Below are 144179 nucleotides of genomic sequence, written 5' to 3' on the forward strand. Positions count from 1 at the left end.
AATAGACAGGATGGCCGCCTTCCCCTGGTCATTAAAAATATAATGATTGTGGGAAATCTTGATCATAGCAGATGGAGCTGCAAGGGGGTCTGCGAGTCTTGGTGGTCTTGCTGTCTCGGGATTGGAACCTTCCAATGGATGATATGAACTGTAGAATGTACTGGTCTGTTTCTCAGACTATTGGAGACAGGGTTTCTGGCAATGCCAGGAGTTGGAGTGCAGGATCCCCTTCTGCCAGTGAATGTGGGCATCCTGGGTGGTAAGACAATGCTTAACTCCGATGACAGAAGCAAGTGGGAGCCAGATTAAAACAAAGTGGCAGGTTCCCTAGTGTCCTCAGAGGATGATAACTATTACAGGTAAGGTTTATTGGTTTACAGCCCCTCCAAACTAAAAGAGAAAAGAGCCCCATCAATACTTTCAGCCATATCGAGAGGGTCTTTGTATAAGGTGGGAACTTACATAGGTCTTAGCAAAGTTTAAATTTCAAGTTAACCAAAGTCTCTGAATCAGTTAGGACCTCTAGGATGACCTTGGAGTTTTTCAGTAGCTGAATTAATAGATGTCGTTGGAGTTGCACTGGAAACTGACTCAAGAGTACTACTGTCCTGTCTGTGGCCTAGGAGTGCTAGGAACAAACAAGGGAAGAGCCAACCAGCTCAGCTCAGACCTTCTCCAAGGGCTGGAGACCTGTCATTTCCCGGTTCTGGTTTTGCTTGAGTCTTTGCTAGATACATCAAGGCAAGGTTCCCCACAGTATAAGCACAAGGCAAACATCAGAAGCTGGTGCTTCTCTATGTTGGAAAGGTACAGGTGAACTTGGTTAGTTTGCACAAATTCTATTTCCACCTCCATGTTTGGGGTGCCATGCCTCCAGAAAATGTTGTTAGACTTGTGAGTCCGCTCTGTGATTCAATCACCGATTACTATGCACAAGTTGATCAGATTGTCCAAATGAGATGGAGGTTGCATCTTTTATGTCCTTATTTAACCACTGGCAGAAATGGTGGCACTACACTGACTCATTCCACCCGATGTCTGAAGTCAAGCAAAAAAATGTAGCAGAGACTTGGCAACAGACCTGCCTTTCTTCTGCTAGTTCTGAAGGGTTACTGCAACAATTCACACACATCTGGGATCAGCAGAGATGATGGGAATGGGGAAAGCTCACACTTATGTTGAGCACACTAAGTCAAACAAGATGAGCCTCACATGGGCCTGGTCTGTAGGGAAGGAACCAGGGCACAGAACGTGCAGGAGCTCACATTGATTCAGGAAACCCTGGCATTTATCCTGATCTCCATCAGACTTGTCAGGCAATGGAATCTTTGTCTCTGGGAAAGGCAGAGCAGGAGGAGCCAGCGGAGCAACTTGCACCTACAGAACGTCATTCTGGGATTGTGGGGTTCTGATTTGGGGCTTCAGGATCTGGATGGTGTTCCACAGTGCCATTGGCACCAGGGTCCATGCTAGTGATGAGGAACCCTGGCCCCAAGTTTAGGGCTGTCTCTCTGTCAGCTGTCCAGGACAAGGGCAATCTAGCCTAGAGGTTGGAGCGGGCATCAGGAGCAAAAGTAAAGGATTATACTGGAGGGCAGGAACAGGATACCAGCAGCAGGGTTTAAGGCAGAGTCTGTAGTCAGAAGCCAGAGCCAAAGGTCAAAGCAGAAGTCAGGAACTAGAGAAAGCAAGGTATCAGGCAAGGAGAAGGATTTGAGACAGAGGTAGGATAGAGACAAAGGACGGGTTACATGTAACACATGAGCAGGTGCAGTGGGGAATATGAATATTGAGAAGCCAACTAGCTGGTTTAAGAGTTGGGCTCCTGGCTTCTGAATAATGACTATTACTTTAGGTATGCCCAGGACCCATATCACTTACAAATGGAATATTTAAGGGCACTTCAGACTAAAGGTAGAGGCAGTCTTTCAACATAATATATGTTTTTACAATGCTTTTAAAATAATTAAACTTTGTACAGAACATGTTCAGAATTTTGTCTGCCTTTACAGGATGCATCTGTACTGCATATTTATTTTGGAATAAGCTATTCTGGAATAATTATTCAAAAATAGCTTATTTTGAAATAGCACATCAGAGAAGCCTCAAAATTAGGGCAGGCTTCCCTAATGTAGATGTGTTATCTCAATTTAGAGCCCTAAAAGGAATGCCTTAGAATGGCCCTGATGAGGAACTATTTCAAAATAGCAGAAGTGGAGCATCTACACACGCCTTATTTTGAAATAGCTATTTCGGAATAGACATTATTCCTTGTAGAATGAGGTTTACAGAAATCAGAATAAGCGGTCCGTTATTTTGAAATTATTTCAAAATAATGGAATTGCTTTGTTATTTCAGAACAACATGTAGACACACCCACGATGGCCTAAAAGGTAAAGTGCTGAAGAAACATTCATTATACATACTCAAAAACCTCATTTGCAGTATTTTAAAATTAAAAGCTTTTGTAATGAATACTTATGTAGGGGAGTGCAATAAAATAATTATGCCTTCTTTTCCAGATATTAAATGGTTCTGTTCTTCGTTTTTGGTTCTCCTGGCTATTACCAGATTTGCCCAATACTCTAGGGTATGCTCATTTATTAGAGTAACTCTTATGGGGCTAGGGGGAGGTTAAAAATTCTATCAGTGTGCTGCTTGTGTTCTCATATGGAGCTGAATTCTCCCTGCTGCCAATTTTCCCTCCCACTAGAGCTCTTCTGCAGGAACTGGGCTCCTCAGAATGGGGTTCTTCCCACCTTAGCAACACACACAGACACTCACACCCTCTAACAGAGCACATCTGAGAGGACTGGGTAATCAGCACTCATAAGCTGATCCCTCATATGTCCCTGGATTCAGCTGGCTTAACAACAATGCCACACTGCACCCTCATGAGCCTTTGGACTCAGTGAGCTGGATTAAACAGCACTTTAAGCTGCCATCCTCATAAGCCCCCAGGTTTAGCACCCCCACTTTCACACCACAATCAGTCACTGGTAAACCACATGATGCGCAAACCCCACAGGATTTTGGGTACTACAGGGATCTTTAGCTTGGGTACAAGAAGCGTTGTTACAGAGTGAAAGAGGAAGCCAAAACAACACCCCTTGAGGAAGAGTGAACGAAAGGGAAAGAAAGAGAAAGAGAAGCAACCAGCTTAACAGTGAAAGTTATTTATTTCCGAGTAGTGAAAACAGTTACAATATTAAATCTAAATTGAAACTGATTACAAATGTTATAACAGTTTACATAGCGCAGGGCAGGAGGCTATGCTTAGAGAAGTAGTGGGGAGGGAGGGAGGGAGGGAGAGAGAGAGAGAGAGAGAGAGAGAGATCTCACCACGCCATGGAGTTTGCACCGATCGGAATTCCCAGATTGAGATGGGAGCCAGGGGTCCAGAGGGCAGGAGACAAGCAGATCAGAGCCCCCAGCACAATCAGACAGAAAATGATGAAGTCTCAATGGAACTGATGCAGTTTAAATCCAGGTATCAGAACAGGATAAGAGTTTTTATAGGGATAGGACAATAGTTCAAAGAGAAACAGAGGCGAGACAATGGACTGATCGCACCTGTTTATGGGTGATGTTCCTTGAATGAGCTCACAATGCAACTGGGCAGTTTCAGTATTTTGGATGTCAATAGAATAGTTACTAGAATTGGTCTGATAATGACTAATTTGGGTGTGAGCAGGCCTGGGTTCATTAGCATCTGGAGCAGAGATTTCCCATCAGGCAGTGCTTCTCTGCTTTTGGAATCCCATAGTTCACTGTGGTTCCTGCCTTAGAAGAGCTGGTCTCCATTCTGTATGCTAATGAGATTTCCCCCTGGTCTATCTTCAGTGCAAATGAGGCTGGGGGTATTTCCTTAATTAGTTTAGGTGTGTCTTCCCTGGCCTTTTCATTGCTTTGTCTGATTCTAGCAGAAGCCTAGGAGAAGGGGGAGGAGGATGGTTTTCCATGAATGTCACTCCCAGGCTCACCCAGAGCACAGGGCTGGTATTTAACAAGGTACAAATGAACCATCAGGGCACAATGCACAAAATATTATTTTATGGCTTTTCCTTCCATAATAAAATAAAATGAAATCTGAAATGAAATAAGTGTAATGTCACATAACCATACTGTCTCAAATGTTGTTTTAAATTATGTTTTACGCTTGAAGGGGAAAGTGTGAGCCTGCAAAGACCATAGTTAATTTCCTCAAAATAATCTTTCATTCACGATGATAGAAATTAGCATATGGTAATATTAAAGATTAGATAGTTCAGTGGACTTGTAATGGTTCAGGTTATAGAACCAGACTTTCAGACGTTAGTGACCAATTCAAATACGGCCTTGGTCAGCAATAATTGGAATTCACCATCATAAATAATATGCTAGTTTACATTAATATGGTGTTGAAGTGGGGTTTAAACCCCTTATCACATACACATACACATTGACCTTTTGGGTTTTAATTAACTGCATCAACTCAGGAAAAAGATTTGAGAATCATGAATAACTGAATGAAAAATTCTGCTCAAAAGTACAGTAATGGTCAAAAAAGCTAATATTAAGGGGTATAATAAAAGGGATGGAGAATACAGAAATTATAATGCAATATTACAATTTCATTATATAAACCAGAGGTATGTTCTCACTTGGAATGCTATGTTCACTTTTGTTCATCATGCTTTAAAATGGAGATGAGAGAAATAGAAGGAGTACAAAGACAGGTGATAACAGTGATTGGGCATAGAAAAACACACACAAAGGGTACGGCTACACTGCGGGGCGCCTTTCAGAAGAGGTATGCAAATAGCACTCGCATTTGCATACCTTCTTCCATTTTTTTCCCGGAAGAGGCTTGTCTGCCATTTGGCCCCATCTACATGGGGCCAAATGTTGGAAAACCCCCTTCTTTGGATAGCCCCCTTCTTCCTTGTAAAACAGGGTTTACACATGCATCTGACAAAGTGGGTCTTTGCCCACGAAAGCTTATGCTCCTACACTTCAGTTAGTCTATAAGGTGCCACAGGACTCCTCGCCGCTTTTGAAGGTTTACAGGGGCTTTCAAAAGAGGGGGTTTTCTCTGACATTTGGCCTGGTGTAGATGGGGCCAAATGGCGGAAAAGCCTCTTCTGGGGAAAAAAAAGGAAGAAAGTATGCAAATGTGAGTGCTATTGCAGACCTCTTGTGGAAAAAAAAACCCACAGTGTAGCCATACCGTAAGAGAAAGACAGTTTAAATTTGACGGAAATAAGTAAGAGTGGATATGATACAAGTACACATAACAACTAGTAGAAGAGAATGAATCAGGGACTTCCTTTCTTTCTCTCTTAGAACAGTTAAGAAATTGAATGTATGAACATAGGCATGGGAAAGACTTCATGAGTCATTGAATCTAGTCCTCTGCCATGACCAGCTAACCACATCAATATAATCCTCTTCAGAAACTTTTCAACTTCAAATAACTTAAAAAACTGAATGGTGAGGAAATTCATAATTGATGAGAAAAAGTATTTTTACCATACAGTGCACAAACATTTCATTGCCACAAGATATCACTGAGACTCAAACAGTGTCACCCTTATAAATAAAAATGACAGGGAAATTTAAATCTCTTTAAAAGCAACTTTTTTAAAAGGATCAGATTTTATACATATACAAAGCATGTATAAGACCACCCAGAATTATAAAATACCTATTAGAACGGATATCAACAGTCATACTTCTGAGCATGAGCTGATCTCTAAGGCTATGTCTATACTGGCGGCTTCTTGAGCAAGAACATCTTGCGCAAGGGTTCGTGTGCAAGAAGTCTTGCTCAAGAAAACGTCCACACTGCCATGTGCATGCTGTGCTTTTGCGCAAGAGCACCCATGGCAGAGTGGACGCTCTCTTACGCAAGAAAGTTCTAATGGCCATTTTAGCCATAGGGCTTTCTTACGCAAGAAATCCCTGCTGAGCATCCACACTGCCCTCTTGCACAAGAGCTCCTGCCTCAAGAGGGCTTACACTTGTTAAAAAAGAGCGTAGCTCTTGCGCAAGAAGCCCTCTCTTACCACGCCGTACTGTAAATTTCCTTGCGCAAGAGAGGGTGGGCAGTGTGGATGCTCTGCGGATTCTTGAGCAAGAACGGCCATACTTGCGCAAGAAGCCGCGAGTGTAGACTTAGTGGACAGGAGATATTCTCGTGCCTTCCTCTGAGGCAACAGGTATTAGCCACAGAAGGTAACAAGGTACTAGATTAGATAGGCAATCACTAGTTTGAACCAGTCTGGCAACAGGTAGAACATACGAAAAACAAGACACCACTCAGCTTTGCTGTGACTGAGCATGCTCTGCATATATGGGGGAAAAATTGGCAGGCCCTTCAGGATTAGGTTCAATGTATTTATGAAATGGATACTGGTACTACAGAAAAATATGTTCCTGGTCTGATAGTAGCTAAAAAATGAACAGCACAACTCAGAAGATGGAGAATGGGGTATAAAGATGGATGTAATCACTTTTTGCAGTTTTCTAGTTCTGGGATGAGGCTAATAATAAATGGGAGCAACTTGAAGGCTGCTCTGTTTTATACCACTTGTCTCCAGTAGGCTGATACAACTGATGACAGACATCTGTGAGGCTTGCCATCCATGTGCCTTTGCTGGCAATCAGAAAGGAGAGCAGCACATGAGCTGTTACATTAACTCTCCCAGGATCCTCCCATGATTGAACAATCCTCCTAACAGCTGGTTAAGCCATCAATAGGGCCATGCTTTCATGCAAATGCAAAATGACCACAAGGCTTCTAAGGATTGGAACCAATGTCTTTACTCTCTAAATACTTCAGTATGATGCAGTGCTTTTCACTGGGGTACAAATGCAAGAGTATTTTAAATCTATGGTCACAAACAAACTAAATTAAAGACATGCAGGCTCAGAGTTGGATTGAGCCATCTCTGACAGTCAAATGAATCCCAATTTAAAGTGGTTTTGTATCCAATACTGTTATTATCTGTAGAATTCATTTATTTCAATTGCACTCCTCCATTGAGAATACAACCACTAACAAGTGGTGAGGCAAAATACAGCTTAAGGGGAGCCTGCAAATACTTAAATTCTAAATGTGCCTTAAGCAGAAACAACCTAATATCCTGCATTTCAAATGAAAATATATTTCTCCTTTGTGAATAGCTAGTTGGAGCCAAGGACACATCTGTTATGAGGATTCCACCTTATTTCTAGGCTCAACATTCCCAAGGAGGAAAGTTTAAGTAAGAAAACTTACAATTATTTCTAAGCAGATAGGCTACAATGATGCTAAAGTTTCTTGTATTACAATTATGCAATTTAGCCATTCTCTCCCCTCACTCAGAGTTGCCAGGGACTTTAACCCGGACGGCCTCCTTTCGTTGTCTGACCGCAAAGAGACAGGCAACACCAGCAAGATCCAGTCACAAGCTCTTTATTGAATAGTGCGCACTACAATAGAGAGCAGCCCGTCTCCCAAGTGAACCAGCCCTGATTTCAGTAACAAGTAAGATTATATAGACAGTTCCATCACGTCATAAAACATTTGCCCAAGCATCTCAGCCCCCCCCTTAATTAATTTGAAGCTTCTAGTGTTAATGCGTATACTTCATGGCCTTAAGCAATTAATAATGCGTCAACAGCTTTCTTATCAGCCTAGAAAGCAAGTACCAAACAACAAGGAGACAGGGAGTTAAAACAAACAGAGGGCACAGACAGTTCGTTAAGATCAGGGTGAGAACAGAAACAAGGAGTTACCTTATCAGTTCTCAAACTAGCGGTTCTCATCACAGGCGCAGCCTTTCACTTACTTTATTTTGCAACTTAAGCAAGTACGTAGGGATTGCCATATTTCTAGTTCTGTTCTGTTCAGGGACTACCCAGAAACCTTTATTAACCTCTTTCCTTGATCTGTCTTAACATAACTGCACTAGGCCCAATTCTCTAGGGCCTAACAGAGTTAAATGGGGAAAAAGCAAATCTGGACTGATGTGGTGGTCTAAAATATGATATATTCGAATCAGAGGTCATGGGAGTCATAGAAGAATACAACTATTTATTTTGAGGAACCATGAGTGTTGGGGAGATCCAAGAAAGAAGAAGATATAAATGGTTCACGAGCTTATAAAATTCTGTAGTTAGGTTTATTTGGGATTTAGATCCCTATACAATTAAAGGAAAGAACAGGAGATATAAAGGATATAAGTGTTTTTACTGGGTACTGACTTCAATAAAATCATTTTCATGTGATCCACATTGCTCTTTCAAGGGCCTCTATATTGAGTCTGGGATGATTTACTGTTATCTGACTTGCACATTGGAAATGATTACCCCCAGGAAAATTACAATGGTGTTTGATTCAGCTGTAAATAAATAACAGAAGAGCCCTACGAGATCTTAGTGCATTTTCTTCTTTTGTAGTGTTTTTCCAATATCCTGACAAGCCAAATATCCATTCCAACCCAAAGGCATAACTTTACAATTTTGGTACCACTTATTTTTATTAAATAGATACCAAATTTAGATCAGAATCTAATCCAGTTTTCATAGATATGAACATCCTTATGGTCTTTCATTTAAAAAGAATCAAAATTCTCTGAGCTGATATATTTATATCATTAGCCTCTATACCTGCAAATATTTGTATCCAGGCATAACTTCATCAATATGTGTGCATCATTGGAGCCTCAGTGTCCAAGATGATCATTTTGAAACACAGTGAAATATACAGAAGGGATTAGTTTGTTCTGGGAAAACAAGGTGACTTGGTTAAACCCCCTTCCAACATTCTTATTAGCATAAGGAAAAAACCCCTAATTTTCAACTAGCATGCATCCATCTGGAGATGCTTTTAATTTTGAGGAGTAGAGACCGAGAGTAGAAACCAGTGCTAATTGCCATATTTTTCCATTCTCCTTTAACTCTCTTCTCAAAACTCACTTTCTCATGGAGGATTAGAAACATTGGAAAGGAAGCATTTCCCTCTTTCTTCACACACTTTGCACAGGTGTAAATGACTACTCCAGGGCCTTTTAAAAAAATTGGGCCTTTAGTGTCTACCATAAGACTGTAAGCTCTTCAGAGAAGGGACTGTGATTAAGGCTTTTCAGAGCAGTCAAAGATAAAGCACCGTGACAGCTTTGAGTTTCAGACTTTACTTGTGAAGTGCCTTGCACATCCATAATACTATATAAGCAATGATTAAAGTAATCTCTAACAGAAGTATTTGTAGAGAAGCTCCCCCCATTCCTCGTACCCTACAATTCACTTTGCTCACAATCCTTTAATCATCCTGTCCCTAGCAGCCATGTATTACTTCTGCCACATCTTCGCTTCACATTAGGGTTGCTGCCCATCCAAGTTTACACAGACAGTCCAGTTTTTGGTTTCTGTGCATATATGCCTTGCTTCTGGGGACCTGGAAAACCTACATGGCACCCACACCAAAAGTCTGAGTACTGGGACAGCAGAAGTCTCTGAGAGATCAACCTGTGCCAGCTCCTGCTAAGCCAGGGCCACCACCTACTGGCAGGCAAGCTCCTTGCGAAGATCCAGAAAGTGATGAGGAGAGTGGAGAAAAGGAGTGAGTGAAGGGGAAGAAATCATGGGGGAAAGAGGTGGAGAATGGGTGGGACTTTGGGGAACAGGAGAGGCAGGGTCTGGGGTCTGGTGACAAGCAATTAGAAAGGTGGCAAGCCTACCTCGTAGCAACTCCTCCTGCAGATCCTGAGAGTTCCTCACATCCTCTCGCAGGCCTGGTGGGCTGCAGTCTGGTCTCCTCCTCCAATCCTAGGTCAGGTGTTGCAGAGCCAGGAATTAGGAGCCAGCCTATCTCTCACTATGGGCCGGGGTAGAGAAGCACCCTGAGCTGCTCTGTCTTCCCCTGTTCCCTCCTGGAAAAATGCTTACTGGGGGGGAGTCTTCCCAGGGTATCTATGATTGGCTGCTTTCCCACTTACCTGCCTCCTACAGAAAAGCATCTAATTAAAGGAGTTTTTCTCTCATATGATACTAAAAATATCCAGCGTCAGCTACCTAGCTTGCTTTCTAGAAATTTGATTACCCAGTTCTGTGACCTGGTACTCTTTAAATGGTGCATATAATAATGAATAAATCAAAGAAACTCTGTCTTTCAACCATAACTCTTTTTTTAAGGTCATTTCTGCACATAGATTTAGTACTAGCATAACTATTTCACTCAGAGTTGTGATTGTTTACTGAAATATTTATACCGGTACAACCCCTAATGTAGATGCAGTTACATTATTTAGAAAGCTTTGTAAAGTGTACGTTATTCTCTTTTTCATAGAGCAATAAGCCACTGTACCAAAAAGTTATTTAAGCTAAAATAATAACCTCCATGCTGGAGAAAACAGTATTGTAGTACTTTAACTATCTTACTATAGGGTTTAGATATGTGTGTCCGTCCGTCTGTCCATCCATCTGTTTTTTGAAGAACTGCTCCTAAACGGTAATAACTAGAACCACCAAATTTGGTATGCTGCTTCCTCTTATCATAACTAAAAGCAAGGTGAGGGTTTGATTGTGCCATGGCAATGGGATATGCCTGGAACTTGTTGGTTTCTCATAAAATGGAAAGGGAGGGGTCTGGTTGGAGAAATAGTTATACTGCAGAATGACCACGGGGGGAAGAGCATGTAACCAGAGATGGGGATTGGCACAGCTCTAACTCCATTGAACTAACTGGAGTTGAGAAGTGGACAGCTATCCACTATGTATTTCAAAGAGGTTGTCCGTTTGTCTATTTATCTGTGTATGCAACCCTCTCCCCGCTGTGCCCACTGCAGCAGCCATGGAGAGAAATTTCTCATTTGGTCCCAAGCTGCTGCAGTGAGAGGGGGCTGTGGTTGTCCTCTCTCCCCAGGGTAACCTGACACTGAACCTCTCATCCTCAGTCCCAACCCAGAGCAATGCTTTAAATTAAGAAAAAAACGTATTTGAGTTAAGGGCCCAAGCAACATCAGGTAAATCTTCTAATACCTTTATAATTAAGAAAGTACTACTCTTACATAGTGACTCCTAAATCCTTTGCCTTCAACAGCTGTCTTTTGTAGGTTATCATTAACCCATACATTGCAGAAGAGCCCATTTTAATTCAGCCTGTAAGAATATCCACAGAGTAGTATAACTATCTGTGGCAATATCTCAGACCTCTCTTTTCCCCTTTGCAGAGCTTCTCAGTCTTTTGGGTTAAGGTAGCCCAATTAAAGTTAAGTAAGGGTGTAAAGGGCAATTGTGAGGGGGGAAGGAAAGGGGTTATTGTGAAAAGATATGATTTTTGTAGGCGGTGTGGTCTTTTCTGTAATTAATTCTTTTTATTATGAGACTGGGAACTTCATGTGAAATGGGAAAAGAGGGTTATGCTTTGTGCTTGGCCATGAGAAGGCTGGATTGAGTAAAGAGTTGGGATGAGCCACTTAAACTCAAGTGGGTTATGAAAGGGGGTTTTGGTTTTCCCAGGCACAGCTGAATCTATTATATAACAATGTAGTGTGAAATTTCTAAACAAATGAATTCAGGCAGGGAAGTAGGAGGAGACAAAGCCCTGAACAATTGTCATTAGCTTCCCCAGCTCCAAAGGTTTAACTTCTCATGGAAATTCTATCACATGACTAGTCAGTTGCTGCCAGTCATTAAAATGAAGAGGTGAGGTAATTTAAAGCCATTTTACTGTGATAGTCACAGGGAGATACAGCCACCCCATTACCTCAGCAATGGGGAGGAGCCCAGGAACAAATATAAAAAAGCCAGACCCTGAGATGCAACTGAAGTTTCCCTCTCTCTTCCCACTAAATTCCAGATGCAAGGGTTTCCAGATACAGAGGGTTAGAAAGCAATACAAAGAATAGGATTGCAAGATTTATTTAAACACTGTGGTTTTTTTAATAAAGTAAGTTTTCTGCTATATTTCTGAAAACCCTCAATTGTGATCAGAAGTTTTCTCTCACATGCATTTTTGATAAAAAAAATAGCTGTAGGAAAAAAATCGTAACAATTACCTTCCTTTAACAGTTTTTGGGGGCAAGAGAGCAGTAGAGCAATAAAGAGCCAAAATAAATCATTTTTAGAAACATAATAATCTAAAAACAACAAAACATTTCAGTTTTTCATTAGACACAAAATCTCTGTGGGGAAAAAAATCTGGAAATCATATTTTCTCCTTCTTTTGAAAGTTTTCAATGAAAATGCATAGTTTTCCAGCTAGCTTAGTTTTTACCAAGTTTTCAGACCTGCTTTTATTTTTGTGTTTCCTCTAATGTTTTGGAGATTGTACAGTGGATGCTTCATATGTAATCTGATTTCTACCTGTGTTAAGCAAACCACTTGAAGGCATGTTATCAAAGCACATCCACAAGGGGAAGAATGTTCTTTTTTGGACTGAAAACAAAGCAGAATGTTTGACTCTCTGGATCCATGTACATAGCCCTGCAGTGTGGACTAAGGTGGACAGAGTTTCAGCATGCAGTTAAGTGTGCTGTAACTACCCTATGAAGATGCTGTTGTGCAAACTAAAAGGTACCTTAGTTCAGGTTAACATAGTTGTTTCCAGTAGTGTTCATCAACATGACCATGCTGATCTATCCTACTCTGAGATAAAACACCACACTGCCTTGTCTCCACTAGGATTTTACAGTAGGATAGCTCATACACCTTGATTATCCTGCTATAAAACACAAACAATTTTTACAGTGAAGTTGAGGCCTCAGTGCCAACATCTCAGGGATCCCTTTGTTATATCTCTGAATAGATCTTATGAGGAGTGTAAGGGCGGAAAGGCATTCACCTCTTGAGTATCTTCTGGCACCTGGATGCAGAGCAGCATCCTTTCCCTGCTTCCCTATTGATTGTTCACCTCATCTGGCAGGTCTTTAATCACTCAGGGTATGTCCACACTTGTACTCTCTTTCGATAGAGGGATGCAAACGAAGACATTCAAAATTGCAGATGAAGCTGGGATTTAAATATTCATGTTATGGCGTTATTTCTAAATAGTGCTATTTCAAAATAACAGACATTGTTAAGACTTGGTTATTTCATTGTATGAGGAATAAGGGTTATTTCAAAAGAAGGGTTTTCTCTCGAAATAACCGCATCTCAACAGTATCTGTTATTTACATTCAAGGATACATAAGCCATAACGCAAAAATGCAAATGAAGCGTAGGATATTTAAATCCCAGCTTCAATTGCAATTTCAAATGTCTGCATTTGCATCCCTCTATCGAAAGAGGGTGCAAGTGTAAATTAATTAATTAATTAATTAATGGAGATTGCCTATCTCCTAGAACTGGAAGGGACCTTGAAAGGTCATTGAGTCCAGTCCCCTGCCTTCACAGCAGGACCAAGTACCATCCCAAGTGTAGACATACCCTCAGTTCTTATCTGGATCATACAATCAAATTTCCAGGGTAGCAAATAAGCCCACAAAATAAACAGTCTGTCTGTCCTCTCCAAAGTCTTTAGCTCTGGGCCTTTAAGTTCAGCACTTTGCTCAGGCTTTCAAATGACCCCTGTAACCCTCTTGAGCAGAGCTGCCAGCAGGCGGGGCAAAGGGGCAGCTGCCCCAGGACTCACTGATTTAAAAGGGCCTGGAGCTCTTGGCTTCTCCCAGCACTACTTCGGTAGTGGCTGGAGACCTGAGCCTTTTAAATCACCACCAGAATCCTATGCAGCATGTTCTAGTTTCCTCTGAAGGACTGGCTAGTGGAAGATAGCACCAGCGTGAGCCCTGCCCCCTCTGAGGGTACGGAGTGGGTCCCCTCCCACCTTGCTCAGGAGCCCAGCAAATCTCTCTTTGGCCCTGCTCTTTGCACTTCCGTTAGGCTTTCTCTCTGCTCACCTTTTACCAGAGGGAACTGGGCTGGCCCTCTACTCCGGAGGCCCTCTAGTCCTGGTTTCACCTCTGGGACTCTACACAGCAGTCGTGTACTACTCACATCAGTTCATCACTGCTTCTTCTCTGAACTTCTTCTAATCAGCCCCTATATCTTCACTCTTCTCTCATGGCCAACTATCTCAGGTCCCTCTCTCCCTGTAAAACCAGTTATTCAAGTGCAACCAGAGATTAATGCTAGCTGTCTCTCAGGATTCTCTGTCCAGAAGAGAGCGTACTGCCCTGATCTACTTGCCCCAGGCCTGGTAAGGGCCTCCAATTCCTTATAGTTGAGCTTGCTGGGCTCAGATTGGCCCTTCTAGCCCTGGGAAGACCAGGTCTCTACGGGTGTGTCTAGACTGGCAAGATTTTGTGCAAAAGCAGCTGCTTTTGAGCAAAAACTTGCCAGCTGTCTACATTAGCCACTTGAATTTGCGCAAGAGCACTGACTTTGCAAAGTACAAAATCAGTGCTTCTTGCGCAAATCCTTTACCGCTCCCACTCGGGAAAAAGCCCTCTTGCGCAAGAATACTTGCTCAAGAGGGCCAATGTACACAGGGAAGAATTGTTTTGCACAAAAAAGCCCTGATGGCTAAAATGGCAATCGGAGCTTTCTTGTGCAAAATCGCGTCTAGACTGGCACGGATGCTTTTGTGCAAAAGCAAATCTTTTGCGCAAAGGCACTTGCCAATCTAGACGTGCTTTTGCGGAAATACTTTTAAAGGAAAAACTTTTCCGTTAAAAGTATTTCTGGAAAATCATGCCAGTCTAGACGCAGCCTACAGTTTCAAAGATGGCTGCTCCAGAAAGGCCTATCTAGGCAAGCCTAGACAATCTATTTTCACTGCTCCTTTCCTTCCATGTTACTTCTTCCTCAGGTACCATGTCATAGGACTGTTGAGTTTCTTGGAGGGAGCAACAGAGCCTCAGAGGCCACATTGTGAATGCACAATACTTCACAGAATAGGCCTTTGCCAGTTGAAATCTCTGGGCAATGTTGTTATTACTACTATACGCTAAGGGTGCAAGTACTATAGCTAAACGGGTGGAGAAAAAGGTAGGTATTGCCAAACATGCTACATCTTTGACTATCACTAAATTAAATAAAAGAAAAATATCCTGAATTTTTAGAGAGAATGAAACAGTAACTCTCAGGGTCAAATGCTGACAATCTTTCCATTAAAAAAAAAGTACTACATATTAACGAGTGTAGCACCGTTGTTTAAAGTGGATAAACCACAAAGGGGTCTGAAGTAGGAGAAATCTGGTGATAGGACAGTGAAGCGGGGAGCAATTTCCCCCATCCAGGGATCTATAAGTTCACTGCTCACTGAATAAGCAGCCAGAGATATCCTGTCAATATTCTCCTCAAGTCCCTGATCTGTAGTTATGACATTGTAATAGTTGATACAGGCTCTCTAAATCTGTGTTGGGAGAATTATTTTCCCCTCAATCTCAATTAGAGGCTCTGTGAAAAGCAATGAACATGAACTTCGCTCAGGGGTTTCTGCATTTCATAGCAAGAGATCTGCAGGCTGTCCCCTCATCTCAGGGGGATGGTAAATTTAGAAGCTGGAAAGGCCAATATTAAGTGAACATTTTAGATTATTTTCTTTGCTGATTATTGGAGCAGAATCATCTACTTGCTTCGTGATTGTGGTTAGAGCTTGCATTGAGACCTAGCACTTCCGCACACTCCCCTGCAGAATTCTGAGGCTGTGTCTACATTGGCACCCCTTTCCGGAAAAGGGATACTAATGTAGACTTCGGAATTGCAAATTCCGCGGGGGATTTAAATATACCCCGTGGCATTTGCATTTACATGGCTGCCGCTTTTTTCCCGCTTGGGGATAAGCCAAAGAAAAGCGCCAGTCTAGACGTGATTCTCCGGAAAATAAGCCCTTTTCCGGAGGATTTCTTATTCCTACTTTCAAGTATAAGGGCTTATTTTCCGGAGAATCACGTCTAGACTGGCGCTTTTCTCCGGCTTATCCCCAAGACGGAAAAAAGCGGCAGCCATGTAAATGCAAATGCCGCGGGGGATATTTAATCCCCCGTGGAATTTGCAATTCCGAAGTCTACATTAGCATCACTTTTCCGGAAAGGGGTGCCAATGTAGACACAGCCTGGGAATATGACTAAACTGCAATAAAACATTAAAGTCTGGCCTCTGCCAACTGAAGCTTCTGGGACCTCTGAAGTGAGAAGGTACCAGAGTCTGTGCTCCAGCCCTACCTCACTGATCTTCACTGCAATTTTATAGCCACACAGCCTGAGCATAAATCAGCTGACATGGGCCAGCCTGGTGAGTAAGCACCTTTCATCCTACATCATTTTATAAACAGAGCACCATAGAACTACATCCACCTTTTGAACTGAGATGGGGGAGAGATTTATTGCAATACTTGATAAAACCCTTCTAAATATGCATCAGGAGGCCCTTCAGGGTCCACACAGAGCAAAATCCACTTCTGTTTTTTAAGATATGAAAAATATCCACATGATAAACTGCAGTGAACTCAATTTATATGTCAAAAAGATAAACAACTGGGCCAATGTTGCCTAAATGTGATTTGGAAGCTCCAGAATGAGTACATTTTTCAAATGTGATATTTAGAATAATAGTCCATATCCTCCAATGGAATTTCAATTAATAGTGGGGAGCTTTCAGGTAAATGGCCTTTTAAAATCAATATATTTCTCTACAGAAAATGTTTCCATATAATATTAATTCCCTCCCCTACACACACATGTGCATGTACATACACACTTTTTAAACAGAAAGTATAGGTGGGAGTGGAGGCAAAATTATGGTATTACAGAGCCATGTTGAGGAGCCCCATTTAAATTAACATTGATTACTCAGGGAGTAAAGTATCAAACTCTGGTCCTTGTCTCTTGGACTTGCAAAGTTAAAAAATTTCAGCCATGTTGGCCAGGGGACTTCTACATTGATTGATCTATCTATCCCTCCTCTAAAATCCAGACATATTTAACCATGCACTTACAACCTGAGAGAAAAAAAGTCTGCCTTGCTGACAATAAATGAAATGCCTGAACCAATTTTCTTCAATCTTGGCTACATTTTTCAGTCACCATTCACTCTACAAATCAAAGTAGCTTGAAATTTCAAATTTGTCAGCCAATTTCAAATGTTCTGTCTGAGTACTAATCTTTCCTGATCAGAAGATTGGAGAAAATACAGTTTTATACAGCACAACCTAGAAAAGGTCAAAACAGCTCTGTTAATGGTTTCCAAAGAGTTCACAGTTAGAGATATCACTACATTCTTACACAACTAAGGGGGTTAATCCTCAGAGGAAAAAAGTGGAGCTTTGCCATAGAGCCTAAGCTAAAAGATTGAGTATTCGTACCGTGAGGATACAGGCTCTGATCCTCCAGATGTGCATATATGTAGCTTGGACTTCAATAGGACTCAGAGCAAGTGCAAAGATGTGCCTAAATACAGACAATTGCAGAATCAAGATCTAAGATTTTATTATCCATCATTATTATTATTAACTTGCTAATGTTTCAAGCCAATATTTGCACTGAACATACTACAAAACTCAGGTAAATTAAAAAAATCGTGTGTATGACATAGTGCTACTTATGCTTTGTGAATTTCTAAATTCCTGTTATGAGGTAAATTGCAATGAAACGCTATAAAGTACAGTAAAAATTATTAAAAGTTAACTCCCCATGCTTGACAAATGTCTTCCCAATTCTTATTTATTTTCAGTGAAGGTTCTTTTTGACCCTATATTAAACCATATTAGGGTCAAAATATATTATCTATTATTCAAATATATTATCTATTATTTCCTTCTGTAGAAATCAGGTTCTTTTTCCAGAGAGCATGCTATGTATGTGTTAATTATCATTATGCTTATTGCTATTTTAAAAAAGCGGCGAGGAGTCCTGTGGCACCTTATAGACTAACTGAAGTGTAGGAGCATAAGCTTTCGTGGGCAAAGACCCACTTCGTCAGATGCATGTACATCTGACGAAGTGGGTCTTTGCCCACGAAAGCTTATGCTCCTACACTTCAGTTAGTCTATAAGGTGCCACAGGACTCCTTGCCGCTTTTGCAGATTCAGACTAACACGGCTACCCCTCTGATAATTACTATTTTAATTATCAAAGGATTTCCAGAGTGTCTACCACAATATTGTTGTATATAGAGAACTGTAGAAGACAGCGACCTGTATGGGTTTCAATATTCAATAAAAGTTTCAATAAAAACACAGGTTAGTGCAATCTGCTTTAAGTTTTTGCATGTGGATGATGTGCAGCAACATGAAATTAAACATAATAATTTAATACTGTAGTTGATTTTGAAAAAGATGAGAGAAAAATAATTACATTCCAAATGTTTAAATCTTAGATATTTAAAACTCAATCTAAATTGTCGTTGAAACCTTTCTTTTGTGAGAAGGGGATAAAAATTATATACTAAACTAAATATAATTTTTACCCACATAACTAATTTTGGGTAAAATACTGCCCCATTGAAGTCACTGAGGGTATGTCTACACTACAAAGTTAATTCGAACTAACAGACGTTAGTTCGAATTAACTTTCATAGGCGCTACACATACAAACCGCTAGTTCGAACTTAATTCGAACTAGCGGAGCGCTTAATTCGAACTAGGTAAACCTCCTTCTACGAGGACTAATGCCTAATTCAAATTAAGTAGTTTGAATTAAGGGCTGTGTAGCCACTTAATTCGAACTAGTGGGAGGCTAGCCCTTCCCAGCTTGCCCTGGTGGCCACTCTGGGCACCACCAGGGAAACTCGTCTGCCCCCCTCCCGGCCCTGGAGCCCTTAAAGGGGCACGGTCTGGCTACGGTGCCTGTGCCAGGTGCAAGCCTGCCAGCACCCAGCCAGCAGACCCTGCACCTGGCACGGCACGAGCCAGCCACCTGCTGACACCCAGCCCTCCGCCTCTTCCCGGGACCAGGCTAGCGGCTCCCAAAAGCCTGCCCGGGGCTGCAAGAGGCGGGCACCTGCCAGGTCTAGTGTGGACATCGTGGACCTCATCCACGACCTTCACACTAGGCACAGGAAAGTGGCTATCTAGGGCAGAATAGCTGCCAACCTGGCCACCCAGGAGCAGGTGTGCATGAAAATCAAGGTGGTCCAGTGAGACCCCCGACCCTAAGCGCTGAGCTTAGAACATAAAAACATAAGGATGGCCATACTGGGTCAGACCAAAGGTCCATCTAGCCCAGTAGCCTGTCTGCCAACAGCGGCCCACACTAGGTACCTTGGAGGGGATGGACCGAAGACAATGACCAAGCCATTTGTCTCGTGCCATCCATCTTCAGCCTTCCACAAACAGAGGCCAGGGACACCATTTCTACCCCCTGGCTAATAGCACTCCATGGACCCAACCTCCATGACTTTATCTAACTTCTCTTTAAACTCTGTTATAGTTCTAGCCTTCACAGCCTCCTGCAGCAAGGAGTTCCACAGGTTAACTATTTGCTTTGTGAAGAACAACTTTCTGTTATTAGTTTGAAGCCTGCTACCCATTCATTTCATTTGGTGTCCTCTAGTCCTTCTATTATGGGAACTAATGAAGAACTTTTCTTTATGCACCCTCTCCACACTACTCATGATTTTATAGACCTCTATCATTTCCCCCCCAGTCTTGTCTTTTCTAAGGTCCCTTTAAGCACAGCCCTCAGCTAGCCTGAGACAGCAGCTCCACACTCTAAGTCCTAATCTGATGCCCTGCCGGCACTGCTTCTGGCCATCCTTAACCTCGGTTCAGGGTCCACTCAATGTGGACATGCTAGTCCGAATTAGCAAAATGCTAATTCAAACTAGTTTTTAGGTCTAGATGAACTAGTTCGAATTAGCTTAGTTTGAATAAACTAATTTGAATTAAGTTAGTTCGAATTAGTGCTATAGTGTAGGAGCACCCTGGGAGTTTCACTAAATTTTTACTCTTCATTTGTTAATTTGCTGTATCTTTTTCTCTTCTTCAAAAGCACAGGACTTGTTCACTGTTAAATGTTGTGCTTTTTTGATAGCAGTAGATGAAGTCATATTTAGGAGTTTCTGCCATTGACCCAGGATATTGTTAAAGGGCAAGTGTCCGCTGCTGTTACAGTAATGCTGGTGTATTCCTGATTTTTGATACTAAGATAAGACATTCATTTTCAAAACTGGAGATGTTAATCCACTGACAATGGTATAGTATTTTATTAGCATAATTCCATTCTAGCAGTTTATTGACATTCTATTTGTTCCCAGCTCCATTTAAGTACTGATGGAATAAGATATTGTGATTATAATGGTAGAAGAATCTGTCTCTGAATGATTTCGAGAAAAAAACTGATTTGGCTTGATTCTCTTCACACACCAGTATAATTATGAGTAACTCCATTGAAGTAAATGAATTACATAAATAAAAAGCCAGAAAACAACTCATTAATAAATGCCTACTTACATTTATAAAAAATAATGTCTAAATTCAGTATGGTACTTATGCATATGATTACCTGTAATCTCTTGACTAGTACTACTGATTTCAATGGGGCTACTTACATGTTTAAAATTAGGCATGTGCTTAAGCACATTGCTGAATCAGGATCTAAAATATCAGCCCATATCCTGCTCCCTTTGTGTTGATCCAGAAATCTTTTCCATGGGGCCATATTCAGATCTTAGATAACCCAGACAGCTTTTACTATTGCAACAGGTCTTTTTTTTTTCAGGAATAGTCCAGTGGAGTGGGCATGGAAAAATGGCTGCATCAATATGAGAAACTGTCAGTGAATCTAAGCCCTGCTGGACAGCTCCAAATTAATCACATTGTTCATTACAAAAACAGCAGTCCCCTTCTTTTCCAGATGACAGTGATTATAGTGCAGCCATGGAAAAGTTTCTCCAGATGAGGTGCCTGAAGGAGCACACTAATCTGACTTTTCTGAAAGAGCAATGCTTTCCTTTCCCAGCGGCTACAAAACACCATAAAGAAAGCTCTCCTTGGCCTTCCCCCATTTTTCTCCTCAATCCTCTGCCCAACACACACTTCTCAATTTATTGAACAGTTCAGAGCCTGAGCTACAAGACTTAACTCCTGCATTTCTGAACTGAAGGGGATTCAATCTGATTAGCTTGACTTTCCACCAAATCTTTTTTGTTCTTCTCCATCTTTCATTGAAATTGCAAAGAAAGGAACAGAGGGTGGGGGGCAGAGGGGCGGGGGACAAGCAGCAGTGAATGGATAATCTACTGCTTCAAAACTGCCCATTTTCTGAGGTACTTAACCCATGAAGTGACACAGAATGAGAAAGAGAAGGAAAGACTTTTAAGGAGGGAAAGCTACAATGTGGTTAATGAAGGCCAGAGGTTGCACAAAGCTTGCTGGTGGTCCTTTAGTTATGAATGACAGAAAAATGGGATAAATGCTTAGGTTAAATCTACAAAACAGTCATGTGTTTATTTTTCAAAGCTGCATTATGCTCTTTCTTGCTCTAGCGTGCCCCTAATAGAGAAAAACCATGGGAGGGACGAGGTACTCTTTACACACAACTCTTTTATGTGGAAGGGCGGGGAGGGGTCAGCCACCTGTGTTGCTTTGTCTCCCACACCCTTATGGAGTCCAGTCTCTGGGGTTAGAAAACAGGCAGGGAGTTGGAATGGGCAGACTGAAGGACAGAGAGTTTGCAGCTTCCTTCTGGGAAAAGTTAAGCACCTGGTTCTGTGTGACTTTCACTAAGACTTTCACCTCCCTTTTAGGAATTATATGTTGCTCATGGGCCACCAGTGTATGAATCTGTTGCTGAGGCACAGCCTCTTTATGTAAATGGTTCTGGCCTCCTGATGGTCCCCGGTGATTCATGTACCTCCTTGGAGGTTCGTTGCAAGTCATTCCATGGCGGTGCAAACTCCACATCCTTAGTGCACTGTCAAGGAAAGAACACAGTCAAGGGATCCACGAAGATTTCCTTCCTGTTTTGTAGATTTTACTGTGAATGGATATTCATACAACGGGGAAATAACTCAACCCATATCAGATGAAGTCATAACTTAAAACTTTGCTGCATGAAGGCTAATGTGGCTAAAGGCCATTGATGAATTTCAGGACCAAACTAGGGATCGTCTTATTTTGTGTTTTGGGTATTTAGGATTCTGATTGTTTCCCATCACCAGCAACAGGAACGTATGTCAGTATTTGATAAACAAATCAATGAAACAGGCATATGTTATTTCCTCACAGACGGCCAAAAATGTAAACATCTGCTGTAATTCCCCTAGTGAAACATGTTTTCCATGGGGACACTTAAGTTTTCATTTCCTGGTATATCATCTTTCATTTTGTAGGCTTTTTCTGAAAAATCTTGTATCCATTATTATGGATTTTTAAAAAATCCAAAGCAATTGAAAGATTCTTCTTAAGATGCTTACAAAATACACAAATGATGAGATCTCTGCTAGTGATAAAACATGGTTAAACAGAGTATTTTAAGTTTTTAAGTGACTTTCTTTATATTTGTGTTAAGTCATCATTATACTTGCTCTTTTATTTCTCATTCTAATCAGGTATTACTGGGTTAATCAGGTGATTTTTTTATTATGTTGTTTTAAACAAACGCTATTAAAAATACATCTTTGCACAGTGGAACTATTCCAGGGTTAGCGGTCTTAGAACTTAGCTTTGTGGTTGCCTCCACATAGACACAGCATCAAGATGCATACAGTTTGTTTACAAGATAACATGGCAAATTCTCACAGTTGCTCAGATCTGGAGATATGCCATATATTGATGTAATAGCACAGCAATGTTTTAAAGAAGGAAAATGGCTTGATTTTCATGCACCATATCTTGATAAATTTCAGGGATGTTCTCTGTGCTAGGTTCTAAAGGTTTTGAGGGGGGTACTTTGTGGCTAGCAAAATTAACAATGAAATCCTGTGTTTTAACCTGGTGCTACGATGGCTTCACTTTGGCTTGAGTTCTATCCTTCTATTTTGAAAGCAGTATTTTGTAGCCGTAGCTCAAGCTATCATCTCTTGACATTGACATGTCTGCAACCTCCTTTTTTGTGTGAAAAGGCAGTAAGGAAGGTTGTGGCAGTTCAACTCTATCATGAGCCCTGAGCTTTCCTGAACTCCAGTCAATCTGGACTGAGATTTAAGGATTATATACAAACAACACTGGTGACATTCATTGATGATCTCATCCTGGAAATTCATGAAAAGCAGTTACTTTTACTACAGTTAACAATAAGGATTTGTTGACACAAAGAAATCTACTACATGATCAGACTTGGATGGATAAGCAGCTTTCTTTGTCAGAAGTCCCAATGTTTAAGAGTTGCTCTTTAGAATAAGGGCTTTCTGTAGCATTCTGTAGAATTCTGGTTGATTACCATTACTGTTCAATCTATATAATGGCTCATTAGGAGAATGAGCCATTGGGTGAAAATTTCAACCTCAAACTTAACATTTGTTCCTAATTTCAGTGAGGCCAGGATTTCACCCAGCATAGTGTTGTACAGCTCTTTATGATTTATATTGTAATATACACAGATAACATATCAATTAAATTTACTTATTCGCTCTATTATTTAACAAACAGCTCTATATTTTTTCTTTGTCATAGCTTATACAAAGGTCAATTCAGAGAAACTCAGCCAACCCCTTAGCCCGATGACTCATGAAGCCAGAAAGAAGCTGTTCAACCATAGGTTAAGTAAGGGTAGAATGGTGGAAGAAGGTACCTTTGGATGTTTAATAGCCCACTGGCATAATTTGCTAAGTTAAATGTCAGTGAAAAGCACTATTCTCATTGTTTCTGCCTGCTGCATGCTCCAGAATATCGGTGAGACAAAGGGAGACATTTCTGATGGAGTGGGAGGTTGAGGCAGATCACCTGACAGTCAGTTTTGAGCAGCCAGGTAACAGGGAAATAAGAAGAATACATTGGTGTCCACTGCATTTGCTTGAGGCTTTGAAAACTTGTTTATCTTGATCTGCAGTGATGTGAAATGTATGCATGTTCTTCCTTACCAAGATGTCCCTTTCATTGCATTTACTCCCCTCCCCCTGTGAGCTACATCCCCTGCTAACCACAGTGGGCTGAGTAAATAAAGAGTCTATTCTTCTCAGTATATTAATTTTCATTGTGCTCAAATAAACTGATGGGAGTCAACAAAGAAAAGTAAAGATAATTTGGGGCAAAGGGGCTAATAATATGGCAGAGGCAGGGGAGCAAAAGGACAGGTTGCTTACAATTGCACTTCAATACAAATTAAAGCTATGGTACTGGGCACTTTCTGCTCCTTGTACTTTCCCTTGGGGTTGAGAACAATGGATACCAGAGCCTGACCTGCCCCTTCAGTCTGTATCCCTGGTCATCTGGGATAGGAGAGTGTGGAACTTGGTGATGAGGGCAGCAGGTTCAGCATAAGGTACAGCATGACTTTAGTATCCAGCTGCCTTTATTGTTGTATTTTTCTGTAACAAACTAACTCGGCTACCCCCTGAAGCTCCTCAATATAATCTACATTGTCTCAACCTGCATTGTCATGCTCATTTTTCCTGCATGCTGTCCTGTACTCGTGGTCATTGTGCATGCTTTCCAATAGTTCAATCCTTCATGCTCTGAGCTTGGACTTGTCAGTCTTGGTGGCACTCATTAAACCACTAAACATGTCCTCTCCAGTCTTGCATCTTCTAGTCTGGGCAAGTCTCTGTCCAGGTTTGAAGGATGAACCCACGGACAAATTTTCAGCTGCAAAGAATACAAAGCACAAAGGTAGCATTAATAACTGTTTGTTGTGCAAGATTAAAACTTTTTATAAAAGAAATATCCCTTAATGCAGTTCCCAGCAAGCCAAAACATAGGCATAGCACCTAGATATTGCAAGTGTTGATTTGCTGCTACTGCTACGGTGAGTACACCCAGGAGGCAGGGATAGGAGTTCTTATGCTGTAGCTTTTGGGACATTTGGGACATCAAGGTTCCTATTCCAGCACACCTCTTTTCCATAGCAACCTGGACGGTGCTTGACTACAGACACCAACATCAAGCTGGCCATTTTTCCAAAAAAAATACACTTACATCCACACTGCTATTGTGATCTTTCAACAAAAATTCAAAAGAACGGAAGGGTTTTTCCAACAGTGGTAAACCTCTTTCTACAAGGAAGAAGCCTTTTTCTGAAAGAGCTCTTTTGGAAAAAGGCATGTGTGGATGGGGGAAAGGGTTTTCTTTCTAAAGAAGAGGCCTCCAGGAAATAACACACATGCCCTGGTGGCCATGGCGTCCAATGTAATCAGAACTCTATAGTTCCTGTCTCCTGGCAGCTCTTAAATCTGCAGGCACCCTGGACAAGCCTTGTGGCAGGAAGCCAGCCCTGGAGCAGCACCTGACTGTGTGGTTCTTCCTGCCTCAGGCATTGCCAGCCATGGCCCAGCCACAAGCCCCCCAACATCCACCTGGACCTCTCAGGAAGCAGCACCCGGGGTCCCAGGACCCATCCAGGGATAGTAAGTGGCGTGCACCCTTCTGGTCCAGAGCAGAGATCCTGTTCCTCCTGGAGCTGTGGGGGGAGGAGGAGACCCTACAGGATCTCCGTTCCTGGCAGCAAAACACCAAAATCTATAGGTGCATGGCCGAGGCCCTGGTGGAGTGCAGACACCCCACCCCCAGACTTTAGAGCAGGTCCAGAGTAAAGTCAAGGAGCTCCGACAGGGCTATGTCAGGGCCAGGGAGCATAGCTCATGTTCCGGAGCAGGACCCCACTCCTGCCCCTATTATGAGGTGCTTTACCAGATCCTGGGGGGTGGAGAAGCCCTAGGGGGTGGGGACGCCCAGGTGGTCAACTCTGGCCTCGAGACGCCCATCAACACCCGCCCAGAGGTTGCAGAGAAGGTGGAGGAGGAGGGACTACAGGGGCAGGATGAGGAGGACACAGCCAGCACGGTGATGCGGAGCCTGGAGCCGGTACCCTGGGCCAGGATGTGTTGTAGGCACCCTCTGACAGCAGGGAGAGATCATCAGATGAGTGCTCTCACTTTCCACACACACAGGGAGGATGAGGTGGGTGCAGAGGAGATGGGGTGTGATCATTGCACAGTCTGCTCACCTTGGACATTGTGCTGCAGTCCATGCACATGGAACCATGTGTAGCGGCAGAGAGTGCCACGCAGCCCCAGAAGGCAGTCCCTGAGCATCCCCAGGATCCTGCTTACAGGCTCAGGAGAGGCCACACACATATCTGGCCTCAGGGCAGGATGCCCTCCCACAACCAGCCACCGCTGGAAGCAGGATGGGCACAAGGATGCATGCACGACCCCATACACACCGAGAAATGCCGCATACAGCACATGGGCATGCCTGCCCTCACAAAGCACCACCTGCTCCCATGGACAGCACTGCCAGAGGCAGGTGTCTGTGTGGGCCCCAAGGAGGGCCAGGCTGCTCCAGGCCCCTCTCCCATGCATGGGATCCCATTGTGGCTGGACACTTCCCTTGCCTGCTTGTCCTGAGGCAGTGGGGGGTGGTGGGGGTGGAGAATCAGGCAGCATGGTCCCCTGAACACATGGCCTTACTCCCGGGACATCCCTGTCCTCTGGGCCAAGGACTGTTGCTCGCTGCTCACAGAGGAAGGCATGGCCTCAGGGACAGTGCCTGCATGGATGACTGACCGCCTCTCCCTCTGTTCTACACAGCCGGACCAGCCATTGCTGAGGGCCAAACCACGCCACCTGAGCCAGCTGCCTGACCCTGGGGGACGTGACAGCACACAAGGACCTGATGAGGCAGCATATGGGTGTCCTGCGCAACATGCGGCAGACCCTGGCACAGAAGGTCTGGAAGGATGCTGAGTGGCGGACCCACACGTAGAACCATCTTGTGTGGCTGCTATCCTTGCTCCTGCCTCCCACCCTCCTGCCCCCTCCTGCTATGCCCATTCCCCCTCCCCCTGTTTCCCAAGCTATGCCTCTGCTCCCTCCCCAAGTGATGCCTATGCCCCCTCCCTGTGCTATGCCTATTGCCTCTGCCCCCGGCCATCCCTGACCCTGCTCCAGTCCCTCCCTCCTGTTTACCCCTCTGTGGTCCCAGGACCCAACCAACCCCAAGTACGCCAAGGTCCCTGCACCCGAGGTGGCACTTTCACCCACCCTCCATGCCACTCCCAGCCCTGAGCCCCTCTCTTCCGTCCCCACTCCAGGATCTCAGCCCCCCCTCCTCCCCAGTTTATTTTATTGAAAGAAAAATACAAAGTTTGTTTTGTTGAAATCAAAACAGGTGTGTTTATTGACTGTACAGAGAAGGGGGGCAGAGAGGGGTTGTGGTGAGAAAGGGATAGTGGAGCAAGGCACAGGCCCCGAGCTAGGAGGCTCTGGGGAGAGTTACTGGGGTCATTGAGAGAAACTCTCCCTCAGGTCCTCTCAGATGCACACCCCCAACTGATAGACCCGGGGGATGGCAGCTGTCCACAGCTGCTCAAAGAGTCTCCCTTCTTGGCCAGCCTCTGTCCTCCAACCCTTGGTAGGCCTCCTCCTTCCTCCCCATAATGTTGTGCAGGACTTTACACGCCAACACCACCTCAGAGATGTCGTGTGTCCCCACGTCGAGGCAGGTCAGGAGGCACCTGAACCACACCTTGAGTCAGCGGAAGGCGCACTCCACCTATATTCTCTTCCAGCTGAAGTGGGAATTAAATTGGTCCCTGCTGGGGTCCAGGTGGCCAGTGTACGACTTTATCAGCCATGGCATGAGGGAGTAGGCCACATCCCCCATGATGCACAGTGACATCTGCATGTCCCCAACCACAAAGTCACGCTGGGAAAAGAATGTGCCCACCTCCAGCTTCCCATAGAGGCTGGGGTTGAGAAATACATGGGCATTGTGCATCCTGCCCAACCACTCAGCAAAAATGTCTGTGAACTGTCCAAGGTGGTCGACCGGAGCCTGCGGTACCATTAAGAAGTAGGCCTCCCTGTTAATCTACTGGGCCATTCGATTACTTGGTGCGTGGATTGGAATATGGATTCCATTTATGGCTCCACCGCAGTTTGGGAGCCCCAGGGCGGCAAATCCTGCAAAGATCGGGTCCAAATCTTCCAGGTGGATGACTCTGTTCAGCAGGATGTAGAAGAAGACAAACAAACACACAAAACAGAGACTGAGAGGGAGTGCCTGAGCCCTTGGGAGGTGCCTGCTCCCCTTCCCTCCCACCCAAACACCCCAGGAGTCACTGCATATGAGGCTGCTTTCCCAGCAGCAGGGCTGTTTCTCCACTATGGGGTAAAGTTGCAAGGGTCTTGCTCCCACACATAAGGAGAGGGTCTCAAGATTGAGTTCCATGTCCAGCTTGTGCAGAGCCATGAAGGCAGCCTGCACAAACTGCTGCAGAGATTGCAGCATGGCCATGTGGAGCCATCGCATGCCCAGGGGCAGTTCTGGCTCCATGGCTAGGAGTAAGCTGTGGCATCCAAGACAGCTGGGCAACCGGAGCATGCACTGCTAAAGCTTTGCGAAATAGCATCCAATCAATGTGGACACTATCTTTTGAAAAAGTAGATCACTTTTTCGATGCACTTTTGCTACGTAGATACAGGCAGTCCCCGGGTTACGTACAAGATAGGGACTGTAGGTTTGTTCTTAAGTTGAATCTGTATGTAAGTCAGAACTAGCGTCCAGATTCAGACACTGCTGAAACTGACCGCCAGTTCTGACTTACATACAGATTCAACTTAAGAACCCCAGGCGTCCCCAAGTCAGCTGCTGCTGAAACTGATCAGCAGCTGATTCCAGGGAGCCCGGGGCAAAGCAACTCTGCCTCGGGCTTCCTGTAGTCAGCCGCTGGTCAGTTTCAGCAGCGGCTAACTTGGGATGCCTGGGGCAGAGCAGCTCTGGTGCTGCTGGGTTGGTCCAGTAGTGCGGCCACTCCTCGGCGCTACTGGATCAACCCAGCAGCACCCCAGCTGCTCTGCCCCAGGCGTCCTGATTCAGCCACTGCTGAAACTGATCAGCAGCGGCTGCGTCCCCCGCAGCAGACCAGGGAGGCGGAGCAAAGCGGCGGAGGACCCGGGCCGGACCCGCGGCGCTTCCAGATCAGCTGGAAGCGCCGCGGTCCAGCCCGGGTCCTGCGCCGCTTTGCTCTGTGTCTCCCTGGTCTGCAGACCAGGGAGACGCTGAGCAAAGCCGCACAGGACCCTGCCGGACCCGCGGCGCTTCCAGCTGATCTGGAAGCGGCCGCGGGTCCGGCCCCGGGTCCTGCGCCGCTTTGCTCCCCGTCTCCCTGGTCTGCTGGCTCCCGCAGCAGACCAGGGAGACGGGGAGCAGCTTTTCTCGCCCCGGAGGAGGCGGGCGGCGGGACCAGGCGTCCCGCCGCTCCAGTCCTCCGGGGCGAGAAAATCCCCGTTCGTAACTGCGGATCCGACATAAGTCAGATCCGCGTAACTCGGGGACTGCCTGTACTCTCTTTGGCTATGTCTAGACTGCAAGCCTCTTTCGAAAGAGAGCGTCTAGACTGCACGTTGAACTTTCAAAAAAGCGGCTTGCTTTTTCGAAAGAAAGCATCTAGTGAGTCTGGATGCTCTCTTTCGAAGAAGCCCTATTTACATTGAAGAACGCCGTCTTTCGAAAGAGGAACTTTCGAAAGAAGGCGTTCTTCCTCGTGAAATGAGGTTTACCGCCATCGAAAGAAAAGCCGCTTTCTTTCGATTTAATTTCGAAAGAACTCGGCTGCAGTCTAGACGCAGGTGAGGTTTTTTCGAAAAAGGCTACTTTTTTCGAAAAAACCCCTGAGTCTGGACACAGCCTTTCAAAAGAAGTTTTTCCAGAAGATCTCTTCCAGAAAAGCTTCTTCTGAGAGACGTTTGCAGTCTAGATGTAGTCATAGTGTAATATATACATAAGGTTTAAAGACAAGCTTGAAAAGGGCATCTCTTCTGACCTACAGTCCTCAAATTTTGCCCTATGATACACATTAGTACTGTGCATATTTCTGAAACAGTACATGCTGTATTTTACAAAGTGCATTAAAGATCAGCCAAGTGATTTTTAATATATGTTAAATGCTATTTACAGTGTGTGCAGCTGCTATGGTATTCCTCCAAGGTGTTCCCCTCTTTTGTGCCTCTCTGTTTCTTCCACTGTCATAAGCAGAAATGATTTCAGTGCTAATTGCAAATGATATCAGCATTCATTTCCATTCTCAAATATGAGACCAGGAGAGCACAGAAACATAGCGATAAGATCAAGAGTTCAGTCTCTACAATATAGAAGTAACACGAAGTTAATAGCTTCAGAACTCTGCTACTATGTAAAATTTGTTAAACTTTCCCGAATAAATTCTATTTTCTTAATTTGACAAAACTAGATAGAATTAACTCTGACAAATACAGTTTTAAAGCAATTTAACCTTCTTGGAGTATTATAAATTATTATAATGTGCTTCAGATAGTAAATTGACCACAACAAAATTTCAGTAGCTTTAGGCAAGCCTTTTTTAAGTTAAAAAACCAACCAAAAACTTTACTAACATGCACCTGAACTGTTACTCAAGTTTTCTTTAACAATTCCTTTCTCTCTAGCCTCTAAGAGCCTCAACCTGGCAACAATTAACACTATATTATACCTAAGATAGCAAAATAAAGACAAAGTTAAAAGAGTTGCTGTCTATTTCTTATTCTGTTAAAGCACTCTATGCAAAAATAAATGTAGTCAGACTAATGCAGAATAACCAACTAAAACATAGCAAAGCTGCAAATACTAAATTAAACTTGTTCTAAAGGGCACTATTCCGTATTTTTGGTACAATTTGTAAAATCTCTCTCTCTCTCAGGGTATGTCTACACTACAAAGTTAATTCGAACTAACAGACGTTAGTTCGAATTAACTTTAATAGGCGCTACACAGGCAAACCACTAGTTCGAACTTAATTCGAAGTAGCGGAGCGCTTAATTCGTACTAGGTAAACCTCATTCTATGAGGACTAACACCTAGTTTGAATTAAGTAGTTCGAATTAAGGGCTGTGTAGCCACTTAATTCGAACTAGTGGGAGGCTAGCCCTTCCCAGCTTGCCCTGGTGGCCACTCTGGGCACAAACAGGGAAACTCATTGGCCTCCTCCCGGCCACGGAGCCCTTAAAGGGGCATGGTCTGGCTACGGTGTCCATGCCAGGTGCAAGCCTGCCAGCACCAAGACAGCAGACCCTGCACCTGGAACGGCGTGAGCCAGCCACCCGCTGCCACCCAGCCCTCCACCTCTTCCCGGGACCAGGCTGGCGGCTCCCAGGAGCATGCCCGGGGCCGCAAGAGGTGGGCGCCCGCCAGGTCTAGTGCGGAGATTGTGGACCTCATCCACGACCTCCGCACTAGGCACAGGAAAGTGGCCGTCTAGGGCAGAATAGATGCCAGCCTGGCCACCAAAGGCCACAAGCGAACCCAGGAGCAGGTTTGCATGAAAATCAAGGTGGTCCAGTGAGACCCCCCAACCTTGAGCCTTGAGCTTAGAACATAAGAACATAAGAATGGCCGTACTGGGTCAGACCAAAGGTCCATCTAGCCCAGTAGCCTGTCTGCCGACAGCAGCCAACACTAGGTACCCTGGAGGGGATGGACTGAAGACAATGACCAAGCCATTTGTCTTGTGCCATCCATCTCCAGCCTTCCACAAACAGAGGCCAGGGACACCATTTCTACCCCCTGGCTAATAGTACTCCATGGACCCAACCTGCATGACTTTATCTAACTTCTCTTTAAACTCTGTTATAGTTCTAGCCTTCACAGCCTCCTGTGGCAAGGAGTTCCACAGGTTGACTATTTGCTGGGTGAAGAAGAACTTTCTTTTATTAGTTTGAAGCCTGCTACCCATTCATTTCATCTGGTGTCCTCTAGCCCTTTTATTATGGGAACTAATGAAGAACTTTTCTTTATGCACCCTCTCCACCCCACTCATGCTTTTATAGACCTCTAACCTATCCCCCCTCAGTCTCCTCTTTTCTAAGCTGAAAAGTCCCAGTCTTTTTAGCCTCTCTTCCTATGAGACCTGTTCCAAACCCCTAATCATTTTAGTTGCCCTTTTCGGAACCCTTTCCAAGGCCAAAACATCTCTTTTGAGGTGAGGAGACCACATCCGTACACAGTACTGAAGATATGGCATACCATAGTTTTATATTTCCTCCCCTCCTTCTTCCCCCGGCTTCCCCCTTCCAGCTCCCTCCTCCCAGGTTTCCTCCTCCCCTTTCCCACCCTCTCTCTTCCCCTCTCCCACCTCCTTTTCCCAGTCTCCCCATAGGTTAATCCCCCCACCCAGTTTTGTTCAAGAAAGAGAGTTCTATTTTTGAACACACGTGTCCTTTATTTTTTACTTCAGGAAGGGGAGGAGTAAGTGGAAGGAGGTGAGGGAGGAATGGGGTACGAGCCCCCGATGGGGAGGACTGGAGTGGCTCTGCGGGCTCCTCAGGGTGGAAGCTCTCCTGCAGCCCCCCGTTTGACACCCCCCCCCCGGATGGCAGCCTGCGGCAAGTGCAGCCGGGCTGATGGCCGAGTGCTGTGATGTGCCGAGTGTGGGCACTCAGGGCACTTCAAGACAGGACTGCTTTGCTGTCCCTCCTCGAGGTAGACAAGCAAGCGGGGAACCCTGAGAACTGTCTGTCCGGGATGGGGGTTGGGTCTCTTTAAGCACAGCCCTCGGCTAGCCTGAGACAGCAGCTCCATGCTCTAAGTCCTAACCTGATGCCCTGCTGGCACTCCTTCCGGCCATCCTTAACATCGGTTCAGGGTCCACTCAGTGTGGACATGCTAGTTCGAATTAGCAAAATGCTAATTCGAACTAGTTTTTAGGTCTAGATGCACTAGTTCGAATTAGCTTAGTTCAAATTAACCAATTTGAATTAAGTTAGTTCGAATTAGTGCTGTAGTGTAGACATACCCTGATATGTTAACATTAGCATTTAATGTAGGCATTTGAATCCTATTGTAAATTGGCATAGCTCTCCTGACTTAGTCAAACTACACTGATTAATATCTGGTCTTTGGAAATCTGACTCAGTTGGCATCCAAAACAGAATCTGTTTAACATGCCATCTTGAATTAGACAGAGGATGGGCAATTAGGTCACTTTCTGAAGGCCATAACTGTCTTGATTGTTTATTTATTTAATCTCTTGAGGACAAGAACTCTGTTATATCTTTTTCAGTACCTAACACAACAAGATCCTAGCCTCTGTCCATGACTGGAACACAAATTAACAATAATGTTATTTATTTGTATTACTATTTGTTATTTCATGGAGTCTGAAGCCAAAAGGGACCATTGCGATAATCTATTCTGACCTTGTGCATAACACAGGCCATAGAACTTCTGCAAAATAATTCTTGTAACATATCTTTTAGACCAGAACCAATTTTTAATTAAAAGTCTTCCGTGATGGAGTACCCATCACAAGCTTCCATCAATTATTCCTACAAAGAACCCCTTCGATAGCAGCCAGTTGGAGCTTGGATTTTTAAGTTCTGATTTCTGCTATAGGTTGCACCTGAACTCACAGGGCCTGGGGAGGCAATAAACTGATCATATCCTTAGAGTCACCCAGGCCTTATCTTTGCTTGAGTATATCACCCAGGAGCACTAGTCTTGGCCTAAAGCCACAATATGGTAGATTTTCTACCAACACTGAACAAAAAGATGCTTCCTATGCCCTAAAGAGTTTAGAAGCTAGTCTTCTGTTAACTACAGAAGCAATCAAGCCACTTCCAATCTTTTTCAGATGTTTTCCTTTGGGATCTAGGATTGTATTATTTTTTATTAAATATATATGCTATTGTCAAGTGTTCATCAGCGAGTCTGTGCAATAGAACAAATTAATTGAGTTTATCAGAAAAATTAAATGTTACTATCAAGCCAGGTTTCCATTCTTTTATCAGTAAACACAAATACATAAGTGCACTCTCATTTCTATAGTGGAAGTTTAAAATCAGAATAATTGTAAATCATTCCAGTAACACGGAATGTCTTAGTATAAATTGAGTATGCATGGAAAATATTCCCAAGAATCTAGAAAATATAAATTTTCCACTGAAATATACCTTCTTGTCTTTCACAAGTAATATATCTCAGCAGTGCGTCTCTCAACCTAGCTACAAATGGTTTCTCAAAGCAACTGTATCTTAGCAGTAGGAATGTGTGCATTCTGAAATCTAGGCAATAGCTACTCTTAACCATCGAATTAGGGCAGGAGACAGATAATTTTCAAAATATGATGTTCTCAGAGTCAATAAATTGCAAATGTATGCCTAGAACTGGTAACCTGACTGAAATAAGTACAGGCAGTCCCCGACTTACGTGGATCCGACTTACGTCGGATCCCTAGATACGAACGGGGTGAGGCAACTCCCGCACATGCGCAGCAGCATTCCCGGGGCTCGCTCACCTGGGTCCTAGGATCCTCCTCCTCCTCGGGCCGGCTCCGACTGGGGTCCTGCAGAGCTGCCGGGCAGAGGAAAAGTGCCTCCCCACGCTCGCTGCCCCCCACCACCCCCCTGCCAGCAACAGGCTGCCCCCTCCCCTGAGCAACAGGCTGCCGGACAGACAAAAGCAGCCTCTCTGCCCCTCCTCCCCTCTATACATGCCTGGCTCCCGGAGCGCAGCAGCGTCCCCGGGGCTCGCTCACCTGGGTCCTAGAATCCACCTCCTCCTCCTCTTCGGCCGGCTCCAACTGGCCTCTGCCTGCAGCAGCTGGCCACAGGGACAGGGATCCCGCAGAGCTGCCGGGCAGAGGAAAAGTGCCTCCCCACGCCCGCTGCCCCCCCCCGCGGCCTCGCATCCTGCACGCCTCCCCCCTCCCCCCCTGCCAGCAACAGGCTGCCCCCTCCCCTGAGCAACAGGCTGCAGAACAGCAGACAAAAGCAGCCTCTCCGCCCCTCCTCCCCCTATACATGCTGGGCTCCCTGGGCAAACAAAGACTCCACCAAACAAACAAAGTGCTGGCCTCATTGTGTTAGCAAAAAAAGGACCCTCCTCCTAGAACCCTTGGTGGTGTGTGGAAATAAAGCTATTAGCTCAAAGCATGGTGCAGAGCTATTTGGTATTTGATGAGTTACTCCTTTAGTCCTGAGTTTGTCACAGGGACAGAAATAGATGTGAAATCTTCTGAACAGGGGAACAGACAGCAAAACAAACATTAGAGGGGAGTTAACCTTTCCCTATGCTATCCAAAACTAAAAAAAAATGTTTGGCTAGAGTTTCCCCTACAATATGTACCAGTTCCGACTTACATACAAATTCAACTTAAGAACAAACCTACAGTCCCTATCTTGTACGTAACCCGGGGACTGCCTGTATATGGAATACAAATGAGGGAAGATTTAACATGGTCTATGTATACTGTGAAATGCACTAAAAGACATGCCAGTCATAGTACCACCAAGCTACGCCTGAGCTAAGATTCAGCAACTCCATATTGAATTGTAAACTACTATTCCCTTGGCAACATCCTTTCTCATGTATCTTCTTTCTTTGTGTCCATCTCTCTGTTTATGTGATACATGTCAATTCTACACATGATACCACAAAGGTCACTTCTTATTTAGTTGTCCTTTTTTTCATTTGTCTTAGAAGCCTTAGAAGTCTCAAAATTTCTCAGGATTGCATTCTGTAGGCTGAAAGGTTGTTGGGACACGGAACTGACAAAGCTATGGATAAAATTCTGGCCCAACTGAAGTCAATGGCAAAAACTATTGACTTCAATGGGATTTGATCATATGTATGACATACGGAGTTCACATGACATTCATATTTCTGGTACTTTGTTCACAACATTGTTTTGTTCATTAGTCTAATGAACTGTAGGTCAGATATGGCAAATAGTTCCATATCAGATGGTGGAAGCGTAGCTTATTTGAAAGAAAACACTGCAGGGCAGGAAGGCACTAATAAAAGTTAGCATGTAGGCTGAAAAGTACATATGGGAACATTTGTGTGTTGAAAGGTTGTGAACCTAACAGACTACTTTTGAGCCAAAGAATACATCATTACCTATTTATGGTACCATAGCACATATTTTATTTGAAGTCTAGCTCCTGGATGGTGACAAATGCAAATATTTTTTAATAAGTGCAGGTTCTATCCAGTAAAGAGCAGCAGAGAGAGAGAAAGTGTAGGTGTTATTCTACATGCACCAGATAATATGCTGCATGACTATTCCTGCAGACAACACGACACATCACTCTGCACATATTTTGTTTTTCTGCATGTGATAATTTATTAATAAACCTAACTGATTATCTTGAAACCAATCACGCTCTTAATGAAAACAGCTGGGCCTTGTATGCGAACTAACTTCAGAAACTATTTTCAAGTAGTGAAATATGAGTGAGGCCCTGCAGAATTTTTAAATGGGGCAACTTATTTATTTAACATGAGAAGTTGAGAGTCATAATTTCTAGAAATTACATGTTCAGGAATTAAAGCAGGTATTTCCCTCCTAAAAGATGCAGTATATCTGGCATATATATTGGTTATACATTATCTAAAGAAGCATTTCATCTAATACTCTATTCAGTCAAATTTTGACACAAATCAGCTTTTTGGGAGATTATTTTATGTTCATAATCATCTGAAAAATGTCTAAATAAATACAATCCATCCTATTTATACAAAATTTGGGAACTATAAGACACTCCCATTTATAGTATATATTTAAGGTCTAGTTTTGTTCCAATACTTCGCACTGCACAAACTGCAGTTCTGGTTGTAGCAAATCTCAAACAATGACAATGGTCATTCTTCTTAAAGTAATTTTAAGAGTTCCATTGCAGTTGGTACAAATTGTGCAAAATCATATCGACATATAATTTTTCATTAAAATTATAGTGCTTGATAAGTTCGCACTGCTGCTAAAGTTTTAGCATACAGTTATCTGTATTTATTTGATTGAAAGCAAACAGAGTAAATGAACATGCCTTTTTTGCAAACATTTAATTAGCTGACACACTGTTATACATAATTCAGAGGAAGAACAATCTCTCATTGTTTTAGCCATGAACTGTTGGAATGCCAAAACAAATTCTGTAGGACCTAAACTGGCATGGAAAGACAGACAGATTATGTGATAGAAGCTTCTGCTATAACTCAAAGATTGCTAACTTGGCAAATGCCTTTTCAAAAACAGGTAAAGATTAACAGTATTGGCCTAATTCATCAAAGTTATGAACATGAGCAGCAGTCCTTTACATTTTAAGTTTTCTACACTATATGGATTGAATTCAAAGTGGAAGAAGCAAAAAGAATTGTTTTTTAGAAAGCTGGAAATTCTGGGGTGAATATTCACGCTAAAAATGTCCAATGTAGCTTTATTTGCTTCTAGCTCTGTACATGTTTCTCATGCTGAACTGATCATTTTGAATTTTCACATGTCGTTCAGCAACAGATTTTACCACTCATGGGAATGACAAATATTTGAAGGAAAGGGAAAAAAATCTTCTGGCTCCTGGCTTAGGCACTGCAAATAAAGAACGGGGTATGTGCTACTCCTACTGAAGAGAGTAGGACTTGTGCATGCACATATGAAAGCAGCATAAAACATTTGTATTAAGGAAGAATACAATATATTGAATATGTGGGTAGATTCTCTGGCATGGAAGGTCCCTTGCATGCAAATGTCCTCCCGTGTGGAAAGGAGGTCACTTATCTTGTGGCTGGAGAAGACAGGGGCTGGAGCTAACTGCTGATGGGCCTGGGCCAGGACCCAAAGGGCATGCATCATTTCCTTGTCCACACTTCCAGAAAAGCTAACAAAGGCTCCTTTGTTGTCTTTCAACATTAGAATGAAATGCTTTATGCAGGCCCACCAACAGGGAAGGCAAAGGGGGCAAGTGCCCTGGAGCCTGGTGATTCCAAAGGGCCTGAGCTCCTGACTGCCATCACTGCGGCAGGAGTGGTGGCAGCCAAAGCCCCAGGCCCTTCAAATCGCCACTGGAGCACAGCACGACATGCTCTGAGTGGCTCTCAGGGCTACCTGAGGGGGGCGGGGGCAGCACACTCTAAATGGCAATGAGGACTGGCTGGTCCTAGCCCCACGCCTACTGCCTAAGGCCCTCCTCTTCTGGGAGCACGGAGCTGCCTTCCCTCCACATCTCCCAGGGGGCCACCAAGTCTTTTGCTGTTCCTGCCCTTATGAGATGTGATCTACGATCCATGGGAATCCCACAGTCGGGGAGCTAAAGAGGAATAGGGTCTGGAGCTGTCACAGAAGTATAAGTTCTAGTCTCTTGCAGATAGCTGAGGCACAACTTGGTGGCTAATCCCAAAGAGAACAATTCAAGTACAGGGGAAGTTGCAAATTTCCCTCTCATCCCCTCTCTTCCAGATTCCCCTTCCATGAGTATTTCCTCAGGAGGGGCTGATGAAGTCAAAATACTTCTGTTACATATGGAAACAAAAGAACTAGGAAAGACCACTGGTTGCTACATAAGAAATGTTAAGAAATCATTACTCAAGTGAATTAGTGGGAATTTTTATTTGGATGCACTAAACGTGTGTAAGGAAACAAACCACCTGTTAGGCACCAATTTTTCACACAGCCCTGAAGAAGAAGACCCTTTTGCCTGCAAGAAACCACATTGACTTTAATGAGAGTCCATATGCTTGTTTTCAGGGTCAGAGTCTTAATTTACCAGCACCCATCTCAGAAGGATTCAGGGCTAGATCCTCGGCTGGCACAAATTATCATAGCTTGATTGAATCTAGCGGAACTGCTGCTGATTACTGTTCAGGTTCACAAATTCCAACTTCAAAGCTGTCAACCAGACCACGATACATCTGAGGTTTAGCAAAAAGTCAATGACCATCAGTTTCAGGGCTTCAGACACAAATAAAGCAAAACCAGGCAATGTTCACTCTTTTCTGCTTTCTTGTTTCTTTTAAACTGTTCTGAAAAGACTTAATTTGAAAACAGGAAAGGATTCACTTTGGACTAAATGATTCTCTTTTGGCATTTGAATTTAGCAGCTCGAGCACTTCCTATAATTAAGTCCAAAGAAATACTTATTTTAGGCTTAAATAAATCCCTTTGGAGTTGTCAATGAATGCTAATGTCTTTAGAGGGGTGGGTGTGGAGGCAGGGAGATCTCTTAAATGCCTCTTTCCCCATTAGCTTGTTCAACACATTTCTTTTGAATACTTGTAATGTGATACCTGGGTTTTTGCAGAGGAAATCAGTTGAGAATCCAGCAGGAATGTCCCCTTGTGAAATCCAATATGAAGATAACTTTAGTCCCAATTCTGCCCTTACAGAACAGCAAGCTAACGTGAAATGCTGTAATGTAAGCTCTTTCAAATAAAAAGCTTTTTTAGGACACCTCTCCCCCACTCACGCTTCTGGAAACAATGTGTGCATGCACATGCACACACTTCTGCTGTTTGCAAGGAGGTGTCTAATTACTAACTGGAACGTTCATTCATCACCCAGGTGTTAGAAAGCACAGCCCTCTAATAACAGACCATTGCACTCCAGTGAACTTGCACTGCAGAGGATTGGCCCGTCCAAGGCCAAACCCAGGCAAATCTGCTCACAGCCATATGGAGAGGGCCTAGGGTTTTGTTTATAATACTCCTCCCCTAATTCCGGGTGGTTTTTTTTTTCTCCACTAGCCCCACAGAGATTTTTTTTTTAATCTTATTTCCAGCAAGAACAGCAGACGCCTTCAGCCACCTGTCCAGCAATTCTTTAGAGTAGAAGGTCATTGCTGGCTCACATGTGCAAGTTTTAAAAAGAGCTGTGTCTGCATAAGTTGCTTTTTAGCATTAATGTATATTTTAAAAAAATGAAACCCATCAAGTAACCACACAATGTGCGGTTAAAAATATAAGAAATTGACAGGAACAAATAAGGAAACATTTGTATGCATGGGGCAGCACCCTATGAAACTCACTCAGGGTATGTCTACACTACCCCGCTAAAGGGGTAGACATGCCCTCACTCTTTATATTCTCAGATATAAAGATCAAAACAAATGTTGTGGGGCTCTTGAGCCCACTCTGATGGTAACCCAGTTGAAGCACCCATGCAGTCCTGGCAATAATGAAATAAAGTCCACATGCCAGTCTTTGTTTCATTCACAAAGAGATGACAAATACAGGTTACACTGAAGAAGTGGAGTTTGATTAAGCCCTGTGCTTCCAGTCTATCTTTCCATGTTCCCTAGTGACCTGTTACAATAATAGACCCTCTAGGGAATATGGGCCTGGATTCTAGGTCCACTGATCTTGACGCTGTCTCATGGATGACGGGAGAGGGATTGTGTGAGGATTACCTGTTGTGTTCCCTCCCTCTGGGGCATCTGGCATTGCCACTGTTGGCAGGCAGGATGCTGAGCTAGATGGACTATTGGTCTGACCCAGTATGGCCGTTCTTATGTTCTTATGTTTACTGTGCCAGCTGCCACTTTTAGCAGTTTCTAAAATACTCACAAATTGCAGCTTTCTCACCCAGTTGCTCAAGGTTCAGTCTTCCTATGGTTCAGTTTTAGCAAGTTCCAAGCCTTCTCATCCTATATTTCCACCATGCAAATGCCAAGAGGCCTATCCCATTCAGAGTATAGAATGCACACAGGTGAACCTCAGTGAACAACAAATATACTTCCTTAGGTCAGCTCTCCTGTGCAATCCCAGCTAGGACTAATGAATTCCTTTGTCAGTACCTGCTAACTAAGATCATTAGTGTCTATCAGGGATGGTCTAGACTAGTGGTCCCCAACGCAGTGCCTGTGGGCACCATGGCACCCGCCGGGCTATTTCTGTGAGCCTGCCGAGTGAACGGGGCCAGCCCTGCCCCCAGGCACATGGCACATGGGCTGTGCCGGCCCCAGGCACATGGCATATGGGTGGTGCCGGCTCCTGGGCACACGGCACAGGAGCGGCGCTGGCCCCAGGCATGCAGCACACGGGCAGGAGTATGCTGCTACCAGGCACCCGGCAGCCCCAAAAGGTTGGGGACCACTGGTCTAGACAGTATTTGGTCCTGCCATGGGGGTACGGGACTGGACTCAATGACCTCTCGAGGTCCCTTCCAGTCCTAGTATTCTATGATTCTATGATTCTATGATTACATTTTATAATATTAATAGCTGTAAATTTAGAACAAAAAAAAAGAAAATACAATGTCACAAAGCAATTCTCAGATGCATAAGGCGATTGAATTGAACTCTTCGTCCATTTTAAGAGCGTTGGATAATTTATGTCAATTACTAGCGTCATTCTGTACACTACAATGAACATTCAATTCTTATGCTTATAACGTATGCAGCTGCAGCTGACATTCAAGGTCAAGGAATAAGCTATCCACATACAGTTTATGTTATGGTGAGTTCTGTTTTCCCATTTCTTGGCACCTTGGCCGTGTCCAGACTCAGGGGTTTTTTCGGGAAAAGTAGCCTTTTCCCGAAAAAACTTCCCCTGCGTCCAGACTCAAGCCGCGTTCTTTCGAAATTATTTCGAAAGAACGCGGCTTTTCTTTCGATGGCGGTAAACCTCGTTTCACGAGGAAGAACGCCTTCTTTCGAAAGTTCCTCTTTCGAAAGAAGGCGTTCTTCAATGTAAAGAGGTCGTCTTCGAAAGAGAGCATCCAGACTCGCTGGGTGCTCTCTTTTGAAAAAGCGGATTTCTCTTTCGAAAGATCCGCCTGCAGTCTAGACGCAATCTTTTGAAAGAGGCTCTTTCGAAAGATGCTTTCGAAAGAGCCTCTTTCGAAAGAAGCCTGCAGTTTAGACATAGCCCTTATGTATGGTTATAATCCACTAAACTGAACCCTGTCCATGTTCAAGGGAAAGTTGAAGCTTTAGTCTACTGGAACTCAATTGTTGATTTAGGAAAATGTGTGAGAAAAATCATTTATCTTACAACAAATGTGCAGACCACTGACAGTGAGATCTAGCATGTCTACAAGGCTCTTTTTCATTTTGAGGGTAGTACAGAGTTATACGAGTTCTTTGGAAATGTAAATTCACTATTTCTATTCCAATCAATTTATTTTATAATTGCATAGTAAAGATTGTAATTGTATAATTGCATGTAAGCAATTTGTCAGTAATAGTGTGCTGTCACACTCTTGCAATTTTATGTCTGATGTTAATAAACAAGTAATTTTTAAGTGAGGTGAAAGTTGCAGTCCACAAAACAAATCAGACTCCCAAAGTGGTTACAGAAGTCTGGAAAGGTTGAGGGACTCTGTGTTATGAGATGAATGATTTTCACACTATGGTTTGTCAAGCTTTTGATTTGGACTAATCAACACTGGTTATATGCCACATGTGTAATGTGGTTGCTCACTTAAGTCATGTTGCATTATTTTTTGCTCCCTGCTTGGAAGACTGAAACATTTTAATATCATATTTATGTTATGTGGTTTTAGCTAAATACTAAATAAACTTCTGGGATTTATGAATGTTTTGTACATGGCCAGTGATTGCTTGATTAGTTGCAAAAAACAGATAAGCATAATGAATATGGTCTGAAGGTATTATTTGTGAAAAAAGACACAGGTGATTTTGCTTTCAATTATTCCGGTTTTATTACCAAGCATCTCAATCCTTTTATTAGCATCTTTATCCAACAGTTGTCCTGCCCTCGTGCTGCCCATTTTTTTAATGCAGGCCTCTCATTCTGTGAAAAGGTTCAACATTTACTTCTGAGTTTCCAAATATTCTGGCAGGTTTTTCTCCTTTCACACACACAAAGTCCTTTATTACTTTTACATACAACAGATGTACAGGAATTAAGAGTGTTCTAATTCCAACAAAACTTGCATAATAGTCCCCAGTGTATTTCCTTATAACTGCACCCTACATTCTGTGTTGTTGAGATTATGTTTTCTTTTTGTTTAGACTCCCAGCCCTCCACTTCCTGTATGAGGAGAGGTATTTCCAACTGCATTATCTCCTACACTTCCATGATAATACAGGGTCACTGCTGTAGTCTCCCTTTAAGGCCAATGTCCCTTCAAATTCTCTGCTGACAAGATACACTATTATCTTTCATTCTTTCTTCACCTTCTTTCCTTCCTAAGGGAGGAAACATCTGTACCTCCATTAGAAATTAAATGAGTAGCTACATTTCTCTGGCCTTTCAGGCATATTCCTAACACTTTGCAAGGGGACCAGAATTAGGATTCCTAAATCAATTCCCAAAATTAATTAAAGTCTGAAATACTTACAGTCTATTGCTTAATATGGACAATGCCGTCTCTCTTCTCCTACATTATAGGAATAGAAAAAGATACAATATGCTATTAATATTTCTAAAAACTCTCTTAAATCTGAAAGATATTGATCAGAATACATTAAGTCAATGATGGATTACATTTACTTCAAGAATTTGCCATAATATGCATTACCGTGTCACATGAATATTGTCCTTACATTTTTGGATAGGCAGATTGTGATAGAATACACACACCCTGCAAGGAATAAGAAGGAGTTAAGGAACTGTCCTCAGCGTGGGTAGCTCTGATCTGTCATAGAGTTCAAAAGTGAACTTTTGTAGACACTCCCTGATAGAGGAGCCTCTGACTTATTTGGGAGTGTTCCACTAGGGAAGGTCATGAATGCTGTAATTCAACCTTAGAAACATACCTCTCTTGATTCCCGGGGAAGAGAGATGTCCACAGGTTGCAGGGAGAGCATATATAGGGCTACATCTTGGAGGGAAACTAAGATCCTGGTCAGAGTAGAAGAGATTGCTTTATGGTGCTCTATCTCTAGTAGCTAAGGTTCTGCTAGAAAGGCAGAAGCTGCTGCTGAAAAACTTTGGGCCTTGGATTATGAAGTGAGCCATGGAGGCTATTGCTGAGCTTTGCTGGAGACTGTTGTTGTGCCCAGAGCTGGCTAAGGTTGGCCTGCAGCAAAGATAGTTTGAGTAACCCCCAGCTCTGTTGTCTGGGGGTACGTCTACACTACAGCGCTAGTTCGAACTAACTTAGTTCGAATTAGTTAATTCGAACTAAGCTAATTCGAACTAACGCGTCTAGAACTAAAAACTAGTTCGAATTAGCGTTTTGCTAATTCGAACTAGCAAGTCCACATTGAGTGGACTCTGAACAGGGCTTAAGGATGGCCGGAAGCAGTGCCGGCAGGGCATCAGAGGAGGACTTAGAGCATGGAGATGCTGTCTCAGGCTAGCCGAGGGCTGCGCTTAAAGGGTCCCGACCCCCACCCCGGACACACAGTTCTAAGGGGTGCCCCGCTTGCAAAGAAGTTCTGGCTTGGAGTGCCCGGAGTACCCACACTGGGCACATCACACCACTCGGCCATCAGCCTGGCTGCACTTGCCGCAGGCTGCCATCTGGGGAGAGGGGGTAATTGGGGGGCTGCAGGAGAGCTTCCACCCCCAGAAGCCCGCAGAGCCAGCCCAGTACTCCCCATCGGGGGCTCGTACCCCATTCCTCCCTCACCTCCTTCCACTTACCCTTCCCTAGCCCCCCTTCTTATTGATGTACAAAATAAAGATAACGTTTCTTCCAACATTGACTCTGTCTTTATTGAACAAAACTGGGGGGAGACTGGGAAAAGGAGGTGGGAGAGGGGAAGAGAAAGGCTGGGAGAAGGGAGGGCAACTAACATGATCAGGGGTTGGGAACAGGTCCCAGATGAAGAAAGGCTACAGAGACTGGGACTGTTCAGCTTAGAAAAGAGGAGACGGAGGGGGGACAGGATAGAGGTCTCTAAAAGCAGGGGTTGGGTGGAGAGGGTGCATTCAGAAAAGTTCTTCCTGAGTTCCCATAAAGAAGGACTAGAGGACACCAAAGGAAAGGAATGGGTAGCAGGCTTCAAACTAGTAAGAGAAAGTTGTTGTTCTTCACAAAGCAAAGAGTTAACCTGCGGAACTCCTTGCTGCAGGAGGCTGTGAGGGCTACAACTAGAACAGAGTTTAAAGGGAAGTGAGATCAAGTCATGGAGGTTGGGTCCATGGAGTGGTCTTAGCCAGGGGGTAGGAGTGGTGTCCCTGCCCAAAGTTTGTGGAAGGCTGGAGAGGGATGGCACGAGACAAATGGCTTGGTCACTGTCTTCGGTCCATCCCCTCCAGGGTTCCTAGGGTTGGCCACTGTCAGCAGACAGGCTACTGGGCTAGATGGACCTTTGGTCTGACCCAGGACGGCCATTGTAAGCTCAGGACTCAGGGTCGGGGGTCTCAGTGGACCCCCTTGATTTTCATGCACACCTGCTCCTGGGTGGCCAGGCTGGCAGCTCTCCTGCCCTAATCGGCCACTTTCCTGTGCCTAGTGCGGAGATCATGGACGAGGTCCACGATGTCCGCACTAGCCCAGGAAGGTGCCCGCCTCTTGCTGTCCAGGGCAAGCTCCCGGGAGCCGCCAGCCTGGTCCCGGGAAGAGGGGGTGGGCTGGGGGACATCGGGTGGGTGGCTCTGTGCCGTGCCAGGTGCAGGGTCTGCTGGCTGGGTGCTGGCAGGCTTGCACCTGGCACGGGCACCGTAGCCAGCCCGTGCCCCTTTAAGGGGCCCGGGGCCGGGAGGGGGGCATAGAGTTTCCCTGGTGTTGGCCAGAGTGGCCACCAGGGAAACCTGGGGAGGGCTAGCCTCCCACTAGTTCGAATTAAGGGGCTACACACCCCTTAATTCGAACTAGCCAGTTCGAACTAGGCTTAATCCTCGTAAAATGAGGTTTACCTAGTTCGAACTAAGCGCTCCGCTAGTTCGATTAAAATTCGAACTAGCGGAGCGCTAGTGTAGCGCCTATTAAAGTTAGTTCGAACTAACGTCCGTTAGTTCGAACTAACTTTGTAGTGTAGACATACCCTGGGAAAGTTCTTGCAGGGGACGGGGGACAGTGAGAAGACTGAAAGGAGTTTCACTGAATCTGAGAGAAATAGATTTATTGTCTAGCCAGAGTTACTGATCTCTGGTAATAATACCTCCTAGTTTCAGAGGGGTTGTGCAGCCTGAAATGATCCCATGTTGCTCTGCTCTTTATCGCCTCAGCTAGACTGCTTTATTGGATTGACTGTCTCCAGCTTCCAGATTTCAAGTGAATCCACGCACGTAAATGTTTAGAATGCTGACATTTAAAGGCGGGCACACTAGGGATGAGGTAAATGGTCCCGGTATGAATGCAATTTGGCTAAGTTTCATTTACTACTGTAAATTACATTTATTTCTTGATTTGTTGAAATGCTTCCTATTGATTCAACATGGTTGTTCCATTTTAATGATTCTCAGCCTGTTATGTGCACTCCAACCCATCTGATGAAGTGGGTTTTACCCACAAAAGCTTATGATCCTATACAGGCAGCCCCCAAACTTGCGATGTGACCAGTTCCTCAGGAAATATCACAAGTTGGGGGCATCATAACTGAAACCCTCATTAATGATAGGAGTCGTGTGTAAATGAGGACCGAGGACATAAGTTGGGGGTTTTCGGCTCCTTCTGCACTTACAAAAATGGTTGTAAGTGCAGAGGGTTGGAACTCAGGTGGTCTCATCTTGGGGGTTTCCTGTATATACTTTTTGTTAATCTCTAAGGGTATGTCTACACTTGCACCCTAGTTCGAACTAAGGATGCAACTGCAGGCATTTGAAATAGTCAATGAAGTGAGGGTTTAAATATCCCGCGCTTAATTAGCATGATCTCACCAGCGTGCTAGTTCAAATCACAGGTTATTCGAACCAGGAAGTGCGCGCCGGGACGTGTTAGTTGAAACCAAACCCCTTGGTTCGAACTAACATTACTCCTCAAAAAATGAGGACTCTCGCAGCTGCAGCTCTGACTGCTCTGGCCACACCTGGCATCTCCACTGCTCCCCTCCTCCTGTAGATCATAAAAGTCCCGGGAGCTGGAGAAGGACTTCTTGCACATGGCCACGTTCCCCCCCCCCCCCCCCCCACAGCAGGGAGCTGATGCTCCAGCCTTGCAGATACCCCTGCCCTTACACACACACCCTCCCACCAAGACGCTGCACTCCCACCCTGCTCCTGCACCTCTTTCCTGCCCGGAACTTCACACCCCCACCTGCACCCCACTTCCTCTTCAGACCCACACCTTCAATCCACTCCTGCACCCAACCTGTTAGCCATACCCATTCATAAGCAAAGACATTTTGTCACCATGGGTGGTTGGCTGATGGTCTGTGAAAAGTTTTGCATTGAGGGGGGTGGCCCATAGGCCAAAACGTTTGAGAACCACCGCTGGCCTAGTGGGAAGGAGAGAGGTGTGGGAGTGCTGTTTTCCTAAGCTAATGAGAGGACTTGGAACTTTCTCTTTATTTTTGGCAGCAGGGCAGCAACTAAGTTATTCTCCATTTCCCCTTCCTTTCACCTCTAGTGGCTGTCATATGAAGATGACAACAAAATTACATTCTGGACATGCATGCCCTCCCTTTTGCCTCATTTTTCTAAGAAAATCTTATTAGCCCGTTGTTTTCTTAATCTAAAGACTCCTCATAAATCTGAACTAATTGAGTACTTTGGTTAATAAGGAACAGTATGTCTGGATGGATCTCAAGTTAATCATGAGTCTTACTATGAACTCTGCAATGCCTTTGCTTAAACCCTCTTAAAGACCCACTTCTGCTGAGCTGCTTACAGTGAATTTAGTTGACTTATACACAATGTTTCTATTGCTTTTTCTTCTTTTCTAAGTTGGAAAAGTCAGACAGCTCCAGGTAGAAAGATGGCAGGTAACTCCACAGCAACAAAAGAGATTGATAAATGCAGGTTTTAGCGAAGAGAAAAAAAGGTAGCAGTCTGAACCGGATTTGATGGGGCACAATCAAGACAGCCCTAGAGGATGGTCCTTTGCCCAGAGAAGAAGGACCACTGACTCAGAACATAACCCATCCCCGCTGGGGAGGTTATACAGGGTGTATCCTGACTGGGAAAATTTAGTACCACAAATGCTGAAGAGAATTAGGCCTGTTGGAAGTGTGGGAAGTCTGGACACTTGAAATGGGATTGCTCCTGGACTAAAACTGATACTGGGCACAATGTTGTAGGAAATAGTACCATAAGCTGTCTATCCACAAATTCTAAGCCACTGAGGTATTGGGGGCTACTGTTGGGAGTGGTGTCTATCTGCTCAGGAAGGCTGACAGAGACTTATGTGAGATCTTAATTGGGAAGGTAGGATTTGCTGTGGCATGCTCTCTTGGAACTACAAAAAAGGGAGGAACACTGAGCTAGATAGCTAATTTAAACAACAAAACCCTAGATTGCAAAGCAGTGTACTTAATTTGAAGAGATGGAATAGTAAAAAAGACATGTTGGTCTGAACTTGGTTTCTCACTTATCAAAATGAGTCTGAGACAGGCTCCCAGGCACTCCCAAATCAGATCTTGATAAGACAGTTTATGGAAATGCAAAACTCCACATCTCTCCTTCCAAACAGAAACGCAATGGCTGCAGCAATACAGGCCTCTGCTTGGTGCCACTCTGCCCATGTGATCCCCAAATGAGATTAAAGCAGTGTGGCCAACAATGGTGATGAAATCTGAGCATGACTAGGATCCAGTCTTACAACAAATCAAACAGGGTCTGTTAGCTACCTGGCCAAATAGTCAGGCTTCACATAGTAAATCACAGAAGTCCACTGTTGCCCTTGTGTTAGTTCTCCAGATGTTGAAAGTGCTACATGTGATCAGGTGGTGACATCTTTGGGCTAGAGAAGCTCGCAGTTTTATTAGGCCCATGCCAGTATCATCATTTCAGGAACTAAGCTTTCTGTGCTAACTCACAAGAATTACAGAATCATAGGACTGGAAGCTCTGGTTTACGCTAGGGAGTTTCATATCTAACTATCCCCTCCCCTCTCCCCCCTCCCCCTTTATTTTCAAATAATAGCAGAGAATCCACACTACCAAGACCATTATTTCGAAATAATGGGCTGGTTATTTTGAAATCTGTACTTCTGCTTTTCTCGGGGAATAATGTTTATTTTGAAATAGCAGTAGTGTGGACACTTCACTGCTGCTAATTTGAAATAACTACTCCCCAAAGTAATTCAAAGTAATTACTCCCCAGTGCTTCCTGGGGCTCTAAGCCTCAGTAGTGCATCCACAATAACAGAGCCTGCCTCGGACTAATTTCAAGGCTCCCCCATAGTGGAAACACGCTATTTTGAGTTCATTATTTCAGGAGTTATTATTTCAAATTTAGTTATTTTGAAATAATTTCTTATTGTAGACATGCCCTAAAGGACCTCTAGAGGTCACCTAGTCCAACTCATCACAGGGCTACATATCATCTGGACAATGCCTGAAAGGTGTTTGGCTAACTAGCTCTTAAATCTCCAGTGATGGGGATGCCACAACCTCCGTAGGCAATTTATTCCAATGCTTAACCCAACCCCCCCCCCCCCCCTCCGGGACCATTAGGACGGTTGTTTTGCTTTCTTAATGTCTAACCTAAACTATCCTTACTGCAATTTAATCCCACTTGTCCTAGCATCAGCAGTTAACCAGAGCACTTTTTCTCCTTCCTTCTTGTAACGACCTTTTATGTACTTGAAAACTGTTGTCATGCCCCCTCAGTCTTCTCTTCTCCAGATTAAACAAACCCATTTTTTTTTCAATCTTGCCTCATAGGTCATGTTTTCTAGACCTTTAAACATTTATGTTGCTCTTCTCTGGACTTTCTCCAATTTGTGCACATCTTTTCTGAAATGTGGTACCTAGAACTGGAAACAATATTTCAGCTGAGGCCCAATCAGCACTAAAGGGGAAGAATTTTCACATCTTGCTCACAACACTTCTGTTAATGCATCCCAGAATCATGTTTGCTTTTTTTGCAACAGTGTCACACAATACTCCAATTGAGGCCTAATCAGTAAGGAGTGGAAGCATTTTAATTCTTGAATCTTGCTAACAACACTCTTATTAGTGCATCCCAGCATGTTTGATTTTTTTTGTTAGCGCTTTACATTGTTTATTTATATTTAGCTTGTGATCTACCACAACCCCTAGATCCCTTTCTGCAGTACTCTTTCCTGCACAGTCATTTCCCATTTTGTGTGTGCAACTGCTTGTTCCTTCCTAAGTGAAGACCTCAATATGATATTTCCCATTTCAGTTTAGACAATTTGTTCAGCTTTGCCCAATTTTTATCTACAACATAAAGAATCTTTTATCCACGCCTGTATTCTCCGCTAGTGCCTTCTATTTGACAACACTAATAGTTTCCGTAAAAAATGCTGGAGCATTAATATGGAACCAACTTCAGTCTTGTTCAGAGCACTGGGATTTGAGGAGCTTGTTATCCCTTTGGAACATTGCTCCCAAATCTTGCAAGCTACAGGGAGAGTCTAATACTTACTTAGCATTCCCTGTTTTCAGAATATAGACACAAAATAATTTGCCTCACTGAGGGAAGATGACGATAGGTGCCATGACTGAGGCAAAAAGAGGTTAATGTAGGACTTTCCCAAGTCAATGTTTGTGGGAAGGCTAGAACTGAGGTTTGCCAACTCCTATAATTATGCCTAATGTACTAAACCATACTGTCCCTCAGGTACTTATTCGGGTGGGATCCGTGAAAGCAATGTTTAACATCACCGCACCTAACTTATGAGCTCAGAAAAATTACAAGAACACTGTGATCCACAAAGCCAAGTTAGGTGCCTCAGCTCCCTATACAATGAATGGGGAGAAAGAGTTGCCTAGGAACCCAATCCACAAATGCCAGCACACTAGGCAAGGAGCTGCCTAAGCTCTGGGGGATGCCAGTGTGCTAAGTCTCTCCCCTTTCCTGGAGACAGGCACCGAAACCCAGGCCTTAGGGTGACACCTAGTTTTACTAGTGGTTCACTAATGGGCACCCCTTTCCTGCCTGACAGGCCTATGTAGTTTCATATGGGAAGGTGTTAGGCACCTGCCTTGCTCCATTCAAAATCACCAGAGGAAGAGGAAGCCTTCTTTGACATGTAATACAATGGTTAGAATACTCACCGAACAGGTAGGAGACCCAGCTTCAACCTTCCCCCTCTTTAGAAGGAGAGGAGAAGTGATTTTAACAGAGATCACCTGCCTCTCAGGAGAGCAGTGTAACCACTGAACTATGGGATAGTCTTTTGTGGTGCTTTCTTACTATCTCCTGTTGAAGCTGTTTCACTGGGGAATAATAAACTAACGTCACTGAAGCCTGGGTCTCCCATAGATGCTTGTCTTAACCCCTAGACTCAGGACTGCTAGCAGAGAGGTGGGGGCAAAGGGGCTGCTGTCCCAGGGCCCAGCAATTCAAAAGAGGCCCAGGTTCCCGGTTGCTGCTGCTGCTGCTAGTGCAGGAATGGTGAAAGACAGAGCTCTGGGAGCTTTAAATCGCTACCAGAGCACTGTGCAAGGTGCTCAGGTGGCTCTGAGGGCTGCCTGGGGGAGCAATGCAGTGGGCTCCAGACAGTGCAGTTCAGCCTGAGGTCACACCCCTTCCAGGAACATGGACCTGACCACCACCCCACACACTTTACCCAGGGGGCCTGACAAATCTGGACCTCTGGATCTGAGATCCTCAACAACTAGGATCTCAGACTGTTCTATCTTCTCTTCTCACATGTTTTAGACCATTAGAGGGGTCCGTGTTTCAAAAAGTAAACCTGATCTTTATTAACGGAACTATTAGCAGAGATACAGCAGACATAGCTAGCTTTCAACCCATGTGCACACAGCCTAACTTCCTAGCACCTCCACATTGTTTCCTCTAGTAACCTGTGTTTCTCCCTTCAAGTCCCAAAGCAGGGTCTTCTCACTGACCCTTTCCCTGGCTGGTCTCCTTTCCTTTAACAGAACACCTCATTTCCAAGGTCTGCTCTCTCTGAAAGCTCTTCTCGGTGTGACCATGGGTTGCCCTGACATTTCCTATCTGGTCTGGTTCTTAATTGCGTGGTCTGTTCTCTGTCAATGCTCTCTTTCAAGAACTATCAGAAGTCTCTCAGGTTTACAGACCCAAGAGTTTTGAACAGCTGAGAACTTTTGCTGAGAATCTGAACCAAATTCCTTTAGCTGTTGAGGTTCATTCATTACGGCTGTGTCTAGACTGGCAAGTTTTTCCGGAAAATCAGCAGCTTTTCCAGAAAAACTTGCCAGCTGTCTACACTGGCCGCTTGAATTTCTGGAAAAAGCACTGATGATCTCATGTAAGATCATCAGTGCTTTCCCAGAAATACTATGCTGCTCCCGTTCGGGCAAAAGTCTTTTTCCGAAAGACTTTTGGGCAAAAGGGTCAGTGTAAACAGCACAATACTGTTTTCCGCAAAAAAGCCCCAATCGCGAAAATGGCGATCGGGGCTTTTTTGCAGAAAAGCGCATCTAGATTGGCCATGGACACTTTTCTGCAAAAAGTGTTTTTGTGGAAAAGCATCCTGCCAATCTAGACATGCTTTTCCGAAAATGCTTTTAACTGAAAAGTTTTCTGTTAAAAGAATTTTCGGAAAATCATGCCAGTGTAGACGTAGCCTACTAGTTTAAATCCTAGTTGCATCAACTTCTCTGGAACTACACCATGAATTCCTTGAGCTGAACAGATGTCATTCTATAATTAGGTACTCCTGAGAGAATCCTGTGCCAAAAATAAAAATTCTGCTCAAGTTTTAAAATTCTGCAAATTGTAATTGTTAAATAAATGAGGAAGCTCCAGAGGGGAGCACAAGCTGACGGCCTGCATAGCCTCTTTCCAGCCTCTCCAGGATATTGACTCAGCATTTGTCAACAAATACAGCACATATTCTCTAGAAACACCACAGAGCCCTATTCCTCTGTGCCATCTTCCTTTCACTTCCCCATCAGAAATTTTTTTTTCTGTACGAAAGCAAAGAAATTTGTGGGGCATATGAATTCTGCACCTGTGTAGTGGAACAGAATTCTCCCAGGAGTAAATTACCACATATAAATATATGGTTTCCTTAAACACACAGTAAAAATATTCATGTAAGCTTACAGTACAGTTTACCTGAAAAAAAAACTATAATTCTTTGATTTATGGTGAGCAATAGATAATGAGAAAAAATTCTTATTTAACTCCTGTCAGGTGGTGTTTGCACCAACTAAGGTCGTGTTCAGTAGCTAAGGCTTCCTGTTAACGTTACAAACCAAAACTGACTACAGCCTCCATTCAGAAGTCTGGGGAAACTAGAGCTGGGGTGTCTCTAAAATGCAAGACTTTCTCACTTACATGTGCTGTTAATAACAAGAAGGAACATATTATTATGAGGGAAAGGGAAATTCAATTTTAATTTGGGTAAACACTGCAACAATGACTATTGTATATGACTATTGTACACATACAATAAGTGAAACAGTAATCTGAATGGTCGTCCTTTGCCTCAGTTTCCCAATTGAGGTATGAAAGCCCCATGGACAAATGTTCCATTAATATATCACCTCCTAGTTCCCTCCATTTGTGATCTGAGGTCAGCAAAGTTTCAGAGTCTGGGGAGTGCATTCACATGGCTCACCTCCAGCCTCTGTGGGTAGACAAATGATGCTTCTGTTTCCCACTGCTGCCACCTCTCACTGCTGTTTTCTTTTCTCTCTGTATCTTTGGGCCAATCCAGTCAGAAAGCATGACATCCACCGAGCCTCATTACCAACCATCACAACTTTAGGATTGGCTGGCTAGACGCCACCTTTGATATCACTGCCTCATCTCTTACCATGCTGCCTTCAGCATCAAAGCCATATTGTGATATTCTATCAAGTCCAGTTCACAAAAGTTTCGGCTGTAGTGATACCCCTTGGTAAAGAGGATTTTCACTACCACTGTCACCTCTCACTCAGTTGTACCCTCACACTAGATCTAAGGCCCAATCCCTCAACCATTTTATCAGTAACTTCTGTGTGTGATGAATGAAACAAAACAAGAACTCTCCGTTAATTCCATTCTGTTCTGTCTTTAAAAGCCTGGAAAGAAAAAAATACCAAATACTATATAAGACCTTTCCTCAGCGTGGAAGATGAACACTGACTTCCACCCCATTATAACTTGGCAGAGTCTCATTCTCCCATGCTTAATGAGTGGGGGTCAAGGTATGGTGACAGCCTCTTAAGTTGAGTTCTGCTGCTCTTTAGTCATGCCATAAGGATAACAACATTTCCTTTTGCCAAAACTTCTGTGAATTTTAAACCAAACCAGCCAAACCTGATCACCATAACAAAGCAGATGCGTCTATTGATCACCTTGGCAAATTAGGAGTGTCTATGCAAATAAATTCTGCTCATGAGGTCTTTTTCTCCAGTTCATCAATAGATGGCAGGAAAGAGCTCATTGAGACCGGTGACTTACACATGAATGCTAAGAATTTAAAATTGGGATTTACAACCAGAATCAAATAGCATAAAAGATGTGAATGAATATAAATGCTCTGTGCTGTAATTATTTAATAGCATCTCCTCCACTACCTTCAGCACACTCATTCATAGACGGCAATCACAGTAAACTAGTGTCAACTTGATCTTCCGTCTACAGCAAGAACTATGAAGAAATGTCATTATACACATTTTAGTGCTGTGATTTTAGGACTGCAAAGGGTCTCTTGAGCACAACAAATAAAATGATTGAGTCTGTGGAGAGAGAGAATCCATTGTTTTTAGTGCTGGTAAATCAGGCAGCACACCCTAAGTGTTTTTACCCTACACCCACAAATGTCCCTTTGCACAAACAAGTTAATTTCCTTTCCATCCCACATGCTGTTTGTGCTGATGTAGAGCACTGAAGATATTGCTAAATGTTATTAAGAGCCTCTTTTGTTACATTTAAATTGATTTTATAGTTAAAATAAACCTGAGCTTCCTTTGGAAAACACATGTGCCTACCCCATGAAATAAGTTTGCTTGACAATTGGGCTGTTTGGACTTAACTATCCTGTTCTCAGTTCAGTATTTCAGCAAATGGAAGAACTGTCCATTTATACATTTCTCTGTGTGTCCCAAAATATACTACTCCCCTAAGTCTCCATTTCTAGTTTTGAGTAAAGACTTTTTAAATATTTACTAAGATGTCATTTCACATCTAGCATCAAAATATGGTTCATCTTACCTTCTTTACTGGATTGCAGATGCAGTAATGTATTTGTGCTAGTTTATGAGGATGAGATAGAATAATCAAATGTCTTGTAAATGTCAAGACAGTTAAATTTCTTCCTGGCAGCAGCAATAAACTATAAATCAGGATTTTTATTCCAGCTACATGATGCTTGCATATATTTTTATATAAGCTACTGTAAGTAAATATAAGCTCACATTGTTAAGAATAAGTGTACATTTTCCACTTTTAAAGAGACATTTGATTATTTCTATCCAACTGAATTGAGACTGATTTTGAACTTTTGCCTCTTTGAACTGTCCATATAATTCTTTATGCTTGATGTTTTTTATTAATACCTGTGCAAACTATAAATAACTCCACTGAAATCAGAGTGGAGTTACACAGGGCTAGAACTGGAGTGAAAGAAACATGTGATTCTATTGTGGGAATGCCCCCACTCCACTGCAAGTGTTTCATTGCTCGTTTTCAATTTTAAAAAATTCAGTGTCACCACCTTAGTGCACATTGGCCACTTTTCAATAGCAAACAAACCTTCCTACCTCTCAAGACTCACAGCTTGCCCTGTATTTAGAATAGCCCTATGCTTTTCCTGCAGAACAAAATACACCTTTGTTACATATGGCATATTAAAAAATAGACCTATTTGATGTCATACTTTTGGATTGGGTGTAGTTTAAAACTGGAGCTTAAATTGAATTAAAACTTTTCCAGCTGTCCAGAAAACAGAGCTTGCACAGATCCACTGCTAGAGATTCCTCCTGGTGTGCCAAACTCTTTTGGACTACTCCCTGCTGGGGAGATTTGAGGTCATCAATTCCAGTTCCCTGCACTCAGACCAGTTCCTTCAATCATATCAATTCCTGTACCAAGCACCATCTAGGCCATCCCTGACAGGTGTTTATCTAACTTGCTTTTAAAAATCTCTAGTGATGGAGATACCACAAACTCCCTAGGCAATTTATTCCAGTGCTTAACCACCCTGACAGGAAGTGTTTCTTAATATCCAACCTAAACCTCCCTTGCTTCAATTTAATCCCATTGCTCCTTTTACAATCGTTGGAGGTTAAGGAGAATAATTTTTCTCTGGCCTCCTTGTAACAACATTTATAAGTACTTGAAAGCTTTTATCGTGCCCCCTCTCAGTCTTCTCTTTTCCAAACTAAACAAATCCAGATCTTTCAATCTTCCCTCATAGCTCATGTTTTCTAGACCTTTAATCATTTTTGTTGCTTTTCTCTGGAGTTTCTCCAGTTTGTATACATCTCTCCTGAAATGTGGTGGCAATAACTGGACACAATACTACAACTGTGGCCTAATCTGTGCAGAGTAGAGTAGAATAATTACTACTTGTGTCGTGCTTACTACGCACTTGTTAATACATCATCTCAGAATGATGTTTCCTTTTTCTTTTCTTTTGTTGTTGTTGTTGGCAACAGTGTCACACTGTGGACTCATAAAAAGATTGTGTCCCACTGTGATCCCTTTCTGCAGTACTCATTCCTAGACAGTCACTTCCCATTCTGTATTTGTGAAATTGATTGTTCCTTCTTAAGAGGAGTACTTTGCATTTGTCCTTATTAAACTCCATCTTATTTATCTCAGAACATTTCTCCAGTTTTCCCAGATCATTTTGAATTATGACCCTATCCACAAAGCAGTTGTTACCCCTCCCACATTGGTATCATCCTCAAATTGTATAGGTGTGCTATCTATTCCGTTATCTACATTATTGATGAAGATATTGAATAGAACTGTTCCCAAAACTGATCCCTGCAGAACCCCTTATTATACCCTTCCAGCATTTCATTGACCCATTGATAATTACTCTCTGGGAAGAGTTATCGAACTGGTTATGCATCCACCATATAGTAGCACCATCCAGGTTGTATTTCTTGATTTATTAATGAGAAGGTCATGTGGCATTGTATCATATGGCTTTCTAAAGTTAGATATATCACATCTACCTCCTTATCCAAAAAGCTTGTTATCCTTTCAAAGAAATCAGGTTGGTTTGACACAATTTGTTCTTTATAAATCCATACTGGCTACTACTTATCACCTTATTACCTTCTAAATGTTTGCAAATCGATTCCTTAACTATTTGCTCCATTATCTTTCCTATTATAAAAGTTAAGGTCACAGGTCTGTAATTCCAGGTGTTGTCCTTATTTCCCTTTTTATACATAGCTATACTATTTGCCTTTTCCCAGTCTTCTGGAATCTCTCCCATATTGCACGACTTTTCAAAGATAATAGATAATGGCTCAGATATGTCTTCAGGCAGCTCCTTGAGTATTCTAGGATGCATTTCATCAGACCATGGTGACTTGAAGACATCTTCTAACATAAGCTCTACATTTACTTCAACTAAATTATGTTACAGTAATTACCAATATTGAGTTTTATGTAAAGTACCGTGAAAGATTAATAACAGGCAGGCCCACCGACAGGTGAGGGCAAAGGAGGCAATTGCCCCAGGGCCTAGAAATTCACAGGGGCCCGGATCTCCCGGCTTCCACCACTGCTACTACAACAATGGTCATGGCTGGAGCCCTAGGGTCCTTTAATTCGCCACTTGGAGCACCGCTGTAATAAGTGACGATGTGCATAATGTTCACTAATTTAGCCTTTGCACTGTTTGCAACATTTTAAATTAATTTTAATGTTATATAGATTCTAATTCATTATACTAATCAAGTTGCAGGTAGACGCACGTGTGCATGCTGTTTTCAATTCTGTTTCCAAACGATGTAAAACAGTTAACTCTGCTACAGACTGAAACTCTAGTTCAGCACTCTCTGGTCCAATGACATCCATGGTACAGCATGATTTTAGTTAGCTGGATGTCCACTTGTCATGGGAATGGCCAAGTTTTCTGCTGTCCCATAACATACATTTACAGCCACCAGCCCTGGCGCTCAGTTTTCTGTGCTGTTATTTAGTTTTAATTTACCCCTAAATGTCTTCTAAGAGCCCAGTAAGCAGTGGAAGTGTTTGGTAATACTGCTAGACAATAGTGACCTCCCATGGTCAGGCAAACTCTTTGTTTTGGCACTGATCGGGTCCCGTGGATGCTAGACTAGAAAGATTCAACCTGTACTCAGCAAGTCTGTTTTAAGGCAGTGTGTACTGCAGAATGCATATCACTCTGTTCTATAGCACTGCATGATTGACCAGTGTGATCATATCTCAAAAGAGTTCTTGATATGTCAAACTTTCAATGGCACAGGGCTTCACAATGTTCCTGTCCCACATGCAGATACGTGGGAAGGGAAAAGAAAACTTTCCCATTACCTTACCATCTTTGAGCTTGGCCAAGTATCAAGTGAGATAAGGGAACTATCTCAAATGTCTGCCAGTAATGATCATGTCTTCTTTCTATTCCATATATGTTAGAGAAAAACAAAGTAAGAAATATTTGGAGTGATTTTAACATTTTTAAAATTACTTTTTATTTCCCTCAGCTAGTGGCATAGGGACAAATTCAATAGTGCCAAAGCATTGCACGAAATGCACCCACTGTACATGTATTCTTTCTCCCTTTCCGTTCTTTTTGCCTGCTTCTACAAGACAGGTGTCCTTCCCATCCTATAATTCTGAAATAAGGTCATTCTTGTTTTCACCACCCATTTAAAGTGTGATGTATCACAATGCTCTATCCTTCCAATCAAAAGCACCATTGCAAGTAAGGGATGGGATGAGACCTGAAGTTTCCTCCTCACATTACTTCAGAAAAAGGGGACTGGTCCTCACACCAAAAACAAATGCTCCTGGTCTCAATTTTAAACCCCCTCCTCTCATTCAGTGGCTGGCAATTGGTGGCAGGGAATAACACTGCTCAGGCTGTTACCTCAGGGAGCAAATTTGCCTCCCTTTCAGTGTCAATCCTTCCTGCGTCCCCCTCAGCCTGGTCAAGGGTGATCAGTTGTCCCAATTTTATAGGAATGGTCCTGATATTGAGGGGTTTTCATATACAGATGTTTATTACCCCCAAACTCCTATTCTGATTATTCACACTTGCTATCTGGTCACCTACCAGTCACAGCTGACTGGAAAGGGATCCCTGCAATCAATCAGCAGCCAGGCTGAGCCCATGTAAGTCTGTCTACCTGTGATGGGACTCACACCTCCTAGCACAGGGTAAACATACATGAAATTCAGAAAATGACAAGGTACAGTTACCAGAGCATAGCTTTCCGAGATGTCGCCTGGATTTCAGATGCCAGAGCCATGTTCCATACTGCACTGGTAGGACTATACCTTTCACTCCACCTATAAAGTTGGGGTCCTTATTTACCATACATTCAATGACAAAATTCTCTCATTGACTGCAATATGGTTAAAAGTCCTGACTGTACAGGACTCAGAGGAGAAGAAAATGTTAAACTAATCAATTTAAAGCATCTCTAAAAGCGCATTTCTCTACCTAATAATTTCACCATATATCTTTGGGTTTTGTCCAGGATTAGAAACAAGAGATTTTTTTTCCCACTGAGAGGAAGAGAATCTCACATTTTTAACACCAGAAGATGAGGAGACAGTTGGCTTTAAAGCCATGGCAACCTATCATGGGGATCAGGCCGTGGTAATTGGGAGGAAAAAAAGAGGAAATGTTTTTTCTATCAACTGTTTTTTAAAATGGCAGCAGTTGGACGCTGCTCAAGGATTTGGAATAGTAGAAACCTCACAGAGAAAAGATTTGTGGGTAGAGGTCTGGTAAGATATCAAAGGTGCTTAAATAAATGAATCTACATAATGGCTGTCCAGTTTATGGATTTCTCATAGCCATACATCTGCCTATATAAAGTATGTATGTATCACACATACATACATGAGTGTGCGCACATGTGCATATGCACTGAACTGCAGATACAGTCCAAATCTTTAGAGAGCTTGTATTCAGGTTTTCTAGGATGATTACTAGCTAGGGTATATCCACAAGCTTCAGTCCCAAGAAACACCATTCCTGTGGTATAAAATGATTGGAGAATATTCTTAGTTTAGGTTATTCTTACATTTTGTTTCTTAGATTGTGGGTGTTTTGCAACAATTTGGATAAAATAAATTAAAACTATTTCAAGCTTGAGGTCATTAAAAATTGACTCAGTGTAGAAGGATGCCTGACAGGGCTTCATGAATTTACCTCAGTAATATCTGCTGGAACAATTTTCAAGGACTGGCTAAAGTGCATTCCAGTGTATTTCCATTTAAGCCATCTGCCAGTCTTAATACTTATTCCTGAGGGAGGAAATCTTCTAGGACTGTTTTTCATTTAATTTGCAAGGACATCCTGTTTAGGTACTTTATCAAAAGAACAGAACAATTGATGCCAAATACCACAAGCCTCAGTTTAGAAAACTTAATGGGTCAGGCTAAAGCAACAACATATATTTAAAAAAAGCTTCAGCTTTCTTCCTGTATATTTACAAAATATGTGTGTCTCCTTTTGGTCCAAATGTATTTCTGCATGTCTTAACAATAACTTTGTGCTGCTATCTAAACATTAAGGGATTTGAGTAAAAGCTGATAATCTCCATCAGCATGGTGACTAAGTGCTTCAATGCAGTGACCATTCATGTATCAAGTTCAAAAACTAACATTCTAGCAACACAGGTCATATTGGGGGAAAGCCCTTTAATAACTTGTACCATTCCTTCTGTGAGCCAAGAGCCTTTAAAACTCATAGCAAATGACCAAAATGATGCAGTATTCACAAAAGATTGGGATAAAAATGCTAACAGTGTACAACTATAGTAAATAAGAACATAAAAATGGACATCCTGGGTCAGACCAAAAGTCCATCTAGCCCAGTATCCTGTCTGCCAGTAGTGGCCAATGCCAAATGCCCCAGAGGGAGGGAACACAACAGGTAATCATCATATAATCCCTCTCTTGTCATCCATTTCCAGACAAAAAGTGGCTAAGGACACCATTCCTACCCATGGGCTAATAGCCATTGATGGTCCTAACCTCCATGAATTTATCTAGCTCTTTTTTGAACCCAGTTAAAGTCTTTATCTGCACAACATCCTCTGTCAAGGAGTTCCACAGGCTGACTGTGTGCTGCATGAAAAAAACCTTATTTTTGTTTGTTTCAAACCTGCTACCTATTAATTTCATTTGGTGACTCCTAGTTCTTAGGGCATGGGAACAAGTAAATTAATTGATCTTATTCACTTTTTCCACCCCAGTCATGATTTTTTAGACCTCTATCATATGCTCCCTTAGTCTCCTCTTTTCTAAGCTAAAAAGGCTCAGCCTTTTTAATTTCTCTTCATATGGGACCCGTTCCAAACCCCTAATCATTTTTGTTGCCCTTTTCTGAACCTTTTCCAATGCCAATATATCTTTTTTGAGATGAGACAACCACAGCTGTATGCAGTATTCAAGATGTGGGAGTACCACAGTTTTATATAGAGGCAATAAGATATTCTCTGTCTTATTCTCTATCCCTTTTTTAATGATTCCCAACATTAGGAATCATTAAAATCTATAAAAATAAGTCAGGTTCTTCCAGGTTTGTGAATTAGCAGAAAGTAGCATGATCTTAGGCAGGGCTACTCAACTTTGGAAGCCTCGGGAGTCACAATGATACTCACAGCACATGATGAGGGCTGCAACTTAAGTGTGGTTGCATATATATGCAAATATATGCAAATAGCTTCTTTCACACTCACGGGCATGAATACAAAGCACTTCCCGCAATGCCCTGACTCTCCCAGCACCACCTCCCTGGGGGCTAGAAATGCCGACACCCTGTACCCATCTGTTCTAGCCAGCTCATCCCCTTGCGTCTTTCAGTGCTCACCCCACTTGGGAGACGCCTTGCCATTGTGGAGCCATTGTTCCCACTGGAGGCCATGTTCAAAGGATCCCACTTGCAGGCCGCATGTTGAGCCCCACGTAAACCCAAACTACACTGCAGGCTGAAAATAAACAGGCCCTAAGATAAGCCCTGTCTCAGGGGGTCATACCAAGAACAGCAGTAGCTGGCATGAGCACATAGGACACAGAATGTGGAAATCACCAGATATTTGGAGATTCTTTCCCAAAACATGCAGCACCAATTACAACTTACGGTATAGGAAATAAGACAAAGACTTCCTGCTTACTCATGTTATGTCTAGACAAAAAGGGACTTGCCAGGGTAGCCATTAGCTTGGAGACCAGCAGCAGCATCTGGGAAGAGCCTTCACAGCCTTCTGACATTTTCATTGGCTCAGTTCTGAAACATGGACTTTATTTTTCTTTTTTCAAAGATGTATTTCCGTTGCATGTTGGTTTCTCTTTCTCTTGCCTTCTCGTGCCACAACAAACCTTAAATTCCCCAACTTGTTCTCCTCCTTTCTCTACCTTTACTTTTATTCACTTCCCTCTGTACTTCCAACATTCTCTAACTGCTCCAAACAGCTCCTAACACTAAGTTTTAGTAAAGAAATAATACAAATATATAAACTAATATTAAAATGCTGTTTCTACTTGTGTTTCTAGGAAGAGAAGGAAATCTAGAGTGGGTACAGCACCAGGACTGTGAGTCAGGGCTCCTGGATTCTAATTCTGTGACTAAAAGTCAGACTACATGAGCTTTATAGGCCCTTCCGACCTCAAAGTCTGAGAATGACCTATTCCTGCTATCATCACTCCCATAGATCTGCTGGTCTCCCATTCCCCCATCCTTTATCTGTTTGTCTTTTTCTATTAGAGACTCAGATTCAACAGTGGTGGGTGCCATTGTAAGACTCTAGGCACATATATTCTTGGTTGCAGAAATCATATCTTCCTGTATGCTTTGATAGCCTTCTCACAGTATTTTGGTCACATTTATTTCAGTCATTTCAGTATAAACTTTGCTCAGTCACTCGCCTTTTCTACAATTTATACAGACTAGCAAACAATTTCAAATAAATATATAAAACTTTACTTGGAGGCAGATTTTGAGCTCCTTTCTAATAGTGCTCAGTAATTACTTACAGGAGTAAGATCACTAAGGCAAATGGGACTATTTCCACAATTTGCCAGTGTCAATGAGATCATAATCTGGTCCTTAACTGGCCTTTTCTAAAAGGAGGCTGAGCTTCAAAAGCTCCGATCAGCTTCAGAAAATCAAGTCAATTAGACCCTAGAAAACTATATTGTTCAGAATAAACAGCCAAGAATTCCAGTGGTACCCATTAAATGATACCATTTGGCTTAAAAATACAAAATATAAATTCCCAACATAATGAAAAGTATCAAGATTTTTTTTTCTGGGCTTCATTACAGTGAAGTTACAAAGCATAATAATTATGGCCCCTTGCATGGGCAAAACTTCCATTGACAATGGCTGTTTCAATGACAGAATAAGGACTGCAGGTTCAGAGCTTGTATGCTTTTTTGATTCTTTGTGGATAATCAGCAAAATGACAAGCTAACTCAGCTTATAAAATCTTTATTGTTGCCACTAATGAATAAAACACAAAGACCACATCTTGAATCAAGGAAGCCAGGTTGAGTTTGTAGCAAATTATGCATATCTGAATGAGGAGACACATAAAATGAGCAGATACAATCCTGGAGCCTTAACTTTCCAAGTTCTCCTGCAATTCCAAGTTCTCAAGTCAATAACAGCTGATGGCACTCAGTGCCTTTGAAAAACAGACCACTTAACACCTGCTAAGGATCAAATCCAGGGCCCAGAGCCTAGTCTAAGAGGCTTGGCTAAGTGCTGAGTAAAGTACTTTTTTGGGATAGAGTAGAGAAAGAGCCATTCCAAGTAAGCTACACTACAGGCCTTTATGCCCCTCCTACAGAGAGAAAAGGTGGGAGTGTCTAAGGGTATGTGTACACTACTGCGCTAATTCGAACTAAGCTAATTCGAACTAACGCATCTAGAACTAAAAACTAGTTCGAATTAGCGTTTTGCTAATTCGAACTAGCGCGTCCACATTAAGTGGACCCTGAACCAGACTTAAGGATGGCCTGAAGCAGTGCCGGCAGGGCATCAGAGGAGGACTTAGAGCGTGGAGATGCTGTCTCAGGCTAGTCGAGGGCTGTGCTTAAAGGGACCCGACCCCCACCCCAAACAGACAGTATTCAGGAGTGCCCCGCTTGCAAAGCAGTCCTGACTTGGAGTGCCCTGAGTGCCCACACTGGGCACATCACAGCACTCGGCCATCAGCCAGGCTTCACTTGCCACAGGCTGCTATCTGGGGAGAGGGAACAATTGGGGGGCTGCAGGAGAACTTCCACCCAGAGAAGCCCACAGAGCCAGCCCAGTCCTCCCCATCGGGGGCTCGTACCCCATTCCTCCCTCACCTCCTTCCACTTACCCTTCCCTAGCCCCTCTTCTTGATGCACAAAATAAAGATAACGTGACTTCCAAAATGGAATCTGTCTTTATTGAACAAAAATGGGGGAGACTGGGAAAAGGAGGTGGGAGAGGGAAAGAGAGAGAGTGGGAGAGGGGAAGGCAACTAAAATGATCAGGGGTTGGGAACAGGTACCACATGAAGAGAGGCTAAAGAGACTGGGACTTTTCAGCTTAGAAAAGAGGACACTGAGGGGGGATATGATATAGGTATATAAAATCATGAGTGGTGTGGAGGGTGAATAAAGAAAAGTTCTTCATTAGTTCCCATAAAGAAGGACTAGAGGACACCAAAGGAAAGGAATGGGTAGCAGGCTTCAAACTAGTAACAGAAAGTTGTTCTTCACAAAGCAAAGAGTCAACCTGTGGAACTCCTTGCTGCAGGAGGCTGTGAAGGCTACAACTAGAACAGAGTTTAAAGGGACGTGAGATCAAGTCATGGAGGTTGGGTCCATGGAGTGCTATTAGCCAGGGGGTAGGAGTGGTGTCCCTGCCCAAGGTTTGTGGAAGGCTGGAGAGGGATGGCACGAGACAAATGGCTTGGTCACTGTCTTCGGTCCATCCCCTCCAGGGTCCCTAGGGTTGGCCGCTGTCGGCAGACAGGCTACTGGGCTAGATGGACCTTTGGTCTGACCCAGGACGGCCATTGTAAGCTCAGGGCTCAGGGTCGGGGGTCTCAGTGGATCCCCTTGATTCTCTTGCACACCTGCTCCTGGGTGGCCAGGCTGGCAGCTCTCCTGCCCAAGCCGGCCACTTTCCTGTGCCTAGTGCAGAGATCGTGGACGAGGTCCACGATGTCCGCACTAGCCCAGGCGGGTGCCCGCCTCTTGCGGTCCCAGGCAAGCTCCCGGGAGCCGCCAGCCTGGTCCCGGGAAGAGGGGGAGGGCTGGGGGGCATTGGGTGGGTGGCTCGATCCGTGCCACGTGCAGGGTCTGCTGGCTGGGTGCTGGCAGGCTTGCACTTGGCACGGGCACCGTAGCCAGCCTGTGCCCCTTTAAGGGGTCCGGGGCCGGGAGGGGGGCAGAAGAGTTTCCCTGGTGTTGGCCAGAGTGGCCACCAGGGAAACCTGGGGAGGGCTAGCCTCCCACTAGTTCGAATTAAGGGGCTACACACCCCTTAATTCGAACTAGCTAGTTCGAACTAGGCTTAATCCTCGTGGAATGAGGATTACCTAGTTCAAACTAAGCGCTCCGTTAGTTCGAATTAAATTCGAACTAACGGAGCGTTAGTGTAGTGCCTATGAAAGTTAGTTCAAACTAACGTCCGTTAGTTCGAGCTAACTTTGTAGTGTAGACATACCCTAAGAGAGTCAGATTGCCTAGTCTCATGCTGGTCATGGTTAAACATGTTTTTTCTTCTAATCCCCTGCATGCTCCCCTAGAAGGATTTTATTCACAACAGGGCTGTGGATCAGGCAGGGAGTATAAGCTATCCACACCACCCTCTTCCTCCCAAACAATGGAACAGAAATAAAGTCCCTTGTGGCCAAGGAATAGGTAGCTAGATTTTGTTCTTTAGTGCAAGTGAAACTGTTTGTCAAATGTGGAAAACAATGTACTTTGTAAAACACCCAAACGAGATGTAATGACAGGGTTATGTAAGTTAATGAAAATATTATGAAAATACTGTAAGGGGATTCATATGAAAAGAGAAGAATATCTATGCTATGTTAAAGTTGTGACTCAGACAAGCAACTGTCAGGAAATGCAGAGTTCTGGGTGACATTCCATCATTAGTTCATACTTTGATGCATGTCTTCTAGTTCCCACAACTAATGGATAAAGAACCTTAACGTTTTAATAGTCTTGTTTTTTGTCAGTTTAAATTATTAATGTAACTTGACCTAAATCTTATTTTCATCTGTTTCTATTCAGTTAGAATACTTTCAATTTTAGAATAGCTCTAGAAGAATCCTAATTGTGACCATTACCACCAATTAGCAACAGGGCAGTCCTTTTGCAATATCTGGAAGGAATACATTAACAAGTTCTCTTTTTTAAATGAGATTAGCAACAGAAATATTTCACGGGAAAAAAAATCTATTTTCATTACTGGAACTGGTTTTATTAACCTCTTCAGAAATCTCTATAAGGAGAGTAATGCTATTTTCTCAAACTCTTAGGCTATATTTCCTACATTAATAATAGTAGTACTTACTGTCAGTTTGGTAGTGGCATCATGACAGACTAATACATCTACCTATCCTATCACCTGATGACTTTGAGGCAGAATAAATTGTATAGCACTTCTGAGACACAGAATCAAATCAGCTCCTTGTTAGATTCAACTGAAAATTTGCTAAGAAGCTTATCAGGGCATTGCAGAAATTTGCTTGCAAGGGCAGACAATTAGGAAATGAAGGTCAGAAAGGATTAAATACAAGTAAAAAAATCAATAATATTTACAAACTCATTGCACTTATCTTGAGTCAACTAGGAAAATAATATCAGCACTTCACAACCCTACTTATCTAACATCAGCTTTTTTCCCCTTTTCATTCTCTCTCTTTCTATTAAGACTATTACAACTGAAAGAATTAGATTGTAATTGTGCAGGCATTCCTAGGCATCCTGAAGTTTATTCCTATCAATTGGCTCTTTATGCCTCTCAGTGGAGGCCGGATGTTTGCAGTTGCTGGCAGCTGTTGTTCAAGGCCCAGCTAACAGCTGATAGACTGGCAGCATACATTGAAAGAGTACAGCCTAGAGCCTGGGAAAGGTCCCGGTGCTGAATACTCTCAGCTCTGATGGGTAATTAGCTTACTACATGCAAGATTAGAAAACTAGCACTGAAGATAGTGCATCTGACCTGCTTTTCAAAAGTCATTAGAAATTAGAAACGGTAATTCTTTCATAAGAAATGTAAAGAATTTGTGAATGGGCCTTGTTGGCTTCCTTCACTGAAGGAAACTCTGTTCTAGAGGTAGAGTCTGTTGGAACACTTCATGAAACAAATAGTACTATTTTATGTGTTCTTTCTGGACTGAAATAGTATATTGAACTAGATTTTTAAAAAAGAGTCACCTCTTGAAAATATTCAACCAGGACTTTGTCAGAGTAAATTCTCCTTCAGAAGGCACTTAACAAAACAAAGCAAATTCCTGGTCAGAATAAAAATTATTTCAAAACTGGTAACAGCAAAATTCTCATCTCTGATTATTCAGGGCTGAAATAAATTTGGGGAATTAATTCATGCTTAGAATTAGGGAGGAAAATATATTCTTTTCTTCCTTAGTTGTATTTAGTGGAAGTCCCATGCTCATTTTACAGTAAAGGCCTCATCCAAAGCCTTCCACTGACTTCAGTAGGCTTCCAATAAAGCATTAGTATATTTCCCATAGTATCTCAGAAGTTTCTGCATGCAGGAAAATGTGGCAACTGCATCATCCTTATGGATCTTATGTTTGAACTGTACCAAACTCAGAAACATGCATTTCTCATTAGAAAAGCATGGTCTAATTCCAACCCTGATACCAACTCCCTCTGTACACTTTAACCCTATCTGCAAAAATGAAGAAAATAATGACTAACGAGCTCACGAGAATTCAGGAGGATTAAATAGCTAATATCTTTAAGCACTTAGGGTATGTCTACACTACAGCGCTAATTCGAACTAACTTAGTTCGAATTAGTTAATTCGAACTAACGCATCCAGACTAAAAAACTAGTTCGAATTAGTGTTTTGCTAATTTGAACTAGCATGTCCACATTAAGTGGACCCTGAACCGGGGTTAAGGATGGCCGGAAGCAGTGCCGGCAGGGCATCAGATGAGGACTTAGAGCATGGAGCTGCTGCCTCAGGCTAGCCGAGGGCTGTGCTTAAAGGAACCCGACCCCCACCCCGGACAGACAGTTCTCAGGGGTGCCCCGCTTGCAAAGCAGTCCTGGCTTGGAGTGCCCTGAGTGCCCACACTGGGCACATCACAGCACTCGGCCATCAGACCGGCTACACTTGCCGCAGGCTGCCATCTGGGGAGAGGGGGCAATTGGAGGGCTGCAGGAGAGCTTCCACCCCCAGAAGTCCACAGAGCTAGCCCAGTCCTCCCCATCGGGGGCTCGTACCCCATTAATCCCTCATCTCCTTCCACTTACCCTTCCCTAGCCCCCTTCCTGATGTACAAAATTAAGAAAACATGTGGTCAAAAATAGAATCTCTCTTTATTGAACAAAACTCGGGGAGACTGGGAAAAGGAGGTGGGAGAGGGGAAGAGAGAGGGTGGGAGAGGGGAGGGCAACTAAAATGATCAGGGGTTTGGAACAGGTCTCATATGAAGAGAGGCTAAAGAGACTGGGACTTTTCAGTTTAGAAAAGAGGAGACTGAGGGGGGATAGGATAGAGGTCTATAAAAGCATGAGTGGGGTGGAGAGGGTGCATAAAGAAAAGTTCTTCATTAGTTCCCATAATAGAAGGACTAGAGGACACCAAAGGAAAGGAATGGGTAGCAGGCTTCAAACTAGTAACAGAAAGTTCTTCTTCACAAAGCAAAGAGTCAACCTGTGGAACTCTTTGCTGCAGGAGGCTCTAACGGCTAGAACTAGAACAGAGTTTAAAGAGAAGTGAAATAAAGTCATGGAGGTTGGGTCCATGGAGTGGTATTAGCCAGGGGGTAGGAGTGGTGTCTCTGCCCAAAGTTTGTCGAAGGCTGGAGAGGGATGGCACGAGACAAATGGCTTGGTCACTGTCTTTGGTCCATCCCCTCCAGGGTTCCTAGGGTTGGCCGCTGTCGGCAGACAGGCTACTGGACTAGATGGACCTTTTGTCTGACCCAGTACGGCCATTCTAAGCTCAGAGTCGGGGGTCTCAGTGGACCACCTTGATTTTCATGCACACCTGCTCCTGGGTGGCCAGGCTGGCAGCTCTCCTGCCCTAGACGGCCACTTTCCTGTGCCTAGTGCGGAGGTCGTGGATGAGGTCCACGATGTCCGCACTAGACCAGGCGGATGCCCGCCTCTTGCGGTCCCAGGCAAGCTCCCGGGAGCCGCCAGCCTGGTCCCGGGAAGAGGGGGAGGGCTGGGGGGCATCAGGTGGCTGGCTTGAGCCGTGCCAGGTGCAGGGTCTGCAGGCTGGGTGCTGGCAGGCTTGCACCTAGCCAGCCCATGCCCCTTTAAGAGGTCTGGGGCCGGGAGGGGGGCAATAGAGTTTCCCTGGTGTTGGCCAGAGTGGCCACCAGGGCAAGCTGGGGAGGGCTAGCCTCCCACTAGTTCAAATTAAGGGGCTACACACCCCTTAATTCGAACTAGTAAGTTCGAACTAGGCTTAGTCCTCGTACAATGAGGTTTACCTAGTTCAATCTAAGTGCTCCGCTAGTTCGAATTAAGTTCGAACTAGCGGAGCGCTAGTGTAGCGCCTATCAAAGTTAATTCAAACTAACGTCTGTTAGTTCGAATTAACTTTGTAGTGTAGACATACCCTCATATACTATCAGTTGGACATCCCTGCTCCAGCGCCCTCAGGACCTGATTGGTCCTGGATGAGGGATCGTGTTGGACCAGGGGAAGTAATTTCTCAACTCCCTGCTGCTGTCCCTCCACCCTCACCCCAGACTGCTTGCCTCCCAGCCAGTCCCACAGGGATCCTTGCCATTGGCCCTCCACTGGGACTCTCTGGTCCTGCAACATCCATGCTGGATGATGGATGTTGCCAGACCAAACAATCCCAGTCATGAGAGTTTCAATCTATGCTACAGCTTCTACTACTACTACTACTACTACTACTACTAAATAATATTAAGCCTAGCCCTATTGCTCTTATTCAAAACCCAAAGGTATTAATGGAAGTTTTGATTAAGCACTTTATAGCTATCCAATTATATTAAAATAAAGAAGGGTGCAGAACCTGTTACCCATGGTCAAGACACAGTTCATCAGGGTTAACCACTAGTGGGCCACTTACCTGAGGCTATGTCTACACTGCAGGTTTTTGCAGGCAGAGAGTATGCTAATGAAGTGCCCATTAGCTTTTGTCATACTGTCATTTGCATATCTCTGCTGATGGTTTTTGTTCAAGAGGTTTTTTCACAAAACAAGCAGTGTAGATGGTTCAATTTTGTGCAAAAAAACCTATTGGCACATGATCCCTTATGCCTCAAAAAAGGAGGTATACAGGATCTTGCGCAAAAGTGTTTTTTTGAGCAAAACAGACCCGTCTACACTGATTGTTTTTGCACAAAAACCTCTTGCGCAAAAAGCATTGGCAGAGATACGTAAATGACAACACAACAAATGCTAATGAGTGTTTCATTAACATACTGTCTGCTGGCAAAAGCATGCAGTATAGACATAGCCTGAGTGTCTGTAGCCACTGGGAAGTCTGAGCAGCTGTGCCTTCACAGACAAGGTCAGCTCTGTCTTCACGGACAAGGTCAGCTCCCAGACAAATGCACTAGGCAACACAGTATGGGAAGGAGGTGGACAGCCCTTGGTGGGGAAAGAACAAGTTAGGAACTATTTAGAAAAGCTAAACATACACAAATCCATGGGCCCGGATTTAATGCATCCAAGGTTACTGAGGGAGTTGGCAAATGTCATTGCGGAGCCTTTGGCCATTATCTTTGAAAACTCGTGGAGATCAGGAGAGATCCCGTATGATTGGAAAAAGGCAAATGTTGTGCCCATCTTTAAAAAAGAGAAGAAGGACAATCCAGGGAACTACAGACTGGTCAGCCTTACCTCAGTCCCCGGAAAAAGCATGGAGGGGATCCTCAAGGAATCCATTTTGAAGCACTTGGAAGATGAGAAAGTGATCAGGAATAGTCAACATAGATTCATGAAGGGCAAGTCAAGCCTGACTAATCTGATTAGCTTCTATGATGAGGTAACTGGCTTTGTGGATATGGGAAAGTCAGTGGATGTGATATACCTTGACTTTAGCAAAGCTTTTGATACGGTCTCCCACAATATTCTTGCCAGCAAGTTAAGGAAGTATGGATTGGATAAATGGACTGTAAGATGGATAAAAAGCTGGCTAGACTGTCAGGCCCAACAGGTAGTGATCAACGGCTCGATGTCAGGTTGGCAGTCGGTTTCTAGCAGAGTGCCCCAAGGATCTGTTCTTGGACCAATTTTCTTCAACATCTTTATTAATGACCTGGATGAGGGGATGTATTGTGCCCTCAGAAAGTGTGCAGATGGCACTAAGCTAGGGGGTGAGGTAGATACGCTGGAGGGCAGGGATAGAGTCCGGAGTGACCTGGGCCAAAAGAAATCTGATGAGATTCAACAAGGACAAGTTGATCTCTCCCGATCACCACGAGTTTTCAAAGATAATGTCCAAAGGCTCCACAATGACATTTGTCAACTCCCTCAGTACTCTCGGATGCATTAAATATGCGCCCATGGATTTGTGTATGTTTAGCTTTTCTAAATAGTTCCTAATTTGTTCTTTCCCCACCAGAGGCTGTCCGCCTCCTTCACATACTGCATTGCCTAGTGCATTTGTCTGGGAGCTGACAGAGTCCTGCACTTGGGATGGAAGAATCCCAAGCATTGTTACAGGCTGGGGACCGAATGGCTAAGTAGCAGTTCTGCAGAAAAGGACCTGGGGATTACTGTGGATGAGAAGCTGGATATGAGTCAACAGTGTGCCCTGTAGCCAAGAAGGCCAATGGCATATTAGGGTGCATTAGGAGGAGCATTGCCAGAAGATCCAGAGAAGAGATTATTCACCTTTATTCAGCTCTGGTGAGGCCACATCTAGAATATTGTGTCCAGTTCTGGGCCCCCCACTATAGAAAGGATGTGGACGCATTGGAGAGGGTACAGCGGAGGGCAACCAAAATGATTAGGGGGCTGGAGAGCATGACCTATGAGGAGAGACTGAGGGATCTAGGTTTGTTTAGTCTGCAGAAAAGAAGAGTGGGGGGGGATTTGATAGCAGCCTTCAACTTCCTGAAGAGAGGTTCCAAAGAGGATGGAGAGAGGCTGTTCACAGTAATGATGGATGGCAGAAGAAGGAGCAATGGTCTCAAGTTACAGTGGGAGAGGTCTAGGTTGGATATTATGGAAAATCTATTTCACCGGGAGGGTGATCAAGTACTGGAATGGGTTACCTAGGGAAATGATGGAATCTCCATCCCTAGGGGTTTTTAAGTCTCGGCTTGACAAAGCCCTGCCTGGGTTGATTTAGTTGGGATTGGTCCTGCCTTGGTCAGGGCTGGACTTGATGACCTGAGGTCTCTTCCAGCTCTTTGATTCTATGATTCTATAAACAAAATGTCTGGTGGTCCACCAATGGCTAACCCTGATGTTTGGCCAGGGGGCTGCAGGGTCCTCACTCCTGAAATAAAAGATATATTTAATTTTTAGGGCACTTGTTCCTCTCTCTACCAATAGCTGGAGAAACACTTGCACCAGCAGAGACAGAAATAATGCCATAGATGCATCCTAACCCAAACCTGGGCCATGGAAACTCCTGCATGATGAATCCATGCAACTTGGGCTTTACGAATAAAGAGGATACAGACAAGGAGTGGTAGAGTGATGGGAGTGAACAAAGGAGATGGTGGGGTACTTTCAAATTTTCAGCTTTTTGAGGAGGCTGAATCAGATTTATACAACCTGATGCTGTATTAACTTGTGCTGTGTTATGGAACTTCCTCTGGAGAATCAGGGTGAAGATGCAGTAATGGAGATTTGAAGGAGCTATGCTTTCCAGGACACAGGAGAAGACAGTAGTCAGGTGGCAGAGAAGAGCCAAGTGATATATGTGCTAATTGCCCTTCATAGAATACTAGAACTGGAAGGGATCTCGAGAGATCATCAAGTCTGGACCCCTGTCCTCATGGCAGGACCAAGCACCATCTAGCTTACCCCGACAGATGTTTGTCTAACCTGCTCTTAAGTATCTACAGTAATGGAGATTCCACAACCCACCTAGGAAATTTATTCCAGTGTTTATGACCCTTCAGTATGTAGATCAATATGGATCATAGGGAATCTGCACATTAGAGGGAGGGGAGCCCCCTGACTTCTTCCATGATGGTGAGTCATCCACTCACCCACAATGGAAGACTGTTAATTTCAAATAGTTGAGTTTCTGCTCTTTCAAACATTTAATTTCCTCCCAAGCAGGACTGAGGTCTTGCATTTTTATAGAGGTCAATAATAAATTTCCTTTTCTTTCTATAGCTAACCCATGGATTTCCAAGAGACTCTAACACTGTAATATCCCCTGAGATTTGAATGCACCTACAAATTCTCCACACTCCTAAGTTCCATTGCACTACAAGAATTAATATGCTCATTTTTGGTGATAAAATTACAGAAATGCATTGGAATTGCTAAGTAAGATATCTGATACATACTATCCAACTGTAACAATCTTTTGACAAATCAGAACATTACAAATGGGTTTTTGAGGCTCATTAGTTTTGTTTTGAGCCATCACTGTCATAAACTAGGCTGTAAAAGTGAGCACAGTGCATCATGCAGGTATCTTGCCTTGCTTTGTGATGGATGCAAGGGAAGAATTCCAACTGAATTACTCTTATAAAATTCCATGCCAGCCAATAGATCCATTCTTTGACTGTATTCTTGGCTGGAGCATCCTGTAGCACATTCCACTGTTCTGGCTACTGATGGAAAATCTTTATGAACACAATTGCTAAATGTGACCGTGAAAGGAAAGGTTCAAACTGAAAAAGACAACCCAATACATTAAATTGCATGAGAGGAAATCTCCCAAGACTGAATGCCAAAGCGAAAGGGGGGAAAGCTGAGTGAATACTGTAAAATAAAATGTAAATGTTTTATCTGAAGCTCACAAAATTCCCCAGATAAATTACTATATTTACATTATTTGACTCTTGAGTAAGAGGAATTTCCAAACAAAATCTAATAAAATACAATTATAAGTTGTTATTTTAAAACAATTATATTCAAAGTTAAGAGATAAAAAGCCAGCAATATTAAAATAAAAGAAAATGGTTTTTTAAATGAAAGAACAAAAAATTGTTAAACTATCATTTTAACCAAAGAATTATTTGCAAATGACTTGCCCTTGTTTCAGCACCATAAATGTCTCATTATTCTCTCTTTTATGGATGCTGATCTCCCATTAATGTTAATAATCTGAATGGAACAACAAATAACTGCATTGAACAATGCTACATTTTCCCTTTTTTCCCATTATGGTTCTGTTAGTCACTGATCTCCCCCCCCCCCCCCCCGCTTTGTGTATTATATTGGTCCGTGCTTTTCTCATTTCAAATCAATCTCCCCACCCACATTTCTTGTCTTCCCTGTTTCCTTTCCAACTGAAATCAATTGAGCAAGAATAACATGTAGGTCAAATCAGAGTAAATGAAGGATCCAGCCCTATCCAGCCCTCTATAATCAATCCACAATTCCCTCCTGCTGTGATTATTGTTTCCAACAGATAAAGTGAGCAGTGAAAAGTAACGTATGATCTACATTTACTATTGATTGAGCACCATCTGTGTGGTTAACGCTGTCTAAAACATTGAAAACTAGAACTCCTTCCCCAAAGGTTTTATTGTTCCGATTAGACAGATGATGTAGGATGGACTAAATAACAGAAAATGTATAGGTTCAAGGCAGTGCTAATATTTTTTAAGTATGTATCATTGTTTTGTGGATTAACATATATATAAAATCAGTGTTTAGAAGTATGTTTTGGTGATGGAAATGAATGAAGAGACAGTAATTCTATGAGCACAGGAACAAGGAGTTCCAGGATTCGTCTACATTGCCAACTGAACAAAACTTGTCATTCACAGGTGCTTTAAAAAACTCCCTCCCTGTGACGGGGCACCGAGACCCCGCACTGAGCCCAGGGGAGCGAGCTCCTTATTGACGCTGCCGGGGAGCGCCTACCAGCCACGTGCCGGATGCTCTCGGGCCGCAGTGCGGCTGGGGAACACCGGGGTGGCCACCGGAAGAGGGAGGGGCGGATCACCCAGCACGCTAGTGTATAGGGCGGGGCTTACACCGGTGACATCGGAGCGATGCCTGGCCGGGTCCGGGGGCGGTGGGAGCTTCAAAACCCGCCCGGGCAGCGAAGAGAGGACAGGCAGGCGAGGGGGAGCGGACCCGCCAGGAGGGGGGTAGGCGCCCGGAGCCGCCTCACAGGAGATACCGGAGGGAGCCGGTAAGGCTCATAGAGGAGGAGAAAGGAAGTAGCCCAGGGCAGGGCGGTGAACCAAGCCCGTGGGCTGGTGCGTTTAGGGTCACAACCCCGTCAGCCAGACTGGGAGGGACTGCGTGGCAATCTGAGTCCTTAGAGCCCTGGGCTGGGGCCCGTGAGTGAGGGCGGGCCTGGGCCCCCCCTTTCTCCTCTGTCTCGGGCGGAGACCAAACTCAGCAAAACATATGGACAAGTGACTAATGTTGTCAGCCAAAAAGGGCTGAGCAGCCTGGCTTCAGAGGGCCTGACGTCGCAAGACTGGGTAAAGGGAGGGAAGGACCGGGGACGTCGGACCCACCCGCAAGGGCACGGTCACACTCCCCAAGACAAAAAATTTTCTGCAACAAGTGGCAGTGTGAATGGTTCATTGTCAACAGAAGCACTCTCTGGTCAACAATTCAAACCCTGCTCATAGGGAGTGGAAATATTTTGTGAACAAAAGTGCAACAAACAGTGGTTACACTGCCCAACTTTTTGGAACATATGAACATAAGAATGGTCATACTGGTCAGACCAATGGTCCCTCCAGCCCAGTACCCTGTCTGCCAACAGTGGCCAATGTCAGGTGCCCCAGAGGGAGTGAATCGAATAGGTAATGATCAAGCAAACTCTCTCCTGCCATCCATCTCTACCCTCTGACAAACAGAGGCTAGGGACATCATTCCTTACCCATACTGGCTAATAGCCATTTATGGACTTAACCTCCATGAATGTATCTAGTTCTCTTTTAAGCCCTGTTATAGTCCTAGCCTTCACAACCTCCTTGGGCAAGGAGTTCCACAGATTGACTGCACTGTGTGAAGAAGAATTTCCTTTTATTTGTTTTAAACTTGCTGCCCATTAGTTTCATTTGGTGGCCCCTAGTTCTTATATTATGGGAACAAGTAAATAACTTCCTTACTGACTTTCTCCACACCACTCATGATTTTATATACCCCCTTCTATCATATCCCCCCTTTTCCAAGCTGGAAAGTCCCAATCTCTTTAATCTCTCCTCATATGGGACCCGTTCCAAACCCCTAATCATTTTAGTTTCCCACCTCTGAAACTTTTCTAATGCCAATATATCTTTTAAGGACATGGCCATGTCACTAAAAGCTGTGTGGTGTGGACACATATAAAAAGATATAAAAAGTAATCAGAAAAAATATGCCGGGATGCCCAACAATTCTATAATAAATACCAAGAGAAAATAAGATGTACTGATACAGTCAAGGTTGGGGGGATTTTATCAGGAAATGCTATTATTTAATAACACAGCTCCATGGAATTTCATTATTACGAATTGGCCCAATGCTTTATAGAGGAACCTGAGAGTAAATGGACACAGATCCTCTGAAGTTAGAGGAGTTCCATGGAGTTGCATCCCATTTTTATGCTTACAGTTTATAGCATTCATCCACACTGTATTTAAGTAACATTTATATAACACAAAAGCAAACTGGTGCCTTCCCTCTTTAGTCAGCATTTATCCTTGACTGTCACACAGTAAAAATCAGAAATGCTTCAGCATTGCTCCATTTTTGTCAACTCTTTTTTTAAGCTGTGTTATGTATGGACATATTTGCAGACCCCAGCAAACATCCATGGCTTGCTTCTTTCCATGTATTTGTCATGTACATGTTTAATACTGTGCATTGATATCACCTACAGTGCTATGCAGGATACAAATCAATAAGAACACATGCCCTTGATGTGGAAGACTGTAACAGTAATAGCATAGGGAGAGAGAGAGAGAGAGAGAGAGAGAGAGAGAGAGAGAGAGGTTAATCACACGTACAGCTTAATGGCTCTGAAACACCTACAAGTATGGAGGTACTTTTATTTTATAAATAAATAAAAAAATTACACTGACTGCAGCTCAACATAGCCATCATTAGATGGCTGTCGAAAGATATTTCTCAGGATATAGTCTCTTCCTGCACTTGCTATTCATTTAGAACTAGATTCACCAAGGAACTTAAAGGTGGAAATACTGAGCATCACCATACATTTTTCAATGTGTCTTGAAAAAAAATCACTGGTATGTAGAAAGACTGAGATTGGTGCCTAAGTTCCTTGTAGAAAGCCGTAACTCCTGAAGCATATGAGAGAGTGAATTAATTGGAAATATTCGTTTTGTTGTCTCCCAAGCAGATAGTTTATTGAAGACAAAAATAGAAAATATTTAGTAGTATAAATGCATAAGGCTGACAAAACGTGACGTCATTTGCCACACTGTCAGCGTGGCAATTGTTGGCTAGATCAACAGTCCTTGGTAGACTATGCATGTTGAAGGAGGACGTTTGCAACACCAAAACTTACCTTTTAGCTAGAAAACCCCAAATATCCTGCTTTGAACATGCAGTATCTGCAGCAAATCGCTCTATCAGTTTCTGACCATGGAAACAGCCTTCTTCCTGAATCTGCTCTGCAAAGTTCTTCTTCCAAGGTTTACAGGACTCTACTGAACATGATGCTAATCATTCTACTTTTCCCTTTTCTGGGCACTTGCATTAATCCATTCTCAGGTTTGACTTCTGCGCACACTTTCCCATGAAAGCTAACTTGAAAACATAAAGTTACGCTTCTCAAAACAAGGATGAGGGGAAATTCCTCATGTAGACCTTGAAGTGACACTGACCACTTGAAACAGACCCAAAGTTACTGGATTTCAGGAACAACTTCTCTTAGAAAATGAGAGAGAGAAAGAGAGAGAGAGAGTCAGACAGACAGACAAAAGCTACATCTAAACTACCGAGGCTTTTAGGAAAAGAAATGGCAGTTTAGAGGGGGCATTTTTGACAGAAATGGCCTATTTCGAAAGATCCTGTATGCCTCAAAAAATGAGGAGTACAGGATCTTTCAAAATGGGGTAATTCTGTCAAAAATGCCCCGTCTAAACTGCTGGGTTTTTTTCGAAAAGCCCCATTTCAAAAAAAACGTGGTGGCCACCATTATGCAAATGAAGCACGGGATATTTAAATCCTGGCTTCATTTGCACTTTTGATGTGTCTAATTTAAATCCCTCTGCCGACAGAGGGGTGTAGTTTAGACACACCCCAAGAGACAGACAAAGAAGAATTAAAATAGGAAGGGGAGCATTGTTGGTGAGCTTTGATACATTAAATGGAGGAAGAAGACACTCCACATGTAAATGTATCATCCAAACCCCTAATTTATTTTACTTTCATCTGTGCTCATGGGAGTAAGATCCTTTTTGTGCCACCAATCTTGTATAAAAACGTACCTAAGAAATACTTGTTCTTTTGCTAAAGAACTGAACCAAATAGCAAAATGGAGAGGAGGAAGGACATTCTGCTACAAAACAATATCACTCTATCCAAGTGCTGCATTAAAAGCATACTGGCACCACTTAAATGTCAGTGGCCCTGGCTAAGTTAAAGATTTGCTTTGTATAAATTTACTTAAGAATCTGAAACTGTTCTAATCTGATCACCTTCAGATACCAGTGCTAAACCCACTGTTTTATGAAAGCCAACATACATCAAAAAGAATCTTAATTATGTTTACTTTACAAAATTAAAATAAGTAAAAGAGACCAGTTGCTAAACAGTAAAAGTTGAACCCATTAATATTTAAGAGTTATTCCTCTCTTATTGTGTTCAGCTCCTTAAATATTCTTGTTTAAATTCTGTTGTCTTTTAGTTGGAAAATAGAAGCTGTAAGCAGTCTATAAAAGGAATGGTTGTTGACTGGGCGTAAAGTTTAATGAAACAGAATACAGTGATCTAATTTTATGTTACGGGACACAATACATATTATACTCTGAGGCTACATTCTTCTAGCCTGAGGTATATCCCCATATGAGATATATCCCCATATGATGTTGAAAAATATTGTTGTTCTAATCCCCTGTTAATGCTGACAACAGAAAAATTTTGAGAGACTTTTGGAGTATAATACCAATGGGACATTTACATAATAAGGACTATCTGGCCAGGACATTCAAATAGTTAGTGTTACCCACCCATTCCACATTTATATTTAGTCATACTGATTATATCAACATTTGAAAAAACTGGGGGGTTTACTAACAAAATAAGAGAGCCTGATTTCTGAATAACTTTGCATTTGGTAAGGAAATTCAGATTTTAAGTGCCCAGATTCAAATCTTTGGATGTGGTGGCAGATCATAGCTAAATTATGAAGAGATCTGGTTCCTGTTTAGATGTGGCCAAAACCTCATGAGAGTCGTTCACAAGGTTTCTGCATGATTGAATCAAATCAAAACCTAACCTTGATTCAGCTCTGATTCTAAATCTGACCTCTAGACTGAATCTGTATCATATGTAAACAGCCTACTACTGCACTACTTATGCAAGATAGGCATAGACCTTAGAAGAGAATAATATGGTACTTCTTTCCCTGAAGGAGAGCTCTGAAAGGAATTGTGGCTGAGTCTTATAAATGGAACTGGTAATGCCTTTTAAAATTATGGTTGCCGGCACTTTCCATTATAAGCCCCTCTTTTGAGTTTCTTGTAGTTTTGGGCCTATCCTTTCTAAGCTTGCTGTCTTTCAAATAGTCTGAATTATGAACATTTAAATACTCAAGTTATATATTATGCTATGTGCTTAAAATACAGTGATGTCCAGACACTACCATTAGGGAATAGATTTTAACCAATGATCAAGAGCTACAAAGTTTATTTCCTTATCAGTCCCAAAGACAATGAGGGTCCTTACTGTTAATACACACAGTTAAACAAGAATATAGGTTTATGTCATGTGCCTCATTGTAAAATGTGGCTTGGATTACTTTGTAGTATTCCTAAGTACAGTAATTTTCCCCTTACAAGCTGCATTTGTAGGATAGGAATTTCTTCCATAATCTCATTTATTCATTTTAAATGTTTTCAGAAGTTCCACTTCTATTAAGTCTTCCCAGAAGAAAATATGCAGAGTTAATGTGGTAGAAGCCCTTAAACAGATGTAACCCCCTTTTTCCTCCCTGGGTTACTGGGGAGCAGGTTACACTCACAGGTGTGCCTGGGCGCCTGGTGTTTTAACCCAAAAGAGATCCTGAGCATCCCAGTGGTGATGGTGTTTAGTTGGGGAAAGCCCTATCCACCCCCTTGCTGCAGTCCCTTGCTGGCAATGAATGTAAAGTGGCGGTACCTCCACCTGGCTGGCCTTGTACACACACTGGTGCCTTGAGAGCCTCCAGGAACATACTCATTCCAACATAAAGCTGGATCTAATTCCAGAACAACTACAAATCATATACATCTAATAGAATACTTTAAAATAGACCATCTTTACTTAACTAAACAGGGATTAACAGATTAGCAAGGAATAGCATTAACAAAACACATAACAATAACTGAAGCTTATATAGCTAGACAACAGTTACGCCACCCCAGAGTGTGCACACCCTTAGACTCAGTCCCAGACGCTTGCGTTTGGCGTAGTGAGGATTTGGTCCAGGCTAAACAGCAGCTCTGTCCCAGGCAGCACTCTTCCAGCAAGGCCCAAACTTACTGCCTCATGCTGTGCCTATAGGAAGCAGCCTGCTAACTCCCAGTTCCAACAGGCATGTAGTAGCTGCACTCCAACAGCCCCTGCACTGGGTCAATGTCCTTGGCAGCAGCCTGGCTCCCCCTTTGGTTCCAAACTGCAAGGCAGAGTTCCAGACTGCTAGGCCTCTTTCTTCAAGCACATGGAGAGAGCCTCCTCTCTCTCACAAGAGACCCTCCTACCTCTGTTGTTCGAAGGGCTCATGGGAATTGTAATCTGGATTGTAGCACACAGTGTCTTTTTAGAATAAAACAGAGGCCCCTTTAGTAAGGGGACTACACAGAATTTTGCATGTAGTGTATGGATAGACTGGTTTCTTCCACACCATAATCAATACTAATGATTACTAATGATCAATACATAATCAATCATCTGGAGTATTGCGTCCAGTTCTGGGCCCCCCACTACAAAAAGGAGGTGGATGCATTGGAGAGGGTCCAGCAAAGGGCAACCAAAATGATTAGGGGCTGGGCTGGAGCATATGACTTATGAGGAGAGGCTGAGGGAGTTGGATCTGTTTAGTCTGCAGAAGCGAAGAGTGAGGGGGGATTTGATAGCAGCCTTCAACTACCTGAAGGGAGGTTCCAAAGAGGATGGAGAGAGGCTGTTCTCAGTAGTGACAGATGGCAGAACAAGGAGCAATGGTATCAAGTTGTGGTGGGAGAGGTCCAGGTTGGATATTAGGAAAAACTATTTCACTAGGAGGGTAGTGAAGCACTGGAGTGGGATACCTAGGGAAGTAGTGGAGTCTCCATCCCTAGAGGTGTTTAAGTCTTGGCTTGACAAATCCCTGGCAGGGCTGATTTAGTTGGGATTGGTCATGTCTAGAGCAGGGGGCTGGACTTGATGACCTTCTGAGGTCTCTTCCAGCTCTATGATTCTATGATTCTATACTAAGTAATCTGAGTGAGTTATAACTACTAGTAAAACTGCAAAAGGGTTTCTCTGTCTGTAATGTCAAGCATCAGAACAGGTAAAAATATTTTCAGCAGAACAGGTTTCTGTAGGAAAATGCAGCTTTATAGCAGTCAAAACTTTTTTGCCCTTATTTTCTATAATTTTAATATAGTCAGACAAGTCCATTATAGTTAATAATATATATCAACATTTTTAACATTATTTAAATGAAACAGATCTTAACAGAAAAAAAAATTGTTGGAAGTAACTGAATTAAAATTTTCAAGCATTTCTATTCCATTGACAATTTTGAAAGTTTGACCTTTTGTTCTGATTTAGAACAAAACAAATTACAGACTGTTAGAATTTTCTATGGGCCAGCAAATCCAGTTTCCATTAAACCTTATTTAATGTTATTTGAAGATGCACTGCAAGGCTGTCATAAGAACTGTGCTGGGATTTACCTTATCTCCCTTCAGTCTTCAATGTTCCAGCCAGAGTCCCAGTTTACCAAGCATGGGTTGTTGTTTTCCTCTCTACCTGTAAAAATCCTGCACTTTGTGCCTTTGGCCAGTAGGGGCGCTGTGTTATTACATCTTGTCCACTATTGAGGGTACTGGTCCCAATCATGTCTTTCTCTAACTTGGTACCCTTCTCTTCCAGCTGTCAATGTCTCCAGGCAAATAGAGGCCACAGGGAGCAAAGGAGAGGGCAAAGGTGAGGCAGCCACCTGGCCAGTATCCTGTGGCTGGCTCAGGTGATGGTGGGCTTAGTGATTAAAGGAACCAGGTGACAGGGAAGATGCTTAAAGGCAAACTGGAAACTACAGAACTAGTTCAGAGTAGCATGGTGCTTTAGATTTCCCATAGCAAGAAGACAGTAGGAACTGGGTGTGTGAGGCAGTGAGGAGGACAAGGTGCTCACTGTAACAGGGAGAGCACGAGGCAAGACGATCAGTTGGGAGGTTGTTGTGGCCAAAAGGGAAAGCTGAGATAACAAAATGAAAATAAAGAAAGAAAGGGACTCAGGTGTGAGAATGGAACTAAAAGTCACAGAGGTTAGGTAGTAACAGGAGAGATTCCAGGGGGAGGGGGAAGTGTTTAAGAAGAAGACAGAAACAAGTGTGGGCCCAGGAGCTAGGAGGAGAAGTGAGTAAGATCCAACAAACTCACAGAAAAGAGCTTTGGAGGATGTAGATGACAGGAGATCCACAGGGGAGAGGAAGCAAATAAAGCAGTATGAGGTAGATAATAGCAGTGAGAAGAGGAATGGAAAAGTGGAAGTGGTTTCAATAGGGAGTGAACATGGAGGGATGGAGTGAATGGAGGTGCACTGATGGTCAGTGGGAGTTCATTGAATAATGTGAAGGAAGTGTGATTTCGGATTGAGGGGAGCAAAGGTTGACGTTATGGGTGTGCGGAATGAGACAACGAGGGGAGAGCAGAAGTGGGGAGAGGACCGCAAACGGAGAATGGTGAATGAGAAAGCCAGCAGGAGAGTGCAGAATTGGCGGATGAGATGGGATGGAGAAGCAGGGGACAAGGCATGGAAAGTGAATTGAGCTAAGAGGGGAGTGAAAATGTATGAGCGGAGGTAGAGTTCAAGGAGAGTTTGGTGGTGTGTGCGCACTTTGTCTCCTGTTGGTGTGGACAGTGGGAGTGCTGACACTGCAGTTACTATCCCCCAGACTGTCTTGGGACTCACCACAATGAGGTCCAAGAATCAGTTAAAGCAGAGGCCCTTGGGTTCTGAGCTCCATGGCATACTGGCTACAGTAAAAACAGAGGCCCTTGAGTTTAGGACAGCATAAGCTAGTGACCAGAGTCCACACAGCAGCCTTTGAGTTCAGAGCCTAGTGGCTAGAGCCTATATAGCAACCCTAAGATACAGGGCAGTACGGCCTAGTGGCCATAGTCTGAGGCTCTCCAGTGCAGGGCTGCATGGCCTAATGGATGGATCAAGATGCCACCAAAAGAGGGGGTGGTGGCCTAAGTGGAGGGACTCAGGCTCTCCAGTTCCAGTGGGTCCCAATCCAGAGCCCCAACAGCAGCAAAGTGGTCCATCACTGGGTCAGCTCAGAATCCAACCAATCTCACATGGGTGAGAGATATCCCTCACTCGTTTGCCTTCCCCAAGTCACTTCCTCCCAGGCTTCCTGAAGCTGCAGTCCATAGGGCATTGGGGTTTCCAGGCTCCTCAGTACAAGGCTCCTCTGATGGTAACAAGTCTCAGGATCTCTACCTGTCCTGTGCAAGCAGCTCTTGGGCTGGAGGCTCCCCCAAGTGTCCCCAAGCAATTGGGCTGCTCTCCTTTATACTAGTGTGGCAGCTGGAGCTTTCCAAGCACAGCTTTAGGGGCGGGACTTCCATCACCCATAATATGGGACTAACCCTTTCCTGCCCAGTGTGCAGCATTCACACCCCATCACAGAGAGATTAGTTTAAAAAAATAATCAGTATTTGATATACCACAGCTATCTTCTAGTCTAAGTCAAGGCTATTATACCATCACATTCTATTATGTGCTAAATGTTGATTTCATAATTTTGATAGCCATATATGGACTTCTGGGTGCTTATCCAAACCATATCTTTGAATCTTTTGAGGTTCACTCTTCACTAATTCTAACACAGATAAACTGATAGTTTGCTACATTCCCAAACTTCTCTTGGCAATTGTCTTTTATGTTATGAATATTAGTTACTCATAAATAAAGATTTACCTCATTTACTAATCTATATTTACTCTGGACATTATTTTTAGTGTCCTGATAACTCTCTGAAATATTTTCAGTTAGAAAGAGATCAGGAGGCTCATCTGTCTGTTTGAAATGGTTGTCCTACTCTAAATACGAGCTTAGTCCTAAAAAATACTAATCACAGCATCTATTGTTGTCTGTGGCTCTCAAGTAATAGGATTTCAGACTTTTAGCTTTGCTGTATGACCTGGGAAAAGTCACTAAATCACGCGCCTCCTGAATGTGCTTGGACGGTAGTACAGTGAAAATATATTAAAATTGTAATAAATATTCAGTTCCATAACCTTAAATTAAAATAAGCAAATAAGAGCATCCACATGGCAAAGAAGAAAAGGCTGGAGACACCTCAGCAGTGATTACACTAGTTAGGGATGAAAAGAGGCTGGGATCTAAACAAAATAGGGACATAAGGACAACCATACTGGGACAGATCAATAGTCCATCTAAGCCAGTATCCTGTGTCCAAAAATGGTCAGGGCCAGAGCTTCAAGCGGGATAGTCCAGAACACAGTGATTTTGGAGAGATTCAGCCCTTTCCTCCCCTCCTGGCTTCTGGTGGTCAGAGATTTAGTGACAGACTAAGCACTAGGGGTATGTCTACACTACAAAGTTAGTTCGAACTAACGGACGTTAGTTCGAACTAACTTTAATAGTTGCTACACTAGCGCTCCGCTAGTTCGAATTTGAATCGAACTAGTGGAGCGCTTAGTTCGAACTAGGTAAACCTCATTTTACGAGGACTAACGCCTAGTTCGAACTAGCTAGTTCGAACTAAGGGCTGTGTAGCCCTTTAGTTCGAACTAGTGGGAGGCTAGCCCTCCCCAGGTTTCCCTGGTGGCCACTCTGGCCAACACCAGGGAAACTCTATGCCCCCCTCCTGGCCCCGGACCCCTTAAAGGGGCACGGGCTGGCTACGGTGCCCGTGCCAGGTGCAAGCCTGCCAGCACCCAGCTAGCAGACCCTGCACCTGGCACGGCACAGAGCCACCCACCCGATGCCCCCCAGCCCACCCCCTCTTGCCGGGACCAGGCTGGCGGCTCCCGGGAGCTTGCCCTGGACCGCAAGAGGCGGGCACCTTCCTGGGCTAGTGCGGACATCGTGGACCTCGTCCACGATCTCCGCACTAGGCACAGGAAAGTGGCCGTCTAGGGCAGGAGAGCTGCCAGCCTGGCCACCCAGGACCAGGTGTGCATGAAAATCAAGGGGGTCCACTGAGACCCCCGACACTGAGCCCTGAGCTTACAATGGCCGTACTGGGTCAGACCAAAGGTCCATCTAGCCCAGTAGCCTGTCTGCCGACAGCGGGCAACCCTAGGGACCCTGGAGGGGATGGACCGAAGACAATGACCAAGCCATTTGTCTCGTGCCATCCCTCTCCAGCCTTCCACAAACTTTGGGCAGGGACACCACTCCTACCCTCTGGCTAATAGGACTCCATGGACCCAACCTCCATGACTTGATCTCACTTCCCTTTAAACTCTGTTCTAGTTGTAGCCTTCACAGCCTCCTGCAGCAAGGAGTTCCACAGGTTAACTATTTGCTTTGTCAAGAAGAACAACTTTCTCTTACTAGTTTCAAGCCTGCTACCCATTCCTTTCCTTTGGTGTCCTCTAGTCCTTCTTTATGGGAACTCAGGAAGAACTTTTCTGAATGCACCCTCTCCACCCAACCCCTGCTTTTAGAGACCTCTATCCTGTCCCCCCTCCGTCTCCTCTTTTCTAAGCTGAACAGTCCCAGTCTCTGTAGCCTTTCTTCATCTGGGACCTGTTCCCCTGATCATGTTAGTTGCCCTCCCCTCTCCCAGCCTTTCTCTTCCCCTCTCCCACCTCCTTTTCCCAGTCTCCCCCAGTTTTGTTCAATAAAGACAGAGTCAATGTTGGAAGAAACGTTATCTTTATTTTGTACATCAATAAGAAGGGGGGCTAGGGAAGGGTAAGTGGAAGGAGGTGAGGGAGGAATGGTGTACGAGCCCCCGATGGGGAGGACTGGGCTGGCTCTGCGGGCTTCTGGGGGTGGAAGCTCTCCTGCAGCCCCCCAATTACTCCCTCTCCCCAGATGGCAGCCTGCGGCAAGTGCAGCCGGGCTGATGGCCGAGTGGTGTGATGTGCCCAGTGTGGGTACTCCGGGCACTCCAAGCCAGAACTTCTTTGCAAGCGGGGCACCCCTTAGAACTGTGTGTCCGGGGTGGGGGTCGGGACCCTTTAAGCGCAGCCCTCGGCTAGCCTGAGACAGCATCTCCATGCTCTAAGTCCTCCTTTGATGCCCTGCCGGCACTGCTTCCGGCCATCCTTAAGCCCTGTTCAGAGTCCACTCAATGTGGACTTACTAGTTCGAACTAGCAAAACGCTAGTTCGAACTAGTTTTTAGTTCTAGATGCGCTAGTTCGAACTAGCTTAGTTCGAATTAACTAATTCGAACTAAGTTAGTTCGAACTAGCGCTGTAGTGTAGACGTACCCTAGGTTACATCCTTGATGCTGAAAGGCAATATAATACTAATTTTTTAATATAATAAAGTCCTACATAGTTCAGGTCTGAAGAATCAACAGGGTCAATTCCTGGTACAACTATTTCAGTAACTGATTCTATTATGCAAACAGCTGTGACGGTTAATACGATGGAGGTTAATATTTTAAGGGCTGATGCAGTAGAAAAGTCATATGGGTCCTTGTTGTGGAAGCTTATTCAAAGGAATGAAAGTAAGTAAAATAAGCAAGAAAAAAAAATAATAAAGTAAGTAAAAAATCTTGCTGGTACAGGGGCTGGCTCCAGCCAGCAGAAGAGGCAGGGCCTTGGCCCAGCTTCCCTGAGGAGGACCTTCAGTCCTGCATTTAAAGGACTCATGGATATGCCCACTGCCTCAGTAATGGTAGCTGGGTGTACTGGACCTTTACAAATTGCCAGACCCTGGGGCAACTACCTCATTTGGCCCTCTATCTGCATCCCTCCCCACCTCCCCAGTGGCCCTGCCAGTTGAATCCTGAAAATACTGCTGCAGACATGTTTTTACGTCACTTCCCCTTCTGGCCTGTCCCCCATTGGCAGCTGCTGATGAGAGGGGCAAAAGAGGCCTTGACTTTAAAGCGCTGTATACATGCCAATACCGTGCAATTAAAATATATCAAACATCAGTCCATTTTCCATATGAATTTAAGTATCCATTTACAGTTTAGCACTGAAACCCAGTGAAGTTTTGTGGTTTTAAATGAGTTTTTGTTTTTATCCTTGAAACCAAGCAAAATCAAGTTGCAGCCCATATTGATCAATTCTTGCACCTGCCAAGTTTTAGACAGCTCATACATATAAGGGGATAGGGATAATGTAATTTATGAGGGGTAAGCATAGCAACACTTTGCTAGGCTTTCAAACTTCCTGTTCACCAAACTAAAGCTGCTTCTTTTCATATTTCATTTTGCAATAGAAGAAGTGCTGCAAGTCAAATCCACCCAAACATAAAAGCAGGGCCAGGAATCATAATTTCATGCCGTCGAGTGATTGCTAAAGAACTCTGTCAGTAGTGGGACATTCCTTTTTACACTCTCTGCAATAAAGGATGAAAAATTGTGGTTTGTTTCCTGTTGGTCTGAGAACTATCGGCTGCTGAGCCTTGCTCAACAAACAATTGACATGAGACAACATGATGACTTCTGAAAATGTTTTTACACTGTTCACAACTGTAAGCACAATCTCCTCTCAACATGTAAGCCTTCATGCAGAACAAAGCTGCTGCGGCTGCTGCCATTGTACCATTCAAACTCTGATGTGCCAGACTTGGCGTGAGTCTCTCTCTTATCAGCATCAAAGACTGGAGCAAAACAGCATTAGTGTTGTTTGGGATTACCATGAGCATTGCATATAAATACACAGCTCCAACTCTGCCTTAAACTAAGCATTAGTGATGGCTCAGAGCCACAGAACTCTGATGCCAGATCTGGATTCTGACTTTCCCTTATCCCATCCTGAAGATTTCAAAGAGTGGCTCTGAATCCAATGTTTGGTTTAGAATCTAATACAGCTGGAAACAAACATGCAATTTGGAACAGGATTTTACGTCCTAACATCTGCCACATGGGGTTCATTCTCTCTCTCTCACCCTTTCTCTTTCTCTCTCTCTCTCTCCCTTCTCCCCTTCCTCCTCATCCACCCCCCATCTTCTTCCGAGAATCTCTGGATTCATATCTTCTTCTCCAAATGTGGAGGTGTTTGGATTCAGGAGGATTAGTTCAACTCACTACAGAGATGGGAGTAATGTGTGAAATTTAGATCCTTGATTAGATTCTGAACCTCTTCCAAAGGTTAGGGGAATCTGGAGTCAGATTTTTGCTACAAACCCTTCTTTGATCAGCATTAAAAAATGTGTCTTCTTTACTTTTAATACATTACACCTTCTTGGTGTGAATTTAAAGAAATAACCTCAGTTTGTATCTTCTTATAGATGCCCATGCCCTCATAAAATTTAACAACCCTTTTTAAAGGGTAGTAGTAATATTCTGGGCATGAAACATTGCACTGGAGTTAATATGAAAAAAACATATTAGTGTCTAGATACTAGTGTGCTGCATAACAGAAATGCCAGAAGGAAAAAGCAGCCACCAATTCAATCTTTGATGAGATACTTTAGTTTTGAATTTCCCATCTCTTCTCCCCATCTCACCAGTAACACAAGGGGGGTTTTAGTGTCATTCATGCAAGGGATTAATACCAGCTCACTGTAGTTCACACACGTTTTTCCACTCACAATGATTTATGTCATTTTCTCTCTCCAGGCTTCATCTTTGCTGCAGCAATTATCCCAATGAGTTAACTCAAGGAGAGAGAAGAATTGTTGAGGGTTATCAAAGGGACAATAACTACTAGAAGTGGGAATAAATTAAGCAAAGGAAAATATAGATTTAATATTAGGAGAGAAATTGTATTCAGGTATATTAGATTTATGACGGGTCTCCCATTGGAAGTAACAGAAACACCATAAATGGAGTCATTCAAAAATTAGATTAGACAAAAAAATTCAAGAATATGTTGTATGGAGCAAACCAGCAATAACTGGGGATTGACATGATGATCGAACAGTTTTATTTTCCCACAGCTAACTGTGTGATTCTATATTGGCCACTAGCGAAATATCACTGCTACATGATGAATTGCTTCTGACTTAATGCTGTTAGATAGAGCTGTACTGTACATGTGCCAACAGGGCTTCCAGGCAAATTATGTTATGGCAAATATATCAAACAATCTTCAATCCCTGAGTTTTCACAACAGTAGGCAGAGCTTTAGCCATTAAACCCCATCAAAAAGTCAATGGGGATCACGTGGCTCCGGTGACAGTTCCATAAACTCATTTCAATGAATGATTTATTCCATGAATTAGGTCATTTTTTTGTTCTGCTTTGGTTTTTTATGATTTTGTTGTTATTATTTAAAATAGTACAAAGAATGTTTTATGACAACATACTTCTGCATATGGATTGCTCACAAACTGTTCATCTTGTGTGACATGCTGGCCCCACTTCAGTCAGTGTTTGTTTTGCCCTTGACTTCAATTGAGCCAGCATTTCGATCTACAACTATTGCTTGGAGCATATGCTATTTATAATTTGCCATTCCTGTTATGTCACTAGTTAATAAAGTCCTGTAGTGTTGTTTCTGCTCCTTGACTGGATGAGTCCAAAACCTCCAAAAATCTTTCAGGTTAGTCACACAAGCAGTGTGTGCAAACACCTTTGCAAATACATATTCACAGAAAAAAATGAAAACATTTTCTCTTCCTGTGAACTAACGCTTGCTCGATGTGAATAAAAGAGATTGCTGAAGCAAATACAGAAAACTATTTAAGGTCTGATATTTGTCAATACTTTTTAGTAGTACTTAGCCAGCTCTAGTTACAATGCCATACTTTATTTGAGAAGCTTTGAGACTAGCAAGTTGAAATGAGAAAGATTACTTATACAATAACAAGTATTAACATTATATGGGATCTTTGCTCTTCAAGTGTTTAAAAAGCATTTATCAATTAATAACTATAAAACTAAGGTGGCTGATTTTGAGATAGTTTACCAACACCAAAGATATTTTCAAATACGTTACACACACTAAGGCTTATAAGGACTTTCTGAATGCTTCTTTCAGTCCAAATGGCTAACTTTTCCAGATTCTTATTCTTTGGGTGTGTCACACTTTGACTTCTTGTAATAACCAATAACCCTAAGCTGAAAGCCAGTGTGTTTTTAGTTCAAGTGTAGCGGCTCATGCACAGCTCCTAAGCTCTAGAGATCCCAGGTTTGGTTGTGGCTGTCAACATTACACATCTACATTTGGGGTATGTCTGCACTACAGAAACAAAAGACAGAACTATGTAGCACTTTAAAGACTAACAAGATGGTTTATTAGGTGATGAGCTTTGGTGGGCCAGATCCACTTCCTCAGATCAATACAGGCAGTCCCCGGGTTACGTACAAGATAGGGACTGTAGGTTTGTTCTTAAGTTGAATCTGTATGTAAGTCGGAACTGGCGTCCAGATTCAGCCGCTGCTGAAACTGACCGCCAGTTCTGACTTACATACAGATTCAACTTAAGAACCCCAAGCGTCCCCAAGTCAGCTGCTGCTGAAACTGATCAGCAGCTGATTCCAGGAAGCCCAGGGCAGAGCAACTCTGCCTCAGGCTTCCTGTAGTCAGCGCTGGTCAGTTTCAGCAGCAGCTGACTTGGGGACGCCTGGGGCAGAGCAGCTGGGGTGCTGCTGGGTTGCTCCAGTAGCACCGCTCCTCAGCGCTACTGGACCAACCCAGCAGCACCCCAGCTGTTCTACCCCAGGTGTCCTGATTCAGCCACTGCTGAAACTGACCAACAGCGGCTGAATCAGGACGCCTGGGGCAGAGCAGCTGGGGTGCTGCCGGGTTGGTCCAGTAGTGCCCAGAACGGCGCTGCAGGACCAACCGGCAGCGCCCCAGCTGCTCTGCCCCAGGGTCCACAACAAAAGCCTGGTCTGCTGGGCGGGGGGGGGGGGCACACTAGCTGCCCCCCCCCCCCAGCAGACCAGGGACACGGGAAGCAAAGCCGCAGCGGCAGTGGGGTGCCGCGCCTCTGAGGCTTTGCTCTGGCTGCGGCTTCGCTCCCGGTACCCCTGGTCTGCTGGAGACGGTCTCCAGCAGACCAGGGGCACCGGGAGCAGCTTTTCTCGCCCCGGAGGTCGAGGTGGTGGATCGCTGCCTGCGAGCTCCGGGGCAAGAAAGCCCCGTTTGTAAGTGCAGATCCGACATAAGTCGGATCCGCGTAAGTCAGGGACTGCCTGTATATGGAAGAAAACCGGCACGACCATATATACCAAAATGATACAATCAAAAAAATGAACCAATATGAAATTGACAAATCAAATTTTAGAACAGAGTGCGGGTGAGGGGGGAAGGTTAGAGTTTTTAATTAGAAAAAAATTAAATAACCAGCACTTTTGGCAGAAGTCATCACCCCCATTCTATTGTAAGTCAAATGATGTTGGAAGTATGCCTCCAGGCAAAGTATAAAAGTACTAACTTTCCAAAAAGTTATACATTTACTACTTAAAATTTAAGAGTATGTCTACACTACAGCACTAATTCAAATTAACTTAATTTGAATTAGTTAATTCGAACTAAGCTAATTCGAATTAGTGCATCTAGACCTAAAACCTACTTTGGTTTTGCTAATTTGAAATAGCATATACACATTGAGTGGACCCTGAACCGAAGTTAAGGATAGCCAGAAGCAGTGCTGGCAGGGCATCAGATTAGGACTTAGAGCGTGGAGCTGCTGCCTCAGGCTAGCTGACAGCTGTTCTTAAAAGGACTTGACCCCCACCCCGGACAGACAGTTCTCAGGGTTCCCCGCTAGCTTGTCTACCTCGATGAGGGACAGCAAAGCAGTCCTGTCTTCGAGTGCCCTGAGTGCCCACACTTGGCACATCACAGCACTCGGCCATCAGCCCGGCTGCACTTGCTGCAGGCTGCCATCCGGGGGAGGGGTCAATCAGGGGGCTGTCAGGATCCAGGAGGCTCTGCAGGAGAGCTTCCATCCTGAGGAGCCCGCAGAGCCACCCCAGTCCTCCCCATTGGGGGCTTGCGCTCCATTCCTCCCTTACCTCCTTCCACTTGCCCCTCCCTAGCCCCCCTTCCTGATGTAAAAAATAAAGGATACATGTTCAAAAATAGAAACTCTCTTTATTTAACAAAACTGGGGGGGGGGGATTAATCTCTAGGGAGACTGGGAAAAGGAGGTGGGAGAGGGGGAAACCTGGGAGGAAGGAGCTGGAAGGGGGAAGCCAGGGGATGAAGGAGGAGGGGAAGTATAAAACTATGGTACGCCATATCTTCAGTACTGTGTACAGATGTGGTCTCCTCACCTCAAAAAAGATATTTTGGCCTTGGAAAGGGTTCAGAAAAGGGCAACTAAAATGATTAGGGGTTTGGAACAGGTCCCATATGAAGAGAGGCTAAAGAGACTGGGACTTTTCAGCTTAGAAAAGAGGAGACCGAGGGGGGATATAATATAGGTATATAAAATCATGAGTGGTGTGGAAAGGGTGAATAAAGAAAAGTTCTTCATTACTTCCCATAATAGAAGGACTAGAGGACACCAAATGAAATGAATGGGTAGCAGGCTTCAAACTAATATAAGAAAGTTCTTCTTCACAAAGCAAATAGTCAACCTGTGGAACTCCTTGCCATAGGAGGCTGTGAAGGCTAGAACTATAACAGAGTTTAAAGAGAAGTTAGATAAATTCATGGAGGTTGTGTCCATGGAGTGCTAATAGAGAGGGCGTAGAAACGGTGTCCCTGGCCTCTGTTTGTGGAATGCTGGAGATGGATGGCACAAGACAAATCGCTTGGTCATTGTCTTCGGTCCATCCCCTCCGGGGTTCCTGGTGCTGGCCACTGTCTGCAGACAGGCTACTGAGCTAGATGGACCTTTGGTCTGACCCAGTATGGCCATTCTTATGTTCTTATGTTCTAAGCTCGGGGCTAAGGGTCGGGGGTCTTACTGGAACAACTTGATTTTCATGCAAACCTGCTCCTGGGTTCGCATGTGGCCTTTGGTGGCCAGGCTGGCATCTATTCTGCCCTAGAAGGCCACATTCCTGTGCCTAGTGCGGAGGTCGTGGACGTTGGAGGACTTCCCCCAAACCTCGATGAGGTCCATGACCTCTGCACTAAACCAGGCAGGTGCCCGCCTCTTGTGGCCCCAGGCAGGCTCTTGGGAGCCCCCAGCCTGGTCCTGGGAAGAGGGGGAGGGCTGGGTGGCAGCGGGTGGCTGGCTCATGCCATGCCAGGTGCAGTGTCTGCTGTCTGGGTGCTGGCAGGCTTGCAACTGGCACAAGCACTGTAGCCAGACTGTGCCCCTTTAAGGGCTCCGGGGCCAGGAAGGGGGCAGAAAAGTTTCCCTGGTTTGGCCCAGAGTGGCCATCAGGGCAACCTGGGAAGGGCTAGCCTCCCACTAGTTCGAATTAAGTGGCTACACAGCCCTTAATTTGAACTACTTAATGCGAACTAGGCATTACTCCTCATAGAATGAGGTTTGCCTAGGTCGAATTAAGCACTCTGCTAGTTCGATTTAAATTAGAACTAGCGGTTTGTATGTGTAGCCACTATTAAAGTTAATTCGAACTAATGGCTGTTAGTTCCAATTAACTTTGTAGTGTAGACATACCGTAAGTGGTATCTTCTGAATACCTTATGGAGGTAACTTGAAGTCATGTTGTTGCAGTTTGTTTGTTTGTTTTTTAATTTGGTCTCTTTCATAAAAGTTAGGGGTGTAAGTAAGTACCTCGGCACAAACTTACTTTTGCTTGGGCACTCCCAGTGAGTGTGAAATCTACAAAAGCAGTTTGAAAATATGTAAAACCAAAAGCCAATATCTGCCTGCAATAACTCAGTGCAAAAGCATTCCTTGTGTAAAGGACACATTGAAACTGAGATGATGGAATATGAACGCTTTTAAAGGCACAAGTTACAGTCTTGATTATTGAAATCATGTTGGCCTCATACAAAGAATGACAAAGAAATATTTAGACAGCCTGTGCCAGGAGCTGTTCATTTCCTGTTACTGAGGAAGAGGCAGTAGCCAAAATTTTCCAGCCTGCTGGCCCTTATTATACATCTGCTAGCGTATTATTGTTTAGCACACTAAGTTCCTATTGACCAGAGGGTGAGTTAACATATTTGTTCCCCCTAAAGGCACCAGCAGTAACAGATGTTTTAAAATGAACATTATTTTGAGATTTTTCTAATATCTTGGGAGCAATCAAGTGTAGGCTATGCACATGTATCCATAAGGGAATGTAAACTTCTTTTGAGAATAGAAAATAGTTGGTGCCAATCAGTAAATTGGTCTGCTTTACTGGTATTTTTATATAGTATTATAAGCATATTTGTCTAAATTTCAATTAGCTGTGAATAAAGAAAGGTTTATTTTTAAAAAATTATGTCTATTCCAGAACACATCATTAAACTGTTTATATCTACTGTACAGTATAGTCTAATATCCTGCACAATTCAGACAGTCCTAAATAGACTTTAGAAACCATGCAGTAGAAAATATAAATCATAGAAGATCTTAAACACTGAACCCAACATACGATGTGCAGAGAATGGTTCTTGGAGAAATTTATTTACACTACCTTTCTAGGCTACCAGTTAACTGGAGAATGGCAAAAGATGTCTGCTGCCTAAGAAACTCAGGAAATATAAATATGAAACTATAGCTCATTCTCATCCTAAAACACAGTTACAATCTGTTCCTTTGTATTATCTGTCTGTTTTATATATTAGTGCTAGACATTTATTCTCTGATAGCTTTAGTGGGTTGTGGTATATCTATGAAATTCCATTGTTTACAACTGGAAAAAAAATCACAGATGTTTTATTAAGAATAATGGATTATCTGACAATCTTTTTGGCAAGAAATGTTAATTCTTGAAGCTGCTAAACAAGGCATCTTTTTTTAAAAGTTACATTTCCCCTGGCTACCTCCTCTCCCCGAAAAATCCTGAAAATCAGCGTTTAAAATAATTCGGGAGTGGGAGAGGGAAGACTTAAATAACAATAATGGTTTCAAAGAATAAATGGCAGTTTAATAGTTTGAATATCTGGTTTACATTTCAGTGAAGTCTGACCTTCCTTCCAAAAAAAAAAAAACTTTGTAGATCTTATAAAGAATAGGAAGCTAGCGAGACAAAGGTATGCACCAGAAATATTTTTTCTGCAAAGAAAGAAGAATGGTAAAGCAAACAAAGCCTATAAATCAGATGGTAAAAAAAAATGCACATGTTGTGGAAGAGCCACTTCCTATGTGAGAAGGAGAAATAACTAAAATAACACACATTCAGCTTTCACTACCTGTAGCAAGAATCACTTCAAAGAAATAGCTTGGGAGCCAAAGGTTAAAAGGAAGCACCCGACCACATCTGTCAGAATCTGTTTTAATGTTTCAGATGGAGATATGCCACAGTCACACATTTGCTTTTCAGTGCATCTGGGATTCCAGAAAGAGAGGAAGCAGCTCTCAAGCTCTTCATTATCTGTTTGTAGATCCTGGGCTAAGTGAATAATCATTCTTCCATCCTAGCAATGCGGATGCGTATAGTAAGCTCTGGATATGGTAAAATGGCCAAATATGCTACATGATGCATAAAAGTTTCTGTTGACATGAGTTCTCGTGAAACAAACAGATCTTTTCCATTAAAATTTTCAATTCTGAGGCAAATCACACAGAACTAACTAAACTGGATTCTAAAGCCTGCACAAGGGTACACAGATGGACATTCAAATAAAAATCATCATTCGACCATTTATAGTATATGAAAAAAATCTTGTTCTTAGCTTGACAATCTTTCCTGTGCATCTACAAAAATCATCTATTTAGCCTACTGCTATTTTCATGCCTTTAGGCATTTCTTACTTCATTCCTATTGGCACTCCAATGATACCTTGCGTTACATTCTGCCCAACTTCATAAATGCTTCCAGTCTCCAACCTGTCTGGGGGAAATCCAGACATCTGTAGTTCGAGAAATAGCCTTTAATTTATATAATAGTCCTGAGGTTCCTCTTTTAAAGGAAGTTTTTTTTAAAATTCAAAATGTGTTGTTGTTGCATTGTTTCCAACTGCACAGATTACCTACCTTCCTAAAGGAAAATGTATTTTCTTAGGTAGTAGAATAGACAGGACAAAACTCTGGCATAGATCACTGATCATTATGAAATAATAAAGAAATGTTAACAGCTATTACTGCCCTCACAGTTGCAATTTCAAGCTGAACTATTTTCACTGAAATTCCCTGTAATTCTGCTCTTCTAGGTCATCGAGGGCCTGATTTGTATATCTCCTTAGAGCCCACAAGCCTAACAGAAATCAATGGGATCTGCAAGTTTTAAACTCTTCTAGACATCAGGCCCAAGATCTGTTCCTTCCTCCATTAAAGTCAAAGTCAACATTCAGTTCTAATTTATTGAAATGTCTTTAACCATTCTGGGGTTCTCTCTTTGTGAGTTCTGTCCATCTTTCCTCACTGACCTAGGGCAGCCTCCTGGAAATACAATCCAAATTGCAATGGTGACTCTGGGAAAAAAAGTATCCCAAAGCCCTCTGATTGGTGAATTCAGTTTTGCTCTGTCTGCCATAATAACAAGATAGATTTCATTATTCTAAAGAAAGGAAGGACTGAGAGCAGCTGAATAAGGACAATGCACTTTGAAAACAACAGACTTTAACTCAGAGAACTGGCAGGTAAGAAAGGGGAAGAAATATAAGGGAAGCAGAGATTATGGGGAGATGGCAATTTCTTAAAAATACACTATTCAAAGCACAACAGCAAACTGTCCCAAAGGAAAGATAAGATGTACAGTAAGGCTACGTCTAGACTGGCATGATTTTCCAGAAATGCTTTTAACGGAAAAGTTTTATGTTAAAAGCATTTTCAGAAAAGAGCGTCTAGATTGGCACGGACGCTTTTCTGCAACAGCACTTTTTGCGGAAAAGCGTCTGTGGCCAATCTAGACGTGTTTTTGCACAAAAAAGCCCCGATCACCATTTTCGCGATCGGGGCTTTTTTGCGCAAAATAAATCTCAGCTGTCTACACTGGCCCTTTTGCGCAAAAGTTTTGCGCAAAAGGGACTTTTGCCCGAATGGGAGCAGCATAGTATTTCCGCAAGACGCACTGATTTCTTACAGTAGAAAGTCAGTGCTTTTGTGGAAATTCAAGCGGCCAGTGTAGACAGCTGGCAAGTTTTTCCGGAAAAGCAGCTGATTTTCCGGAAAAACTGGCCAGTCTAGACATAGCCTAAGAGATCAACATGGTTCTATCAGCTCTTTAATGACCTGATAAATAAAAAATGAATCAAATCCTATGAGAAATGGAAATATGAACAAATTACTAATGAAGAGTACAAAAGAGTAGTGCAACCATGTAGGAACACAATCAGAAAGGCTATGGAACAAAATAAATTATGCCTAGCAAGGGACATAAAAGGCAATAAGAGATCCTATAAATACATTAAGAGTAAGAGAAAGACAAAAATAAGAGCCCTCTACTTCACATGGGACAGACAAGATATGGCCCTCAGGCTTGATCTGGCCCACCAAGTCTTTTGATCCAGTCGGTGCCTGCCCCTGCAGCAGGGAGCAGCACTGGTCAAAGTAGCTAGCTGCTCTGTATTTCTCTCTGTGCTGCAGGGAGAAGGGAAGGAGGGAGATGCTTCAGCACACTGCCAGCATCTCCCCTAGGAAAATCTCTCAGTTCTATGAGACCAGAATCCAGTGGGAGCTAAGAGATTTTGCTAGGGGATGGGGGCAGTTCAACATAATTTCTCAGCTCCCATTGGCCGGTTTCTGACCAAGAGGAGCTGAGAGATGTTGCTGGGTTCTCTCCCTCCCTCTCTCCCTCTCCCCTTCCAGCAGAAGACAGAGCCGTGTGCACAGGCGCCAGCAGTATGGGGCTGTTGGAGCAGGGGAACCTGTCTGAGAGTGCTGCTGGCCAGGAGCTGCTTATGTAAGCGCCTCTCGGCCACAGCCTGACTCTGGCACCCCAGCCCTTCCCTCCTCCCAACTCCCTCCCAAACCCTGCATTCCTGCATCCCTCCTAAGCCCTCCCCCAGGCTAGAATCCTTCTCCTGCACCCATACCCCCTCCTTGGACACTGCTCTCCAATCCCCTGACATAGATCACAATCAAACCCTCTGTACCCTCCTCTCTCCAGGTTACAACTCTCCCCCGCAGACTTCTCATCCTCTCATACACCTCTCCCCCAGGCCCGAATCCTCTCCTGCATTCATACCCCCTACCAGACCTGCACCCCAGTCCCCTGCCCAAGATCACAACCTCCTCCTTTACCCAAACTCCCTCTCAGACCCCAAACTTTCTCCTGCACCCCAGTTCCCTACCCCAAGCTCCTTTCTGCACCAAACTTCCATCCCAGACCCCACAACACCTCCATAGAAAAGTGCAGCCCTAGATCACTTACCAAAATCTAGGCATGGTCCCCCATCAAAAATCAATGCCCTAACTTAGCAGGATAGAAGTGCTAATAACAGATTATATCAAGAAGCCTAAAGTGTCCAATGCCTATTTTGCTTTAGTATTCACTAAAAAGACTAATTGTGACCAGATAATAAACACAGTTATTGTTAATATCAAGGGAGATAGTCACAAGCCAAAATAGAGAAATAATAGGTTAAAGAATATTTAGATAAGTTAGATGCGTTCACGTTAGAAAAGCCTGATGAAATTCATCATAGGGTACTTAAGTACTATGCAAATCAAACTCTGAACAATTTGCAATTTTTTTGAGAACTTATGGAGGACGAGAAAGATCCCAAAAGGGCAAATATAGTATTTATCTTTAAAAGGGGGAACAAAGAGGATTCAAAAAATCATAGACCATTCAGTCTTATATGGTACCTGGAAGGATTCATTTTCCAAGACCAGAAGGTATGACTGTGATCTACTAGTCCTGAGGTTGTCAACTTTTGCTTGTGGCCCATCAGGGTAATACATTGGAAGGACATGAGACAGTTTGTTTACATTGAGCACATGCAGGCATGACCCGCTGTGATGGATCGGGCCATGTCTGGGCACAGCTGAGGGCGTCCGCTCAGGGCAAATTGCTCAAATCTGGGGCTCCTTACAGCACCCAGACTGGTGACCTCTCCAAACAGGCCACAAACCAGTCCCACAGAGCGCTTCCTGCCTGAAGCCTCCCGAGCAAAACCCCTCCGACACCCCAGCAATATCCGTGCCCCAGATGGCTTCGGGCCTCATACACAGGTGGGGGGTCCTAGCACCCAATCCCACCTACCCCGAACAAGTTCTGTCCGGTCCCAAGAAACCAGCCACAGATCCCTGGTCAATTTACCCTTTGGACCTTACCCACAAATCACGCTGGGCCAATCCTTTAGCATCTAACAACTAAAGGTTTATTATTACAATAAAGAAAAGCATGAGAGTAAGGTTGTTAAAAGAATAGTATGTTACATGCACCAAATCTCCCAGTTCTCGATGCAGGCTCTAGCAAAGATGTTACAGCTGCTGGTTTAAAAGTCCTTGTTGCACATCCTAGAATCAGGATGGGTCCACAGGTCTTTCCGGCTCTTCGATCCCTGCATTGCTGCCTCTGGGATGAAGTGCTGAGCTGAGAACCAAGATGGAGACCACCACATGGCCTATTTATCCCTCCTTCCTGGTCTCTTCTTGGCTACAGCAGGTCACCTGGTCCCCTGCTGGTAGCTTTTAGGTATGAGTCACCACTCATTCTTTAGGTGTGTCCTTGGCCCATTGAGTGCCATTGTCCTACAAGGCCTCACTGATTAGCATGTCCATAGGCCGGGCTCTGCCCACTGCTCAACTACATGCAGAGAAATATTCAGTATCTACACAGATTCCTAACTACACACACAGACATTATACAATCATATGACCAGTGTACATAGGATCAGCAGACAGTAAGCTCCTATTCAATACCTCACATGGCCCCCCTCCTATGCCATTTTTGGGGCCAACACCCCCACCTATGGGTGCATCCGTGATCTGGCTGCTCCCCTCAAGACCCAGTAACGTGACACCCACCCCAACTTCCCACCCCCACAGCTCCCAGTGGCTGCAGTTCACCATTCCTGTCCAATGGGGCTATGGGAAGTGGTGACCACCATGTTCCTCTGGCCCAGTCTGCTTCCCCCAGCTTCCATTGGCTGGGAAGAGTGAACCATAGCCACTGGCAGCTATGCAGAGTCACGCCTGTGGATGCTCAACATAAACAAACTGCTTTGTGGCCCACCAGTGGATTAATCTGACAGGCTGTGAGCCAAAGTTTGACAATCCCTGTCTTAGCCTGATCTCCTTTATAACGCAGGCCATAAACCAAAAATTGTTCCTAGAGCATGTCTTTTAGAAAAAAATATCCAAACTTAATTAAAAAAAATGTAAGTGGTTGACGATCCACTACAATCCAGATTAAGTTGTCCCAAAGATTAATTACTCTCACAATTATAAACATAGACCTTATTTCCAGTGAGATTTTGTCCAGCTTGAACTTCTAGTATCCTGTTATACCTTTCAGTGTTAGATTTCAAGATCCGTTATAAAATATGTGCTCCTCATGGAGGTACTTCTTGACTGTACTCACATCACCACTTAACCTCTTTGTTTAGCTAAATAGATTGAACTCTTTGAGTCTATCACTATAAGGTATATTTTCTAATGTTTTCATGAATGTCAGGGCTCTCAGAATCCTCTCCAGTTTATATACATCCTTCTTGAATCATGGACAATAAAAATGAACATAGTCATTCCAGCTGTAGTCACATCAGTGCCAAATGAAGAGGTACAATAACTTCTCTACTCCTAGTCAAAATTTTTGTCATGTTCATGCACCTAAAGATTATATTATCCCATTTGTCAACACTGGGAGCACATTTTAGATGATTATATATCACAACCCCACATCTTTTTCAGAGTCACTGCTTCCTAGTAAGGGGTTCCCGTCAAGTTAGTTCTTTGTTCCTAGATGTATTCATTTACATTTAGCCATAATAAAATGCATATTGTTTGCTTGCTTACTAACGATCCAGATTGCTCTGTACCAGTGATCTGTCTTTTTCATATTTTACCACTTCCCCAATTTTGTGTCACTCATAAACTTTATCAGTGATGATTTTGAGTTAGCTTCTAGGTCATAAAAATCTTCTTATAAATATTTCTGAAAGTTTGTTTGTTTGCACAGATACTACTGATTTCCTAACTTAAGTAACTGGATTGGTTATATCTCTAAATCGGTTCCCCCAGAGCCCCAATAGGGCCCGTTGATCATTAGCTTTTAGTAGCGCCTGATCATAGGCATTTGCTGGACTCTTCTGTTAAGTGTGTCACATAAACTGCAACTGCGAGATCCTAGAGGATAAAGCATGTGGGCACCTGCAGCACCATCAAAGGAAAGCCCATGGGGGAGAGGCTGCAGTGGGGCAGAGAATCAGCAACCTCCCTTATACTAGACCACCAGCAGGTCTCCAGGACAGACCCAAATGTGGCTGATGCTGGCTAGGGTCTAGCCTTGCTAATTGTGGCTGGGAGAAGCCTCCAGCTATCACAACCTCTCAACATCTTCACACAGCCAGGCTCCGACTGATCCTCTTCTGGAAATTAAAGTTGCTTCCCTCCCCTGACACTCAAAGGAGCCATCCCACCTCTTGCCCTCCTTTGGGCTGCGTGCATTCTCCTGGCAGGGCTGTGTGCATTATCAGCAAATGCCACCGGTCATTATGCACTTTGCAGGATTCAGCACACAGTACAAAGAGGAGGTGGGTAGGAGGACAAGGTTTTGAGCACCGTGGAGCCTGAGGAGGACACGTACACTCAGAACAGCCTATTCTCATTAGAACAGGTACGTTCAGGTGCTGCATGTTCTTATCATCTAGATATCACTAATTACACCTCTCGCTTTGTCTGATCAATGCAACCGGTTCAGCCATCTCTAGGAAGTCCATTCAGGGTGCCCCATGGAGCGTGCACTAAAGGCACATGGGGAGTGGCTACTTGGGGAGCAGTGATTTGCTGCTGCTGCAGAGCCCAGGAGACATCCCCTCCATTTCTCGGGGCTTCTGGCAAGGAGGGTGTAGGCACTGGTTTGCATAGTCTTTAAGGGAAGATGGGCCTTCCTGATTTGTGGGGATTGAGAAAAGAGACCCTATGGGATTTGTCGTTTTGTAAACACATCACTAGCTATGTTCATTTCTTAAAGTAATATATCAGAGAAAAGTATTTCCAATAAAATATGCTATGTTAATGTATTGACGTAGTTCATTCATCACACCTTTTACTATATTTTCCCCGGGCGATGCCAGGTATTTCTGCTAGTACTGAATATAATAGAACCGAAAATTGATCCTCCTAGGACCCCCGTCTTCAAAAGCACACCCATTCAATGATGATTCCCTTCTTACAATTTCACTTTGTGATACTAAATTAGCTAGCTTTTAATCTATTTAATGTGTCCTATATTAATCTTTGTTTTTTAATCAAAATTTCTTGTCGTGCCTTGTCCAATATCTTACTGAAGTCTGACTATATTACATCAGCATTATTATCTTTATCAAACAAACTTGTAATCTCATCGAAAAAGACATAGTATGATGTGCTCTATTTTCCATAAACCCATTTTGTTTGCCATTTATTATATGACCTCCTTTAATTATTTTAATTGATTCCCATTCTAGTCTCTTGCTCAAGTTTTGAGATGATAATTTTAATTACACATTAACCATAAGTGACAGGGAGTTCTGTAGCACCTTACAGACTAACAGAAGTGTTGGAGCATAAGCTGTCGTGGACAAAAACCCACTTCGTCAGATGCATGTAGTGGAAATTTCCAGAGGCTGGAAAAATATGCAGGAAAGAATCAGGCTAGAGATAACGTGGTAAATTCAATCAGGGAGGCCCACTTCTAGCAGCTGATCTGGAGGTGTGATCACCAAGAGAGGAGAAACTGCTATTGTAATTGGCTAGCCATTCACAGTCTTTGTTCAATCCTGAGCGGATGGTGTTAAATTTGCAGATGAACTGCAGCTCAGTAGTTTCTCTCTGAAGTTTGGTCCTGAAGTTTTTTTGCTGCAGGATGGCTACCTTTAAATCTGCTATTGTGTGTTCAGGAAGACTCCTTCTCTCTTTTGCAGAGCCAGACTAACACGGCTACCTCTCTGATACATTCACCATAGTTACTAAATATATCATAATTGAGTACTGTCTTGTAATAGTGACAACTACTATGTATGTTCCACAATAATGGAATACAGGAATGAACAAAATGTCTACCAGAAAGGTTTGCCTGGATACCACATAGGGTGGAGACCCCAAAGTGGCAAATGCTAACACTCCTGAAGGATTGATTTGGTAATATTTAATATTTTACCTTGTAGAGTTTTCTTCCCACTGGGCCTCATCTTGCTGCTGTTTCCACATAGGAGGAGAAACTGTGCCATGGAATGCCAACCTTCTGAATGAGGTGAAGAAAAAGAATTCAAGGATGACACAAGATTTTTACAATGACTACTCTAACATGAGTCATTCAGACATGGCCCCAAACCCTTAAAAGTAATACCATGTGCTATGCTGTTTAAGGTGCACATGGCACTCTAGTAGTCATATGGAAAACAAAATCAACCTCATTTAAATTCGTATTATAAGAACAAACACTCAGAATTAGAAAGTTAAATTTGGAGTCTTCTTAGAATGTAAACTTTCATAGCAGTCTTTTGTAAAATGTCCTGCTTGAGGGAAAACTGAATAATTAATAATACATTGAAAGCTCTAAGATTCATTCATCATCAGTCACTGTGCATGAACTGTGAAATGGACTAGAAAATACAAAAGCATTCCTGAGTCTAAAATAGTTACCTTACTGAAAGGCAATCTCAGAGAGGACATCAAAAATATAGATGCTCAGTGTGAGGGACTGAATTAATTTGCATTTTGATGTACCATAACATCGGTTTAATATTTAAGCAAAATTTTCTTGTCCTGATGATCAAAAATGCTAAGCAACTTTGAAATTCAGAGCTTTAATATTTAAACAGCGGTGTTGTTCTTTTGAAGTTGAACATAGGAAAAAACAAATGCTAGAAAGTGGGTCACAGTTTTCTACACTAAGTTGTCATACTGCTAAAATCCCAAATGATGTTGTTTTCTTTCAGCAACATGGCACCTATCAGCAGTGGTTTCGGAAATGCCAGTTTTGGTTTAAAATGTAATGAATTATAACTGTGCCTTAAACCTACATAAACAACTCCCGTTGCTGTCAACTGGAGTTTTGTCACAAACCGTATAAATACAAATTTAAATAATTTGCAAGAATGGATTTCAGAAAACTTAAAATTGAAACTAGAAATTATTCTCTGTAAATATATTAAAGCAATCATGCCTTATGTACAGATTATTTATGACTTGTTTGAATGGTTGGGAAATGAGCAATGCATTGCAAAAATATTTATTTACAGTCACTAAAGAACATATCTAGCCACCATGCAAAACTCCTGGGCAAAGCCAAGGGATCTTTTCTCATCTTTGTTTACAACCAGCTCTTGATAGACTAAACTCCAGTAAGTTGTGGAGTTTCTGATGGCCTCTCTCTATATACAAACAGTGCATTCACTGTAAACACAATGAGGGAGGGAGGAGTAATACGAAGAAAGGCTGATCCTCATATGTTCGATTTAAAAAAACTAGTTTGGTTGATAAAAGATAAGGCAAGCTTAAAGTTCTAATGATTTAAGGCAAAGAAATCCTAGCTCAGAGGCTGATTTGTACAGTATTAAAGTGTACGAACATATAATTGTCAACCAGAAACAATAGCTCATTTAGAAGTAAGGTCTTTAAAAAACAGACTGTGTTTGCATAGGTAATTGATAAGTAACCCGACAGTAGAGTCACTTTGGTTTTAGCTTAGCTTTTAGTGTTTACAAAGCTTCTAGACTATTTCCTATAAACTAGAAAAAGCTGTTTTATTTTCCATAGCTTTTTTATTATACTTATATCTTTGGTGGAGTTGAGTATATAACTTAAAATCTTTTCAAAATATATGAAATAAGCACAGAGTCTAATGGAATGGCTTAAGCTTGATTTTTCACTTAACATGAAAAAAACAAAATATCCTCCATCAGGACAGTGTCCATGTATTCATTGCTGTTTAGACCTCTGTATCAGGATAAATTTGTCAGATTTGCATGTGCTTTCAACACACCACACTTAATTCAGCAGAGTTATCTAACAAGTCAGGGACACATTTATTTTTAAAGTTTAAATGTTTATATAAAGACTATTTCATGTAGGTGATGGTGAACAACCAAAATGTAATCTACAATATGTTGCTTACAGAAGTCAGAGAGACTCTAAAGTAATGAATCTTAATTCAATAAAGAGAATACTAATCTAGTTAGGAACAGTGCTAGAAATGGAAATACTGTGAAAATTCAGAGATTTTTTTCCAAGGGCTTCTTCACTATTGAAATCACTAAGGGTGTGTCTAAACCACATGGGGATTTAAATATCCTATGCTTCATTTGAATAAAAATGGCCGCCGCTTTTTGCTGACGCAGCACTTTGAAACGAGATTGGCAGGATCGGTCGGAAAAGGCTTTCCTTGTTGACCGATCCCCATCTAGACTGCCACTTTTTGTCGGCAAAGTGCCGTGGTGGCCATTTTTATTCAAATGAAGCACGGGATATTTAAATCCCCGCTTCATTTGCAATAGCGATGTGCCTAATCTACATCCCTCTGTCGGCAGAGGAGTGTAGTTTAGACACACCCTCAATCATAGATCCATATACTAAAATTCCATCTTTACCTGGAAAGTTACTTCTGGAAGGGGGGGGAAATACACCAACCTACCAATGTTTTAAAATATTTGTTTTGCATTGCTACTGAAAGAAGTCCTATTCTAGATCCTCTTCAAACTTTCTTTCTCCTTTACCATCTACTTTTAATAATATTTCTTAGATTATCCAAACTTCTTCCAAGCCTCATCACTAGCCTACTGCAGTAGAGTTGAATACAAAAGACATAGACTCTTATTGTATTAAAACACACTGGACCTGATTCTCTTCCCACACTGGGATAAATCAGGAATAATTCAGTGGAACATACAATTAATCACTAACCTTCCATAACTATTATTCTTCGAGATGTGTTGCTCATGTCCATAGCACCCCCCATCAAACTTAGCTGGCAAGAAGGAGCAAGGGGTGACAGGACAGCTGGGTTGGCTAGTCATGCTAGCACCATGATAGCATGACTTCAGGGTTCACCAGAGCTAACCCAATGTCTATCATGGGGGGAAAAACTTTGTGGCGGTTGTGCTTGGGGTGAACCTGTGCAAGGGTGCAATTTTGGGCACATAGGGTGGGCAGTAGCCATGTGCTCCAGAAAGCAGCTTGCTTTTCATCCTGTCCCTCGGACACCAAGGGAGTGAGAGGACAGTGCTCTCATTCCATGCATGCCTCTAACACCTGTCCAGTGAAAGGAGCTCACTCGCCAGGTGTGAGAGGAATGCATGGAATGCAAGCATTTTTCCCTCACTCCCTTAGTGTCCGGGGAATGGGATGAAAAGCAAGCCACATCCCGGACAGCATGGCTGCTGCCCCCTCCTTCATCTCCCCACCCCCATGCATGCGAAATAGCTTTCTTGAGCCTCTGCAGTTGAATGGACTTGAACAACACATATCGACAAATGCAAGGAGATGCATAGAAAAGACTACTCATCCAAGGAAGGAGCAAGGTATCTATAAATAGCTCAGGCTGTGGCCCAGAACTGCCAATACTCCCTGTTATTCTTTTTGTGTTCCGTCTAGGAATTCTCCTACTTCTAGAAGATGACTTCCATGACATTGGGATAGATCACTTGTGGTGGTTGGAGAAGGATCCTATGAGATTATTCATTCTCTGACACCAGCAGATAATAGGCTTTGAGGTGGAATGAACAAGCTACTCAGAATTCCCACAAGCAGAGTGTTTTCTGGCCTTTCCCCCTGCCTGTTGGTATAAAACATCACTGTTGTATTGCCTGTTGTGTTGCTGTGTTGCATCATTTAAGAGCTATGCCACTCTTGAGTGGCCCTATGCTGCTAAAAATATCCTCCCGGGTATGGGTGGACTTCTTTATCTCCTCTACCTGGATGCACAGGCTTTTCATGATTGTGCCCTGCAATCATCCTGGGAGGGCACTATATCTTCTCCCATCATCACCTCGTCTGGAGAGGAGGAAGAGGATGCCTGGATAGATCTCATGGTGCCAAGTCCTGATATTTGGTACCGAGTTTGGTGCCTGAACCTGGGCCCAACACCTACACGGGAACGGAGGACATGAACACTCGAAGAAAACAAGGTGAAACCCAATCTGAAAGAGAAAGGTAGAGAAAAGGGACAGAGCAATCAGACCTTTTGCCTATATGAACTAACAAAACACTTATGGATAATGGATAACCAAACTCACCTGATTCTGAAAATAAACTGAAAAAGGGTCCCCAAAGTAGTCAGAAAAAAAGGCTGCCTGGAGTTCTCATAAATATTATTTTTTCATTACTAAAGCCACAGAGATTGCTCTGCCATCATTTCTCATGATTAGTGCTAATTGGTCCTACTGAAATCAAGAAAGCCCCAATCCAGCAAAGAACTTAAACACATGTTTAATTTCAAGCACACGAGTAGACTCATTGAAACCAATATGAAGAAAAGTAGGTGGAGAGGGAGAAATGGGAGGAGCTAGAAATTGCAGTGTACCGAGAAAGGAGAGATTGATTTAACTGGAAAGGATGAAGTAGCGGGTAACACTAAAGGAAGATTTTGAATGGGGGAAAGGATTTAAAATTATTGAAGAATAACGGCTGGAAGGAGGCAGAGGGGGTATGTCTATACTGCATCCCTAGTTCGAACTAGGGATGCAAATGGAGACAATCGAAGTAGTTAATGAAGCGGGGATTTAAATATCCCGCGCTCCATTAACATGATCTCGCCGGCACGCTAGTTCGAATCACAGCTGATTCGAACCAGGAAGTGCGCGCCGGGACGCGTTAGTTCGGACTAAAGCCCTTAGTCCGAACTAATGTTACTCCTCATTTTTTGAGGAGTAACATTAGTTCGGACTAAGGGCTTTAGTCCGAACTAACGCGTCCCGGCGCGCACTTCCTGGTTCGAATCAGCTGTGATTCGAACTAGCGTGCCGGCGAGATCATGTTAATGGAGCGCGGGATATTTAAATCCCCGCTTCATTAACTACTTCGGTTGTCTCCATTTGCATCCCTAGTTCGAACTAGGGATGCAGTGTAGACATACCCTGAGTGAATTGCCGAAGGTTTGGATAGAAAGGGGAGTTGAATGCAGTAAGCAGGAGACAAAACTGAAATAAAAATTAATGGAGATGGAAAGTCAGGGGGGAAAGACTTTTGTGTCAATAGATTAAGGCAGTGAGGGTATGTCTACACTGCCATCCTAGTTCGAACTAGGGTGGCCAATGTAGGCATTCGAACTTGCAAATGAAGCCCGGGATGTAAATATCCCAGTTACATGCGGCACGGACTAGGTAGTTCGAATTAAAGCTCCTAATTATAACTACCATTATTCCTTCTGCAAGGAGGTTTAATGGTAGTTCGAATTAGGAGCTTTAATTCGAACTACCTAGTCCTTGCCATGTGTAGCCGCGGGCAGGTAGTTTGAACTACAGGGCATTTAAAAATGGCGCCCGCTCGGGAACATGCAAATGAAGCCTGGGATATTTAAATCCCGGGCTTCATTTGCAAGTTCGAATGCCTACATTAGCCACCCTAGTTCGAACTAGGGTGGCAGTGTAGACATCCCTGATTGTATAAAGTGGTTTAAACAAAGGAAAGGCACTTCAAAAGGAAAACAAGCAGAATACTTTTGCGTAGCTTCTTCCTCCCCTCCCATTTGCCTCTGTATTGTTCATTGAGGAATATGTTGTGCAAATGGTGCACAGTTTGTGCTTCATGGTGTTGGGTTTCAGTGCTCCAAAGGTAGCACTATTCCAGCCAGAGTTTCCAATGTACCAGAAGACAGTAAAATGTACAGACGATACAAAATTGGTCAAAACAATTATGTACAAAGAAGATGTGAAGAACTTCAAAAGGATATCCCAAAACAAGGTGACTAGGCAACAAAATGGCAGATGAAATTTAACATTGATAAATGCAAAAATAATGAATATTGGAAAACATAATCCCAACTATAGGTATAAATTATGGGATTCTGAAGACATACACTCAATGAACAGCAGCAATCAAAAGGCAAACAGAATTATATGAATCATTAAGAAAGGAATAGAGAATAAGACAGACAATATCTTACTACCTCTATATAAATCCATGGTATGCCCATGTCTTGAACACTGCATGCAGATTTGGTCACCTCATCTTAAAAAGGATATCTTGACATTAGAAAAGGGTAACAAAAATGATTAGGGAAATGGAAAGGATTATGAGGAGACATTAATAAAACTTTCACTTTTCATCTTGGAAAAGAAATGACTAATGGGGGATATGATGCAGGTCTATAAAACCATTTTGAAAAAATCTGTCACAATAGCCAAGTTAACTGCTTCTCTGGCTCACCTTTCCTTCATGGTTTGCTTGAAGGCACCCCAATTCTCAGATGGTGTCTCCTGGGTCAGGGCTGTCATTTTATAAAGTTTCAAACTCCTAATTTGTAGGCCTTTTGAACTAGGTCAAGCCACTCTATACTTCTTCCAGAGGTAGGGGAAGGCAGAGAAGGCAAAACGTCAAAAGGCTTATTACATAGATTGTTTTAATAATGGGGATTTGTTTTTAAGAACCCTCATTGTCTTCATTTCCTGCAAGAAGCATTTCTTTCCTTATCCACTTACCCAGGAATACAATCAGCAATATGCCCTAAAGATACAGGTAACATGTAATATCATAGGCTTTGAATAGTCTCTAATTTCATAAGACTGAGTCTTACCCTCAGAAGAGCCTATTACGAAAATTAAATGGTCAGGGATGAAAGGTAAATTTCTGTCATGGATTAGGATCTAGCTCAGAGACAGAAAATAAAGAACAATAAATGATCGATATTCACCTGGGTAAAAAGTTAACAAGAAACTGTGCCAACATTCTACTGAGAGACTAGTTTTGTTAATGCACTTATTCATTATATGTGTGGGCAAATAGTAAGGTTGCAAAGTCTGTAGACAATATGAAGTTGTATAGGTTAGTCAAGACTGCAGGAGACTGTCAGAAACTCCAGTGGGACCTAATAAAACTAGGTGAATGAGCAAGACTATGGTAGATGAAATTCAATGTTGTAAAATGTAAAATAATGCACAATAGAGTAAGAATAGTTGTAAGAGATAGAACCTGCATACTGCTGAGCATAAGTCAGTCGACTGACATAACTTCCTAGGAAACATCCAAATCATCTATTTTTTTTTGAACTTTATGATTTCTCAACTTCCTGTATTAAAAGAAGGCTTAATTGGACTTAAACGATTCATAGGTCATATACTGATGTCTGTTTAGGGGTGAAATATATCCACAATGACTTTTTTTCAAAAATATATACAGCTCAATTTTATATAAATGCCAACAGAAAAGTGTTTTGGAGTCCACCAGATGTACATGTTAGAATATCCTCTTGAAGGGGGCCCACTGAGCACCCTCTCAGTGAGTAAAATAACAAAAGTAAAAGTAAAATAACAGCTTCCTTGGATTTTTTTTCTACCGTAGCACAATTTTCCAGGAGAGCTTTCAACTTTCCAGGAGCAATTTTTTGATTGCAACAAGATGTCCACTGGATTAGATGATCACTAAATGAATCTAAATCCCATTCCGTTGCTGCCTTTCTGCTTTGTGTTTCAAAAATCAGTTAAGTTGAACCATAAAACTGTACAAATAAAGATTTAAGGAGCTCCTAATTGATAAAAGGAAATCATTAGCAAATTGGTTACATGTGCAGTTAATCATTAATTATTAATCATTAATGTGTGCAGTTAATAATCATTGTGCTGAGAGAATGCACAGTGTTAAATATAGCTTTTGTGATACACTAAAACTGAAACTGGGCAGGAACTGAATTTTCCGTTTTGTGAAAAGTTCTGGAATTATGTTTTTTTTCTTCTGGTTTGAAAGAGAACAAAACAACAAAAAATGAAATTTCCTGCTAAATAAAGTTCTGGAAAAATCATTTTGGGTCACTTAAAACATTTCTTTTTGAAAAAATTAAAATGCTCTGTTCTGATTTCAATTTGTAGTACATATTATTTGAATGAAACAATAACTCTTTTTGAAACAGGAAGGGCTCGTCTACACTGGCCCCTTTTCTGGAAGGGGCATGTAAATTTCACCAGTCGTCGTAGGGAAATCCGCGGGGGATTTAAATATCCCCCGCGGAATTTAAATAAAAATGTCCGCCACTTTTTTCCAGCTTTTAAAAAAGCCGGAAAAGAGCGTCTACACTGGCCCCGATCCTCCGGAAAAAGTGCCCTTTTCCGGAGGGTTTTATTCCTACTTCAAAGTTGTATACTTCAAAGTAGGAATAAGACCCTCCGGAAAAGGGCACTTTTTCCAGAGGATCGGGGCCAGTGTAGACGCTCTTTTCCGGCTTTTTTAAAAGCCGGAAAAAAGCGGCGGACATTTTTATTTAAATTCCGCGGGGGATATTTAAATCCCCCGTGGATTTCCCTACGATGACTGGTGAAATTTACATGCCCCTTCCGGAAAAGGGGCCAGTGTAGACGTAGCCGAAGTGTAAATGTTCCATTTGGACTTTATTAGACTCCTCTGTTTCATTTTTTTCCTAGCTGTAATTTAATTGAAATTAACAAATATCCCAAACTCTTCAAATTGATAATTTCTGATGGAAAAATATTCTGTTGGAAATTTTCCAGTCACCTCTAGTTAAAGCCAGCAGTTATTCAACAACTTTTAAATCAAAAACACAATGTTCTTTCTAACATTTCTCCTCTCTAAGATAACCAATTCACATCTTTATAATCTATGTTCATACACAAATCTTTCCATGCCTCTGGGTACATTTGTTAGCTGTATATGAATATCCACCATTTCCAGCTACAGGCAGTCCCCGACTTACGTGGATCCGACTTATGTCGGATCCGCACTTACGAATGGGGCTTTTCTCGCCCCGGAGTTCGCGGGCGGCGGGACCGCCCAGAGCGCAGCGGTCCCGCCACCGCGTCCTCCGGGGCGAGAAAAGCTACTCCGGGTCTCCCTGGTGTGCTGGGCGGGACTCCCCAGCACAGCAGGGAGACCCGAGCAAAGCCGCACAGGCAACGGGGTCCCCCGCCTCTGCGGCTTTGCTCCGGGGCAAAGGAGCAAAGCCGCCCTATGCGGCTTTGCTCGGGTCTCCCTGCTGTGCTGGGGGGAACTCCCCCCCAGCACAGAAGGGAGACAGGAGCAAAGCCACAGAGGCGGGGGACCCTGCCGCCTCTGCGGCTTTGCTCCGGGGCAAAGGAGCAAAGCCGCACGGGCAGCGGGGTCCCGCCACCTGTGCGGCTTTGCTTGGGTCTCCCTGCTGTGCTGGGGGGAACTACCCCCCAGCACAGCAGGGAGACAGGAGCAAAGCTGCAGAGGCAGCGGGACCTCTGAGCCTCCGCAGCTTTGCTCGGGTCTCCCTGGTCTGCTGGGGGGGAGGGGGCGCAGCTAGTGCGTTCCCCCCCCCACCCCAGCCGACCAGGCTTTTGTTGCGGGACGCCTGGGGTAGAGCAGCTGGGGTGTTGCCGGGTTGGTCCTGTAGTCAACTCTGCCTAGGGCTTCCTGTAGTCAGCCTCTGATCAGTTTCAGCAGTGGCTGAATCTGGAGCCAGTTCCGACTTACATACAAATTCAACTTAAGAACAAACCTATAGTCCCTATCTTGTACGTAACCCGGGGACTGCCTGTACACCCTTTACAATATAGGATGATCGGAAATGAACACACAGGTATTTATTGATACCAGAACCATCCTTTTCAAATTAAAAACCATTTTCCTTCAGCATGATCTGAAATCTGTTGTGAGCTAGGTCCAGCATCCTCTCATCCAAGTCTAATCTCAGCCAGGCACTAACAAAGCATAGACCTTGTTATTCAAATATGATTAAAATTAAACATAGATTAAAATATTAGCAGTAGCATCATTTGCCTCTGTTTATCTCCCAGCATATGTGTGCTGCAATGTTGATTGAGACATGAAGGGTCATACAAATCTTTAGTGCATCTGGCACATAAATATCTAGTAATGCTATCTACAACACTGCCACGTGAATGCCTACTCTCCCATTCAGGTGACACTGGAAACAAAAAGCAGGCAAATGTAAACACACTTGTTTTCAAGCAATTGGCTGAACAAGAAGTAGAACTAAATGGACTTGTAAACTCTAAAGTTTTTCGTTGTTTTATTTTTGAATGAGGTTTTTTTGTACATAATTCTAAATTTGTAAGTTCAAATTTCAAGATAAAGAGATTACACCACATTGCTTGTATTAGGTCAGGAGTGGGCAAAAGGGTCTCTGCAGGCTGGATCTGACCTGTCAAGCAGGTTGATCCAGCCCACGGATGTACTGCCACTCTCCCCACCCCACCCCCAATTCATTCAGGGCCTGTGGGCAGAGGAGCGCGTAAAGTCTCCTCCTGTCTTGAAAGGGGCTTGGCACTTAAAGTCAACCACCAGCTGCTGCTTAGCTCATGGGTGACTCTAAGTGCAGTGCTCTCTTGCAGGGCGGGGCAGAGTTTTCATGCTCCCACCACCTCCAGGCCCTGATTGACTTGGGGGTAGGAGGAGGGCATGTGCAAAGTCTCTTCCTGCCGCCAGGGGTGTGGGCACCTAGAGGGAACTGCCAGCTATTCAGAACAGCTAGCAGTGCTCTTGGGGGTGGACTTCACATGCTCCCCCACTCCAGACCAATCAGGGTCTATAGACAGGGAAGCATGGAAATGTCCTGGCCCCACCCCTTCTGCATGAGCCCCTTCCCCTTCCAGGATGGCTCAGAGCCACTTCAAAAATTTCTGAAGTGGCACCCCATCAAAAATTATTGCCCACCCTTGTATTAGATGAACTGAAAAATACTATTTATATTGGTTTTTTGTGTTTTGTAATAAACATAAAGTGAGCAATGTACACCTTGTATTCTGCATTGTAACTGAAATCAATATATTTAAAAGCATAGAAAGCACCCAAAGTATTTAAATAAATGGAATTCTATTATTGTTTAAAAGCATAATTAATTGCATGATTAATCGTGGTTAGTTTTTTAATTGCATGACAGCCTTACTATATATACATATTGGTACTCTTTTCTTATGCCTGTATATTTATATCTGCCTCTGGAATTTCCACTACATACATCTGATGAAGTGGGTCTTTGCCCATGAAAGCTTATGCTCCAACAAATCTGTTAGTCTATAAGGCTCCAGAGGACTCCACAGTGCTTTTATATATACTTAGTATCATTTTAAGAGCCTAAACACACCGCCCTAATCTATGTAGCGTTTTCTACAGTGACCAAGTCACACTTCCTGCTCAGGATACTTAATACTAGGAGACATTGTAGATGTCTGGATTTGTTCAAATAGTTAAATTAATCCTGCAGAGACCAGCTATTTTCCTTCAAATTCATCTGGATCATCCTTACTACAGATTTTTGAAGACAAATCTGGCGTTTACAAAGGAAATACTTTGCTGCAAGTTCCCTGCAGGAATTTTTGTGAAACCAAAAGGTAAGAGGTTTATAAATTCCTCTAACAGAGAACAGAAATACTTTATTTAGGTAGATCTCAAACATTTTCCTAGGTCCAAAGATTTGTGTTATACTGATTTTTTTTACAAAATGATTGTTTTCTTAAAACAATTAAGTATAAATTATGTTCAGTGCTTGCTATCTAATACATTTATCCAAAGACCTAATCTATATTTTAAAGGGTTTTAGAGTTAGGCACCTATTACCTTTAAAATATTACCTCTCTAATATTATATAATATCAGGCACGATGTGATTGTCTGGGTCTTCCCCCCTCTACCACTTATGTGCATAAACATGCACACAGCATGTGTGACTGGACTGTGGAGTGCTCAGTACAGAGGGAGGCCCCTTTACTATTAAACATTTGTATTACAGTAGAATGAAGGGGCTCCAAACCAGATCAGGATCTTATTGTATGAAATGATGCACAATCGCACAATAAAGACATTCCCTGTCCCCAAAGGATTACAAGCCAAGTAGATAAGAATGGGAGGGAAAGCAGAGAGGTGTCATAGTCTACCCTTTAAATCCGGAATAAAAATATGAGCAATCCCAAACAGAAAAAGCAAGGGAGAAAGAGAATCACACCATCTTGCTCTCATTAGCCACCAACTCTGGGCTGTGACAATTTACCCTATGGAAAATGAGTTTCTAGTGATTCTGAGGACGTTACTGCTAAAAAGAAAATCAATACTTCTAAGAAACCACAAGTTTGCAGAAACCACTTTCAGAAATGTCATATTGATATTTTAGAAGATAAAAGGCATGTACTGCAAAGGAAAGTTTAACATGAAGAATGCCTAACTACAATGTACTACAATGGAATATATAGATTTCCCAAAGTTGGTGGGCAGGCAGTAGGCAAGGTATAGTCAGAATAACTTATAGGCAGTCCTTGTTACCAAAGAATAAAATAACAAAAAAAACCATTTCCTGAACTACAGCACTATTTGATTAGATTATATGTTTTCAATGTATGTTTTTTAATATTCAACAGCTTTTGCAAAGCATTGCAGAATATCTCCCAGCCATTAAGGGTACATCTACACAACAGTGTTATTTTGGAATAACTGACATGTTTCCGGAATAACATAGTCCTCGACTACACTACAAGCAGTTATTTCAACATAATCTCAAAATAATATCAAGATGGAGGACTTCTTATTCCAACTCTTGTAACCCCATTGTACAAGAAGTAAGGGAAGTTGGAGGAAGAGTCCTCTACCTTGGACTTCTTGCTGTGTAGACAGCGCCAAAAGCTGAAATAAGCTATTTTGACTTATGCTATACAATTGACGTAGCTCAAGTTGCATAGCTTATTTCAGCTTTGGCTCTGTTGTGTATACGTGCCCTAAATAAATACTTAATAAGTTCTCTGTATACTGTTTGCTATAGATCAATGGCTCCCAACCTGTAGTCTGCGGACCCTGATGGTCCACGATAGGACTGCAGGGGGTGGGCCCGATCCTTAATTTTTCTTTTCTTTTCTTTTCTTTTCTTTTCTTTTCTTTTCTTTCTCCCCCAGGGAGAGGGGTCCATGACATTTTAATAGATCAAAAAGGGGTCTGTATGCTCAAAAAGGTTGGGAACCACTGATATAGATCATGTGATATTTAGCAAAGCTCTGCCAGTTACTCAAAGACCTAGACAAAAGGAAAGAAAAAGGGGAAAAAACTTTACATAGATTTGAAGTCAGAATGACATGCCAATGCCAATTCAAGGCTCTACACACAGCTGGAGGATATTGACATTGTTAAATCATGTTCACTATAGCAGAACGGTTTGAAAACATCGGCAGAAAAAACTTGCAGAGATTGCTAGTATATCCATATGCCTCCAAAGAATTTCCACAGAATAACTGCCATTGCATTTCATAAAGACTATGAAAATCACAAACATTTGTAAACAGTCTGCTAGCTAAAGATGTCTTTTTGTAAATGGATTGCAGAGGGTGAGTCATTTCAGGGATTATTTTCAGAGCACTTTCTTCAAATCACTGGCTATGGTAGACTAAGCAATGGGATGTTATAGACATCCCTTACCAACTTTCCAGTCATTAACATTTCAACTGGTTTATGCTGCTGCAAAATGGAAATATCCAAATATTGGGGTTATATGTAGGGCTACACTTTATAACTAAAAAAATGTGTTACAGTTCTGTACTCAGCTGATTTATGAAGAATATCAAAAGCACTGAAAGTGTACTTGAATCTGATTTATCAGAACCAGCTCAATTACTGCAAGGTCCTAATCACAACAATGCTTCCTGTTGTTGTTTTTTTCTTTCCACAGCCCAGTGGAAAGTTACTCCTGGGAAACCTGTCTCTCACCTACGTGGGATCTTTTCTGCACCACAAATGGTAGTTTGTAGTGTCCTTTAGTGATCTCAGAACTACACATACATGGACTTCCGTACACTGATCCTTTACTTTCATACACTTCACTTCACATTTATCTTTTCACTCATTGCTCTCTCTGCCTCACCATGGGTATGTCTACACTACCCTCCTATTTCGAAATAGGAGGGTAATGTAGGCATACCGCAATTGCAAATGAAGCCCGGGATTTGAATTTCCCGGGCTTCATTTGCAATTGCGGTATGCCTACATTACCCTCCTATTTCAAAATAGGAGGGTAGTGTAGACATACCCCATGAGACTTGCTTCTGTCATGCTAACCCTTATCTTTACATACACCCTTTTCTCTTATTCCTATTTGTCTGTTTCCCTGCATTCTTTACCAATTCCCTACTCATCCCAACCTCCAAACTTCACATTCTTAATTCATTGTCATTTGCTCCACCTCAGTTCAACATATCTCTCTCCCAGAAAAAAAAAAGATTATCAGTTTATAAATACCAAGGGGACGCTTTTTATTATAAAAAAACATACTGAGGATCACATCTCATACTTTAATTTTTGCCTTTTCTTCCTCCAGGCTCTCTATAACTTGTTTAATCGTGTCATGCATGCATTTAGATTGTAAGTTCTTTGGAGCATCATGCCTGTGTTCTGTGAAGCACCTAATTTTGTCAGCTCAAAAATAGTACTGACAATATTAAGAAAAGCAAGATATTTTTAAAATATGATTGTGCTTAAAACTACAAATTGTTGGATACCATTGTGATCAGTTTGGGTCCCCTTCTGCTAGCAATTTATGAAAAACACGTCCATTAGCCTCATGTGGACCTTTAACTTAGTAAAACCTGAATATGAAGATTATGAAACCAAAATTGTAAATAACAGTCAACACAGAGACATCCTTGCAATGATAATAGTTACTAAAAAACTTCAGTACAGCTTTTTCTTAACAGACTCCATAGCAGATGCTGTGTAAGGCTATGTCTACACTACAGAAAAACGGCCTTTTTCCGAAAAACTACAATTACGTCCACACTGAAATCGCATTCTTTTGAAAAAAAAATTGAAAGAACAGAGGGGTTTTTCCAACAGCGGTAATCCTCTCTCTATGAGGAAGAAGCCTTTTCCAATAGAGCTCTTTCAGAAAAAGGCGTGTGTGGATGGGGAAGAGGGTTTTTTTTGAAAGACGAGGACTCCAGGAAATAACACAGGTGCGCTGGTGGCCACTCTGTCCAAAGTAATCATAACTCTATAGTTCCTGTCTCCTGGTCCCTCTTAAAGCTGCAGGCACCCTGAACAAGCCTTGTGGCAGGAAGCCGGCCTTGGAGCAGTACCCTGACCACACAACTCTCCCTGCCACAGGCCTGCTCACCCATAGCACAAGCCCCCTGAAAGCCCCCTGGCCCTCGCAGGGACGCCGACCAGGGCTCCCAGTACTCACTAAGGGGGACCAAGATACGGGCACCCTCGTGGTCTGGAGTGGAGATACTGTCCCTCCTCGAGCTGTGGGGCGAGGAGGAGACATTGCAGGATCTTTGCTTCAAGCACCAGAATGCCTACATTTATGGTTGTATGGCAGAGTGCCTGGTGGAGCACGGACATGCACCCTGGACCTTAGAACAGCTCAAAGTAAAGTGAAAGAGCTCCTCCAGGGATATGTGAGGGCCAGAGAGCTCAGCTTGAGTTCCAGGGTAGTACCCCACACCTGCCCCTACTATGCAGAGCTCCACCAGATTCTGGGGGGTGGGGAAGCCGTTTCCCCATCCGTTGTGGTGGATTCCAGCCTCAACATACCCGGCCGGAGGTCATGGAGGAGGAGGACAAGGGACAGCAGTAGGAGGAGGATGACATGCCCACTATCACACTGTCCTTGGAGCCAGTAGCTGTGATCCAGGACATCTCCCAGGCATCCTCTGACACCAGGGAAGAATCTTCAGGTGAGTGCTCTCAGTCTGTCACACACACAGGGTGGAGGAGGTGGGTGCAGAGGGGGGTAGGGTGCGAATGTCGCTCGGCCTGTTCAGGCGGGACATCGCACTACAGTCCGTGTACGTGGAACCACATGTAGAATCATTGTGTGCCACGTGCACCCCTGAGACTGCCCAGGCTCCTGCTCCAGGATCATGGGAAACCACACTGATGTCTGGCCTCGGGCAGGGGACAGACCCTCCTGCCACCTGCTATGGCTGGAAGCAAGCTAGCCACAAGGACGCAGGCACAGCCCCATACACACCGAGGAGTGCTTCACATTATATATAAATGTTAGAAAAAATGTTATATTTAAATGGTATGATGTTTATTCTTATTCACTCATGCATATCATACCATAACTCTTTTCAAAGCTGAAGTCAGCTCTGGTACTAGCAAATACAAAATCTGTCAAAATCAAGACATATTAGCTCTATGTCCCAGTACAGGTGCCTTCACAGGCAAGTAGTTAGGAACATAATACCCAAAATAGAGATAAGAAAAAGTACGGAACAAAATAAGTTCTGTTACAAATTGGTGGATTCGATTTTAGTAATGTACAGAGAGGTTTGTAACTTGTAAAACTGTACTACAATTATAGCTAATTTAAATGTCTATTTCTAAAGCACACCTGTGTAAAGTGAACATGCTATGAAATAAGAATTGCTTTCTAGATGCAATGTACTAGTTTCATATTGTTCTAGCTTGTCTCTAGAAAACTAATTTGACTAAGTTCAGGGATGCTAGATATTGAGTAATTGAATAATCGTGTAACTGCATCAAACATTAGCGGTTACATGATTATTCTATGGTCCCTGGGGCAGGGCCAGCAACCAGTGCACTCCCAGTCCCGCTCCCATGGAGCCCCCTGCCACCTCACGCTGCTGCCTCTCTATCAGAGGCAGCAGCATGGGGTGGCAGTCAGGAGCCGGTTTAAAAGCCAGCTTCCCCCAAGCACTGGCTCCACAGAGCCATCTTCCCTCACACACACACCCATGCTGCCCCCCACAGATAGAGGCTGTGCTTGCATCCCACAGGGTAGGTGAGCCTGGTTCCACCGTGGAAAAAGGCTGCCCCACGGCAGCCTTCCCTACCCGCCCCTCTACCCCCATGCTGCTGCCTCTCATAGGCAGAGGCAAGGGAGGAAGGAGTGTGTGTATTCAATAAACCCAGAGTTATTGGTTAATCATGTCGTTGACTATATGTTGACATCCCTAGCTTGGTTCATTGGTCCTTTGAACATATTTTATAATGAACCACAAATGTAGTCAATCAATTGACTATACCATTAATCAACAATAGGTCTTCTCAAATCCAAGGCTAATGCCCTAACTATTGGGTTACTGGTTATTCAGAGTAGCCCTTTATCTTGTAGAAAATGCAAAAGGTCTTGGATTTGTCCCAGTGAAAAAGACTAAAACTTTTGAAATCTCTAAAAGTTTAATGGGGAAGTATAACTGTTTCCAGCCAGTCTACTCCTTACAACATACATGATTTTTTTTATATAAGAAATTTCTGGAATATTTATCTATTTTAAATGGTATAATTCAAAGATAGGTATCTAAAGCAAAACTTGAATTCTATATTTAGACTCCTAAACAAGTGACCTGATGTTCAAAAGGCTCATTGCATAGTGATTTAGGCATATATTTTTAATATTTTGGCCTTCAAATTCCTGGACATTTAAAAAAAAATTGCAGTGAAGACAGAGCATTTAAACACAAGGCAAAAAGTAAGTTCTAGGATTTAGTTCTCATTCTATATTATTGGTTAGACATTCCTATAGGGAATGCTATTTATTAATCTTTATGCATGTACCCAGTGAGGCCAAGAAACACTAGAAAGATTTTAAAACATTCTGAGACCAAAATATAAGTATGTGTGAGAGTCAAGTGAGATTTCTGGTACTAACATGATGTGGTCTACTGTCTGAAGCAATCTAGAGGTATAGACAATTCCTACATCCTTATTTCTCCTTTGGGATTTCGGGACTAAGCCATCAAGCTTTCATAAATAAGTTTACTGATTAGAATGTATACAGTTCTTATTCATATGTAAATAAACAGGCTGTGATTTCAAGCCACACAATGCCTTTAATTGTACAAATTGCTAAAATCTGTTCAAGCCATAACTGTGGTAAACAGTATCTCCATCTTGAGTAATCTGTCAGTAAACTAATAAATTACATCATTGTGGAAAGAAGAACTCCTTCTTTTAGGGATTCTGTTCAGCACCAAGGAATAGCTAGTAATAACTACTTTAATCAGATACGTAAAACCTCTTTATCTAAAAGTTCATGTCTAATCCTTTAAGGAAGTGGCTAAACATACAAAGTTTTTCATTTGGCATTCTTTTCATAACTGAAAAGCATTCAAAACACAAGTAACTAGAATTTCCTGTTAGCATTCATTCGTGCCACCTCAGCCTGTGAAAAAAAGGCATACTGGAAGAAATCCTGGTAGCCCCAAAGTCAACAACAAACTTCAATAATGTCAGGCTTTCACCCATTGAATCAAGGAAGTCAGGGTTACAGGATTCGATTTTTAAGACCTAATTCAGCAAAGAAGGTCAGCATGTGCCCCACTGTAAGCATGTGAGTTGTCCCATTGATTTTAGTGGAACTACACATACCTCACATTAAATATCTTGCCGAAGAGGCCTTGGTGATCTCTTTTTATGCAGCAAATATTTAACTACCTGCTATGCCTCTGCCTAGAGAGCTCACTAAAGAGATGGAGTCTTGGAGGCTTCCAGCATACCAAAATACATGCTCTAGAGCTGTGTCTACATAGGCCCCTATTCCGTAATAGGGATGCTAATGTAGCACTTGGGAATAGGCAAATTCGCGGGGGATTTAAATATCCCCCACGGGATTTGCATTTTCATGGCTGCCGCTTTTTTCCGGCTTGTAGATAAGCCGGAGAAAAGCGCCAGTCTGGACGCGATCCTCCAGAAAATAAGCTCTTTTCTGGAGGATCTCTTATTCCTACTTTCAAGTACTTGAAAAGTAGGAATAAGAGATCCTCCGGTAAAGAGCTTATTTTCCGGAGGATTGCGTCCACACTGGCGCTTTTCTCCGGCTTATCTACAAGCTGGAAAAAGCGGCAGCCATGAAAATGCAAATCCCGCGGGGGATATTTAAATCCCCCGCGGATTTGCCTATTCCCAAGTGCTACATTAGCATCCCTATTATGGAATAGGGGCCAATGTAGACGTAGCCTATGAGTGTTTGCTCTGGATTAAACATTGCCATGTAAACCCATTAGGGACTTGATCCCAATGAGCCATTTTAACATTAAAGGGCCCTCTTCAACCAAGATTTAAAGGTGCAAGTAATTGTACTGATTTGAATGGTCCTATTGAAGTCAGTGGGTCATTCCAGTAGCTCATATCGAGGTCAGTGAATCATTCAGCAGAACTGAGCAGAAGACTAAGACAGAAAACTACTACCATATACGTAATCAAAACTACACAGACAGCAAACCCCACTGGAACACACTCAAATATGAAAATAGATGGTCATATGTAATTATAAAAGTGCCTACAGATGGAGCCTTTATTATTATTTTGAATTTCCTGAAAATAATATCAATAGCAAGACTGTAGGCTCCTGACCCATCTGTCATTGAGTTGAACTGAATTTTTGCCACTGAAATCAACAGCAGCAGGATAGTTCCTATGTTTGTCTTTTGGTGTACTGGCTTATGACTTTATTCTGGTTGGAAGAACAGTCTGTTCAGCAGATGATGTGTTTCTTAGAAATTATTCTGACTTCATTAAAAGGTCCTAAGTTTTTCTTTTAAGTGGTGAGCAAGACATAAAGTCTATGAGCAATGTGTGAACTTTGAAAGGCTTGCCTTGCATTGAAGTTTTTCTTTATGCAAAGTAGTTAGATGATGCTGTGATTGGGCCCATATGAGCCCACAAAACCATAAAAGCAAAATAATGACTGAAGCCCTTTGAACACAGTGTTCAAAACAAAAGTATGTAGTGCAGAATTAATGGGATAGCTACCATATGCTAATTTCAAATCTACTGGTTGTTCAAATAGGTTTATTGAAGTTTAGTATGCATGTAAGATGTATGTCTATTTGGCAACACTTAACTGTAAATTATACATGTGATTCATAGGACTCACATCCCTAAATACCAATCTGCTAAGACATTTACAGGCAAGATACATTCATTTGTGTGTAGACTAAATCATCTGTATTCTGAGTCCTCACAAATATAAATGGCTGAGTTTCATACAGAAAGTTAAAAATAAAGGGAACTGCAGAAACATGCCATTAGAGAAGGGAAAAAAGCATGGGATCATGTCTCACATGTGGATAGATCTAGTTCACACAGAATAAAAGCAAACTTCAAGGCTCACAAGCCAATAGTAAAGCAACAGATGTTGCCACAGCCATCAACAGAACAACCACAACAATTCTGAATTATTGCCACCTTTTGGAATCTTCAATGTGATCTTGTTGAAAGTCTGTCTGTTTTGTAGGCCCTAAGCTTGCATATATGCCAACTGGTCCAGACTAACAAATCTACTTCAGGTTGCAACAAGAGTCTTAATAAGAGTATTTATGGATGGGCATCAGAATCCATATTATCTGTTTCCAGGATCAGAGATAAGAGTTGTAAACAGTGCTGGTCTTGTACAATCTTCATTTGTGCTTTGTATAATGCTAAAAATGCTATTGGTACTTTAATATTACTATTATGGTCATAGTTATTTATTAGTCATGAACTGAATTAATAAACCATAAAATAATAATTCTGTATTTTCAGGTCAGCAAGCACACTGTTTGACACCATGATCATCAAACCTGGACAGAAAACTATTGAAGTCAAGAAGGCTCAATTGACTGAGGTCAGGAGTCCAAATGCAAATTGCCCAGCTATCACTTTTACAAAACAAAAACAAAGTATTTTTTGGTGATAGAAATGTAGCCGTGTTAGTCTGGGGTAGTTGAAGCAAAATGCAGGACAATGTAGCACTTTAAAGACTAACAAGATGGTTTATTAGATGATGAGCTTTCGTGGAGGAAGTGGGTCTGGCCCACGAAAGCTCATCATCTAATAAACCATCTTGTTAGTCTTTAAAGTGCTACAAAGTATTTTTTGGACTGTCAAAGTATACAGTATATTTTGACTTCCATATTAAAGTCAGTGGAAGGAAGGCTCATAGTAGTCAAACCAGTCAGCCAGCATTTCAATCAAATTGGTCATTCTCTTAAAAACCTGACAACATGCATCTTACAACAGAGACTTTAACACCAGATTACAGAGGGAAACCTCAGAAAATTTATTTATGCTAAAATTAAACACATTGCGAATGGGCCTTAATCGAGATGAGAATTATCTTACACATTCCAAAGACAGCCTCCCCACCTATTGATATTCGTAGTGACCCCAGATTAGCCACTTAATTGACTCTTATAGTAAGCAATTTCCTCCTTTCTTGTTCCTTCCCCTCACCTCCACCTTCTCTTCTATCTAGCTGATTTGTCAGTTTGTAATATTTTTACCTTCTTTCATTGTATCTCATTGTTATGAAATGGTCAGGCCTATTCACTTTCAGAATATGGTCTGAAGAAGTGGGTCTGCCTCACGAAAGCTCATCACCTAATAAACTATCTTGTTAGTCTTTAAAGTGTTACACGACTGCTTTTTTGTTTTACCAAGATCAGACTAACACGGCTACCTCTCTGTGACTATAGTACATGGATGCAGAAAACCAGGAGCTTGGTGGGGTGGGCTTAATAGTGTAAGGTGTGCTGTGTGTGATCCTCCAAAACAGTTCTAAAATAGTGTTGATGGGTGCACACATATGGGGGGAAAACAACCATTCAATGTCTCTGAGAAAGTTTCCTTAAACAGTTTCCTTAAAAGGTTTTAAGGCCAAATTATCAAAGGTATTTAGGCACCTAAAGATACAAATGGTGCCCCGTGGAATTTTTCAGAAGGACTGTGTGTTTCTCATACCCTTTTTTAAAAAACTGATCTGAGTAAAGTTAGATATGTGCACAGCTGTTTGTGAGATTTTAGCTTTAATTTGGAATTGAATTGTTCTAATGGATCTCCAATAGTTCCCAATTTAAATGAAGCTTCCACAGATTCACACAGCACCACACAACATTGCTGAGAAAAGGCAGGAGTTACTTACTTTTCTGCTATTTTGGTGTTGGACAAATATATCAGAAACAAACTGAATAACTTTGGAAATTTTCCGGCACTTTGGAACTAAGCCCAAAGGTATTAATGAAAGCTAACATTTGGCTCATGCTTCTTAAAATTGAAAATAAAATAAAAAATAAATGGCAATCTTGCCAAAGGAAACACCGATGGCACAAATTTCAGTTTCCCTAGAATTAAATGATCATTGTGCAAGACATCTACAACACCAAAGGCAATTAGATTTTTTAAATAATTAATAATAATAATAATAATAATAATGAAATCAATACAATGGAAGCAATAAAAATGAGTTTTTAAAAAGCAGAGCAATAGCAAGGATATTATCATAGTGATTGTTGCTACTCTGTCTTGAGTGTTTTTGAAACTCTCATTCATAATGCATAATGAGCAAGAGATCCTGTTCTCATGGCAAAATTTATGGGACGGGGCTAAAAAGTTGGAACTCATTACCAGGCTAGCCTTTCAGAGTGCCTCTCAAATCGTACCTTTTGGGAAAGAGACTTATTTTCCCAGCTCCCCACAGATAGACATTGAGTACTGCCAAAACCCACAGGAATCCCCACAGATTCAGGAGGATTCACATCAGGCCTCTGTGCCCTGCATTGGCTCTGGGGCTCAGGTGTCATCCCACACATAGCTCCCTTCAGTTGTCAGGGACTCCCAGGCATGAATACCATCAACATCCTCCTTAAAGTGAGTCCCTGACAATGAAGAGGAGCCATGGTATAGGTACTACAGCCTTAGGTATCTCTGAAGGGTTAGTTGGGAAGGGGAAGAAAGAGAGTGAGGGATGATGAACTGCACCTTTGTTCTATTCCTCACCCCCACTGAAGTCACCCACTGGGTCTACACTTATTATTATTAATTTGTATTACCGTAGTGTCTAGGAGCCCTAGCCATGGACCACAATCTCATTGTGCTAAGTGCTGTGCAAACCCAGAACACAGCCCTGGTGTGAAATCTGAGGGCAAGTCTTAAGTATAAGATAAAAGACAAGAGAAAGATACATACAGACAAGGATGTATAAAGGAATAAGTGATATGACATTGACCAGCAAAATAATGGTCTTACCACACCGTTAGCCTAACTGTTATCAAGTTGGCTGTAGGTATCATAGCAAAACAGATTCTTAAGGATGGATTTGTAGGTGGATAATGAAGTAGCTTTTTCAGACATTTGCTGAGGCACCTCCAAAGAGCGAGGGGCAGCTTTGGAGAAAATACAAAAGTTCCAATTTACAAAATGAACAAGTAGACAATGGAGACTGCAATATGCAGTATCTACAGCTAAGGAAATGATTTTGTGGTCTCCCAGGTCTACCATGAAACTTTGCAAAATTTAGCAAAAGGTTTGTTGACCTTTGACAAACCTCAGGGATCTTCATGTTCATAACGAAGCAAATAACTCTTTTTCCTGTTTTCAGTTTTCAACATAGTAATAATTCAGAAAAACATTACATACATATTCATTTTTTCCTCATTCTATCACACTCAATAAGATCTTGGCATTTTATTTTTTCAGTTCAAGTTAAACAAGCCGTGAACATTAGTGTAGCTTTGAGGGAACTTAGCTTAAGAAAGGAAACTTAAAAATTTTCAGTTATTTTACAAATCAAGCAGTGGATAGTCTGAAAGTTTAGTGAGACTGTGTGTATATTTCTGTGTGTACAATAGAACCTCAGAGACATGAACACCAGAATTACGAACTGAGCAGTCAACCACACACCTCATTTACAGCCGGGAGCATGCAATCAGGCAGCAGCAAAGGCCATTAAAAAAAATACAGTACAGTAGTGTATTAAATGTAAACTGCTAAAAAATAAAGGGAAAGTTTAATTTTTATTAGAAGGTAAGGAAACTAACTGCATATTTCTATTAATATAGTTAAAAGCTGCATTTTTCTTTTTAATGTTAAAGTTTCAAAGCTGTATTTATTCCATATTCAATACTAAACTTTTGAAAGCACGGCCATAATGTTTTGCTGAGACTTGCACATATTTCAGAAAAACAAAGTGTGGCCCGTTAGCACCTTAGGATACATCTATCCAGCAGTGTTATTTCGGAATAACTGACATCTACACAGCAAGCAGTTATTTTGTCATAATTTGAAATAATGTCGAGCTGGAGGACTTCTTACTCCAACTCCTGTAACCCTCATTTTACTAGGAGTAAGGGAAGTTGGAGGAAGAATGCTCTAACTTGGACTTCCTGCTGTATAGACAATGCCAAAAGCTGAAATAAGCTGTTTCAATGGAAGCTAAGCAATTGACGTAGCTCAAGTTGTGTAGCTTATTTTGGCATGAACCCTGATGTGTAGACGTACCCTTAGAGACTAACAAATATTTATATATATTATCATGAGCTTTCATGGGCAAAACCCTCTTCCTCACTTCCTTTTGCCCACAAAAGCTCATGATACTACATATACTGTAAATTAGCATATATAACCCGCGGGTTATACACATTTTTACAAACCCCGCCCCCGCCCTGCGTGGTATACATGTCCGTGGGGGTATACAAGTTTATTTTTACTCACAAGGAGCTCCCCTGCCTGGAGGGTGGGTTGGGCCTGGCTACAGCTGCACGGGGCCTGGGCTCCCCTCCCACAGGCCGGCCAGCTTGCCTGTGCTGCGCTCTTTTCTCCCCCGCCTGGAGGAGGGTGGGTTGTGCCTCGCTGCGGCTGCACAGGACCTGGGCGTGAGTGCAGTGAATATGGTGAGTGGATGAATGCAGGACCCGTGGTCTATACACAGCCGTGAGTAATCTAAGGGATTTTTTACACAAAAAAGAAAAACCGCAGGTTATATGTGGGTGCGTGTTATACACGGGTTAGAGTTATATTCGCTAAGCTATGGTACTTTTTGTTAGTCTCTAAAGGTGTGTCTGCACTGCACCCATAGCTCGAAATAAGCTTCACAATTTGAGCTACGCAAATTGCATAGCTTATTTCAAGTGTATTTGAAAATAGCTTATTTCAAAATTTGGCGCTGTCTTCACAGTGCCGAATTTTGAAATAAACCTCTTTTCTGAAACATGCCTTAATTCTCGTGGAATGAGGTTGACAGGGATATCGGAATAGTGAGCCTGTTATGTCAAAAGCTATATCGAAATAACAGGCTTGTTTAAAAGATTCGGAATAGCTATTTCAGGATACCAGAAGTATCCCGAAATAGTGCCACTGTATAGACATACCCTAAAGGCATGTCTACTCTGGGAGCTAATTTCAAATAACTCCCCTTATTTTGCAATAACAAGGTGCGCATCCATACAGCAAGCCCATTATTTCAAATTTATTTTGTAATAATGGGCTTGTTATTTCAAAATAATAAACACTGAGAAATAATGCTTATTTTGAAATAGTTATCTTGGGGTTTATATTCTGAAATAACTTATTTTGAAATAATCATGTCATGTAGACATAGCCTAAGGTGTTGCAGGACTACTTGACACATATTTCAGTGTGAACAACCTACATTCCTAAGGTGTTCATAACTCTGAGGGCCTACTGAATATCAATTGACTATACTGGAATTTTCAAATACTTATATGTAAGTATGTGATAATTCAAAAATTGAGATTCTATATAGTTTAACCTTTAATACATATCGATATTATTGCTCTGTGTACTCCCAAGGAGACCCTTCAAGCCAAGCTACCATGTTGCTACGCTGTGATAATTCATGGCTTTTTCAACCTGGATCCTAAACTGATACATCCTATGCTGAAATATGGATATATATACATTGCTTTTACTTTTACATATGGGTTATCAGGCTCTCCTTCACTGCAAACTTCACTACATCCACCAGCATAATAGTTGCAAAGAACACAGATATATCAGTCTAAAAATGCATTGCAGAAATACTATCTCAAATGAGACAGACCAATTTTTTCCCCATTTAATCATATAGTGACTCCAGTACTGCTTAATAAATTGGTAACAACATGGTTTAGTTGCTGCAGCAGAGGAGATTTGTCATACCTCTGCATGTCTTCCTAGAAAAATACTGAAAGCAGACCACACAATAATTACTCCGAGCACAGACAATTTCTAAAGCATCCAAAATGTACCTATAGTTTTTACAAGGTGGCATCCATAATATAACTATTAATTTTCATTCTAAGTATAGGGAAAATATCTTGTATATCAGAGAAACCAGATTGCCTAGGTTCATTCAGTATATTCATTATAACAATACAGATAATCCAGGGCATTTTACAGTTTGAGCATGGTGACGTGTGACAGTTCGAAGATAGCTTTTTTCAGTTATTTATGTTTTTATTTTTCCTCACTGTGGATTTTCCTTGCATGTTTTCCCTAAGGGTGCAAATTAATTTGAAATACTGGAGCGCTTATTTCGATTTTGGTAAACCTCATTCCACGAGGAATAAGGCCAAATTTGAAATAGCTATTCTGAAATAAGTGCTGTGTAGACACTTGTTTCGAAATAGGGGGTTTCCAGCCTTCCCAGGGTGCCCTGGTGGCCACTCCAGCCTCAACCAAGAACACTCCTCTCCCTCCCCACAGCCCTTAAAGGGGTTGACTCTGGCCACAGTGCCTGTGCCAGCTCCAAGCCTGCCAGCCCAGAGCCAGCAGTCACTGCCCCTGATCCAGTGGCCCCAAAACATGAGCCAGCAAGCCACTGGCAGCCAGCCCTCCACCACTCCCCAGGAGTAATATGCCAGCTCCCAGGTGAGTGCCTTCCTGGTCCAGAGTGGAGATCATGTACCTTATTCAGGTTTGGGGGGGATGCCCCCAACGTCCATGAACTCCGCACTAGACGGAGGAACGCGGCCATCTATGGCAGGATAGCTGCCAGCCTGCCACCAAAGGTCACATACAAAACCAGGAGCAGAGTTGCATGAAAATCAAGTTGATCTGGCGAGACCCTGACCCCTGAGCTTCCCCTCTCCCTTCTTCCCCTTGCTTCCCCTATCCAGATCCCTCCTCCCAGGTTTCCCCCTCCCTTCTCCCACCCTCTCTTCTCCCACCTCCTTTTCCCCGTCTCACCAGAGTTTCATTCCCCCCCCCCATTTTGTTAAATAAAGAGAGTTTGTGTTCATGAAAATTCATGTATTTTATTTGACATAAGGAAGAGGAGTTAGGGAGGGGTAAGTGGAAGGACGCGAGGGAGGAATGAGGCACAAGCCCCCAGTGGGGCAGACCAGGGAGGCTCTTAGTGCTCCTCAGGGTGGAAGCTCTTCCGCAGGGCTTCCTGGATACTGACAGCCCCCCAATGGACCTCCCAGATGGCAGCCTGCAGAAAGTGCAGCCAGGCTCACAGCAACGCATCCACAAGAAGCACCAGAGTGCCCAGGGGCAGCTCCATATTGCAGAGTGCTGTGGTGTCCCAAGTGAGGGCAACCAGATCATGCAGAGACAAAATGCTTTTCTGTCCCTCATCGAGGTAGGCAAGCAAGCAGGAAAAGTTGAGAACCGGCTGTCTGGGGGTTCCCTTTAAACACAGGCCTCAGACAGCCTCAGGCAGCAGCCACAAAAAGTAATTCCTGACCTGATGCCCTGCTGGGTCTTGTTCCGGCTGGCCTTAAATGTGATTCAGTGTCCACTCAGTGTGGATGCGCTATTTCAAAATAGCAAAACGCTATTTTGAAATGTATTTTATGTGTAGATGTGTTATTTTGAAATAACTTATTTCAAATTAATTATTTCAAAATAAGATATTTTGAAATAACACTGTAGTATAGACATACCCTTTGTCAGTTTTTGCTAGATTAATATTAGTTTAATCTTACATTTTCTATTGGACACAGTGATATAGAACATTACTTTGAGATATTTGAGTAATCTCCACACCCCGCCTCCTGCCCCATTTGTTGTTTCTCTTAATGTAGGAACACTCTCCTCTAGCATACAGATTTAATCATTTGAACTTGCAGCATAAATAAATGCCTAGAACATGTCAAGTGAAAATCTCAGTTATTTCCTAAACTGCAGGTGCTAGAAGTGGTGTAATGAAATAGAACCAGCTGCAGCCACGGGCTTCAGCCAAATGGAATGTCTTCAGAGTGACACTGACTGTAACAAAACCTTGCTGGGTTTATTTCCAAGAATGCTATCTCTGCTGTTTTAAAAACAGCATCAATCTAGGAATATGTTCATAAAGTATAGCTGAAGTTGAGTTATCTTTAATATGCCCCACTACATTTCCTCCACTACAACCTGAAATATGTTGATAGAACCATTCATATCCATCTGCAATACCACCAATAATCACACTACCAGGAAGAAAAATTAAAATAAAAGTGATTGGAAGGCTGGAATCAATCAAGTAATTGACCCATCAAGTTATAACCAGCTAAGGTAGTTAAAAAGACTTAACCTTCATGCAAAACTAAATTCTACTTGATCCTTATGTGACTGGTAAAAATGATCAGGTGGGCCATTAGCACTCACAGACTTATTAACATATACATTGATATATATCTTTCTTTATTGTAGTATCATCCTTGAACAGGTTTCTATGAGCTATAGAGTCATAAAGTTTAAGACCAGAAGGAACTCCCAGTTCTCACCTCCTGCATAGTACAGACCACCATGCCCAGCAATCAGAATTAGACTAATGTGTTACAGCCTTTAGGAGACTATACCTGTGGGGCTCGTCTACACTGGCCCCTTTTCCGAAAGGGGCATGTTAATTTCACAGGTCGTAATAGGGAAATCCTTCAAAGTAGGAATAAGATCCTCCAGAAAAGGGCTTTTTTTCCGGAGGATCGGGGCCAGTGTAGACGCTCTTTTCCGGCTTTTCTAAAAGCCGGAAAAAAGTGGCGGACATTTTTATTTAAATGCCGCGGGGGATATTTAAATCCCCCGCGGATTTCCCTATTACGACCTGTGAAATTAACATGCCCCTTTTGGAAAAGGGGCCAGTGTAGACGTAGCCGTGGTGTGTACCACAGGACAAGAACATGAGGGACTAAGAAGCACCAATGCCAGGGACACCTGAAATGTCAGGGAATTGGTTAGGCAGAATATACCCCGATGATCTTTGCAAGTGCCACAATGTGGGAGGCCCTCAGCTTGCCTGTCTGTGATGGGCACCGCTCCTCCTGCATGCCAGGCCTCTGCTCCCCCTGATCCTCCATCCCCTCGGCTCCTCCAGGCCCCTCTTCCCCTGCAGCCCCTCCTGCTTCTCCAGCCCCTCCAGCCCTCTCTTCCCCCCTCCCTCGTAGGCCCAACAGCTCCCCCCTCCTGCCCAGGCCAGGACTGGCTCTCGCTCCACCCAATCCCAAGGCTGTGGCGATGCCAGAATGCGGGAAGGTCCCTGTGATCAGGGAACCTGTAATCAGGGAAGCAGAGGCCTACTTGAGCTTGTTCCCCCCTCCAGGTTTTCAGTCCCCTACCACCGCAGTTAAAGGACATTTCAGTTATGTACCAAATCTTTATTTTTGACTGACAGATTTACTCTGTTTATAAACAGTTGAACAGTAAGAAGAGAAAGGTGTTTTATACACAGTTCGCACCTGTTCTGTACTGCTAGTGTTTTTAGTAAAAAAAATTCTGGTTACAAAGGAAACTGGGTCTATGTCTTCTTAATGGGAAGAAAGTGAGGGTTGTGGAGGAAAAGATAGAAGAAGGCCAGGCCAAACCCCCCATGGGGGAGGCCCTGGGGAGAGTCAGTGGGCTCCTTCTGAGAATCTCTCCCTCAAGGCCTCTTGGATTTGGACACCAGCCTGGTGAGCCTGGCGGATGGCAGCCATCTGGGGCCGCTGAAATTGCCTCTCTTTGCCATCAGCACCTGTCCCCCACCCTGGCAAGAAGATCTCTCCTTTCCTCTCCACCAGGTTATGGAGGGCGCAACATGTGGCCACCACCTCCGAATGTTGCATTCACCCATCTGCAGGCGTGTTAGGAGGCAACAGAACTTCCCTTTTTAGACGGCCGAAGGTGCTTTCCACCTGGATGGAAGCCTGGCTAAGAAGCGTGTTGAATAGCTCCTTGCTAGCATCCAGGTGGCCGGTGTAGGGCTTCATGAGCCACAGCCTCAGGGAGTAGGCTGCATCAGACACTATGCACACCAGCATCTGCACATCCCCAAGCGCAAGGTGCCGCTGGTGGAAAAATGTTCCTGCCTGCAACCTGCAGGACAGGTAGGAGTTACAGAATATGCAGTCATCATGTGGCCGCCCCGACCACCTGATACAAACGTCCACAAAGTGTCCCCGGTAGTCGATGAGGGCCTGCAGCACCATGGAATAGTCGCCCTTCCTGTTTATAAACTGGGCTGCTTGATGGGGCAGTGCGCGGATTGTGATGTGTGTCCCATCGAGGGCTCCTCTGCAGTTCAGGAGGCCAAGGGCAGCAAACCCGGCAAGGATGTTGTCCAGGTCCCCGAGATGGACAAACCTCTTCAGCAGCTCTGCTCTGCATCGATGGCCCTCACCACCTGCAGCATTAGACAAATAGACAGACAGAAACCAGGGAGTTAGATAGCTTACCTAAGATCTTGGGAGGAGAACCCTCCCCCCCCAAACCACCCCTCCTTTTGTCAGGAAACCCCCCTCCCCCGCATAAGTGCAGGGGTGGCCAAGGAGCAGCCTTCAAGTGCCATTCCATCCCCTACTCTCTCTTGCCCTTGCCTGGCAGTCCCCCTTTCTAAACCTCCCACTCAGCAGGGCCTGTCCCCTGACAGTGACTTACCTCCATCAAGATGGCCCCGACAGTAGACCTCCCCACGCCAAACTGGTATCCCACAGAGCAGTAGCTGTCGGGGGTAGCCAGCCTCCACAGAGCAACCCACTTCTGCAGGGGGATGGTGGGCCGCAGGTGGGTGTCCTGGTGTTCCAGAGCAGGGGCAAGCCAGGCACACAGCTCCAGAAATGTGGCCTTGTGCATCCGGAAGTTGCGGAACCAGCGGTCATCGTCCCAGAGCTGCATGACAAGCCGGTCCCACCAGTCCAAACTCGTCTCAAATCTGCCTGTCCCCAAAAAAGTATGGGGGCAAGGACAGAGCTCTTGCATCCCAGAAGAGGGTCTCCTCGGTGCGGTCTGGGTCCATATGGGGCAGGAGATTCATGACAGAGTCATGCAGATGCAGCAGAAGCTGCAGTATGGCAGCGTGGGGCTATTGCCTGCCCAGAGGCAGCTCAGGCTCCATGGCCAAAAACACAGTGAAAAGCAGAAAAAAACCCTGCAAATAAACTGCTGTGGTGTCCGAGGAAGCACGGCAAGCAGAGCAAGAACTGCAGCAGCTTTGCTTTCCCTCTAGGAGGTAGGCAAGCCAGAAGCAGGAGCAGAGCAATGGCTGTCTAGGAGGATCCTTTTAAGCACCGGTCTCTGCAAAGGGCATGCAGCAGCACCTGGAAATGAAGGCTGCCCCCATGCCCTGCCAGAAGCACTTCCGGGTGCCTTCTTTTTTTGACAGAGCATCCAGCAGTCTGGACACTGTTTTTCAAAAAAGTGGATCAATTTTTCGATACGCATAATGTAATCTAGACGCTCTTTTTCGACAGAGACTTTTTCGAAAGATACCATCGAAAAAGCCTCTGTCAAAAAAGGAGTGCAGTCTAGACATAGTCTTTGAGACTACCCCACTCCACCCTGGACTCAGCAGACCATCTATCCTTTAGGTGCAGGGTCAAAGAAGGTGCAGGGAGGTCTTTTCCTCGCCCTCACAAGAAGATCCAGACTGGATCACTAAATGAGTGCAAGTGTCAACTTCTTTCTGCATTCTTTCACACTATCCACTTTTCCAGAGCACATCCTCAAAGTCCATGTAGCTATGACAGCTTGCACCAGCCAAAGATCTGGCCCCATATATTTGAAACCTTCATGGAAAGAACATACTTAATCATCACAAAGCCATAAATGTTGTAGTAACAATAAATAATTGAGCAATAATGGTCAAGTCATGGGGCATTTCCTGGAGATTAGTATGTAGCTAGAAGAAGTTGATCGTCTGAAGCTGGCTTAAAATGTATCCTTTGGGGTTATGTTCCCCCTTCTCTATATATAATGTGTCTGACCAATGAATCATGTTGCACATTTGGCTTTTTCAGACATTTCAAGAGAATGAATTCCCAGTACACTAGCTAAGTCCTGGCCAGGCATTTTCTGAAATCTTGAGTCTTAGAGCCATAAGCAGAAAAAATCCTACCCATGATAGCAAGCCCTATATAAGAAAAGAATATACCTCTTGGGGGTTGGGAAACAAGGTATCCAGATAATTATCTGGGTGTCAGAACTCTCACAGGACTCTGACAGCTTTCCATGCAAGGAACTATGCATACTGCCTTGCAGGTAGTGTGTTCTAAAGCTAATCAATATCCCTGATTAGAAACTCTGACATCTGGGTCTCATAGTAACAGGATGGTACATATGCAGAATCTAGTGTACAGGTGTATTTTGCCGAGGTTCTTGTCATTTTAATTGTTAAGTTTTGGGAAGTTTATTTGATGGCGTTTTGTAAAGAATACCAAATACTAGTAAGGAATCCTGCCAATTATAACAGCTAAAACCTAAAATCCTCAAAAGTGTAATATTTAGACTTAAACCTGTGCTGAAGAGTCAGCTGTGAAAGGCTGCCAAGTCTGCAGCTGCAGGGGTCTGTGGGTCAAAAGAGGGGGGAGTGACCCACCCATGCACTAGGTCAAATGATTATTAAAGCTACAGGGAAGTCCTGAACCACGTATTAGCCATTCCAATGTCCCCTCCCAAGTCTTCAGATTGTTGAACCTGTAGCTTGAAAAATAACTTGACCCACTGTTTACAGTAAATAATTAGGGACATCAAGGATTCCTATGATACTCCACTCCACTCTGGATAGCCAGAGATGGTAGCAGCATTATCCAGTAGTTTGCAGTCACAACTGAAATAATGGAAGGATGTATGTGTCCCCACTATAGTTTGCACCGCTTACTGACTACATCATGAGTAAAATATTCACAGAAGGCACCTGTAGTAAGGTGTACCAGGCCCTCTCAGGTCTCATGGTTCTACAAGAAGCAGCAGATGTGTTCTCCAGGCCTGTCCAGAGAATCTGCATGGAAGCAGCCAATCAGAAACCAACTGACTCGGATTATAGGAGCTCTAGGGTCTGTGCAGACCAGTTCCTGGCTGCAGAAGAGTGAAGAAGCCATGGAAGACATGAAATTCTCTATGTAAGGAGGCCTGGAAGAGACCAGTCCAAGCAAAGAACAGATAGAGAGAACCCAAGGAATAGAACCCTAATGAAATGGGTGAAGATGATGGGATGCAAGATGATGGGTAGCAGCACAAGAAATGCAGCAGCAACTATTAAGGGAAGCAGTATACGACAGCTGTTCACAGGGTCCTTCATCTGGGATGCAGAGTAGCGGGTGAACTTGATCCCCTTGATGGCCAGTAGCGTGAATCCCAAAAAGGGGACAAGACTCTACTAAAAGCCTGAGAAAGAGGCTAAAATGTAAACAGGCTCGAGACTGGGTTGAAGATCCTGGAGAAGGCCAACCATTGGATAACTCTGTTACCAAGAAGGGAGTTGCTTATCCATTTTAGTCTGTGATAGAAATGTAGCCGTGTTAGTCTGGTGTAGCTGAAACAAAATACAGGACTATGTAGCACTTTAAAGACTAACAAGATGGTTTATTAGATGATGAGCTTTCGTGGGCCAGACCCACTTCCTCAGATCAAATAGTGAAAGAAAATAGGCACAACCATATATACCAAAGGATACAATTTAAAAAAAAGAAAGAAAGAAAGAAAGAAAGAAAGAAAGAAAGAAAGAAAGAAAGAAAGAAAGAAAGAAAGAAAGAAAGAAAGAAAGAAAGAAAGAAAGAAAGAATTTATAGTGGTAGCGGTCTCAGGCTAGCCAGTTTGGACTCTCCGTGGCTGAACAATCATTAGCCTGTCTGAGGGTATGGCTAAACTACAAGGCTGTGTCTAGACTGTATCCCTTTTCCATAAAAGGGATGCAAATTAGACACATCGCAATTGCAAATGAAGCGGGGATTTAATTCCCCCCCCCCGCTTCATTTGCATAAACATGGCTGCCGCTTTTTTCCGGCTCGGAGCTTTGCCGGAAAAAAGCGCCAGTCTAGACGGGGATCTTTCGGAAAACAAAAGCCTTTTCCGAAAGATCCCTTATTCCTCTAAAAATAAGGAATAAAGGATCTTTCAGAAAAGGCTTTATTTTCTGAAAGATCCCCGTCTAGATTGGCGCTTTTTTCCGGCAAAGCTCCAAGCCGGAAAAAGGCGGTAGCCATGTTTATGCAAATGAAGCGGGGGGGATTTAAACGAGCGGGGATTTAAAAATGGCGGTGCCCCGCTTATGCAAATGAAGCCCGGGAAATTCAAATCCCGGGCTTCATTTGCAATTGCGGTATGCCTACATTACCCCACTAGTTCGAACTAGCGGGGTAGTGTAGACATACCCATAGTGGTTAAGCATTGGAATAAATTGCCAAGGGAGGTGGTGGAATCTCCATCATTACAGATTTTTAAGAACAGGTTACACAAACACCTGTCAGAGATGATCTGGATGGTGTTTGGTCCTGCTATGAGAATAGGGGACTAGACTAGATGACCTCTCAAGTTCCCTTCCCAGTTTTAGTGTTCTATAATTCTATGGCTATGAACCAGCCCTGTTTGTAGTCCATCTTGCAGAGTATAGTTCTTTGGACCACATCACACCCCTATACAGGTTGGACCTTCCTGGTCCAGCACCTTTGGGATCTGAGCTGTCCCAGACCAGGAAGTGTGCCAGAACAGGGGAGTTAGGTGCTCCCCTGCTGGCTGCCCTCACTCCCAGGCCCCTCTCCTTGGGGGTCCCTGCCCTGCTGTTGGCTGCCGTAACACTGACCCCAGCACAGTTCCCCACCATGCTGCCCACCTTTTGCTCCACAGTATCCTGGAGTTCAAGGTGGGGACTAGTTGGCCATCACCAACCTTGTTGCTGCTGGGGGTTCTCCATCCCTTGTGCACAGCCACCCTGTCCCATTGCTAGGGCTGGTCCTGATGCTGCTGGGGATTCCATCCACCCGCCAGTCAAGCTGGCCCCACTGCCACTGGAGGTTTGCCAGGATTCTTGGCTGGGGCCACAGGCAGCCCTGCTGCAACCAGGGATTCCCCAGCTGGGGCCGGGCCTCTCCAGTCACCTGGCCCTGCTAACACCTGGGGTTCCCTGGCCAGGGTGGGGGCTCTCCAGATGCCGCCGGGCCAAACCCTAGCCCCTGTCTTGCTCCTGCCACCTCTATGGCTCTTTTGGTCCAGCAACATCCGTGGGAGGTTCAACCTGTACTAGTTTCCTGTATTAGTTCTCAGACAAGCAGTCCCTGCATAGTCCAGTGCAAAATGTGGCGTAGTTATTGGTATGCTACATACAGTCTATTTCTTAGTGGAAGGACTGTAGAACTAGATTGCTAAAGGATATAAAAATACGTAGCTTTCCATATCCTGTACAGTATCAACTCTAGTGGTTGTCTAATTTCAATGTGCTTAATTTATTTTAAATGAGATCTACAATATTTAATACAGCTGTCCTCAGTTAAAACATTATTTTTGTGTTCTGTCCGTACCATATTCATATGCTAGGTCTCACAAATTTCTTGTCATGCAGTTCTTGCTTTGCTGTTCATTGAATTTCCATATGGAAACACCCTTTTAGGAAACTAAAACTTGTAACAGCCTTGAATGAAGCAGTGTGGGTGAGCAGTCTGCCCTTCATCTACAATGGACTGTAAAATTTCTCCTTCTTGGACAAAATTAATTTCCTGTTCATATTGCCTCTGTCCCCAGCTTTTCTATCCTCTTCTTATAGAAGGTGTATAGACTTCTTTTCAGACAATTATGTGGCAGATTCCTGTTTAACATATTACTCTCTTTGCACTGATCATGAAAATTAAAAATAAGATTTTTTAAAATCAGTTACCATGCATATGAAAATGTTAGTGCAATTTCCTTCTAGATGTGTATAGTCCCTCTTTGTATCAGAGGTCTTTTTTTTTGAAGTACTGAAGTGTGTGTATGACCACGTACACACAGCTTTCCTTTTTAATAATTACACCTCTCAACACTTGACAGATGCCCACAGGGTAAACAGGAATTAGATTAAATAAATTAAGGAAGTAAAGGAATAGGGAGGAGGAGAAAGGGCCTTTTGTTCTTCAATTTCAGGGCCCCAAACATTGCTTGAAGATAGAAAGGCACAAAGAGGCAAAGGATAGGCACAAAGATGAACAGAAAAGGAGAGTTATAATCTACAGTGCACATATTTGTCCCTGTGACAAATCATACTAACTTGTGGGATGAGGATGTGGAATATGTCCATGTTAGGGCAAAGGAGAGATGATAAACCAGCCATAAAAGGCACAGTCTGTATGATTTAAGGCAGCAATAACAGTGTTACTTTTAGGTGACCAACTGAGCAAAACAAGAATGAAAGGAAGAAAAGGACAAAAAAATCAGCATGTCCTACAGATGACTTGAAAGTAAATTCAGAGGGATAGCCAAGTTAGTCTGTAACTGGAAAAACTTAAAAAACAACACATAGTCTAGCAGCACCTTCATTCATCTGAAGTAGCGGGCTGTACCCACGAAAGCTCATGATACCATCTACATGTTTTGTGAGTCTTTTAGGTGCTACCAGACTATTTGTTGTTTTTTTAAGATTTTTTTTTTAAATAAATGTCATCCTTACAGTGTAATAGGCTAAGTGTTCTCACACATGACACAGGCACAAATATGCCATTCACGGAACAGTTTGGATATTGCAAGACATCCTTACCAACAATCAAAATAAACGTATCAAGTCTCAAACTAAAACCCATTGTTAGGGGAAGCATGCAGTGAGCAGCAGGTATCATGGTTTAGTAAATTATAGTAGGAGCAAGTGTACCCATTCAGTGTACCCATTCAGCTGGGTAGCCATGGGAGTTGTTATAAGACATCCTATTGAGCATTGCCATTAAGATGCTATTTTGTGACAAGTTCATGCCATGCCAAAGTCACATTTCTTAGACATTGCCAATAAAAATGACCCCCTTGCACTCTAGACAGCAATACAGACCAGTGTCCAGCTATTTTAACAATCTCTTTTAGCAAAATACCTTTTAGTAGCCAACCACATTGTACAGTTCAGTTTTGCTTTACCACTCTGCACCACTTTTGGTCACCATACTCATTCCTTTTTGGCTGCCAATGTGGATGTTAGCCAATAGGCACTACAGCTCTCATTACAATGTCTATATCATTATAACATCTGAGCTCCTTTCACTAAAATTGACAGCAATAGTGAAGCCTGGGATGAATGTCATAGACTCTCTGGCTCTACTCCCGTTTTGAGGCAAACCCTTTTTTTAATGTTTATTATTTGTATTACCATAACATTTAGGTGCTCTAATCATGGGCCAGGACCCCACAAACACAGGACAAAATACTGTCTCTGCACCCTCAAGGATCTTACAGTCTAGTGGAATTTTTGTTTATTTTTCGGTGGTTTGGGCTTTTTTGCAACAATGGGCAAAGCAGGAGGGAATTGGTTGATTTGATTGTTAATTGGGTAGTTTCAGGGAGTCACAATGGGACAAGAGATAGGTCAAAGGGGCGGGGTAAATATATATTACATAAAAGCATACTTGTTTCTATAGATACTTTGTGCAAATTGAGCTTTCTGTAGCTGTATCCCTGATGACATATACTGCTGCTGTTGTTCCTTGTTGCCCCAGTCATTCCTCTGTTTACAAGGCCTGTTAATTTTTCCTTCAATGTAACCACAGAAATTTAGAATGGCAAAAACTTAAACTTACCGATTTCCCAGCCTTCATCAGCCATACTGGGGTCTCTCTCGTCTCCTCTGTTTCAAACGGCAGCAAGTCAATACATGCTAAGGAACATGAAGTATACAAGCAGCAGGATCCATATGAACTGTTGGTGTGCAGCGTGCTGGAGTTCTATAGATTTGTTCCTGACCTCACTGTATTATAACTCTTCATTTAGCTATGGCTTAGTCCAGCTTTTCACCCATTTGGAGTTCTTAATATCGCACACCTGTACAAATGTTTGTGTTTTAATGCTATATGGCATTGTGTTGCACTTTCTTGAGGTCATACGACAGTTCAGAATAAGTGCCAAAAATGAAAATAGTACTCATATAATTATTACTACCCTGTCACAGTTTGAAGCAAAAAGTCCTCTTTGATGTGCACAATTTTTTCTCATTTCTCATGGACCATGCCAGCACTAGGGAATGATACCAGCATTGTTTTTTCAAAGTATCTTGTCAGATTTAGAGTTACCCTTTTATATTTGTATTTCAATGTACTTGAAAGAGCCTTTTTTTATAGGGCCAGTTATACAAAACACTGCATGTAGTTGGGGTGGGTTATATTTCTCCTTATCCTTGATTCAATACTGGTTTTGTGTTGAGCCTTTATTTTGTGTTAAAGAGTTCTACAGATTTATTTCCTTTCATGTTTCCACAAACCTTTATTGGGGGAGGAGAAGTGTGTCTTTTTCTTCCTGTGAGTGGTTTCTTCCTGCTGTTTCACATCACAGCTGCTGTTTGCTGGTGGTCTTTGCCGCCGCTTCTCCTTGATCTCTTTCTTTGCTAGTTCCTGAAGCCATACTAGCAAAGTGTGTTTATTGGGGAGGGGGGAGGAATTAAACATTGTCTTTCTTTGCTTTTTATTTTGTTCTAAAATGTGTTTTTGCTTAAATAATCACTGTTCAATCTCAGTATTTTGAAGAGGGGTGAGAATGGAATACCACAGTTCTGTGCAATTTTTGGAAGTTTTTTTTTTTAATATAATATAATTTAGCACATACCAAACGGGGAAAAAAATGGTATTTGGAAGAATGTTTTTATGAGCCAGGGATGAATCAGACATGGTTCACTGATATCCAGAAATACAAATGAACCAAGGAAACCCGGTTCAAACTGCGATTTGAATTAGTTTTGGGGTATTGCTTATGGTATGAGTTTGAGGCACACAGAGTTATGTTTCAGGCCTGGGTTCAAATCTGGAAAAATCTCATATAATTTCTTCTCTCTTAGAAGACTCTCATGAAAATAGAGCTTGGCTGCATCCACACTGGAACTGTAAAAATAGGCTTCTTCTAAATTGACCTGTGATCAAAACTATAGTGGTGGATTAAAAAATAGAGATAATAATCATAGAATCACAGGGTTGGATGAGACCTCAGGAGGTCATTGAGTCAAACCCCTCACTAAAATCAGGACCGATCCTAACCAAACCATTCCAGCCAGGGCTTTGTCAAGCTGGGACTTAAAAACTTCTAAAGATGGAGATTCCACCACCTCTCTAGGTAAACCATTCTAGTGATTCACCACCCTCCCAGTGAAATAGTTTTTCCTAATATCCAACCTTGATCTTCCCCACTGCAACTTGAGTTCATTGCTCCTCATTCTGTCATGTGTCACCATTGAAAACAGTCTCTCTCCATCCTTTTTGGAAGCTCCTTCAAGCAGTTAAAGGCTGCTATCAAATCCACCCTCACTCTTCTCTTTTGAGGACTAACTAAGCCCAAATCTCTCAGCCTCGCTTCATAAGTCTCCTAATCATTTTCATTTCCCTCACTGAACTCCTTCCAGTGTGTCCACATCCTTTCTGTAACATTGCCCCAGAATTGAACACAATACTACAGATGTAGCCACACCAATGCCAAATAAAGGGGAATAATTACTTCTTTGGATCTGTTGGAAATGTTCCTACTAATGCACCCCAGTATGCCATTAGCCTTCTTGGCTAAAAGGTCACTCTGTTGACTCATATCCAGCTGTAATCCCCAGGTCTTTTTCTACCAAACTGCTGCTTAACCAGTCAATCCCCAGCCTGTAACAATGCTTGGGATTCTTCTGTTCCAAGTGCAGGACTCTGCACTTATCCTTGATGACCCTCATGAGATTGGTTTTGGCCCAATCCTCCAATTTGTCTAGGTCACACTGGACCCTGCCCATATCCTTCAATGTATCTAACTCTCCCTAGCTTAGTGTAATCCGCAAACTTGCTGAGGGTGCAATCCATCCCCTCATCCAGGTCATTAATAAAGGTGTTGAACAAACCCGGCTGCAGAACTGATCCCTGGGCCACTCTGCTTGATACTGACCATCAACCAGACATCGAGCCATTAAACACCACCCATTGAGCACATCAACCTAGCCAACTTTCTATCCACCTTAAATCCATTTAGTCCATACTTCTTCAATTTGCTGTCTGATTCTTTCTCATTGACATTTAAAGGGTTTGGATGTGAAGAAAAAATAATATGTGATCACACAATTAAAGATGATATCATAATGCATATGCACAAACATCTGAATTATAGTTGCTCTGGCAATGTTTTTACATTGCCTAACTTTTGAGT

General features: G+C 43.0%; 1 long non-coding RNA gene across 1 annotated transcript; it reads right to left on the reverse strand.

The window, feature by feature from the left end:
- Positions 1-20073: 20073 nt before the first annotated feature.
- Positions 20074-108074, reverse strand: LOC149525738 (uncharacterized). Its single transcript, XR_016348430.1, has 4 exons — positions 107748-108074; positions 103994-104077; positions 43089-43127; positions 20074-24649 (listed from the first exon to the last, which is right to left on the reverse strand). It is a non-coding gene; the product is annotated as an uncharacterized LOC149525738 (long non-coding RNA).
- Positions 108075-144179: the final 36105 nt, after the last annotated feature.

Source organism: Pelodiscus sinensis, chromosome 1, assembly GCF_052426305.1.
Source record: "Pelodiscus sinensis isolate ZL-2025 chromosome 1, ASM5242630v1, whole genome shotgun sequence".
Taxonomy (NCBI): Eukaryota; Metazoa; Chordata; order Testudines; family Trionychidae; genus Pelodiscus; species Pelodiscus sinensis.